Here is a 144,179-nt window from a genome sequence, read left to right as displayed (position 1 = left end):
TCTTTGTCATGTGTGACCACTTAGAGTGCTGTCAATCTTCTATTTTTTTTTAAACTGGGTAGTGTTTCCCTATGGTATTCATTTTTTTAAACTTTCATTAAAGTTACACAATAACATTTCATGCATCAAATTTGTATGTAATCAGTATTAAAAAGAAATGAGCTATTCAGCCATGAAAATACATGGAGTAACCTTAAATGCATATACTTAGAGTAGCCAATCTGAAAATGTTATATACTATATGCTTTTAACTATATAAAATTCTGAAAAAGGAAAAAATATGAAAACAGTGAAAATATCAGTGGTTTCTGGGGGGTGGGGGGGAGAAGGATGAACATATGTACCACAGAATGTTTTAGGGCAGTAAAACTATTCTATCGATATATGATACTATAATGGTAAATACATGTCATTATACACTTGTCAAAATGCACAGAAATTACACACCATGAGGGAACCCTAATGTAAACTATGGACTTTGGGTGATAGTGATTTGTCAATGTAGGCTTAACTATTAAAACAAATGTACCACTCTGGTGTAGGATTTTGATAATAGGGGAGTTGTGTGTGAGGGTAAGGGAAGAGGGTACATGGAAACTATACCTTCTTTTTTCTTAAGATATATATTTTTATTGATTTTTTACACAGAGGAAGGGAGAGGGATAGAGAGTTAGAAACATTGACAAGAGAGAAACATCGATCAGCTGCCTCCTGCACACCCCCTACTGGGGATGTGCCCGAAACCAAGATAAGTGCCCTTGATCTGAATCGAACCTGGGACCCTTGAGTCTGCAGGCTGATGCTCTATCCACTGAGCCAAACTGGCTAGGGCTGGAAACTATACTTTCTGTTCAATTTTGCTATGAACCTAAAACTGTCCCCCAAAAAAGGTCTATTTAAAAATCTGTATGTATATTTCATAATTTTTAGAAGAGGAAATGTCTAGAGAAACATGATTATAGTTATAGTGCTCTACATTTCTCATTTTTTAGGCGATACATCAATATATTAACTTTACACTTAATAAGTATACTTGGTTGTCAACGTCCAAATTCTTACTTTTCCCGTTATACCATCCTTCTTCTGTAGGATCAAGTTTAGAATTATTAATTACCCTAGTTCTCCTAGGTTCAGTCTTGATAAGTGAACAGCCATATTCAGCACCTGGGCTAATTTTTGCAGTTGTCCTAGCTTCTTTTCTCTGCTTGTAAGGGCCTCTTTGCTGTCATGTTTGAAAGTTCCTTCCAATATCATTCTCTCCAAAGAGTTGGTTCCTCTTCTTGATCTTCAAGTTACAATAGCTGAGAGATAATGACCTCCTCCCTCATGCCTTTCCCTGAAGTTAATCACCCTTTACCCATTGCTTCGGGGAGGAACTGTGACAGAAGCCTTGGCATACTACTTGGAAAGGTCCCTGACTTGTGATCAAGAGGATTAGACTAAGAAAGAGGCCGAGCTAATGATTAAAGAGAGAGTTAGGGATTATGTTTCCTTGCTTCTATTCCTAGCAGTACTGTACTAGTACGGGAATGGTTCAAATTAACACCTGACGTTCTATCTGTGAAACTAGAGATTCCAATCTATTTAGGCTCACAAAATACTTGGGGAAAATGCTTTTGTTGATACCTTAGGAATGACTTACCAGATAAGTCTGGGAATTTTTATAAATAAAATAACTATGAATTGGCTTGTAAACACCATGCCATTCCACAGCATCATTCCTTTTTTTAGATAGGTGGGTTTTTTTTTGTTTTTTTTGGTTTTTTTTTTTTGGTTTTTGTTTTTTGGTTTTTGTTTTTGTTTGTATGTGTGTGTGGGTGTGTGTGTGTGTGTGTTTTGTTTGATTTTTTTTGTTTGGTTTTTAGAACAGATTGTGCCACCCAACAGATGCAGGCTTTGCTAGGAAGGAAAGGAGTGAAAGTGTGTTACATGTGTAAGGTACGGATATTGCCTTCGAGGTTCTTACAATTCTACTGGAGAGAAAGAAAATTCATGTAGGAGGAGGAAGGATGATAGCAAACCGCTGAAAATATCTCACTGGTTTGGAGTGCAAGATCATTGCTTTATAATGATCTTTCTTCCAAGGTGAGGCTGACCTTGGAAGAAAGAGAGTAAGTTTTGTGTAACTAATTAAAAATTTAGGGCACTTCATGGGTTGCTTAAGAGTAAAGGCCAAAAGATCTGCTTTCAGACTCCTTCAGAAGCTGTGTTTTCTCTTAAAGAAAGACTGTTAATGTCAACTGGGATCTGTTTTTTCAAGTCCTCAGCATATTTTACTGGTAGAAGCCTTATTTTCCTGACTCTCCTTTTTATCACAATGCTGCTGCCTGTCTTGGAAAGTAATAAGACTCCACTCCTTGGACAGTGTTCTACATCCTAGCTAGTCTACAAGTTTAGATTGAACTTTTACCTAGTTAATGTTCAGAAGTAAAGTTTGACTCCATCAAGGAAAAGTGGTAAGAGATATGATCCTTTGTGGGCCAGTGTATCTCAAGTAGATCCAATAAGGGAAATGGGGATAATATTCTCTTCCATATGTTATGCTTTCCTGATGACCAATAATTTTGATTTATTTGTTTAATGTCTATTTTCCTAACTAAATGGCAGATTCTTGGAGGGTGGTGACTATATCTTTTTCATTCTCTGCTGTATCCCCAATACTTAGCACAGTATCTGACACATAATAATTGTCCTACAAATATTTGTTAACTGAATGAAGAATTAATTAAATGGGACTTAGTTTTTTATAGAGTAAAAAAACAGAATTCAAAGAGGTTAGATAATTTGCTCATGGTCACTATTGTGAGATAATTCCGTGTGTCTCTCCTGTTTCTGCCCATCTTCTGACCAGAGACACTGACTAACATTGTTCTGGACTATTTTTTCAAGAATATTTATATAGTGAACAGCTTTGGAAGATACAGTGTCTCCTTGTGAAACCAGGAAAGACATACTTACTGCTCAGCTTAAAGATTCATTCAGCTCAATTCAGATTCATTAAGCTCAATGTTACTTCCCTGTAACACAACCCATAGCATGTTCACATATCACCTGGTTCTTTTCAAGTAGCTCCTATGAGATTTGGGGGAAATGGGAACTGGCATAAGAAAATGATATACTCTGGCTATTGCTATTGCTGCGTGAAATAAGTTGCTTTATCTCTGATCCAGAAGTCTCATGTATTATGCCAGCATCCATAAAAATGTGGCAGGCTAACTTGTTAGCTTGCAAGTACACATATATAGTGGAATATCACTCATACATAAAAGGAATGAAATCTTGCCATTAAAAGACAGAAAAAGACAAGTACTGTATGATTTTACTTATATGTAAAATCTAAAAAACAAACAAAACAAAATAGAGCCTGGCCAGTGTTGCTCAGTGGTTGAGCATGGGCCTATGAACCAGGAAGTCCCAGTTCGATTTCCAGTCAGGGCACATGCCCAGGTTGTGGACCCCCTCCCCAGTGGGGGGCATGCAGGAGGTGGCGGATTAATGATTATCTCTTAGCATTGATGTTTCAGTCTCTCCATCTCCATTCCTCCCTGAAATCTATTTAAAAATATGTATTTTTAAAAATGGCAACAAGCCGAAACCAGTTTGGCTCAGTGGATAGGACTGAAAGGTCCCAGCTTTGATTCTGGTCAAGGGCATGTACATTGGTTGTGAGCACATCCCCGGTAGGGGGTGTGCAGGAGGCAGCTAGTTGATGTTTCTTTCTCATTGATGCTTCTAGCTCTCTATCCCTCTTCCTTCCTCTCTGTAAAAAATCAATAAAATATATCTTTTTTAAAAAATGGAAACAAACTCAGATACAGAGAACAAACTGATGGTTGCCAAATGGGACAGAGTCAGGGCATGGGCAAAAAAGGTGAAGGGGATTAAGAAGTACAAACTGACAATTATAAAAACAGTAATGGGAGCCAAAACTGGTTTGGCTCAGTGGATAGAGTGTCAGCCTGCGGACTGAAGGGTCCAGGGTTCTATTCCGGTCAAGGGCATGTGCCTTGGCTGCGGGCGCATCCCTAGTGGGGGGCGTGTAAGAGGCAGCTGATCGATGACTCTCTCATCGATGCTTCTAACTCTATCTCTTCATCGATGCTTCTAACTCTATCTCTTTCCCTTCCTCTCTGTAAAATATCAATAAAACATATTAAAAAAACAAAAAACAGTAATGGGAATTTAAAGTGTAGCCTACGGAATATAGTCAATAATATTGTAATAATTATGTATGGTATCGGATGGGTACAACATTTATCAGGGCAATTACTTCCTAAGTTATGTTATATAAATGTCTAATCTCTATGTTGTACACTTGAAACTAATATAATAATGTATGTCAACTGTAACTGAAACTTTTAAAATTTTTAAAATAATACTGTAACAGCTAAGTATAGTGCCAAATGGGTAGATAGACTTATTGTGGTGATGACTTCATAAGGTATATAAATATCTAATCATTATGTTATATGCCTGAAGTTAATATAATATTGTATATAAACTATAATTTAAAAATAAATTTTAAGATGAGTGGATAAAACAGGCATGGAACATTTACACAATGGAATACTACTCGGTTGTAAAAAGAAAGAAAATTTTACCCTTTGCGACAGCATGGATAGATCTAGGGAGTATTATGCTAAATGAAACAAACCAGTAAGAGAAAGATAAGTGCCATATGATTTCACTCATATGTGGGATCTAATGAAGAAAATGAACTAACAAGCAAAATAGAGACAGACATAGATAAAGAGGAGTTAGACAGCTCTGTTGTGGGGGGAGGAATTTGGCAAATAAGAAAAAGAAAGAGCTATGAACATGGACAACAGTGTGGTAATTGCAGGGGTGAGGGGTGCCATGAGAGAAGAAAGATTGTGGTGAAGATAGCCTTGAAAACTATGAAACTCCAAAGCAGCTTTAATTATCACCATCTTTTTACCTTCCTCTTGCATAGTGCTCCTGATTCTTCTCTTGATATTGACTTGAAATTCCCTGCACAGTCTACAGGAAGAGTTTCACAGGGTGCTGGTTGGATTGCCTTAGCTTGTTACTATCACTTCTATCAGGCAGAACTCTTTGTGCCTTGCTACCTTATCTGTCACCAAATTGTTGGGCCCATTCCTGATATAATCAAAGTCACCTCTAGGCCACAACTAGCTGCATTTGCTTTCCTGAGCAGTATGCGGTAAGTATAGTATTGGAGATGGCAGTCACCATGACTAATACGGTCTAGTACAGAGGACTTCCCTCTGAAGGTTTATGTCAGCCTTGGTGACAATTCACCTGTGAGAGATTTAGCTGAACAGGATAAAAAACAGGCTAGTTCTCTGTGTACAGGGAATAGACAGCTCTCTATGCCAGGGTTTCCCAAGTCATGAGCCTTGAACCCCTGCATCAGATTTATCTTAGTATTTTTTAAAATATATTTTTATTGATTTCAGTAAGGAAGGGAGAGGGAGAGAGAGTTGGAAACATCCATGATGAGAGATAATCATTGATTGGGGGCCTTCTGCATGCCCCCAACTGGGAAACGATCCCACAGCCCGGGCATGTGCCCTTAACCAGAATCGAAACCGGGACCCTTCAGTCCACAGGCTGACACTCTATCCACTGAGCCAAACCAGCTAAGGCTTAGTGCTTTTTAAACATTCAAATTTCTGGGCTTTAATTCAGACCTATAGAATAAGAATTTTGAAGTTGGGATCAGGGAATCTGCATAGTTAACAAGTTCCTAACATACTCTGTCCACACTAGAGTTGAGAACCTGTGTTCTATAGTCTTCAAGTTTCATTTGATTTGTTGCTTCTTTCTGGAAAGTTCTTTCCCTATTATCTCTGCTTGGAAAAATCCTGCCCCATCCCTGGAGGCTATGCTCAGATGTAGCTGCTTTCATGAAGCTTTCCATGATTACATGTCTCCTTAACTTCAACTATATCCAGTTGCTATGATATAGGGGACATTAAGTGAATAAGAGCTGGGATGCATGGGAGTTTTGAGAATATGAGGAAGCACACCTGGAATAGAGCTATAGGAAAAGATTTGTGTTTAACACCAAAATTTTTATTTAGAAAAATTTTAAAGTAAGCTGTGATGAATACCAACGTACCCTTTATCTTTACCTAGAAATTATTAACATTTTAGATTTGCACACATGTTCTTTCTCCATATAAATATACACCCATATGTAATACAAATATATATGTATTTGGTGACAACATTTGAAATTAAATTGCAGTATCACACCACTTTGCACCTAAATATTTCAGAATGTATCTCCTAAGAACAAGAGCACTCACTCATTATCTTGCATAATCTAATATTATCATATCCAAGAAATATAACATTGATAGAATAATATCATTCATATTAATTCTATGTAAAACTTTTTCAAATGGTCTCTAAAACACCCTAGCTATTTGTATTGATACAGGATTAAATCAAGAATCATGGATTTCATTTTATTATCTTTTCTCTTTAGTCTCTTTTAACCTAGATTCGATAACAGTACTTTTGGCTTTTTTCTTAATGATACCAATACTTTTTGAAGAGTCCAGTTCAGTTGTTTTGTTTACACCCTGGATTTGTCTGATTGTTTCCTCATAATTAGATTCATATTAAACATGTTTAGCAAGAATACTACAAAAGAATGTTGTTTACTTTTCATTGCATCACACCAAGGTCCAAATGCCATTGCCCTGTTATTGGTGATGTTAAATTTGATCACTTATTTAAGGTGGTGTCTTCTAGAACTTTTCATTGTAAGTACATTTTCTTCTTTGAATTTAATAAGTATTGATAATTTGTGAAATAATAATGAATACACATATTTAACAAGCTGTCAAGGATATTCTTGAGTGCACTGAATTCCGAATCACATCACAGGGCTCCTCAAAGGCCTTATCTACTTTTGTCTGCTTTCACCATTCACCTCTCACTCCACCTCCAAATACCTCCTCCCTCTTTCCTGGCTCCAAATCCTTAGCATGAGAGACAGTAGGCCAAATAGAGTTGTTGCCTTCAATCTGAGGAGGCTTACTTGCTCCCTTTACCACTCATGTCATTGGCCTTGTGATGAAGAGCCCTTGAAAAAGAACAAGGTATTTTTGATTGTTTGACTTGTTTGTATTGTTATCAATAATCATTGTTATTATTTTTTAATGAACTAAGCCAAGCACTTTAAATAAATTACATTATTTGATACTTATTCTAATCCAGTGATTTTCCAGATGGGAAAATTGAGGCTCAGAGAGGAAATATAACATCCCTAAGGTTACACAGCTATTAAGAATTGGAACTGGATTCAAATCCATGTGCAATTATAGAGCCCATTCTTTTGTTGTTGTTGTTGTTTTTAAATATATTTTACCAGAGGCCTGGTGCACAAAATTCGTGCATGGGGGGTGGGGGATGGAGGAAGTGTCCCTCAGCCCAGACTGCACCCTCTTCAATCTAGGACCCCTCGAGGGATGTGCGACTGCCTGTTTAGTCCTGATTTCAGTAGGATATGGACTAAACAGGCAGTTGAACATGAGAATGCCAAACAATGCAGTGAAACAAAATAAAACAAAACAAATCACAAAAAACAAGACTCTTTCCTGCTAGCAAGAGTCACTTGTAATTTGGGGGGATGGGGTTATGGCACAATTTATCTTTAGTATCAGGTTGTCCACTTCTTAGTGACAGAAATATCAGGAAAATATCTGCACCTGTTGCAAAGTTTCATCTATGGCTTGAGATAGACACAGACAAATACATATAGAGTATCATCCCAATTTTAGCATATGTGCTGTCGGAACAAGCATATGTACAAATAAAGTATCATCCAAATTTAGCATATGTCCTGATACACGAAACAGCATTGCAAATACTGTAGACACAAAGGATTTCAAAGTGGGAAGAGTTCTAAGAGGTCATCTAGCAAAGCCTTCCATCCTAGTCATCACCCTCGCCCCACCCGCACCCCCACCCCTGTGCAGCCATGCATGCTTAGAACATCTCTATACTGAGATACACCAAACTTCGGGCAGCTCCAGTGACAAGTTGTTGTTTTTAAAAATATATATTTTATTGATTTTTTACAGAGAGGAAGGGAGAGGGATAGAGAGTTTGAAACATCAATGAGAGAGAAACATCGATCAGCTGCCTCCTTCACACCCCCTACTGGAGATGTGCTTGCAACCAAGGTACATGCCCTTGACTGGAATTGAACCTTGGACCCTTCAGTCTGCAGGCCAACACTCTATCCACTGAGCCAAACCGATTAGGGCTCCAGTGACAAGTTTTAACCAAGTTTCAGAAGCAGCTGGTTTCTGTGACCAGCTTTTCTTTCCTTTCCTTTCCTTTTCTTTTTTTAACAAAAGCCTTTTATAAAATAAGGTGAAATCCATTCTCCAAGTACCTTCTAGCCTCTGGGGGATACTTCCTTTGTAGTCACTCAGAACAAGGGGTCTCCTTTTCCACCCACGCCCTGGAGAGGCTGAAACTTATAGCATCACAGTTCCCAATCAGGACTCTCTCTGCAATAACTCATCTCTCCTTTCAACTTCTCCCTTTCAATGGTAGGCGTCTCCAAGATTCATTCTCTCAGTGGGTGCTGCTGCACGTATATTGCTCTGCTCCTCCCTGCCTACCAAGTAAGCACAAGGCTTCTTGGTGGCTGGGCCTCTGCGGGCCCACTGCAGTGCTATCACTCTGCTTGCCAAATGTAATTTGATGCAGCAGGTAAGAAAGTGGTTAGAGAGGTACATTGGGTTTCTGAGAGGCACCAGTATAGCTAAGACAGAAATAGGCTCTAACTTAATAATAATCTGCTCATCGCACACAGTAAGAGACACCCTAACTTATTCAAAGACACCGTGGGTGGTGCAGAGGATGAATAAGCATGATTCATTGCCACTCTGACACCCAGGGCACGAAGAATAATAAAACCCAAAGAATTGTAGGCGCGTGAGTAGTAAATTAAGAGATCCAGGGCTCAGCTAGATGCTAGACATCAATGTTACCATGGCAATAAAGGGCTACAGCGTTTAGCAGCTATTACAGAGCAGGCATCTAATAGCCTAGTCTATGTCACAGACAAAGCTCAAGGGGCTAGCAAAGAAGACCAATTAGCATATGCTTTCATTAGGGGCTGCTGCACACTTCTCTTAATTCCAGTTAGTTGTTTGTTTGAACCAACATATCTTGCCTGCGTTATACTCATTAGTGCCTTTTAGCCACTGGAAATAGGTTTGAATCTCCACAAGGGCCTCATAATTTCCCAAGTCTTAATTTTTTCCTCTAGGGGTCTAGGTGTTTACAGTCACAAACCCATGGCCCCCAGTTCCTCGAAATGAAAACATCTCTCACTGTACAACTGTACTTGAAAGATGGAAACTCTGTTCAGGAATGTGATGTGCTAAGGGTTCTTCCTGGAACCCAGTGAAATGGGGATCTGGGGCCATTATCTGAACCATTTAGGTCAAGAAAATCCTCTGGCCTTAGCCAGAGAGCCTACTGGCCTCGCTTGCTGATCACTACTCAGAGACTAGCTACGCGGGAGGGGGAACTTTGGGCACTGGGGACCATATTGACATCATCAAAGTCGGGCAGTAGCTGTTCTAGCTTGAAGGACTGCCCTTCAAGGTCCAGCCCAAACCCTGCCTATTCCTGGTAGCCTTCCCTGACCTTTGCAGCCTCAAATGAGTTCCCCTTCCTCCATATACTTCTTTTTATTTTATTTTAAATAATCTTTATTGTTCATATGACACCCTATGCCGGGCAGCATTCACAGGCAGCCTCAGGCCCTAGGCCAGCCTGGAATTTCCTCATCCATGACTTCAAAGTCCACTAGGCCATGAATGCTGGAAGGGATTGGTGTTCTAGACAGCACTCAACAATGACTGGGCAACTCCAATGGCAAACAACTTTTAAGCTCCACTACACATGATCTCCCAGAGACTCCATGAAGATTTAGCCAATCCCCAGGTAAAGAAAGTACAAAACTGCTCTTCGATGACTCTGGGACACATTCCCCCCTCCCACCTCACACAATTGTGGAAATAATCCACCAGAACAGATGCCATCTCAGGGTAGAGACAAAGATTCTCTGAAGAGTTCTACCATCTCTTCCTTCCTTTGGGAACAGGAGGACCCAATCCATAAGATTGTTTCTGTTCCATGTCAGCAACCATGTAGTTTTCGGAGAGGGGACGATTGTTAATCATCATCTGAGGATATTTTTCTATTGATTTTTACAGAGTGGAAGAGAGAGGGAAAGACAGAGAGAAACATTGATGTGAGAGAAATACATCGATTGGTTGCCTCATGCACAAACCCTGAATTAGACCAGTGAACCTGCAACCAAGGTACGTGCCTGTGACCAGAATTGAATTCAGTACCCTTAAGTCCACAGGCTGATGCTCTATCCACTGAACAAAACTGGCTTGGGCAGCAACCATGTACTATCCTAGTGCAAACAGGAAAGGGGGCTTATAGAAGCAGCTGCTAATACTTGTGCCCAAGGACTGGGCATATAGTTTTAGAGACTTAAATCATTTGCCTTTGAACCTACTGTCACATTCAAAGCTTCTCCTTTCTCCCTACTCTCTTGCTTCTATAGCCACTCCTGCATTATGTTCCCATTCGTCACTCTGTCTCCAATCTGCTGCACTGTCAATCAGATTGCATTCCCCCCAAATTAGTGGGATTGATTTCTCCCTTAGCTAGATTTTTTTCCCCCCTGTGGATTCATAAAGTTTTCTGTCTTTGAGATCCTTTGGGATTTCTTTATTTTACCCCACTCAACTGTCATTCCAGAAGGCAGCCTGGGCTGTAGTCAAAATACATTACAAATATATTAAGTATATAGCAAGCCTCAAATTATTCAGAATGCTAGGGAACAAGAGATTTTGGAGAATGAAATATTTTGTTACTTGAGGTCATTGTTCCAAGTTCCCTTTTATCTTCTCACCCTTGGTTTCCCCCCCCAGATTTATTGAGATATAATCCTATATAATAAAGAGGTAATATGCAAATTGACCATGATGCCCTCACAAGATGACTGCCCACAACCAGGCCAGCGGGGGGGTTAGTGAGGGACAACCAAATGACTCACAGCAGACTGCATGGGACGACCAGGCCTAGGGGTGCCATGAGGGGTGACCAGGCTGGCAGAAGGAGCAGTTGGGGGCTACCAGGCCAGCAGAGAGGGGTAGTTGGGGGCAGTTAGGGGTGACCAGGAAGGCAGGCAGGTGAGCGATTAGGAGCCAGCAGTCCAGGATTGTGAGTGGGATGTCCAAATGCCAGTTTAGGTCTGATCCCCAGGATCATCCTGGTAGTTGGTCATTCACCAAGGGGTCCTGGTTTGGAGAGAGTGCAGGCTGGGCTGAGGGGACCCCCCTGCATGAATTTCATACACTGGGCCTCTAGTGGACATATCATATTGTGTAAGTTTAATATGTACAATGTGATCTGATATACTTATTTTTATTATTTTCAACCCTCACCCAAGGATATGTTTTTATTGATTTTAGGGAGAGAGGAAGAGAGAGGGGAAGAGAGAAAGAAAGAGAGAGAAATATGGATGTGTGAGAGAAACATAATCGATTTCCTTCCATACCCACCTGACCAGGGATTGAACCCTCAACCTGGGTATGTGTCCTGATGGGGAATTGAACCCAAGAACCTTCAGTGTATGGAATCATGCTCCAACCAACTGAGACACACAGCCAGGGGTAAAAGTTTGTACCTTTTGACCAACATATCCCCAGTTCTCCTACTCCCAACCTCTGGTAATCACTATTCTACTCTCTGTTTCTATGAGTTTGGTTTTTTAGAATTCCATATGTGAGATCATACAGTATTTATCTCTTTCAGTATGACTTATTTCACTTAGCATAATGCCCTCAAGGTCTGTCCATGTTGTCACCAATGGCTGAATAATATGTCACATTCTTTTTATCCATTCATCTGTAGTCAGACACTTAGGCTGTTTCCATAACTCCAATATTGTAAATAGTGCTGCCTCCCACGCTTGATTTCTGAAATCTTACTAACATTGCTATATTTTCTTTTTTGCTTTAGTAAGATAAGACCAGTTAACTAGGCTTTTGTTTGTGTTTTATTTTTTTATTTATTTCAAAGAAGAAGAGAGGGAGGGAGGGAAAGAGAGAAAGAATTATTGATTGGCTGCCTTCTGCATGCCCCATAATAGGAATCAAGCTGGAAAGCTGGGCATGTGTACTGACTGGGAATTGAACTGTGACCTACTGGTTCATAGGTCGTCACTCAACCACTGAGCCATGCCAGCTGGGCTTTTTTGTTTTGTTTTTGTTTTTGTTTCCAAGTGTTCTCACATTTAATATCAGAAATTGCACAAAAGTCTCAAGTGGAGAAAGTAGAAAAGGTAGAACTTGGTATCTACTGAGATCAGGTTATCCCTTGGAATACATTTGCTTTTATTAAAATCTAAAAAGAGGAATGAGTTTCTTTTAGTTTTTTAGTGGCCTCTCTTCAAATAAAGGTATGGGAGGCTAAGGAAAAGTACCAATTAGTAACAATCTAGTAACTGAAGTCTTTATTTTAAATTAACCACTACCAAACTTATCTGCATCCAGATAGCCTAGAATTGGAATTATGAATAGAGAAATCTATTCAAGGTATTATGTTATTTTTCTTGGTTATGAATCTGCCCAGAATATCAGTATCTGCAATATTCTTAGTCATATGGATGTAATGGGGAGAAAGAGGGAGTAATTTGTGAAGAAAGGATTACAAACTCTACCCAGGCCTTTTAGCCACCCAAATTCCAGTGGGGTAGATCAAACAGCCAAAAATGCTATACACTGTTCTTGGCTGTTTCTATAATTTTTCTTTTGTTGGATTCCACTTTGGCTTCAAGAGTTATGTATGTCTGGGAAACTGACACTGCAAAGTTCTGGCTTGTTCCCTGTCCCGATGCTAAGGGATAAATATAGATCTCAACCACTACAGAAATTTGGCCAGGATTCCAATGGATGTGTGTGTGAGGGGCAGCAACTGATGGGGCCTTTCTGACATGTGGTCTAGAAAAAGGCTTCTGTATGTCCAAGACCCTCTGGTGTGGGGAGGGGTAAAAGTAAAGCCTGGCTTCTAAAATCAGGACCCATAATCTACATTTTCAGGAGCTCCTGGGTTGACATGGATAAATATTGTAAGTGGCTTGGTGTGTGTGGGATGGGGAGAGCAAAGGGAATCTTTCCTGACACCCTAGATCCTTCTGCATGAGATCAGCCTTATGAAAAAAGAAAGTTATTCTTGGTCATCTCCCTTCACCCCCAACTCCCACTCATGCCCCACCTCCTGCACACACTGATATCCAACTCTCAATTGAGAAGAACACAATTTAAGATTTTCATTGGGCCCATAAGTATCTCAGGCACTAGAGAAGGGCAGGGGGTGGGAAGAGACATGAATTGGGGGGAGGTGAGTTGCTCATCCTTGTGACCCAGAATATCTCCCCCTCCCTGTAATGATGAGCTTGCTTTTCCATAGGGCTTTCCTTTGATTCAGGGAAGGGGCCAACCAATGAGAGAGGGGCATGTTAGATTATTTTGGGGAAGGACTTATGCCAGGAGGGTTCACTTTTACTAAGCAGCAAGTGGCCCCAGCAACCAGTGTCTCCTGCAGAAGCTCCAGGACTCTCACCCACTTGCCTGACTCTGCTTCGCCTTTGCCCACTGAACAGCTATGAGGAGGCAGCTCCGGTCCAGAAGGGCTCCGGTCTTTCCTCACAGTTATCGCTACAGACTTGTGAGTCCCAGGGAACAAAATACTTTGCTGCTTCTTTTTAGTGGGGTGGGTGGGGGTTGTGTATGTCTTGGCTTCTGGCTTCTTCTCTTTGGGATGGCAGGAACAGTGAAGTTTAAGGAAGCACATAATTTCAAGAGCCAGCAGTGACTCCCAGCATTCCATTTTACCTTAAATTTCTGGGTTGAAAGAGGAAGCCTCTCTTCCTAAGGAAGAGAGATAAGGGAAGGGGAAGATGCTAGATAATGAGAGGAAATTTTTCTTGAGAGCTTAGAATTAGAATAAACATTTTGGAGTCTGGGAGTAAAGGTTTCATTCTGATAGCAGGAAATTTAACCAAGAGAGAGGGGAAGGGGAAGGGGAAGAGGAAATGAAAAGCACTGCCTACTCAGCTGTCTTGGTCCCTTTTGGTGGTAGCTTCTTAGAAACCCAGCTGCTCTTTTACTAAATTTCTTTTACAGAAATTCCAAACTATAGCTAAAATCATAGAATCCTAGATAGAAGCTGGTAGTAATCCTAAACATCATTTCTCTAGAACCCCTCATTATGTTGAAAAGGCTGCTGGGGCTCAGAGCATAGGAGTGATTGAAAATTAGTGGAAGTGCCAAGGTGAAAATGCAAGTTTTCTCACTTCTAATCTTGTGCTCTTTCCATTATACTTGCAGTATGCAATTACCCAACCCTCAGACCCCCCACCACTCATTGCCATCCTGCCTGTTATCCCAACCTCTCTCTCTCTCTCTCTCTCTCTCTCTCTCTCTCTCTCTCTCTCTCACACACACACACACACACACACACACACACAATTTGATGCCAACATTTATCACCAGAGTGCATTGCATATTTTTTGAACCCAGAGTTTTTTTACATTTGCTTTGTTATAATTCATTAATACATGCCACACACAGTACTTGTTTGAAGAGGGGTTTATTCTGAAATCTCTTCTCCCCCCCCCCCAGAGGATTTCTATCTGAGCCCCAGAAGGAAATAAAGCTTAATCCATTTTTCTTTAGGAATCACCATTTATATAATCAGGGAGATAAGTAAAAACAACCAGCAGAGGAAAACATAAAGTATTGTAATCTTATATGCACCTAAAAGGGGCTTCCCTTAACTTTCCATCTACAATTTGTAAAATCTTTCTTTTGACATCTCAAAATTCCTTCCAGCTCTTACAGCAGTCACAATCTGTAGGACATATATAACTGTTTTTTATTTGACTTCTTTTCTGTGTAATTTTGATGATTTGTCAATTGGTTTGTATTTTCTTCTTGTTTATTATTTTATTTTTTCAATTACAATTTACATTAACTATTTTCTGTATTAGTTTCATATGTACAACATAGTGGTTAGATAGTCATGTACTTTACAGAGTGGTTACTTGATATTTCCATTATCTATCTGGCCCCATACATAATTATTATGATATTATTGACTATATTCTCTTTGCTATAATTTACATCTCTGTGACTATTCTGTAACTACCAATTCATACTTCTTAATCCCAATTCCTTCACCTTTTATTCCCAGTCCCTCAACACCCTGCCCCACTGTCAAGCATCAGTCTGTTCTCTGTATCTATGAGTCTGTTTCTGTTTTGTTCCAATTTGGATTTTCAATGCATCAGGGGATCTTGCTCTTTATAAAGAACACAATCAAATTTAAATTTTAAAAAATTTTAAAATAATTTGATGCAGTGAATAATTGTGTGCTAATTTCTCTTTGAAAATTAATAAATAATTTTTAAAATTTATTTCTATAATTAACAGTATTACAGATGCCCTCCATTTTCCCCCTTTGCCCCCCTACACCCAGCCCCTGCCCTACCCCAGGCCTTCCCTAAGTTATTGTCCGTGTCCATGGGCTATTGTTCAAATGTTTACAGGGTATTACTCAATGCAGGACACAAATTTATCCTTTGGGTCATACTGCTTGTTTATATATTTGTTTATATGTTTATATATTTAGAATTCTCAAAATGGAGCCACCCTCTGTCCTTCAGACTCTTTCCTTTTAGGGCAACATGATGGCCCCAGCACACACCCACTATTATATCCCAGCACATTCACACTATCACATGAGGGCAGTGCCACTTTAGGAAACTGACAAAAGCAGACCCTCTCATTACCAAAGGATTCCTTACTGGATACCGTTAAATAGTTAGTTGCACAAAAGCACCTCTCTTCCACATAATGAGGTTCCCCTGTACCTAGAAGCAGGGGAGTGGGAAAAGATATTTGAGGTTCTTGATACTGAGGCATCTTGAGAGCCATGGGGAAATCAGCTCTGAGAAGGTTAATTCTTCCCTCGAGGGTAAAGCTCTAATGACAAGCCATCTTTAATAGGATTATAATGAGAGCTCATATCTACAAATAAGATCAGGCTGAGGTCAAGGCCAGCTGCCTCCTCTGTGGAGCAGAGGTGGAGGGCTGGCATAAAGGCACAAGGAGAGAAAAGGAAGTTGTTCAGAAAATAAAAAGGGAATATAAATCCCCCCGTAATGAAATGTTACATTTTAAATTCTCTGAGATTTTCAGTTGCAGTAGATTCTGTGGGGGCTATGATGACTACCCACTGCAGTCTACATGACTGTTGAAGTTAGAGTGAAAGCTCTGTGAAAACATTTCCCCAGAGTCAGGCAGTTGTTATTGATATTTATTAAGTACCCACTGGTTACCTAGCTGTGGACTTTGGACCATCGAGGTGTTAGAATATAGACACTGGCCCCTGGTGCTCAGAATACATTTTGGGAGGTCAAATGTGTACATATGTTCACCCCAAGTGAGATATAAGAACTTTCTTAATCCATTCAACATTGAATAATGGAGTTTATTTTCCTAAGCCTTACAGTGTAAGTCCATGTCAGAGTCAGAAATCCTCAGTTATAAGTACCTACTATATTTTGGGAACATAGAATCTAACATATTATTGTTCTCCATAAATCTGCTAAATCACCTTTAGGCACTTGTGCTCAATGTGACGGAGGAGAAACATTATTGTCTAGGGTATCAGGAGATAAAAGTTCTGGGACTGACAATTCTATCATGAACTTGCTATGTGGCTCTGTTTAGAGCCTGTTCCCTCTTTGAGCCTCAGATGGACAAGGTTACTATCATTTTTTATATAGTGTGTGATATAAAGCTGCATATTTGAACAAATTAGGGAGTAATTCCAGAGTGCTTATAATCAAGAGTTAGATAGGGCTGGGCAGACTGAATGCTGAGTAGAGCCTTATCATTCTATATCACTTTTATTGATTCTGAACAATCTAATTTTCTGAGGTCCCTCCCCATGAATGGCAGAATTGAGTGTCCTCTAAATGGCCTTTGAGGAATTGAGCAGGGAGGGGGCAGCATGGAGCCCCTGGCCTCTATCATTCAACACATCCAACCCCAACAGGTGCACAGGCCCCGCCACTCTGCAGATTTGGACAGTTAGAGAGAAGGGAGGGCGACCTCATTTTCTGCTGCTGCAATGAGCCTTGGCAGATCCACAAAGAACAAAGATCCAACTCTCTGGCCTGTGGCTGGGAGGCATTTTAAATACCATTTGGTGAAGTCTGGTTTTTTCCCCCTTAGAACCACTCAGAGAATATTACAGTTTCACATCTCAAGTAATGGCTGCAATCAGTCAATCAACGAATATGTGCCGAGCACTTACTACATGCCCAGATTTTTGCCTAGTGTATGGGGTTTGAGAGGAGGGAGACTAAGGAAGTGTCAGTTGGGGTACTAGCCCTCAGGTTTTAAACCAGCTTAAGATAGAAAGAAATTCCAGACCTGGCAACAGACAGAGAAGCAGCAAATAGCAACCCCCACCCCCATCACTTGTTTCTGCTGGGAGTTGGTAAGGCAGTCTACATTTTGAGAAGGGGTATAGCAGTTGGCCTCTCCACTTGATGTCTATCCAAGGCTATTTTTAGCCACAACTTGGGATGGTGAGGTGGAGCAGCTGAAAGTGTACAGGGTGTTCAAATAAAGCTAGTTTGGACTTATAATTTACCATCATAGACACAAATGTCTAAAACTGCTCCATCCTCCAGCATTGAGCTCAGCTCTGTCCTGACAATCCAAAGTGAAGCAGGAGGCCAAGGCCCCAGGACAGAGTAATGACACAAGCAGTCCTGGAGGAAGAGTCCAAATACCTAAAGCAAGAATAAAACTTATACCTCTATGGAAAGAATATTGAATCAAAATGGTCATAGAAAGGATATTTCTTTCAAAAGAACAGAGAGAAAGAAAATATCTCTTGTAACAATGGGTATGTTTATGGGGAAGTGGAAAATTGAAGCATCTCCAAATATTAAGTCGTTTTCCATTTATATTTGGCTGATGGACTGTGCCACTGGAAATTTTTTTTTCAAAGAGGGGGATTGTGTTTTGTGGCTATTCCAGGATGATCAGGATGAAGTGAATCAGAATTACTTAGCAGATGAAGAGGAAGAAGCAGAAGAAGAGGCTCGAGTGATGGTGGTACACAATTTGGAAGAAGAGGAGGAGGAAGATGAGGTGAAAGAAGAGGAGGAAAAGAATGAGGAAGAGGGTCAGGGTCAGCCAACAAGCAACACCTGGTGGCGGAAATTGCAGATCATGAATGAGTACCTGTGGGATCCAGAGAAAAGGATGTCTCTGGCCCGAACAGGTCAGAGTTGGAGTAAGTCCCAGTTGTCCCAGTGCCCCACTAAAATGTCCTTTCCTTTTGGCTTGGTGTACAGGACTTGTTTACCATATGTTGGATGGGCTTGTCTGCAAACTTTTCTTAGGTATCATGTAAAAGGATCAATGTTGAGGGATATGTCTGGACTATGGGTAGATGCATCAGAACAAACTCCAACTGGGTGAACAAAATTGACTATAAGGCTGAAATCCACTGGGTTCAAAAACATTTGCAATGCAGAGAGACAGTAAGAATGAATTGGAAAGCACAGACATTTTTTAAAGTCCCAACTCTGTCACCTTCCATCTGTGTGACCTTGGGTTTACATTTACCTTCACTGAACCTCAGTTTCCCCGCCCAGCAAATGAACAATCCTTTTCTTGTCTTTCTCACAGGATCAGCCTGAGGCTCCAACAAGATGTTATCATTGTAAAGTTGAAAGTACTCTGAAAACTATTTCGAGGATATGATACTCAAATCCCTGCTAACCTTAGCAAGGATTTATAAAGCCTCATAATTTCACCTAGAAATGTCAGAGAAAGAGTAAAGAGGCCTGCCCCTAAACCCAGCTTTTTGGTGGTTTACACTCCCGTGATGTACACAGAGAAATTATGTTTGAAAGGATAATTTCTAGAGATTAAGGCTGAGCCCCCAAATCACTTGATTAATAGAGGAGTCACATTTTTACTATTTCCTCTTTGTACAACATGCTGCCACCACTTCCACTTCACAACTTCCCCAGAACTCCTCTCCCAGGGTCTTACTCACCTCTTAAACTATTAGTGCTGAGCCTTCTCCTCAGGAGATTTTGCCTGTGGTCAAATTCACACTTGCCACACTGTTCTGTGCAGCCCAGAAAAAGAGCAGCTGCTGGTTTGGAGAAGAAAAAAAAATAGAGGACACCGTGGATGAAATGAGTTCCCTAGTGCCAAGGTTGCTGAAGTTGATGGTCATGCCTTCTAGAGGCCCTTTGGCTGAGAATTCTTTCCCTCATCATTTATGTTTCTAATTCAGTTCAATGAGGGTGCAGTCAAGGTGAAGCTAGTCCTGCTTCCTGGAATTAGGAATAGCAAGTGTGGGACTCTAAACAACATCTACCTCCCTTCACTCTTCCTCAGTTCTCAACCCCACCCCTGTACATCCCTCAAACGCTCTACTGGAACAAATGTACCATTCAGGGAACATTCCAACATTCTGAAGCTGCAAACAAATGCTGGACACTCATTGGGGCTCAAAAGGGGGCACAGCTGTTTCTCCCTTGCCTAAAGAGGACTGGAAAATCAGGCCTTGTGAAAAGCAAGTGTGATTCTGGGAGAGGGTGCCCTACATTAACCCCCAAGTAGCCAGCAATTGGAACTTAATCAGATGAGCTTATTAAAATTGCTCCTGTGGAGAACAAGTGATAGGCCAGTAAGTAGGGATGCTGGAGGAAGGTATAAGAGCCCAGGGAAGATATGGCAATGGGGACACTGCACAGTAGGCCCTATCCAGGCCTCTGGGTGCAGGTATAAGAACAGTCCAGGAGTTCTGGCTTCTTTTGTTCAGCTACCCCTGAGCTAAGGGAAAATAGTGATCCTAATGTTTTTGCCACCAAGCATATGCCTTGCTGCCCTCTTGCTTGAGAACTAGGTGTCCACTTGAGCTTGTACAGAAACATGACCAACATAATCACCCACTAGTACTAGGGGCCCAGTGCATGAATTTGTGCACCTTAAAAGGAACTGTGGATCTCGAGGTTGTGGTGGGCACAGGGACGGGTCGTGGCCCATCCTCCTTGCCCCCATCTGGACCCTCCCACTGCAGCCACTGGTGTTCTGTCTGCCTGCAGTCCCACTCTTGCCGCCACCACTCCCACATGCTAACAGTGCCAGCACCACTCACTCCTGCTGACCCTGCAGTGATTGGGGCTGGTTGGGAGTGGGGCCAGCAGGTACAAGCATCAGGAGGGACTGTGGCACAGGGGAACAAAGAATTTTCAGTAACTCCCAGACGCCCACCCCATAACAGTGACCTGCACCCCACCTTGGTCTGGCGCTCCTGCTCACCTGTTCCACCACCCCACTGCGGCCGACATCTGCCATGTTTCGTGCTCTGCTGCCTGCTGCAAATGCCCATCATGTTCCACGTGCGCCCCTGATTGGTTATTCAGTTGTTCGGTTGTTCCACCATTTGGTCTTTTTGCATGTTAGGGTTTTAGATGAACTTTTCTTTTGGTAGCTGGGCAAGCTCTATTCTCAGGAACTACATATTATTTCATTGGATACTGATAAGAACCATTTGAGGTAGTAATATTATCCCCATTTTACAGATGCAGAAACAGGCTTAGAGAGGGTAAGTAATTTGTTTAAAGTGACAGAGTTAATAAGTGGCAGTGTAAATATTTCTCTCTTTTCTGTGTCCAGCGTGGCTAGAGAGCAGTCTAGTTCCTGAGTAGGGGTGGCTGGGGATTGAGAAAATGAAAGGAAGAGGCAGACACAGAGATAGAAAGAAAAAGCCAGGACCGAGCGGGACCACTGTCCTCTGACAAGGACAGGGACAGAGACAGTGACCCTGAGCCAATACAGTATGTTTATTTTATACAGCAAAAAATGAGAAGTTTTACTAAAAGTCAAGACAAAGGAGATTATGTGCATTCTTGCGTGGGCCCCACGTTGTATTCATTCCTGGTGCTTGGCTGGGTTTAAATAACAAAATCCATCCCCTGGCACCTGGGAAAATCGTGTTCCCAGGATATGGCTTTGCCAACACCACTGGATTCAGCTGACAATAAAGAAATGCCATGTGCCTTCACAGGCGCTCTCTACGTAGCAGTACTGGGAGTCAAACCCAGATTGGATGAACACTAAGGTTCATTCTCTTGCCAGAATACTGAACCATCTTCATGAACTGTAGCAATGAGCAAGGCCCTAATGGGTAGAGCCTCAGGAACTGATGAGGGTGTTTTGGTGGGAGGAATGAAGAGTTGTGATTATGGGTACCTAGTCTATCCAAGATATCCAGGTCTACCCAAGTTTGGGTGGAACATTCAGAAGAGAGCCTTGGATTACCTACAGGAGTGGCCAATTAAAACTTGGATGTCCAGAGTATAAAGGGTTGATGGGGTCAATGAGTTCAGATGGGTATAGTGCTTGGTTTTGCCTATGGCTGAGATTCCAGGGCACAGACTCCTGGTTAAGGCTGAGAGGACTCATTGCTAGTGCCATTCTCCCATCTACAGCTTCCTGGCCACACATCATAGGCAGGAAGGAAGATGTTTCCAAGGGAGTTTACCTGTATTCTATTGCATTCCTTTCATCCATGAAACTAAGTATCCCAGTCCTTGAGCATGGCTTCAGCTGTTGATCTATCCTAGGATGGGGATGAGGGTAAAGGAATGGAAGAGATGGCATAGGGCACATCCTATTAGGACAGCCACTGGTCAGTAGCCAAGTATCACAGGCACACAGGTGTTGCTATTTCTTCTCCAGGGACTCCAGCTGAATCAATGCATTCATGTTCCAGTTCTGCTATAGTTTATCTTATAAAGCATAAACGTTCCATTTCTAGTTGAATTACTAAGGATTTTTTTCTTCTTTTCCAATCATTTTTGGTTAATTTTTTGGTTCATGGTTCAATTAAAAAATTAATATTTGGAATTGGGTTTCAGTATAGCAAAGTTATGTGGTTTGTTCCAGTTTCTGGTTCATGATTCAATTCAAATGTGTAGTTCCAACATCATGTCTCCGTTATTAGCAGAGCCAGATATTGTTGGCTGAAAGAGCCCAAGGAGGACTTGGAAAGAGCTTCTCAGCAACAATTTCACTCTTATTTACCTTACTCTGTGCTGCCTAATCCTGCAAATTTAATTCTAATATAGGCCACAGAGGAGGAATTCACAGTTATGCTATAGTAATAATAATATTAATAATAGTAATGATGAAAACTGCTCTTTATAGAATACTTGGTATCTGCCAGGCAGTGTTATGCTATTTATATGCATTATTCAAGTGCTATTATTGTCCTCATTCTATATATGAGAAAATTGAGGTTCAGATGTCTAAGATTAAATAGTTAGGAAGTAGTAAGGTCAGGATAAGATATAAGGAAAGAGTGAATTTCAGATACAGTAGTCCCCCTTATCTTCAGGGGATACATTCTAAGACCCCCAGTGGATGTGAACCCTACATATACTAAAATTTTTTCTGTACATACATACCTATGATAAAGTTTAATTTTTAAATTAAGCACAGTAACAATTACTAATAATAAAATGGAACAATTATAATAGTATACTATAATAAAAGTTCTGTGAATGTGGCATTATTAAATAAAACTAGAAACCTGATACATTAAGATTGGTGCTAGAAATGGCTTTCCTTTCCCTGGCTGCTGGCACCGCCTTTCCACTCTGGCCCCACCTTCCCACGCTGCCCAGAGGCCCTGAGAGACTGGGGTGGGTCAGAACACCTGCATCGTTGCCATGGCGATGATGCAAGTGCCCCACCCCCATCACTCAGGGCCTTTGTATGCAAATTAACTACCATCTTTGTTGGGTTAATTTGCATATCACTCCTGATTGGCTGGTGGTGTAGAAGAAGTATGGTCAATTTACATGTGTGTCTATTATTAGTAAGATAAGGGTGACTTGAACACAAGCACTGTGATACTGTGACAGATGATCTGATAACCAACACAGCTAATAAGTGACTAATGAATGGGTACCATATACAGCGTGGATAGCTTGGACAAAGGGATGATTCATGTCCTGGGCAGGATGGAGCCGAATGGTGTGAGATTTCATCATGTTACTCAGAATGGTGCACAATTTAAAACTTATGAATTTTTTATTTTGGGAATTTTCCATTTAATATCTTTGGACCATGGTGTTGGCCATGGGTAACTAAAACCACAGAAAGCAAAACCGTGGATAAGTGGGGACTACTGTACTGATACAAATATGAAGAAGGATATGAGGTAAGTGCTAACCTTATTCCCATTTTACTATGAGGAATCTTGGGTTCAGAGAGGTTCTGTAATTTGCCCAAGCTCACAGGTAGAACTCACAGGTAGCAGGTGTCAATAATTAAGGATAGTTTCCTACTCTTCCCTTTCCTGTCTTGTGTTAGTATTCTTTTTGAAAAGCAGAGCCACTTAAACTTTTGCTAAAGATGAATAAGATATAAAATAAGTAGGGTGAAACCTCAATTTACCTTGATTAGGGGAAATCCCATGGAAATTAATAAAAAGTTTGACTTATAGGTTATGTGAAAATAAATGCTGTTTCCATCCATTGTAAATACATATAATCACTGGAACCAAGCTTCTAGGACTCTTCAGGGCACCTGCTTTGATGAATAGTGAAGAATGATTTGTGCCTAGGACATCAACTGTTGCCCAGAGAACTCCTAAGCATTTTACTCACTGCAGTATTTTAAACTCTATTCTGTAATCCTGTTCATTGTTATCATTTGCTCAGTAAGCCCTTCCATCAAAGACACAATTCTCACCAATTCCAAATTTTTGAAATCTAAATGAGCAAGGAAGGATATACTGAATCTGGGGCAAAACAAACAAACAAACAACAAGCAAAAAACCACATCTCATATGTTTGGATTGGTTCTGGTTCATAAATTCAATTGAGGATGCAGAATCTGTTGGCAAGCACTGACCACTTTCATCTCTGATTGTTCTGCAGGCTTGATCTTAGTCATTTACTTCTTCTTCTACGCCTCCCTGGCTGCTGTGATCACCCTCTGCATGTACACGCTATTTCTGACCATCGGTCCTTACATGCCAACATTCACTGAGAGGGTGAAGCCTCCTGGTGAGTGCCCAAATGCCCTGTGTTATCAGAACTTGCTGGACAGAAATCTGCTTGCACAGCATGTTCAGCCTCAATTAACTTTGGCTCTTCCCAGTAATGACTTAGGGATTCAATTATTAAGAGTAAAAGTAAATTGGTACTTGGCAAATTATGATCCTTTTCATTTTGATTGCCTGGGGGGAAATGGTTTCATGGGAATCAATACCAAAAAAAATTATCCCAAGAATGGGTTAATATATCCAAGACCTGTTTTCATTGCCAGGAGTTATGATCAGACCCTTCGCCCATAGCCTTAACTTCAACTTCAACGTTTCTGAACCTGACACTTGGCAGCATTATGTGATTAGCCTAAATGGCTTTCTCCAGGGTAAGTAAATTCCTCTGAATGGTGCAAATCTCTTTGGAAAGGTTCTGGGTGGGAATTAAAAATTCACCTGGCCTACTCTTACTAACCTCAGCCCATCCTGATCTTTTCTTACCTTGCATCTCCCTCAGAACCTGTAGATACATTCAAAACTGCTCTAATTTATGGTTGTATGTTTCCTTGAAAACATATAAGCCAACTTTCCAGCAATCTAATAAGTCAATTGGGGCAGAGAACCTGTCTTCTCTTCTTTAACACTATAGCACCTAGTTATGACTTGGGCACATCCAAATGGCTCAATAATGATAGATTATTAAAATATAATTTGGGGGGGGGTAGTGGTGAGAAAAGAAGAATGTTCTGCAGAACTGGAAGGTCTCTATCTCCTACACTTTCTCAAGGTAAGATAATTCATTTCTTGGAGATGGGCCATCTTGAAGTAATAAAGCAAGGGTCTTTATTTAACAGCATTCCAGAGGGAGTTAGAGAGAAAAAAACAAAAACAAAACAAAAAAAACAACAACTCTGGGTGACAGTCACTCCTACATTTTAATCAGAAGTGTTTTCAAGATGCTTATGTCTGTAGTGTCATCATATACATTTTCAGTAACTAATGAATGGCTTTTTGAAAAGCCCTTCCACAGGGTGAAAACTGAGGTAGCAGCTTGGTTAGAGTTGAACAGAGCACACACCTCTGTATTTATCCATCTATGAAAGAGGAGCTCTAGTGAGTTGACCTGTGATTTCTGAGAGAAAATCCAGTTAGACTAATTTCGTTGGCGTGGCCTGGCTGAAATGGGAGGGGGTGAAGTGGGAGTGGCCAGTAGAATGTGGACTGAATTAAGAGGAAAACTATTTCTTATGTGATAGGAAGTGTTCTTTAAATAAATAAATTTTGTCATTTAATTTTAACCCTGCAGAGCAGAGTGTATTGTCTCATTTTAAAAATGGGAAAATTGCCGCTCAGAAAGGAGGAGCAACATGATCAAAGTCTCCTAGGAGAACCAGTGTTTAAACCCACATCCGTTTTCTTGACACCCTTGGTACTCAAAGTGTAATCCAGGGACCAGTTACATAAGCATCACCTTGGAGTTTGTTAGAAAGGCAGAATCTCAGGCCCACCCTAGACCTGTTGAATCAGGACCTGCATTTTAACAAGATCTACAGGTCACTTTGTATGACTATTAAAGCTTGAGAAGTGTTGCTTTTCATAATTCTTTGATGTTGGCATATGATTGAGAATTAGAAACTCAGTATTGTATCAGTAATACTGGTGTTATTTTGGGTAACTAAGTTTCAAATGGCTGGGTTCTTTCTGAGTCCATGCAGTTCAATTTTTGGACCCTCAAATGTCTTGGACATCATAGCCAGCACAATATCTTCTTTACTTTCAAAATGCTTGTGAGCTATTGCAAATGTACTGCTGGGTTCTCTGCTGAGGAAATTCCTGAGAAGCTAGTAGGTGGAGAAATACCACTTCTGACCTGATGAGAGAGGTGGGGAACATTAAGAAAAGCATTTTTTTGTTGTTGTTATTGTTATTTCTAAGCATAGATAATGTGCCCTGTTTAAAAGGAACACATCTCTGAAATAGAAATCCCAGAGTATCAATTTCATTCCCACGAGGACTGGGATTTTGCAATATGGGTCATGCCCATGTCACATTATTTTTTATGGAACTACTTCAAGAGAAACAATGAGTACATGATTAGAGCTTTTATTTAGAAAGTTATTATTTGAACATAGTTCTTTTTTAAAAATCTTTTAAAAAATATATTTTATTGATTTTTTTCAGAGAGGGAGAGAGAGGGATAGAGAGTTAGAAACATCGATGAGAGAGAATCATCTATTAGCTGCTTCTTGCACACCCCCTACTGGGGATGTGCCCACAACCGAGGTACATGCCCTTGACCGGAATCAAACCCGGGACCTTTCAGTCCACAGGCCGATGCTCTATCCACTGAGCCAAACCGGTTTCGTCTGAACATAGTTCTTGCTCTAAAAAATGATTAAAGCAAAACCTTGAATTGAATGTAGCTTTGTCTGAGGAATAATAAAGACTTAGCCATAACTGGAATATATTTAAAATTCCCAGTTGCTTCCTAAAAATACCAAACCCAGGTTACAACATGTCTAGATGAAGATCCAGCAGTACATTTGGAGTTTTACCTCTGGTAGATTATAGATACACAATCTTCTCTGAAAAACTGAGCTACTTGGAAGATGAATGCACAGGGGCTAGATCTAACAGGACTAACATTATCATTTAGAACCAAATTTGAACTAATGCAGTAACTTCCAAAACCTAGATCTATGATATCTAGTAACCCAAAAAGTCAGCTCATAGATACCCCCTTTCAGATCTCTCCCTGACAAGGGTACCTTGGACACATGTTACATTCCATTCAATGTAAAGAGACACTTACATTGCTTCAGGTCTCAGTAGACAAGATCTCACCCCCTCACCCTCTCAATGGAGATACTATGGTTGTTATTGACTTCTGACTTTCAACCTAAGCTTCTATTTTGCAGTGCTAACTTCTCTTTGTAAAGAATGAGGAACTTTTTTATTTTCTCCTCTTCCTCCTGTTCCTCCTCCTCTTTCTCCTCTTCTTCTGCCTCCTCCTCCTTCTCCTCTTCTTCCTCCCCCTTTACCTGTCTCACAACACACACTTCTCTCTCTCTTGCATCAGGTGCCTCTCATTAACTTCAAAGGGATATGTTTCTTAGGCTGAGCTTAAAGAGATTTAATGCAGGAGCTTTGCTGCCTCATATGCCATGCCTTGACCTGATCCATTCCCTCCTCCAAAATCTGCCTACTATATACCTATTCTTCTCCCAGAAGTAGAAGAGGTAGAGTTCCACATTTAAAATTTACCACGTCTGAAAAGAAATTATGAAAAGTAGAAGTTATAAAGTGACCCAGAGATGGATATCCAAAAGTTCTGAGGAAGCAAGAGGGCAGTCAATCAAAGTGGGCTGAGGGAATATCCTAGAAAGTGTCCTGGAGACATGTTGTTGATGAAGGGCCTTGACCTGATGACATGTCACAAGGCCTAGGACAGATTGAACAGGCTTTCAGAGGAGCACAAGCAAGCTGGAGAAAGGAAACTAGGAAGGAGGACTACTGAAAACATGGTCTTCCCATATAGCACCCATCTAACATGTCTCCTTGCTACCCACACACACTTTAGGTTATAATGACAGTCTTCAAGAGGAAATGAATATAGATTGTCCTCCAGGGCAGTACTTCATCCAAGATGGAAATGAAGATGAGGACAAGAAGGCCTGCCAATTTAAGCGCTCCTTCCTGAAGAATTGCTCTGGCCTGGAAGACCCTACTTTTGGCTACTCTACTGGACAGCCCTGCATTCTTCTAAAAATGAACCGGGTATATTGGCCCTTGACACTCTGGCTATAAGTGGATAAGCTGACTATAAGTAGGAGGGCTTTGGACACTCCATTTCTCTTGGGCTCTGTCTTCACACATTGCCATTTTTGCCACTTTTACTGACAGCATCAGTAATATAAACAACCAGACAAACTATCAAGCAATAATTCTTTTTTTCTCCTTGGACATTCCCTGTTTCCATTCTTCTCCCACCCCCCCAAACCTCCCCACTTTGATGCTCTCTGTCAGGAATGATATCCTGAGTTGTTTGGAACAAAAAGTTGACATGGGGTGGGGTGAGGGACAATTCCCATATCACAATAAATGCATTTTTCTTCTCTCCTGCCGTGTCTTAGAGGTGTGGCAAAGTCTCACCAGGCACTCCCTTATTGAAAGCCAGAAAGTTATTTACACCTTCAGGGTTATCTGAATGCAGTTACCACTCTATGAATGTCAGGCACAAATACAAGGTGGAAGCTGAGTTGCACAGCTCTAAAGATATTTTACATTTTTTGCTTTTTGTATCATTTGTGAGAGGGCAGAATACATTAAGCTTATGTCTAGGAAGGGATGACTCAGAGGGGATTTATAAAAGCCCCATTTTTACTGTCAAATGTGTTTTTCTTTTTCTTTTTCTTTTTTTTTTTTAAACACTCTGATTTTCTTTTGACAGATTGTAGGTTTTCGTCCTGAGCTTGGAGATCCTGTGAAAGTTTCCTGCAAAGTTCAGGTAAAGTGACTTTTTGAGTAAGCTTTGCTAGCACATCTATTTCATGCAAAATGGTGGCTCATACCTTCCAAGGCTTTACCATGGATGGTTGACTACGAGTTAGGGAAAGGGTTAAACTTTTCAAAACTACACCACCCTTTAGTAACTTCAGGCCTCCCTATTTCCAGAAACTATTAATTTCCTATGTGTTTGCGGTGTATGTGTGTGTGTGTGTGTGAGTGTGTGTGTGTGTGTGTGTGTGTGTGTGTGAGTGTGTGTGTGTGTGAGTGTGTGTGTGTGTGTGTGTGTGAGAGTGTGTGTGTGTGTGTGTGTGTGTGAGTGTGTGTGTGTGTGTGTGTGAGTGTGTGTGTGTGTGTGTGTGTGAGAGTGTGTGTGTGTGTGTGTGTGAGTGTGTGTGTGTGTGTGTGTGTGTGAGTGTGTGTGTGTGTGTGTGTGAGTGTGTGTGTGTGTGAGTGTGTGTGTGTGTGTGAGTGTGTGTGTGTGTGTGTGAGTGTGTGTGTGTGTGTGAGTGTGTGTGTGTGTGTGTGAGTGTGTGTGTGTGTGAGTGTGTGTGTGTGTGAGTGTGTGTGTGTGTGTGTGTGAGTGTGTGAGTGTGTGTGAGTGTGTGTGTGTGTGTGAGTGTGTGTGTGTGTGTGTGTGTGAGTGTGTGTGTGTGTGTGTGTGTGTGAGTGTGTGTGTGTGTGTGTGTGTGTGTGTGTGTGTGTGTGTGTGTGTGTGTGTGTGTGTGTGAGTGTGTGTGTGTGTGTGTGTGAGTGTGTGTGTGTGTGTGTGTGTGTGTGTGAGTGTGTGTGTGTGTGTGTGTGTGTGTGTGTGTGTGTGCTGATTTTACCTGTGAAAGCCAAAGACTGAACCTCAGCTAAGGGCCACAGCAGGGAACAATAATGCGCCGTCATTAATTGGGATTCTGTTTACACTTTTGGGTTTTGCTCTAATTACTTGTTTCTTTGAACTAAACAAACAGCTTTCGTTAGAGTCATTAGTCCCTGCTTTTAAAACTGAATTTCACTTTTTGTAGCAATGGTCAGGGCACTGGTGTTGCAATAACAAATGACTACAAGGGAGTGTAAACAGAACTCCATTAATATGCTAATTAACTGTCCTTGGAGGGACCATTAACTCCTATCTCATCTGTCCCAATTAGCTCCTTTGTAAGAAAAAGCCCTAGATCTGGGATTTGCTTCTTAAATTGGCAGTAGCTCCCTCCTGTTTGACAGCACCAACTGTACCCTAAGCCCTGGACAATTGCCTTGCAATTGTGTGAAGCCAGCTAATGCCATTTTCAGTACTAGAAATACAGCTCAAAACCCTAGTCTTGATGGTGGCAGATCAGAAAGCATTAAAGGCAGCATTTATTGATCACTTACTATAGATCAGGTACTTTGCTAGGTGTTGGGAGTGCAAAGATAAATATAACTCCCTGAAATCAGGACAGTCAAATATTATAGGTGCTATGAAAGGTGCAGTGAGGGCCTTGACTAGGGAAAGGTTGACTCCATGTGGAGGGTGATGATGCTGAAGATGAGCTTTGAAAGATCAGGCTGTGTTTGCCAGGTGAACAGGTAGAAAAATATTAATTTTGTTCACATGCACGTGAGTATGTGTAAATAAATATATACTCATGCAAGGCATGACCATAAACTAGTAGAATTGATTCCACCTACCATTCACAAAAATGAATTTCATATCCCTTTAGAAGAATATGTAAATAAATCATAAAGACCAACTATGTCTGAGAGTAGTGTATTAATTGAATGGAAGCCATTCATTTTTCAGCTTACATCAAACCTTGCTGAAAATGTTTTTTTATTTAAAAAAACAAATATTAAGGGTCTTTATGCATTCTATAATAATCAATACTGGTCAATCTACACCCACTTGTGGAAATCAAGCAGGATGAGGTAATCACTAGAATACATTAAGGAAGGCTGTTTATGTTAAGAACGATTATACTATATTGACAGAAGTCATCACATGGCCTAGTGAGTGATTTCCTAGTAGTGACACACAATTTGTCCCTTATTAGCCCCCAGACTTCTATTATTCAGGGCAAGACTAATGCATAGGCAGAATGGGCAATCCTGGCATGAAATAATGAGGGAAGACTTGTTTATTTAATCTAGTACTGGGCCCCACTTGCTTATCCTCTTGACTTCACCTACTGTAATTAAGCACTACAGAGAATGTGAGTTTAGGTGAGCCAACTATAGGCTGTATCCCTGTGTACCTGGTCTGACTTCCAACAGAACCAAATCCACAATGAGTAAGTTGTTGTGGGTGGGATTTAATAAACATGTTTCAGTTTACAGCCGCCTCAGCTCCCAAGTCCGGAGCCAGGCCCATATGATTCTTTTGGCAGGGCTCGCCTGGTAAGTCCTCTTGCCAGAGCAGCACCAGGTATTATACTTCAAGCCCCTTGGAGCCCTTCTGTCTGGGTCTCCTAGGAGCCAGCACAGAGCCATACTGAGCACCTTCAGCCTCCTAAGTTCTGGCCTTCTAGTCAGTATTTTTTGAACCGAAAAGCCAAGGCACAATCTCTCCCTGGAAATGCTTCTCTGGGAATAGTTCTGGGTTGAGCTCTGTTTCATTCTGCTTCCATGGTCTTCTTGGGAGAGGTGGTTGTGGGTCTCACAGTGATTTCACCTGGGGCATAGGCCCCTTAAGCTCAGGCTCCAACCAAGTGACCCAGCACCTCATGTATGCCTGCTTTTACTTACAGAGAGGTGATGAAAACGACATCCGATCCATCAATTACTATCCAGAGTCGGCTTCTTTTGACCTCCGCTACTACCCTTACTACGGCAAAATGACTCACGTAAGCCTGTATCCCCTTCTGTCTTTGCTGTCAAAAAGGGCTCAGAGGCAAAGGAAAAGCTGGCTGGGATCTATGAGAGTTAGGGAGTAGGTAGTAGCAACAGAAAGGTGAATAGCTGCTGGCCAAGACCAGGAGCCCACTCTACCAATTCCTATCATAAGTACTCCTTTCCATATCTAAAGGAGTCTCAGCTATAGTGTGGTCTAAGTCCCTCAGTTTACAGATAGACAAACTAGGGTTCTGAGAGGAAGTGATTTGCTCAATGTCATGTAGCATTGTGACAGAGCCAGGAGCAAACAAATCACTGCCATTGCACTAAATTATGCCCAACAATCTCACTTCCCTCTTCCTTCCATTTGAGGCCTTTGGGTAGTGAAAGCTTCTTCTCTAGCATTGAGACTTGACAGATAGTTCCCATTTGATTCATGGATTGATATCCAGGAAATCATACCATACTGAGTTAGAATTGGTTTTCCCCAGAGGACAATCAGACATCTGACAGTGACTTATGAGAGAAATATGTAATTTCCCCGCTGCCTGAGGGCAGAGAGAGCATGTCATTTGCTTTAGCCATTTGTGTCTTAGAATCATGGATTTACTCAGTTCTCTTTTGGAGGTTATCCCATCCTGCACTGATCACTTCCATCCTATCACTCTCCCACACAGCCACCTCTTTTCACACTTAGAATTAATTGTTCTTCCATTTACAGGTTAACTACACCTCCCCACTGGTGGCAATGCACTTTACAGACGTGGTGAAGAACCAAGCGGTGCCTGTGCAGTGCCAACTGAAGGGCAAAGGCATCATAAATGATGTCATCAATGACCGTTTTGTGGGCAGGATAATCTTTACTCTGAACATAGAAACTTAAGAATATCAGAGGGGCCACACTCACCAGTTCTATTTCTGTTTTATTTCATGTTATCCTTGGTAGCACCTGAATTCTTTTTCTTCAAATCAGGACACAGCCAGTTGGACACCTAAGAGCAGATCCTCTTTCCTTGCCTTTGACATATGTATAAAATGACATTGTGGGAACTATTTGATTTTTTAAAGGTGGTTTCTCCTGATGACAGATTATATTAATTTCCTTTCCCCCACTTAAAACTAAAATCCATTCTTGCTGCTAGAAATCTCAGTGTAGTACAAACATAGTATATGATAAAATTCACAGTAGCCATGAAGGAGAATTTCTATGATGATTATAAATTCATTGTTTTCTAAAACGTTGTTGTTTTTAGAGGTGAGATTCCTCCCAACTAGGACGATAACCTGCTTGACAAGGTTCTTCTGTGGGAATCACCAGTTAGATCAACCCAGAATATATCTAGGGCCATGATACTTAAGAAATTCTATAGCCTGTCTCATGTGGGCAACTAAATACTGATTCAAAGACTAGGGTATCTTCAACTGAAAGCATGCTAACTGGATATTGCTCTGGATAGAGATGAAGACTTTGCTTATGACTTTTTTTTTGGGGGGGGGGAGGCAAGGCCCACTGCAATTGAGAAGAATACCTATTATGTGGATGTGATTTGTATTTGATTCCTCGATCTACGGTATAATCATCCAAACATTCCTGCAAACAGGGTTGTCTCAGCTTCAGGAAGAGGAGAGAACAAAGAAGAAAATCTCTACCCACTATTTCTTTTGGGCTATTTGACAGTAGTGTGATGATCTTTGAGACCATGAGAGATGTGTGTGTTGACCCCCCAGCTACAGCTCTAGGGATTGAAATCATGGTCTGCAACTGATACATTATAAGACAGAAAGCTTCTTACAGGAAACCCTAATTCAAGACCCATTAGTCAGATTTTCATTTGCCTAAAAATTATATGAAGCAGATGTTTATCCAGGCTATTGATCAGCCCAGCTGCTTTGTCATATCTTTGGCCACTGCTTCTTAACACCTCCACGAGGGGGAGAGATGGGACAAGAAGAAGCGAACATTAGAGAATAGTGTAGTGTCTCAGGATCCAAAGCTAGCTTAAATGCCACCTAGAAGCATCCAGAGTCTGAAACTACTCTATAATGTTTACCTTTTTTTCAAAAAGGAACTGGTTGTTTGGTAGTGAAGACAAACAAGTGAAGAAGTAATTACAGTATAGTGTGACCACAGTTCTAAAACTAATATGTGGATATGCTATTGGAACATGAGGAAAAGTTACTAACTTGAGCTGAGAAAGTAGCAGGGGAAATTTCACATGCAAAGTCACAATCAGGAAAGATTATGGTGTGTTTGGTTATTTGTGAGCAGTTCATGTCATTGGAGTATAAAGGGCTCAGAGAAATGGCAGGGGGTGACCGGGAGTTGGGCTAGAGAGGTATGCAGGTACCAAAAGAGGACTTTTCATTTTATCCAGTAGGTGAAAATGAGTCATTAAAGCAAGGAATATCTGTGACCATATTTGCATTTTAGAAAGAGCACTTTGGCAGCCATAATGTGAAGAGTGGATTGGAGATGAACAAGACTGGGGAATGGGCAATGAGGGATAAAGAAGAGTCGAGAATGACTCTGAGGTTTTGAGCTTGGCTAGAGCCAGTGAGATGGTGATACTGTTGACCATGACTGGGAATACAAGAGAGAAACAGTATTGGAGAGGGAGATGTTGAGATCAATTTTGGACATTTTAGGCTTGTGATTTCTATTGGTCAGATATTGGTGTGGAGATGTAAACACTAGTTGGGTTGGAGAGAAGGAAATCTGAGAACAAAAGCAAGATTTTCTTAAGCGAACTCTCTTAAGAAATTCTAAGCTATTTAATCTTGGGAATTAGAGCCAGTTATGTAAACACATCACACCAATGTAGTCTCTCAGATAGTGTTTTTCTCTTGGCTTTGTGGCAGAAAGGCTGCTGCTCTTTGGAATCTTCTTCCCAGACACCTTCCAATTTCTGCCAACTCTTAACAACAGAGTAGAGGGGGGTTGACCACTATTAACAAGTAATAGAAGATATATGACAGCAGATCCGTGGAAAATACGAAAAACAATAAAACTGTATCCTCCTAACACTTTCTTACCAAACTCGATTTTAAAAACTAACCTTAACAAAAATCAGACAAGACACATAAAGACAATAACTTTTAAACCATTTAAAAATCACCTCAAATAAACTCTCAAGATTCAGTAGTAAAAGATCACATTAAATCTGGAAAGGATATTAGAGAGCATTTAGGGAAAACAACCTGCATTGCATCTGACTCCAGGTCCAGTGCTCTTTCTACTCTGAGCTGCTGCTTACCAGGAAGTACCATCTTTTTAAAAACCAATGAATGATATCCCCAACATTTTAAAACGTATGTCAAATTTGAGTTATAATAGTTAACATTTTACAGGAATTCAATTACTGGTGCTATAGTTTATACATAATACATTATCCTGTTAAATATGCTAACTATTAAACAAACAAGGAATTATGAATCTTTTGTCATACAGTATTTCTCATTCAATGAAACCCATTGTTTCCACAGTTTCAAATAAATGTTGAAAAGTACTAGGATAGTTTGGGTTGTCAGCTGGGACATAAACAAATACCTTTTTTAATACAGAATTGGATATTATAATGTAATCATTATTAAATTGAATTTTAACAGTTCAATAACTTCTAGTTGATTAATTCAAATAGTCCCCCACATTGTGCTATACCAGTGTTTTATCTGTATACAATTTATTGCAATGCACTTGGTTTTACTTGATTGTCAATGAGAAATACTACTTCAAAATGTCTTCATGGTTTTGTCCATGCTTAGACATGTGATTTTCAACCCTCCCCTCTCTGAAATCATTTTCCTAAAGTAATCTCTTAGGCATTATTTTCTGGGAATCTTCATGTAGAAAATATTAGTATTGTCTTGGTAACTTGTTGACAACAATAAATAGATTTTTAAAAAGTGTATGATTTCCTCTTTCTAGACTGTACCACTGATTTTCCCACTGGAATATTGGGCATCTATGTAGGTGGAAAACTTGACAACTGACAGCCCATTAATTTAATACTTTCTCTCCCCCCACCTTTTTCCAACTCTTGGGATTTAGCCATGGGAGGATGAAACTAAGTTGTTTCATTCTGAGCATTTTTTATTTTGCAGTCTCCATGCTCTGGTTTCTCAGAAGACTACTTTCTCAGAGTAAACTTCCTTTCTTCACCAAAGTTGAGTCCAGGTACAAATTGTTCTATGTGTTTGTGTAGAAGAACACTAAGCAAAAGTTGAGGTGGGGAGAAGGAACCAAAGTACAAAAGAAACTTTAATTGCTTGAGGAAAGATTGGCTAAGTGACTTCAGTGCACATCTGGCCAGAAACTGACTCCCAGAGCAAATCTGTAGTGGTAATTGCAATTCATGACAGAAATATTTATCTCCCTTGTTTGATTCAGAGACTAGGATACAGTAGGAATCTCTTCTTTCCTTGGAAGCTGCCTTGGCCTAAGGTCTACATGAATAATAGAATTGCATTGGAGAGAGGTCCGTGATCCCAATATATTTCTTCCATCTAGGTTCTTTGTTAGAATAATCTTCCTTACTGACTTCCTTTTAAAATATCCAAACATGATAAAGTAATTTTGCTAAATAATACAGAAATGTGATTTACATTATGATTTTATGCAGGCAGAAAATAGAGGTGTGCGTGTGTGTGTGTGTGTGTGTGTGTGTTGAGAGGTGGGGTAGGAATGGGATGGATGGAGGTACAGGGAAAGGGAAAAGGAGCTGGAAGACTAAATAGCCTGGCCTACTTCACAAAGTTATTTAGTTTCAGGGTAGGAGGGAAGAAAAGCTGACAGAGGTATCCAAAAAGTTTAAGAAGGATATAATAGGCTCTCAATCTAGCAGCTGAATCTTCCTTGCAGGCTCCTGTATGGGCATAGTATCAGTCAGTGTTCCTATAGGAAATAGTACATTTGACAAAATCGAATATTTGGAAAGGGGGTTATTGATAAAGAGGTTACTTATAAGTGTGTAGAAGTAGAGAACCACAGAGAATAGCACAGTAACCAAGGCTAGTGGTTCCCAGAGCTTTGAAGAACTGAGTCGAGTACAATTGACTATCTTGAGAGAAGTAGGGACTTGTTGAAGAGCTCAAGTAGCTCAAGGTGGGATTGTAGTGAGGGTAACAAAAATAAATACCCTACTTAATTTTCTGCCTTTCTCTGATCGCCTCTGATGGTAAATTCACCAAACCCAAAAGCCAAAGGACAAGGAAGCTCATTGATGTCCATACATATCAGCCTCCCAAGGAGGAGAGTGGAGAAGGTTGGACAGTGCAACTGGAGAGCAAACAGGAGATATATAACACAGCCACTAAGTGGAGGTTCTGTTGGGTAGACCCGTTGGAACCTGTACAGTGCTAGAAACATCTACTGAACCAACTGCAGTGATTGGGAAATTTTATCTTCATGCATACTCTGCTCTGTGGCTATGAGGTCAATATAATCCTTTCAAAGTCCCAACTTCCTATTTTCTTTAGAAATTGACAAGGTGACCCTAAAATGTATATAGAAATACAAGAGACCCAGAAAAGCCAAAAATAATATTGAAAAAGAAGAACAAATATAATTTAGAAGGCTCATACATCCCAATTTCAAAACTTACTACAGCCGAAACTGGTTTGGCTCAGTGGATAGAGCGTCGGCCTGTGGACTGAAAGGTCCCAGGTTCAATTCCGGTCAAGAGCACATACCTTGGTTGCGGGCACATCCCCAGTGGAGGGTGTGCAAGAGGCAGCTGGTCGATGTTTCTCTTTCATCGACGTTTCTAACTCTCTATCCCTCTCAATTCCTCTCTGTGTAAAATCAATAAAATATATTAAAAAAAAAAAAGACATGCGATGTATTTTAAAAAACAAACAAACAACTTAACTACAATGCTAGAGTAATTAAAACAGTATGGTACTGTCACAAGGGTAGATATATAGATCAATGGAATGGAATTGAGAGTCCAGAAATAAACCCACACAACTATGACCAATTGCTTTTTGAAAATTGTGCTTTCTCCATTCAATAGCCAAAGAATACTGTCCTTAAGAAATGGTGCTGGGGCAATCCACATGCAAAATAAATAAATAAATAAATAAATAAATAAATAAATAAATAAATAAATCTACATTAATAAAAGAGTAAGATGTAAATTGACCATAGCTTCATGACAACCAGCTAATCAGGAGTGAGTATGCAAATTAAGCCAACAAAGATGGCCCACCCCAGCAGCTCTGGGCCTCTGAGCAGCTTGGGAAGGCAGAAAGGTGACTCCTGGCTAGTACGAAAAGGCAGCTCTGACTGGAGCAAAGGCGGTGCCAGCAGCCAGGGGAAGGAAGACCCATTCTTGCACTAATCTTTGTGCATCAGGCCTCTAGTAAATAAATAAATAGAAAGAAAAGAAAGAATTTGGACTCCTGCTTTATACCATATACAAGAATTAACCCAAATGGATAAAAAATGTAAGTGTAAGAGCTAAAACTATAAAACTCTTAGGAAAAAAAAATCATAGACATAAATCTTTGTGACCTTGGATTAACTAATAGTTTCTTTAGCCAAAACCGGTTTGGCTCAGTGGATAGAGCGTTGGCTTGGGGACTGAGGGGACCTGGGTTTGATTCTGGTCAGGGGCATGTACCTTGGTTGCGGGCATATCCCCAGTAGGGGGTGTGCAAGAGGCAGCTGATCGATGACTCTCTCTCATCGATGTTTCTAGCTCTCTATCTCTCTCCTTTCCTCTCTGTACAAAATCAATAAAATATATTTTTTTTAAAAATAGTTTCTTTAAGTTTCTTAAATATAATATCAAAAGCACAAGTGACAAAAAGAAAAATAGATAAATTTGACTTCATCAAAATTGACTGTTGGACCTCAAAGGGAGGGTGGGGATAAAAGGGAGAGATCAACCAAAGGACTTAAGTGCATACGTATGAGCCTACCAGTTGTCAAGGACAATAGGGGCATGAGGGCATGAGTGGGGGTCGGGGTGGGGATTGGAATGGGGGATTGAGGACAAATATGTGATACCTTAATAAAGATTTTTTTTTTTTAAAAATGGAAAATTTTTGTGTTTTCAAAGGACACTATCAAGAAAGTGAAAATATGCCTTAGTTGGTTTTGCTCAGTGGATAGAGCATCAGCCTGCAGACTGAAGGGTCCTGGGTTTGATTCCAGCCAAGAGCACATGCCCGGGTTGTGGGCTTGATCTCTAGTAGGGGATGTGCAGGAGGCAGTCAATCAATGATTCTCTCTCATCATTGATGTTTTAATCTCTATTTCTCTCTTCCTTCTCTGAAATCAATAAAAATACTTTTTTAAAAAAGAAAGTGAGAATATAGCCTAAGCCAATTTGGCTCAGTGGATAGAGTGTTGGCCAGTGGACTGAGGGGTCCTGGGTTCGATTCTGGTCAAGGGCACATACCTTGGTTGCAGGTTCCCCAGTTCCGGTCGGGGTGCACATAGGAGGCAACCAATCAATGTGTCTCTCTCACATCGATGTTTCTCTCTGTCTCTCCCCCTCCCTTCCACTCTCTCTAAAACTCAATGGAAAAATACCCTTGGGTAAGAATTAACAACAAACAAAAACAGAAAAAGAAAGAAAGCAAAAATATAAAGTACAGCATAGGAAATGTAGTCAATCTATCTGTATAAAACACTAGTATGCAAATAGACCGAATGGCAGAACAACCAAACAACAGAATAACCAGTTGCTATGGCATGCGCTGACAACCAGAGGGCACACTTGGAACATGGCGGGCATCAGCAGCAGGCTGCAGAGCATGGGACATGGCAGGCGTCAGCCATGGCAGAATGGTGGAACAGGTGAGCAGGAGTGTCAGACCAAGGCGGGGTACTGGTCACTGTCATTGGGTCAAGCCTCTGGTGGTTACTTAAAATTCTTTGTTCCCACAAGCTGCGGTCCTGCCTGGTGCTCACACCTGCTGCCGGCCATGGCCCCACTCGCACCCACTGCCAGTGCCTGGTGCCATCCCTGATCGCTTGATGCCATCAGTGGGTCTTTGTGGTGGCTGCTGGCCCTGACCACCTCTCAGGGCTTCTTCACCTCCCCCTAATCCTGAGAGCCAATCAGAGCCGGCAGCCACTTCTCACACCTGCTGCCAGTCACACCTGCTGTCGGTGCTGGTCACAATCACTCTGTGTTGTCAGCAGGTGTGAGCAGAGCTGGCAGCATCAGCAGTGGGAGTGGCAGTGGCAGGAGAAGGGCTGCCAGCAGACAGGGAACTGGGGGCTGTGACAGGAGAGGCCAGGACAGGGCATGGAGGATGGGCTGAGACCCACCCCTGTGCCCACCACAGCCTCGTGGCCCACAGTTCCTCTCAAGGTGCACAAATTCGTGCACTGGGCCCCAAGTAATATTATAATAACTTTGTATGGTGCCAAGTGGGAACTGAAAATAATGGGGGAACACTTTGTAAAGTATATGATTGTCGAATCATTATGCTATACACCTGAAACTATTACAAAATAATACTGAATGTAAATTATAATAAAAAAATAAAATTTAAAAAAGACAGAAACTCTAATGTGTAAGTGCACAGTTGTGATAGAGGTAGTATTTAAAATGATGGGAGTGAATATATTTATCCAAGAAGAGCATATAGAATGAAAGAGGTCTGAGAACAAAACGGGTGAAACACCAACTTTGGAGCCCTGGGCAGAAGAACAAGTAGTTCAAAGAAATTGAGAAAGATAAGTCAGAGGAATAAGAACATCAGTAGAATGTGGTCTCACAGAAACCAATACAGGATGGAATATCAAGGATGAAATGGTCAACGGAATCAAAACCTATTGAAACATCATGTGAGCCAAAACCAGTTTGGCTCAGCGGTAGAGTGTCGGTCTGCGGACTGAAAGGTCCCAGGTTCGATTCCGGTCAAGGGCATGTACATTGGTTGCGGGCACATTCCCAGTAGGGGTGTGCAAGAGGCAGCTGGTCGATGTTTCTCTCTCATCAACGTTTCTAGCTCTCTATCTCTCTCCCTTCCTCTCTGTAAAAAATCAATAATATATATATATATATATATATATATATATATATATATATATATATATATATTTTTTTTTTAAAGAAAGAAACATTATGTGAAAAATAACTTTCAAAGTATCCAGTTGATTTGTACTGGAGTAGGGACTGCTGGTGACCTTATCAGTGAATTTTTACTAAATTTGGTAGGGGTCAATAAACAAACAAAATGCAGCAGATTAAATGATGAAGGGAGCACAATGAAGTGGACATAGTGTAGACTACTTCCTTTTTTAATTGATTAAGGTATTACAAATGTGTCCTTATCCTCCCATTGCCCCCACCTCACTCCTGTTCATGAACTCTATTTTTTTTTTTTAAATATGTTTTTGAGAGCCTTCCGTGCAGAGGCCAATGCTCTAACCACCGAGAGATCTTTGGATTTTCTCTTTTTTAAAAATATTTTTTTTATTGATTTCAGAAAGGAAGGGAGAGCTAGAGATAGAAACTTCTATGATGAGAGAGAATCATTGATTGGCTGCATCCCGCACGCCCCCTACTGGGGATTGAGCCCTCAGTCTGGACATGTGCCCTGAAGGCGAATCAAACTATGACCTCCTGTTCCATAGGTTCACGTTCAACCACTGAGCAACACCACTGCGCTGGATTTTCTTTTTCTTCCTTCCTTCCTTCCTTCCTTCCTTCCTTCCTTCCTTCCTTCCTTCCTTCCTTCCTTCCTTCCTTCCTTCCTTCCTTCCTTCCTTCCTTCCTTCCTTTTTAAAAAAATATATTTTATTGATTTTTTACAGAGAGGAGGAGAGAGAGATAGAGAGCTAGAAACATCGATGAGAGAGAAACATCGACCAGCTGCCTCTTGCACACTCCCTACCGGGGATGTGCCCGCAACCAATGTACATGCCCTTCACCAGAATCGAACCCGGGACCTTTCAGTCTGCAGACCGACGCTCTACCACTGAGCCAAACAGTTTCGGCTGGATTTTCTTAATGAGAGGAACTCCAAGGTGATCTGCTTCAGATGAGGAGGGAAGAGTGCAGACAGTTTGCGATCGTATAGAAAGAAAATTTGATATAGCAAATGAGAGTTATGGGAGGGGGAGCTGAACCAGAGTGACCCCTTGCAGCTACTCATCCTACTCCTGGGTTAGAAATTCATTCAGCATGTCTGGGTGTTGTCTGTCAAAAACTCAAATTTCTGAAACAAGAATCCAGTCCTCTCTGGGCTCATTGAAGTGTGTCTCCTCCCCACTGCCTCCCCCCCTCCCGCCCGTCGTCGTGTCCCCCCCCCCCCCCCCCCCCCCCCCCCCCCGCACAGTGTCCCAGCAGGCTTGCCCTGAAGGAGGCGTTGTACCAAGAAAAGTAGCGCCCCCACCGGCCTCCCGGCCTCCCCTCAGAGCTCAGAGCACCTGCGCACTGCCAAGGCCCGTGGCTCGCGACCCGACCGGCTTTTCCACATGACTCGGAGCTCAAATCTGTGCGGCGCTACCCCGTTACGAAGAAGATTGGCCTCGCTCTTCGCTGGAACAAGTGAGTGAACAAGGAAAGAGGCCAAGGAGGAGGCCAGGACTGGGCAAGGACTGAAGTGGGGCCAATAGGTAGGTGGCCACTGCTTTCTACAGCAGCGGCGGGGGGGCGGTTTGCTGACTGGGCCGCCATGGCAATATCCACAGGGGACTCCCAGAGCGGTTTCCGCTACAGCGAGATAGTTCGGTTCATCAACGAAGAGGTGCTCCAAAACGGCGGCGGCCCGGACTTTTACTCGACATTCAGCACGCGGCCCTGGTACGAGATAGAGGACAAGCTGCGAAGCATTGTGATGAACCCTCAGGTCCCGGACACCAGCAAGAGGGCTTTCGCCTGGAGCGCCTTGGCCCTGGGCGTGCGTGCAGCTGAGAGGCAGCGCGATGACTACGCTCGCAGGGTCTGGCGGCTGCAGGAGCAAATAGAGGAGCAGGAGACCTCCGCCAGGATTATGGCTTCCGAGCTGCAGCGGCTGCTCAGGGAGCGCGACTGGCTGGTCTGGCAGTGCGGTCGGGCTCAGAAAGACCTGCAATGGACGGTAGGCCAACGGGAAGCCATGCGAAGGCAGCTGCAATTGGCTGAGAAACGAAGTCAGCCGGTCATACCCAAGCCTCTAGCTCAACGGCTCTGGTATGATACTCAGCCTCTGAATGTAGGGCAGCAGAGCCAGGTAGTAGTCAAAGTGAGGCAGCATAGTTTGGGTGCTGATTCCCAGAGGAAGAAGACACCAGGTGTGCTTTACGTGCCAGGCCTCGTAGGCCCCCAGATGCCTACTGGGGTGACCCACTCACCTGGCAGGTACCTTGCAGTTGGGTCCAAGAAGAAGAAAGCCCTGCAGTGTGACAAGGAGAGCCAAGGCCAAAAGAATGGTCCTGTGAAGTCCCACTTCATAAACCCGTCAGAGCAGAGCTGGAGCAGAGATAGAACCTCAGAGAAGCAGCAACCTCAGGGACAGGTGCCCAGTCTACTAAAAGGTAAGAAAGTCTTTGAATCCCAGCAAGAGGAGAAACCCAGACTTCAGGAGTGGGTATTGGGACTGTCTGTGGTATAGAGTGTGAATAATTTTTCCAGACACTTTGCTTGAGATAAATGCGATAGAATTTAGATATTAAGTGAGGTGGTAAGCCTTGGCACAAAACAAGCGGGGATGTGGGAAAGAATGAACACATACTCCAAAGAGAAAGCGATTTCTAGAAGCTCCCTTCTGATAAAATAAAAACAAAACTTTTATTTACATCATAGAAAATTTTAAAATGTAGCAAATAAAAATTGTCATTTTCCTACCATTAAGCAATAACCATTTTAACATTAATATATCTATTTCCACATGTTGATCTCTTTCCCCCAATTTCATATTATACATGTATGTATATATGTGTATATAGTATGTATTGTTTTAAAGAAAGATGAGATTCTATTGAATATGTTCATTAATCATTTTTTTACTTTTATTATAGATACTATTATAGATGTCCCCATTTCCCCTTTTTTGCTCACCTCTACCCAGTCCCTGTCCCCCCCTTCCCTCTGTCCACACGGTTGTCTGTGTCTATGGGTTCTGCCTATATGTTCTTTGATTAATCATTTACCTTCTTTCGTCCAGTCCCCACACCCCCTCTTTTCTGACAGCTGTCAGTCTGTTCCATGTATCCATGCCTCTGTTTCTATTTTTTTAATTACAATATTTTAAAATATATATCATTTTTATTTTTAGAGAGAGAGGAAAGGAGAGGGAAAGAGAAATATCGATTGGGGAGTGGAACATCAATTGGATGCCTCCTATACATCTCCCACTGGGGATTGAGGGAGAAACTGGGGCATATGCCCTGACCAGGAATTGAACCAGCAACCCTGTTGTGCACAGGGTTATGCCCAACCAACTGAGTCACACTGGCCAGGCCTCTGTTTCTATTTTGTTTGTCAGCTTATTTTGTTTATTAGATTCCACATATAAGTGTGATCATATGGTATCTGTCTTTCTCTGACTGGCTTAGTATTTCATTTAGCACAATAATCTCCAGGCCCATCCATGTTGTTGCAAAAGGTAAGATTTCCTTTCTTACAGCTGCATGGTATTCCATTGGATAAATGTACCACAGCTTTTTTGTTCACTCATCTACTGATGGGCATTGTGGCTGTTTCCAGATCTTGGCTATTGTAAGTAATGCTGCTATGAACATAGAGGTGCATTTATTCATTCAAATTGGTGTTTGGGGGATTCTTAGGTTTATATTCCCAGAAGTGGGATTGCTGGATCAAAAGGCAGTCCCATTTGTAATTTCTTTGAGGAATATTTATTAATCTTTTAAAGGAAAATTTTTCCAATAGCATTTAAGTTCATAGGCGTTGCTACCAATTGGTTGACACCCTGTGGAGGCTGACATGATGAAACATTCTCTTTTTCTCCTTTCTGTATTCTCTGTAACCTCCTCTTTCCCATAATACCAGGTATTTGGCTGAGAATAGTGATGCTTTTAGAAAATAAGATACAGTATATTCCAGGAACAATGCTTTTCCTTGAAAATGTGATTATTACACTGTTAACTACAATAGCATTCATATTTGTTTCTTGATTTGGTTTTTATAACATCCATAGATGAGGGCCTGTTTTTTGTGTCTCTAAGCTCCAGCAACTTGTGTGAAGCTGAAGAAGCTCTGGCTCCCAGTGTGTGAACCCTCACGAAGTAACCCTCCTGCCTCTCAGCAAGCAGCCTCAGTGATACCTCAGCCGGCTGGAGATAAAAACAATGTGAAGGGGTCAGGGAATAGGAGATATTCTGGCACACATCTTAGAACAAAGGAGAGCAAGTAGATTTTGTTAGAACTTAATCCTTCTGTTGGTGAAAATAGATTAATAGCACAGTTCAAAGAGGATTGGGAGAGTAGTATTAAATTTTAGAGGTTATAGCAATTTTATTGAGTTTTATTCTTAAATTCATTGAACAAATAGTTGTCTAATATTTGTAAGGAACTACAATTATATGTTATGTGATGTACCCATTATTTCCCAGTTGGATGAGTTTGATTAGATGATAGGAGAGAGCCTAATTTGAGATACAGTATAACCAGGGGTGTGTTCTTTGCCTAGCATGTACTGTGGCTTTTGGGTGAATCCAACAGAGATAATGTCAAGATCCATCTCTCCGATTTTGAGGACAAAATCAGAGACTTTCATAGAAGGACTTGAGTGACTGAACCATTCATCATATTAATCCCAATGGAGACGAATGGGCAGTGGCAAAGATCAGAAAAATGGCCTCACAAGAATGTAAGCAGGACTTTTCTAGTATTCTGCTGATTTCCTCCCGAGGCGCAGCTGTCTTGGTTGCCTGAAAGGCCGCTGGGTGACTGTCTTAAAGAAGGGCAGGAGTGTTGGCTATACACTCAAGCCCTGAGCCTCGGCCACTTTCATCGTAAGTCCCCTTCCAGTCAAGAGTGGATGAAGAGCAAAAGGAATTCTAAGAACAGACATTGCACTTCTCTTGGGAAGCCTAACTGGATTAAAAATAGCCTGCACTGGGTGGGACAGGCACTCTTGAGAATGCTCCTTCCACTTGGTGCATTCTGGACAGGCTCTCCACTCCTGAGGCAGCTGCTGCAAGGCAGCCAAGGTGGAGCGGGGTGGGGGCAGGGAGGAGGAGTTAGATCAGCCTCCTGTTTGAACAAAAGATGTCCTAGAGTTTCCCCCTTGAGATCTGCCCAGTTCTCTAAGCTCACCCTCTGTAGAGGTTTCTCTGATTCTAACTAGAAATAAAGCGTGTGCACTTTCCTGCTGTGTCTTCTGGGTAGTGTGCATCTCAGGGCAGGTTTGCTCAAAGGCTGCAGCTTAAATCTGCATCTTCCCTCCATCCCACTGAGGTGAAAGGTCAATCTCATTCATTAATGAAGGGCCTCTCCTCTTCCTGAGAGTTACTCAAGAATGGGAGAGGTAGACTGTGGATCCTTCAATCATTTACTTACAGTCTCTGCTCTCCTTGCTGTCCAAGTCTACATAAGTCCCTCGAAGGTGGGCATCTCTGCTGTTTCTGGGCCTGTGGGGCATGAGAGGTGAGGTGGGGAGGGGGCTTCTGCCTAGGCTAGGAGACCTAATGTTGTCCAGCCTTGATGTCCTGCATATCTGATGTCCAGCCTCCCTATGTGCACCATTTCCCTGAGGGCTCTGTCCCTCTTGGTAGAAATTTTCTCCTGCATTTCTGTTTTCCAAGGCACTGTCCCCTCCTTCCTGTGCACAAATCCATCAAGGTGCTCAGGACTCTGGAAAATAGCCAGGCTTAGGCAGTCTGCTAACAAGAAATTTTCCCTGAGGCAACTGGGGATGTATTGCTATCTGCTGGGTACAAGGGCAGCAATGGGGCAGAGCACAGAAGCGATCTGCACCAATAAAACTGATTATAATGTAAGGATTCTGAGTCATAGAGGCAATGCGGGAGAGGAAAGTGGGCAGAGATGACAAAGGAGTCAGGCAGGCTTGGTCACTGTGGAGTGTTGATGCTCAAAAAGATCTTGGAAGAAGATGATTGTGGACAACGGCTCCTAGAGATGTCAGCCTGGTGAAGCCAGCAGAGATAGAGATGCAGGAAACAGAGCAGCATGTGGTGGCTGGTAGGTTCCTCACCCCACCTCCATAGAGCCCCTTGCCATCAACACTTCCACTCCTGTTTATCTTAGATGTTAATGGTGGTTCCAATCCTGACCCTTGTTATGGGGACCTCTGCAGGAGTATGTGCAAAAGTGTAGGGTTGGGGAGAAGCATCTCTCAGGTGTTACAGTAAGCAACAACAGATGAGTGATGTGTGCCTCTGCAACCCTTTGAGAGTCAGAGAGCTATGCATGATGCATGGTAAAGGCAAGGTGAGTGGACTAATGAGCAATGTAAACTATTTTTTCTTTATAAAAACATGTCTCAAATGAGGGGAAAGCCCTCACATCTGGTAGGAATGGAGGGTTTGTCCTCTCTCAGAGCCAGCTATCCTTTATGATAGAATGCAGGAGAGAACTAGGAGATTCAAAACCCACTCTCTTGGGAAATAATTTTCCTATGGCCCTTTCTGATTATCAAAGTAAACTGGATTTACCAAAACAGAAATATAAAAAACAAAATCATCTATGATCTTCAAATCTGGAGATGACTGCTGTTTGTATTTTACTGTACTTACTTTACATATATATACACACATGTACATATATACGTATACACCAAGACAGGATGTGGTACATACTTTTTTGTAGCCTCCTGGACTGTAGTAGTGGCTCCAATGTGGACCCTTGCTGCATGGGGGAAGGGTAGGAATAAGGAGAAGCACCTCTTGGGTGGCAGTTTATATATGCCAAAACAGAATAATGGTACATTTTCTTTCCAACATTCTTAACAGTAAGACACAAACATAATCTCATATTTGTATTATTTGAGAAAGTGATTTTAAATGGCCATGTAACATTCTGTCATGTCAATGTTTCAATTTGCTTAATTAGTTCTATTTTACTGGGCATTTAGATTGTTTTCCAATTTTTATTTTCACTCTCAACATTATGTTAGCATACAGTTTTCTTTACTGTGGCCAAGAGTAAATATCCTCATTAAAAAGACATTATCTAGTTTGAAGGATATCTCATTTTAATTTATATTTCTTTGCTTACTAGGAAGATAGAACATTTTTTTTAACTTACTTTTGTTGTTGTTAATCCTCACCCAAGGGTATTTTTTCGTTGATTTTTTCCCCCCCAGAGGATGGAAGGGATCATCCCTGGGCATGAGGGAGAAAGAGGGGGGGGGAGAGGGCATGTATGGGAGTGGGGTGGAGGGGCAATGATAAGTCCTGGTTGGGGCACATTCAGGAGGCAACCAGGACTGGGGATCAAACCCAAAACTCAGATACATGCCCTTGATGGGGAATCAAACCTGCAACCCTTCGGTACTCCCGCTGATACTCTAACCATGTAGCAACACTGGCCAGGGCTCAACCTGTTCATTTGTATTTCTTCTATCATGATTTAGCTATTCATGTCCTTATTCAAGTTTACTCATGGAATATTCATCATATCTTGTTTTGTATTTGATTGTAAGGATGTTAACTTAATCCTTTGTCATACTTAAGATTGCAAGTATTTTTGCTTATTTATAGTTTAAATTGGTATCTGGTGGCATTTTGATGGTTAGAAGTACTAAACTTTTATATATTTAGATTTTTTTCTACTGTTATTTATTATATTCTTAGAAAGAACTTTATTTTAAGACCAGTGGCCCAGTGCATGAAATTCATGCACATTAAAAGGGAATTAACTGGAGGAAATATTTTAATATTGCTATTTTCCCATTCTCTATAATAGAAGTGTTAATCTGTTTTTTGGAATTGAAACTGACACAAGAACCAGTATGTCATACTAAAGGGAGGCTGGAATCTTAGAGTGCTTAGAGACTTCACTTCTGACAGCTTGGCTCTGAATTCCAACTGCATTAAATGGAATAAATGGTAGATGATATAATCCATACACAGCAATCTCCACAGTGCCTGGCACACATCAACTCTAAGATGTACATTTTTTCACATTTTAACAGGGTTGAAACCAGTAGGCCTCTCATAACCACAGTTTGCCAATATTTGTTACAATTGATGGCATCTTAGATTTGATGAAATAAGGCATTAAGTGCTTAATAAACGTTTAGTTATTACACAAGATAACTGGTCATCCATTCAGCAAATATTTATTCAGTGTGAATTATGTGTCAGGCATTGTTCTAGGGACTTGGACAGAGTAGTAAACAGAAAAATTTCTGCTCCCATGAAGTTTACCTTCTAGTGGGAAACATACATGGAACACAAATTAAGTAAAATATAAGTGTATCAGATGGTGATAGGTGATGGGAAATGAAATAATAAGAGGAATGGACATTTAAAATAGCGAGGAGTGCTATTTTAAATAGGGTGGTCAGGGGATGCCTCACTGATTGGGTGACATTTGAAAAATGTATTGAATGGGATGAGAGGGTAAGCATGATAGCTGCAGGATCTTTCCAAGTAGAAGGCAGGCCAAGTACAAGGGCCTTGAAGTGAGAGCAGCCTTAGGATTTGTGAAGAGTAGTAATAGGGCCGGATGGCTGGAATGGAGTGAGTACAGGAGAGCAGTAGATGAGGTGGGAAGGGTAGCACTGCATAGTAGGTTTGGAAACTTTAAGTATGTGGGTAACAATTCCTTGAAATATTATATTTTCCAAAAGGCTCTAGATCTAAGTGAAGAAACTGCATATTGGGACTGAGGACCACCCAGCAAGGATAGATGTCATGGCTATACTGCACTTAAAGCCACAGGATGACTTGGGGTAGGGGTATATTAATTTAGGGAAAGTGAGGGGAGAAATAGTTCCATTTAGTCTCTTAAGCACACTAATGCACCATCAAAATGACTCATGGTGCAGGAGAGTTTGAGGGCAGAATCATAATGGTACGTGATCACAATAACTAGACGAGGCTACTCTGAGAAAAGTGACATTCAGGGCTTAAGCATTACTGATGAGGCACAGCACAAACTGGCCTTGGTTTGTTCTTTCAAAAGGCATGCTGCCACAACATCCATCTGCCCCTCCAGTGGGCTGAACAAAACTCAAGTTATTTTAAGAATACTGAAGAACATTTAGGGGTGACTACATCATACAGGACAGAAGAGTACAAAAATCCAATTTCTATAACCATTTAATATAAAGCATAAATTTTAAAAAATGATTGTTTTTTAGAAACCAGGATACAGAGTGGTTAAGAGCATGGTTTTTGAAGGCAGGCAGAGCTGGTCTCAAATGGCAGTGTTGTCAATTGTAGTCCCTGTGCGACTTTGGTTAAGTAACCAACTCAAGCCTCAGTTACTTTATCTGTAAACTTGGAATGATACTGCCCAACCTCAAAGTTGTTGTGAGGATTAAGTGAAATAATATGTGTAAAGTGAACACCACTGTAACTTCTCAGTAAAATTATAGCTGCTTTTTCCTTCTAAAAATGCATTGCTTACCAAGATTTCTTCTGTTCATTATGCATAGGTCTTAAATGGACTGAAATTGACACTATCATAAAAATACAAATAGTAAAAGCAAAGAACCCTGGCCTGGTGGCTCAGTTGGTTGAAATGTTGTCAGATACACCAAAAGGTTGCAGGTTCGATGCCCGGTTGAACAAATATGGGAGACATCCAATTAATGTTTCTTTTTTCTCTCCATTTTTTATTAAGGTACTTTATGTGTACATATCTTATCATTGCCCCTCCACCCCACTCCCATACATGCCCTCAACACCAGTATTTTGCATCCATTGGTTATGCTTATATACATGCATACAAGTCCTTTGGTTGATCTCTTATCTCCTCCACCTCTCCCTAACCTTCCCGATGTATTGTAATTTGACAGTCTGTTTGATGCTTTACTGCCTCTGTATCTATCTTGTTGTTCATCCATTTATAATGTTTTTTATTATCCACAAATGAGTGAGATCATGTGGTATTTTCTTTCATTGACTGGCTTATTTCACTTAGCATAATGCTGTCCAGTTCCATCCAGATTGCTGCAAATGGTAAGAATTCCTTCTTTTTTATGGCAGCATCGTATTCCATTGTGTAGATGTACCATAGGTTTCTGATCCAGTCATCTGCTGACGGGCACCTAAGCTGTTTCCAGATCTTAGCTATTGTAAATTGTGCTGCTATGAACATAGGGGTGCATATATCCTTTATAATTGGTGTTCATAGTTTCTTAGGATATATTCCTATTGATAGAAGTGGAATCACTGAGTCAAATGGGAGTTCCATTTTTAGTTTTTTGAGGAAACTCCATATTGTTCTCCACAGTGGCTGCACCAGTGTGCATTCCCACCAGCAGTGCACAAGGTTTCCTGCATCCTTGCCAGCACTTGTCATTTGTTGATGATAGCCAGTCTGACAGGTGTGAAATGGTACCTCATTGTCATTTTTATTTGCATCTCTCAGATAATTAGTGACTTTGAGCATGTTTTCATGTGTCTCTTGGCCTTCCCTCTGTCTTCTTTCGAAAAGATTCTATTTAGGTCCATTGCCCATTTTTTATTGGATCATTTATCTTCCTTTTATTAAATTGTATAAGTTGCCTGCAGATGTTGGAAATTAAACCTTTGTGATAACATTTGCAAATATGTTCTCCCATACAGTGGGCTTTCTTATTGTTTTGTTGATGGTTTCTGTTGCTGTGAAAAAAACTTTTTATTTTTATTTTTATTTTTTTTAAATATATATTTTAGCCGAAGCCAGTTTGGCTCAATGGTAGAGCATCGGTCTGTGGACTGAAAGGTCCCAGGTTCAATTCCTGGCAAGGGCATGTACATTGGTTGTGGGCACATCCCCGGTAGGGAGTGTGCAAGAGGCAGCTGGTCAATGTTTCTCTCTCATCGATGTTTCTAGCTCTCTATCTCTCTCCCTTCCTCTCTGTAAAAAAAAAAAAAAAAAAAAAAAAAAAAAAAAAAAAAAAATCAATAAAATATAAAAAATAAGTGAAAATATAATTTTATTGATTTTTCACAGAGAGGAAGAGGGACAGAAACATTGATCAGCCACCTCTTGCACCCCCCCTCAACCGGGGATGTGTCCGCAACCCAGATATATGCCCTTGACCAGAATCGAACCTGGGACCCATTCGATGTAGTCCCATTTGTTTATTTTCTCTTTAGCTTCCATTGCCCTAGGAGCAGTATCAGTGAAGAAATTGCTTTGGCATATGTCTGAGATTTTTCTGTCTGTGGATGCCTCTAATATTTTTATGGCTTCCTGTCTTATGTTTAAGTCCTGTATCAATTTTGAGTTTATTTTTGTGTATGCTGTAAGTTGGTGGTCTAGTTTCATTTTTGTGTGTGTGTATCTGTCCAATTTTCCCAACACCATTTGTTGAAGAGACTGTCCTGCCTCCATTGTATGTTCATGCCTCCTTTGTGGAATATTAATTGAGCATAGTGGCTTGGGTTGATTTCTGGATTCTCTATTCTATTCCATTGATCTGTATGTCTGTTCTTGTGCCAGTACCAGGCTGTTTTGAAAACAGTGGCTTTGTAATACAGCTTGAAACCTGGTATTGAAATCCCTCCTACTTTATTCTTCTTTCTCAGAATTGCTGCAGCTATTTGGGGTCTTTTTTTTATTCCAGATGAACTTTTGGAGAGTTCTTTCTAAGTCTGTGAAATATGCTGTTGGTATTTTAATGGGGAGTGCATTGAACCTATAGATTGCTTTGGGTAGTTTGGACATTTTAATGATGCTGATCCTACCAATCAAGAAAGAATAAGGAAAATCTAAAGCAGGAAAGGGGTAAGATAAACAGGACACCAAAAGGAGAATAGTTAGGAAGAGAGTGATGGCATAAATGTAGAGTTGAGGTAGAATAGAACAATGCTAAAGGAAAGATGAAAATAGAATGTAGAACACTAACCCCAAAGTAAAATAAAGAGAAAATAAAATACCTTTTTTAAAAAAATGTAAAATAATAGTAGTAATAATACTTATTGAAAATAAAAATGTAATAATTAAAAAGGTAAAATCAACTGAGGAAAAGAGAAAAAAAATAGTTTCTTAAGGAAAAGATGACCAGAGACCTCACCTTATCCCCCACAAAATCTAACCTTTCCTTGGTGGAGTGTAGAGCTCCTCTGAATCTGCATGTTTGCGCCAACTGGAGACCGGTGTTCTGGGGTTCACAGCTGTTCGATGGTTGCCACAGTACAGATTTTCAGGCTTCCGATAACATCCACTTTCTCCTTCAAGATGGCGCAGTCTCCATGTCTGAGCCAGTGGCTCTAGGAAGGAACCCAGCAGCAGTGGGGGCTCCCCAGTCAGGGGAACCCTATCCTGCAGTCCCCCATGTTCTTCTGGATAATAACTGTCCCTTAACTTGCCACCAAATACTCCCCATGCAATCCTCAGCCAGCTGTTTTCTTTCTGCTCTGGGACAAGGCTCGGACACACCTGTCTATTCTGCCGCCATTTTTTCGATCCCAATCAATGTTTCTCACATCTATGTTTCTCCTCTCTCTCCTTCCTCTCTGACTAAGATCAATAAAACACATATCCTCAGGTAAGGATTTTTAAAAATACAGATAGAAATAAAGAGAAATTAGAACATTTCTCTAAAGTTTTAAAGGTAGTTCTAGCATTCAGAGTGTACGATTTGAACTTAAGAGAAACCACCAAATTGACTTTTCAGATACATGGTAACCCTCACAGCAATATACAGGGTGGGGGCAAAAGTAGTTTATAGATGTAAGTACAGAAAACACAAGAGTTTATTCTTGTATTATTATTAATTATTGTATTATTTTCCATACAAACAACTGTAATCCCACTTTTGACCCACCGAACCACTCTTCTTGCTATCAGTAATCACAAAGTAAGGTAAGGCCATTTTTTATCTTAAAACCAGTAAGTGTCTAACAATCAGAATACAAAACCCTATTACTCAGAAACTATAGAGAGCCAATGTTTAATTCTTTCTGCCACTAGAAGTGTCCCTTATTTATGTTAACTAAAATTTTTATTGGTAGTTCATCTCATGATAAAATTGCATGACATGTAATGAACTTAAAGCAGTCATATTATAGTGCAAAAAATTAAAATTTAAACGCTATCAAGATTACATAAAATTTTCAAAAGCCTCCTAATATTTTTATTTATTTATTTATTTATTTATTTATTTAAAATATGTTTTTACTGATTTTACAGAGGGCAAGGGAGAGGGAGAGAGAGATAGAAACATCAATGATGAGAGAGATCGGCTGCCTCCTGTTTACCCTCTATAGGGGATGAAGCCCGCAATCAGGGCATGTGTGCTGACCAGGAATTGAACTGTGACCTCCTGGTTCATAAGTTGATGCTCAACCACTGACCCACACAGGCCGGACAAGAGTTTCTTCTGAGACCAACTGCACATGCTCAGTGTGTTTCCCCAGGTGTCTCCCCTAAGAGCCCTGGGCTCTGAGCAGCAGAGACAAAGCCCTCTTCACCCAGTATCCCCCATGACTTCTGGGAGAAACCAGATTGGGTAAAACCTGGCAAACCTTGGAGAAAGCCCCTCTGTCAAAACCCCTAGTTTCACAGGGAGGAAGGTGCAGCTCGTGGGCTGCCGTTGCTGTATCTCCATCACGTCCACATTTCACCCCTCCTCCTGGGCTCCCTGGCCATGGGCGCTGTGGCACTAAGAGTCTTAGGTACTAAGCCTTCGGTACTGCGGAGGTGGCAGCACAGAGGGAACCCCAGAATCTCAGGCCCAGGGTCGGGCAGGTCACAGGCACATGACTGAACAGGTGAGACCCCCATTGCCCTGTGGGAGGAGCAGGGGCTTTGGAGTCAGACCTGAGAGCAGTTCTGACAAGCCTCCTAATGTTTAAATAAAAAAGTAGGGATAGTAGAATATCCTGTAAGGAAAAATTTGTACTTTAGAAAATTAATTGTAATGCTAACAGCAAGACACCCATGAAAAACACAAATTGCGTCAAAACAAGCCAGAGGAAAATCATTTGGGCAAAAAATAAAAAAGGATCCCAAGTCGAATTTATAGAAAATATTCCTTTATTAACTTTTGGTCGAGAATATGTTTGTATATTTTCAGAAAACAACTCTGAGACCATGTGGATTCCTACAACAGAGAGGAATTGACAGGACTACTCCAGCCATGAAGACAGAAGAGAAGCAGTCCAGAGATGGAAGACTCTGACCTCGCCTTGCCATACTAGCAGTCAGCAGCTCTATGTCACTGCAGATTGCTCAGCACCTGCATTACCACCATTTGTTCACCATCCAGAACTGAAATATCATTGCTGACATATACACATGAGGAACTGTTTGATTTTGAAATTGGGTCTCAAAGGAACTGTTGGCCCAGAAAGAAACTCACTATAGACTGATTCATTTGCCTTTCAGCATAACTATTATTGCTTGTCTCATTTTCAGTTCTTTTAAATGTATTTTCTACTGGATCTCACTCATCTAGGGGAAATGATGAACAACATAGACTGATGAACAAGAACAGACCCAGAGCCGAAACTGGTTTGGCTCAGTGGATAGAGCGTCAGTCTGCAGACTGCAAGGCCCCAGGTTCGATTCCGGTCAATGGCATGTACATTGGTTGCGGGCACACCCTCAGTGTGTGTGGGGGGGTTGTGCAGGAGGCAGCTGGTCGATGTTTCTCTCTCATCGATGTTTCTAGCTTTCTATCCCTCTCCCTTCCTCTCTGTAAAAAAAAAAAAACAAAAACCACAAAACAATAAAATATGTTAAAGAAAGAAAGAAAAAAAAAGAACAGACCCAGAGACAGGAGGCATGGATCAGACTGTTGGACCTCAGAAGGAGTGTAGGGGAGGGTGGGGATAAAGGAGAGAGGTCAAGCAAAGGACTTGTGTGCATACATATGAGCCTAACCAGTGGTCATAGACAAAAGGGGGGTGGGGGCATGAGTGGGGAGGGGTGGGGGATGGGAATGGTGGATGAGGACAAATATGTGATAACTTAATCAATAAAGAAATTTTAAAAAAGAGTGTCCCTTATTTAAAATGGAGTGTGTTGCCATTTAATCCAATTATATTGTATAACACTTGAGCATTAGACTATGTTATAAGGAATTTGAAGACATTTTCAGAAAATGAACAGCTCTTCCTCAGCCTGTCCAAATCACTGAGGTATACCAGTATCTTGCTCAGGATGGCATGAACTTCAACAATGTGTACAGTTCATCAATTCAGATAGATATATGCTAAAAGTACATTTATATAGAAGCTGTTATATTTGTCAGACCCAGATTTGATTCAGAATGTTTTCAGGAATATTCATGACCAGACAGGCCCTCATACTTGAGGTATCTGAACTAAAGGTTCTAATACCTTCTTAATGATGGAACTTAGTTAATATGCAGACCTTTGAGATCATATGATTCCTATTGACAATTCAAGAGACTAGAATTTGAGGAACTTAGATCACACAAATCAATCCAAGCTCTTACAGCTGAGTATATGAATAAAAATGAAGTTATCCACAGTGATATGGATTGTATGATCTTTATTATTTTATAATCCATTGAATATAAAAATCACACATATCAGATCAAACAGGAGTACCACAGTATCCTTTATTTTGTAGGTATTAATTAGTTCCTTAAATTGATATATCCAAAACTTTAGTTAGCTGCATCAGTTCTTCCAAAGAAGCTTAGGTGAAAAACAATTCTTTTTATTCATGAGCTCAAAGTCCTACTGTCTGATGTACTGTTGTACTGATATAAAAATGAACTCAATAAGCAAAGCTAATTGGACACTCATATCATAGATCTGGGGCTTCCTGTATTTTATTGGAGTTGGAGCAGTGGTTGTTTTAACCCTCTATTAATATTTTGTATTTTAAACTTAATTCTCGAACAAGATTAAACACACATTTGTTAATTATCTAAAATAAAGCCATGAAATTTAATGAAGAAATAGTGATATTAGTTCCCTACCCAAAAAGTAGAATACTTTTAAACAAACCTATAATTTTGAATGTATTTGAATTTCCAATTCCTATACTTACAAAGGTCACAATCTGATTTAAATAACCTAGCTTCTAGATAATTATCTCAAAAATGTTTATTGAAATGAAGCTACTGTTCTTTATGGTGACATCATTTTAGCCAAATAACCAACAACCAATTGCTTCTACAGAACATTTGAAAAGAGAACATTCTTTCTTTTTTTAAAGTTTTTTAAAAAATATATTTTTATTGATTTTGTACAGAGAGGAAGGGAGAGAGATAGTTAGAAACATCGATGAGAGAGTCATCCATCAGCTGCCTCTTGCACACCCCCCACCGGGGATATGCCCGCAACCAAGGTACATGCCCTTGACTGGAATCGAACCTGGGACCTTTCAGTCCCCAAGCCGAGGCTCTATCCATTGAGCCAAACCGGTTTTGGCACATTCTTTCTTTTTGTTAATCCTCACCCAAGGATATTTTTCTAGTGATTTTTAGGGAGAGTGGAAGAGAGAGGGAAAGACAGAGAGAAACCTCGTTATGAGAGAAACACATTGATTGGTTGCCTCCTGTACCAGGGCCTGCGCAGCAGAGGAGCCTGCAACCAAGGTGCATGCCCTTGACTGGAATTGAACCCGGGACCCTCTGGTCTGTAGGCTGACGCTCTATCCACTGAGCCAAACTGGCTAGGTCAAGAAAACATTCTTGATATACTTAGCAAATAGGGGAGAGCTTGACTCTGCAAGTCAGAACTAGAGTGTTCAAATGGAGAAGTGATTGAGCAATCTGACTTTCTACTCCAGTTTGGAAATATACTTTTGAGATGCACATATAGGTAAGATAGTAAAGAAAGATATTGATAAATTTTATTTTTTTTAAAAGATGTTATAGTTTCAGTATTTGGCAGAGTTCTGGCATCAGTTAATGGCAACAATACAGTGGTGAGCATCTGCATTGTGCTGAGAGTAAATGGTGACTTGATCCTTGGTTTTAATAACAAACTTGAGGTTTAAGCTTAATTATTCCATGGAACATTTTTGAAGTGAAGGCAGATCTTTGAAAACCTTTGTTTTTAGTTATATAGAGAAAAAATAGCTTGATAAAATAAACATCTGCCTTATACTAGTAACAGGTGTGCAAAGCAGCTACTTGGGCTCTAGAGAAATACAACACAGTGCTTGTAAATCAAAGGGCAATTCAACAAGCCTTGCCAATCAAACAGATACTGGGATGAGTAGTCTCTTACCCCAAAAGCTAGAGGTCTCTTCTACGATATAAATCCATATCAAGATAAAAAATTTACAGAATAACCCCAGTCCAGCTTTAGCTAGGCAGCCATCTAACTGATGATATGACAGGGCCCACTAGCCTCTAGAGTTAGCACTTGCTACTTTGAGAGGAAAGAAAGAAATACATTAAAAATACCCATTAGAACTTATTCACATAGGGAATGGGAGAGTACAGGAGGCACACAAAGTACAGACATTTGTTTTTATTGAAGGACAGATTAACTTTCTGAACAAGTTAAGGCTCTAAAGGAAAAAAAAAAACATTCTAAATCATAACCCTAAAAAAACCATAACCCACTCTATATCAACACCTTAAAAAAAAAGACAAAGATCTTACTTCATCCTTTGGCATAAATGTCAAGTCTGTATAATCAGTATAGTCTAAACTCCAAAGGAAAAGAAAAAGGCATCCTCATTAAAATATAGTAGCCACTAACAGTGAAGAGCCAGACTTTTGCTATTGAACACAGTTTTGTGAAGCCATTTCTTTCCTTCCTTTATTAACAGGCAGAAAAACACAGATTTAAATAATCCTGATCAGGAGGTTGGGAAAGGAAGTCTTATTATGAACCAAATTTTGTTTGCCTCCCACAAAAATGAATTCACTATTTTCTTAAATTTATTTCCTAAAGCAAGTTAAATTCTCTAACAGCTTTGATTCTGCAAATAATGTCAAAGTAGCAAAATACAAGTAACTGCAACATATAAAATTATACTTCAGTAGATATGCTTTCATAATTAGATCAAGAGGCTTAAAATTATTTCTTACTAAAAAAACATATTCTAAGCCACAATTTTTCTTTCAATTATACTTTAACAAAGAAAGGAAAAATATAAAAACAAAGGAAATTGGTCTTAAAACTTTTTTTCCTTAAATAAGTGCTACTCAAGCCCAAGTTAGCTAGCAATTCACTGAGGTTAGTCTGCATATCTCAAACAACCAATTGCACTAAATTTAATTGGCTACACAGACTGATATCCAGTACGACTTTTCCTTCTTCCAATCATATAAGAGATAAAGACAACAATTATAAGGAAGCCCAAGGCCACACCCACTGCAACAGGAATAAGAAAGTTGAGGTCAGAGTCCACAGAACATTCTTCAGCTGTTAGAAAAGGACAGAAAGCAAGAAACAGAAATTAGTAAAGAATGCAATTAAGCAGAAACAAGCAAATAAGAAATAAGCATTTTGAAAGTGTATGTAGGTTAGTTTTTTAGAGCATTACCCCAATTCTCTTATTTTCTCTATATCCACTCAAAGATTTCTGAACAGCTGATCCCCTTATATCTCTCATCAGTTCATCTCAGATCACACCAAATGTCTCAGTACACAAAGGAGAAGTTAAGAAGGGGAGGAAAGTCCAAAACACAGAATTGTGTTTTCCTAACATGGGGATACTTGATGTTTAATTGTGCAATGCACTGGGGAAAAGAACTAAGACCACTGCCTGAGTATTTCCCCACTCCTTTTCTCCCTTGCCACAACTATAATAAAAGCCTAATATGCAAATTGTCCCCTTGACTGGGAGTTCGACCGCTGGCTATGATGTGCACTGACCACCAGGGGGCGGCACGGAACATGGCAGGTATCAGTGACACAGTGCTGGCAGCAGGCAGCAGTGGAGGTGCTGCTGGCCTGATGGGCTCCCGATTAGAGCAGGACCCTGGTGGGATGGTAAAGCAGGTGAGCGGGCAGCGCCAGGCCAAGACAGGTGTGAGCCAGGCCCAACAGCCCCCCAATCACTTCACAGATGGTCAGCTGCAGCGGCAGGTGGGGGGGACCCAGCCCAGATCAACGGCCCTGCAGATGGCGAGATGCAGGGTATCTGCTGAGCTTGCTCCCACTCCGCCTGCTACCCTCTCCTGGGATGCCAGGGCTTGTGCACTGGGGAAGCCCCATGCTCAGGTGCTGGGGCGCCTGTGAGGAGCCTGCCCCACACCCACATAGCCTCTTCCAGGTGATCCAGGATGCAGCCACCGGGACCACACGGGCTGATTGGGCTCCCCATGTGTTGGCAAGGAAATGGTCTGCAAGGCTGGCCAGGAGAGAGTATGCTTGCCCGCCTGGCTTCTGTGAGGCACTACTGGGAAGCCCAGAGGCCTATGCTGTGCCCCAGCCTTCAGCATCCAGCCATGCTCACCACATCTCCGGGTGGGGACTCAGGCACCATGACTCAGGTGGAGGGGGGCACACGGGGGCCCAGGAACCCAGGTGCTGCCCAGGGCCCAGAGGTCAGCTGGGCCCTGCCCTTCCATGCCAGATGCTCGCACTTTAGTCACTGGCCAGGCCTAAGGACCGAATTTCATGCACTGGGCCTCTAGTCCTATATAATAAAAGCCTAATATGCTAAGTGTCCAACCATTTGACCGTTCGACCAGTTGCTATGACATGCACTGACCACCAAAATGCAGACACTCTGACTAGTAGGTTAGCTTGCTGCTGGGGTCCAACCAATCGGGACTGGGCAAGACGGGCTAGACATGGTCCCTCCCCAGCCCTGATTGTGCACCTGTGGGATTCCTTGGCCTGGTCTGCACTCTCTTTCAATCTGGGACCCCTCAGGGGATGTCAGAGAGCCAGTTTCAGCCCAATCCCCACAGGCCAGGCCAAATGACCCCACTGGTGCATGAATTCGTGCATCAGGCCTCTAATTGAAATATAAATAAGAACTTTGTGTGAATAATAGAATTTAAATGGAAAAGGATTTAGGATTAAAAATATGCAGTATAAACTTTTCCACACATGCAATAGGTAATTAAAGGATTATATACAGTTATTTTTAGCTGAGCGGTGGCCTGGAAGAATAACAGAAGAATCCTATACATTTCAGTTCATTCCACTGGACCAACCAGAAGGCAATGTGTGCCACATAGATTTTGAGCTCTGGATTTAGACAGAACAAAGTTTGAATCTTGACTCCATCACTTACTAAATAAATTATTTAAACCTGGCCTCACTTTTCTCATCTGTAAAAGAGGGATAATGCCTATTATAAGGTATTTGAGGATTAAATCTAATTGCATTTCTAAAGCATCTGATACACATCAGGTGATCAACAAATGTTCTTTCCCTTCTGTTTTCCTCCCATGTTTGAAATGCCGTCCAAGGAGGTTTAGGTTTTGAATTAGCAAATAGAGATCAAAATAGGAGTGTTCCATTATATTATTATTATTATTATTATTGAAAAAGCAAATATTCACTGCTTTAAAAATACTTAAAATAAGTTGAGATCCTGTGTTATTTATTGGAAGTAGTACAGAAATTCAAAGTGCCCCATTCTGATCATATAATTTTAAGTTTAAATTAGTTTTACTATTCAGTGACTACATTTTACTGGGACAATTTTTTTTAAAATCAAAATCCTAATAAAGGTTTTGTTGATCACTAGATATGTAATTTCATTGAAGTTATTTCCCTTTCTGTAAAATTATAGAGTTAAGAGTAAATAATCTTTAAGGCCCTTTCCAGTATAAGTCTAATGCAATTAATAAAACATGATATTTGGTATGATTTATGATTAAATAACTTGCATTTTCCTCTAAGTTTATCTTTTCTCCTCTTGTACTTTTGTTATTCATAAAAATAAGAAAACAGTCGCTAAGATTCTGAATATATGAGTTTTAAGTAATTACGGTAGCCTTTGCTGAAAGAATTTCCTGTGTGTTATGTAAGGAAAGCTTTCAGAGACTGATAGCTGGGTACCAAAACACTATGACTGGTGAGTTACAGAAATTCTGAACAAGCAATATACACATAGAATGAATAAATAATCATTACAACGTGACAATCTTCTCAAGTCTATTGATTTAGAGTCCTTCTTGTTTTTATATTCAATATCTATGCTACACATATAACAAGGAATATGCTTCAATAGGGGTGGGTTATCTAGCCCCTATTGAAGCATTTTAATAATGCTAACAGTTTCTATTTACCCTCCATTTATGCTCTGTGCCCCAGGGACAATCATGAAGAAGCAAAAGCCTAGTTGCTATGCTTCACTGCATCCCTTCTAAGATTGCTGTTAGCTTACATTTCATAGGTACCAGTCGGATGACAACACTAAATAGATTTTAATGCTCTAGAGATCAACAAAATGAGGTACAGAAACACAACACAATCTGTCCTAATTAGTTCATAAAATATTTCTATCTTTCAATGCTAATCAGGCATCCAAAGACAAGAATAACAAGAAAAAAAAAAGGCAAGTGGTTAAATATGCTTGAATCTTTTCAATATCTATTGAGGAAAATGAAACATAAAAAAACAAACAAACAAAAACTAATTCTCAGGCCAGGTTAAGTTCTATTGTACCTTTTGGCTCTATTATTTACCTAGAAGATAAAAGTCACAAGCCTAAGAAACTGACTTCATCTGTAACTTGGACTCAAAGAAATCAACAGTCACATAATCTAAAAAATGCTGATGGCCCCGAGGACATTCAACTGAAAAGCAAGTTTGAGTATATCTAATGGACATTCATGCCACATCAATATTTAATGAACAGTATGCAAAGACGCTGAGATGAGTTTAAATCAGTATAGTTCTTATACATTGAAAGAGAATACTAGTAGTGAAATAATACTTATTAATTCTATTAAGAGACAGGTACATATTTTATTCTTATAATGACCATTTTAACAAGTTTAAGGCATTTTAGGATCAAAATTTGGCCAAAGCTTAAGACAGATCTTAAAACATTGCACACCAATGTTCTCTTTAGCAAGTTTATATTCAGGACCAGCAAAAACATTTTTTATTTTAAGCTGATCAAACATAACAGGTTTTTATTTATAAAGATTTATCTCAAAATGCTGGCACTGATTTAATAATTAATTTTAAGGAGAAAAGTGTTTCAAAATGAAGAGGCAAGAAAATTTTATGTGCATGTATTTTTATATAATCAATCAGATTGCAGGTTCTAAAACTGCTCATATCCAGTGTGATGGTGCTTGAGACCAATTAAGTAAATCAGGAACACTAGAATAAGTAATACTGCCAACGCTGCTCCCACTGCTATGGGCACAAGGAAATTGTCTTCATCTGCACTGCAGTCTCGAGCTAGATGTGGAGAAAGGAAATTGAGACAGAAAGTGACAGAACTTCAAATCTGTAAATTTTAAGTTAAAATGAGAGCACTTCTCAACACATATTTGTTTTTTACACCAAAGCAACAAGTAATTGGCATTCATTACCAACAAATGAGATGTCCCACAAAAGTGATTTTCCAAATAACAAAATCACACATTTTTAAGCACCCCCAAAATGCAGTCATTTTGGGTGGAAGTTATATAAAATGATCACATACTTCCCAGATTTCTGAAACAGAAGATAATGGATAAATATAATTAGCTTTTCCTTGATGATCATGCTGTGAGCCTTTAGAGGCAAACTGTTATGATGTTGAAGCACAGTGGAACACTGCACGTTGTGAAGTATTAATGAAATGAACCAAGTGAACAACTATACTATGCAGATCCAAGAACCCACTGCATAGCAATCTGGAGTCATTTATTAGTGGGAAAAGATGCAAACTAGCCCTGGTGGTATAACTGTCAGTCTCAAGATGATCAGTCCAGTGTGAGAATCAGACAAAAAAAATCAGTGATTATAATTTAAAAATGGACTGTGATAGAGGCAGGCCTGGAAGTGTTCAAAAGCACGTTCAACTCAGCCTTGTTACACAAGACATACTTTAAAAAGAAGTAACACTGGCCGAAACCGGTTTGGCTCAGTGGATAGACCGTCAGCCTGCGGACTGAAAGGTCCCAGGTTCGATTCTGGTCAAGGGCATGTACATTCGTTGCTGGCACATCCCCGGTAGGGGGTGTGCAAAAGGCAGCTGGTCGATGTTTCTCTCTCATCGACTTTCTACCTCTCTATCTCTCTCTCCTTTCCTCTCTGTAAAAAATCAATTATATATATATATATATATATATATATATATATATATATATATATATATATATATATATGTAACACTGGAGCTGTTTTTAAATAACCTGATGGGTAAAATAGATCCAGAGATATAGAAGCATGGAACAGGCTGATGAGTCTCAGATGGAAGACAGGGGTGGGGAGAGATGACTCAAAGAATTTGTATGCATAACCCATGGACACAGACAATAGGGGAATGAAGGTTTGGGGCAGGGGATGGGTAGAGGGGATCAATGGGGGTGGGGGAGAGGGACGTCTGTAATACTTACAACAATAAAGATAAATAAATAAATAAAAGAGTAGGAATTAACTATGCAGTTAACGGGGAAAAGGCACTCCAGATACAGGGAACAACACAGACAAAAATAAGGAAGGTTTGGAAACATGGCACTTCAGGAGAAACACAAAAAGGTTGGCATAGCTAGAACATCAAATCAAGAGGTACTCTTGGCTGGAAAAGCATCAGGAAAGGGGTACTAGTATCAGCTCACAAAGGCATTGTATGCTCTAGTAGTTTTGGCCTTATCTGACAGCCAAAAAAAAAAAAAAGTGCAGCAGGATTTTAGTCAGGAAGTTATGGCAGAGGGAAGAGTGGTACTATTATTATAAGTTAGAAAGCACCTCTATTGCTAGAGTTCAGATGTCCAATAATATGGTCCTCAACTGGGTTAATGAAGTGGAAATGCATAAGGGATAGGCTAGGGATCTGATTAGAAGGCAGAATTGACCAAATTGATGTTAGAGGTGTGATAGGAGGAGATAATTTGAATGGATTCCAATTCCACACAGCTTGAGTGACTGACTGTGTAGATGCCGGTGCTAGTTCATGATGATAGGGAATACAGGAGGAAGATATATGCATTTCAACTTTGTTTGTAGTTATTTTGTGTGGGGTTTATTTAATTTTTTAAATTTTGTGTATGGGGGAGGGTAGAGAGGGATATGTGCAAGATGGGTATGTTCAGTGTTAGATCTGCTGAGTTTAAAATACCTGTGTCTGAGTCAAGTGGTTGATGAACCTAAGTGGTAGTTAAACCACAAAGACATTTTTCAATGACAGAAAGTAGTAAGAAGAGGACCAGAGGCAAAGCCCTTGGGAATACCACTATTTGAGGGATCAAGGAGCAGGAAAAAAAGTAGAAAAGGCAGGTAAGAAAATAGTACCACAGAAGTCAATGAAGGAAACAGTTTCTGGTAGTGTGGGAGAATAGTGTAAAATATTAGAGAAGTCTGAGAAATTGCAATTGGATCTAGCAATATGGAAGGTGAGGGCTATGAGTCAAATTGCTGCAGGTTTAAGAGTGAACAAGGAGTGACTGTAGAAGATCAAGAACTTGGGATGGGGAACACACAATATTCCTTTCAAGAAGTTTAGAATAACAGAAAGGACAGTGGGCAGGTAATTATTAGGGGGATACAAGGATATCTTCAAGGTGTTTATAGAATGAGGAAAAGGGCTATTAGTACCGTGTTTCTCCAAAAATAAGACATCCTCCGAAAATAAGACCTAGCACATGGAAAGATAAGACATCTCCTGAAAATAAGACCTACTTCAACTTTGGGAGAAAAATTTAATATAAGACACTGTCTTAATTTTGGGGAAACAGGGTATCTGACAGGTTTGAGATGCTGAATAATACAAGGTTTCCTAAGAGGTAGGAGAAATGGGATTCCAGAAGCATTGACCAGGAAAAGAAAACTTATTGAGACTGGAGAAGATTAAGGAACAAGTGGTTCAGATAGAGATAGATTTGCGAAAAGGGAAGAAGGCTAGGATGTTGATTCATCACCTCTAACTATTTTTCCATTTCCTTGACTCTTAATGCCCTAGATCTCCTCCTGGCTGGCAATCTACCTGGAATGTACAAATAAGATAATTAAACTTATTAGAATTTGTGTCAAAAATAAGAATGAATAGGCTGCAAGGCAATTCTGATTGTGTTTGTATTTAAGAAATGTGCCACCTAGCCTCTGGGGCATTAACTGGGAACAAGATGCAGTCCTGGAGTTTATGGACTTTATGACATCAACTGTGACTACCAGCTCAATGATCTTTTTTACCTGCTTCTTGGTCCTCTTAAAAATCCAGATAGCTGAGGTTGCTAGATGTGACTTGTAAATACAAGGTGTTTGTTAAGAGCACCCAGTTAGCTCCTCCCCTTCAATTTCCCAAATTAACACCCAGCACATAAACTATTAGGTAACATACACCTTATAGTGTTATGTCTTGAATTTAATATAACTTGGGTTTTTAAAAAATTCATTAGTAGGTTAATTTCTAATTCTGGCAATTGATTCATAGTCATCTTTCCCAAATTGGGTATTTGACCTAGTACTTAAACAGTTTTCATAAATAGTGCTAATAAAGCTTTCATGTAAGACAAATATTCCCAAAGTAGATCAAAAAGGCAATTCCACTCTTACAAAGATCTTTCTAAATGCTGTTACTTATTTAAAATGCTCTCAATTAGCATGTGACATATTAATTTATAATAAATAATGATTTTGTGCATCCAACCTTTAAGGATTCTTTAAGTAATGGGAAGATATTTTGGTAAAACAGGAATTTTAATAGGATCACATCCTGAAGAAAAGAAAATCTCATCCTATAAGTCATTTTGTTCCAATTTTAGTATATGTGCTGCTGAAGCGATCACTCTATAAGTCATTTTGAACCGATCTATTTGCCTAATGTATACTTGAGATGGTACTGAAAATATTTTTGGGGAAAGGAAGAGTTTAATAGTCAGAGAAGCAGTGAAGATTTAAAAAAAAAACTATTCATGGGCATTGAAATTTCAACAAAGTTTCTTGTAGATTAAAAAAAAACTGTTATCTTCAAATTTCTGTTCAGAAATCTTTCAAAAATAATATTCAGTGTGAGTTGGAAAGCTGAGATACAAATTTTTTGAGATATACACTTATTACAAATGTAAAACTGCCGAAACTGGTTTAGCTCAGTGGTAGAGCGTCGGTCTGCGGACTGAAGGGTCCCAAGTTCGATTCCGGTCAAGGGCATGTACATTGATTGGGGGGGGGGGGGCGTGCAGGAAGCAGCTGGTCAATGTTTCTAGCTCTCTATCCCTCTCCCTTCCTCTCTGTAAAAAAATCAATAAAATATATTTTTAAAAAATGTAAAACAAAAACTCCTCTTAAAATCAATTGTATCAAATTTCTCTTTGTAAAAATCAGTGTTAGGAATTACATTCTTATGTAACAGCTTTTTTTTTTTATTACATATCTTTTAGACCTATAACCAAACTGAATTATATCACATGAATCTGAAAAGATACCTCAAGCTATTATCACCCAAATATGTCTATACTACTTTCAAAAACAAAATATGGCAATTTTGATGCAGAAAGTTAGCTACCAAAGGTAATAGATAAGGAAACGGGTGAGAGAGAGATGAGCCCAAGCCAATTTAATATTTTCTACCTAAACAGAGATGAAATGCTATAATCTTAAAAAATATGTGTGTGCTGCCAAAACCAGTTTAGCTCAGTGGATAGAGCGTCGGCTTGCAGACTGAAGGGTCCCAGGTTCAATTCCGGTCAAGGGCATGTACCTTGGTTGCGGGCACATCCTCAGTAGGGGGTGTGCAAGAGGCAGCTGATCAATGATTCTCTATCATCGATGTTTCTAACTCTCTATCCCTCTCTTTTCCTCTTTGCAAAAACTCAATAAAAAATAAAATAAATGATTTTTTAAAAATGTGTGTGTTATAAGAATTCATCCTAAAAAAAGAAAAGAAACAAGATGGTGCATTTTACACTGTATGTAAAGTTTTGTTCTTGATACATAATAAGGAGCTTCTTATCAGATTCCTTCTACTGGTGGTAAATATACTCAAATCTTCACTGAAATGGAAAACTACCACTCAAAAGAAATAGAGAAATAAAGCCCCCAGCTTTAAGAGACCCCAGAAGCTAAGCAGCTTGGCCAAAGTGACATGGAAGCTAATAGCAAAAGTGGGAGCTGTGATGATTAACTGGCAGTCACATGGCTTAACTGGGTAATCCAGAGGAAAGTTATGAGCCAGACTGCTAAATTTGTGTGCGTGTGTATGTGGGGTGTGTGTGTGTGTGTGTGGGTGTGGGTGTGATAATACTAAGGTTCAAATATTTTAGAGTGAGAGATTGCACACAATCCTATTTTGGTTCAGATCAATAGTTTGGATTATATGGTTGCAATGCATAGCAGCTATAGTATAGGTACGAAATATCAGCCTCATTTTAAGAGTTGAGAAATATGCACAAGATACTCTGATGCTTTTCACTATTAAGTAAATATTCTTCGGTTGTTGTTGTTGTTAATCCTCACTCGAGGATATTTTTCCATTGATATTTTTTTTATTTTTTAGAGAGAGCGGAAGGGAGAAAAACAGAGAGAATAATCGATATGAAAGAGACACATCAATTGGTTGCCTCCCTCACACACCCTGACCAAGGGTGGGGAATGAAGCCTGTAACCAAGGTAGTGCCCTTGACCAGAATCGAGCCTGAAACCCTTCAGCCTGCAGGCCAACGCTCTATCTACTGTGCCAAAACAGCTATGGCTTAAATGAATATTCTTGATTGCTGGTTCCACAATTGGCTACACACCAGGTCTGGTTGAGGAGCTTACACACGCATGCACACCTTATCCCAGACCTGCTAAATTCAATATTAAATACTCTAGGAATGGTGCCTGGAACTTGAATTTTTGTAACAAGTTTCCCAGGTGATTCTTATACTGGAGCCAGCCCAGCATCAGTACAGACCCATGTATTGGACTACTCTTCCAGATAGTAATAACACAACAGGACATTTTGGAAATAATTTAGTTCTATTTCTAAGCATTTGTAAAGTTTTTCCTTTCAGAGGAAATTGCCATTATATAATATACAAAATCTTGACTTCAACCAATGGGAAATAATGTGAGCAAATTTCCTTAAGAAAAAAAAAATAACCTTTATTGTTTGTTTTAGAAGCAATATGTTGAGCAAATGGACAAGCAAATATCTAAAGAAATACCATACATCAACTAGTGACTTAAACATTTGAAAGCAAAACATGAGAAGTATTTACATGGACCAGTTTTTTTTTATATATATATAAATGCTAACACATGAAAAACACTCAGAACCACCTAGATTGTTAGACCATCAAGGTATAAACCCAATAAAGCAAATGAAACTACAAAAGGTACAAAGAGCATGTGGCTGTAGGAAATAACCGTATATAAACTGGCCCACGTAAGATACAAAAATATTCAATGAAGTCAGATTTTCTAGAAAACAGTGTTAATGAGAGATATTTTCATATGAATCAGATATATAATTAAATGTAAAAACCTTTAGGAACATTAACAGCATTAAGCCAGTGCCACCCACTTATGCTTTAATCTCTTTTTTTAAAAAGCTGCTTTGTTTTGACTTATTAGCAACATCTAAGACCTACATTCTTATAAGCATTATCCATTCTTTTAAGGTTAACAATCTTCCACTAACATACTATTTAAATAAAAAATATTTTTAAAAATCAGGTCTATATTTTGTCTTTTATAAGTGCCTTAAGCTGACAATGCAGCTCATTGTAGCTCTAAGAGAGGGGTTGATCAGGAATCTGATTCTGAGCCAGTAAGAATTTCAGGCTACTCTAAACAGAGAGCAAACTTAAGTGGGAAAAAATATTCAGTACTCCAATACAACTCGAAAGATAGTTTTAGATATACACATGCTAACAGGCAATTGCTTGTGTGTATTTGTGCGTGTATTTTTAGTTATACTACCAAATTAATTCAACATTAATAGTACTTCGGAACCCAGGTAACTCATTTTTCAGTGAACGGGAATATATAATTTCCTATCCCCCCACCAAAAACAAAAAACAAAAACAAAAACAAAACAAACAAACAAAAACAACCTCAGGCACCTTTGGTATATGGCTGTATATTAACAATTTCTAAATATTTGCTCAGCCATTCCAATAAAAAACACCTAGAAACAGCAAGAAATACTTGATATGTTAACTGTGAAGCTGAAATGTTTTGCTTTCTCATATAAGCATTAGGTGGTTTGTGGTAGATGGACAACTGGTGCATGTCCCCAGAGGATAAAACTGAACACAAAATACATGAATTAATAATGATTCTACCATAATGAACAATAATAATATAAGTTTTGATTAGCATATAATCATTTAAATAGGAAAGCCAAATTAGTAAATGTTGTAGCAATCACTGGAAACTGGAAACAAAGAACAACTCTTTAAAAAAAAAAAGAATAACATTTTAATGGAGAAGACAGTGACTTTTGGGTTAGGTGGAAGTTACTTTATAGAACCTTCTTTATCTAGGTTCTAGGACATACTGGCATTTCTTCTTTCAGGAAAATAAAATAAAAAAATGGAATAAAAGCTACTACTGCCTTCAAGGATACTGGAAGTCTAAAAAGAAGTCTACATTAACTTTAGCTCTGCAGGTAGAGACCAATTTACGGGTAAAATGACAAAGGTCCAAAATTGGCACTGCCTAGCAATTATCTCTAAAGCACCTAGAAAATTAAAATGCCCAGGGGGAACAGTCTTGTATCTTGCAATTTAAAAGATTGAAATATTCAGGGGTTTTTTTTCAGGAGGGATTAAACAATAAATTTAACATCTATTCTAAAATTTCAAAAGCTTTGCATCTTTTGTCATTATAGCCACATTAAATACAAATGTATTCAAAAAGCATTAGGAAAGCAGTCATTGCTAAGAACATAATATTAGACTGTTCAAATCTACTGGCATATCTCTATTAGGTCAAATATGTAGCAATGTCAAAGCAGCTAAGTTAACCTGCAAACAAAATCACAGAAAAAAATACAAAAGGAGCAAGTACAAATCCACTGTAGAATGTACTGTCTCAATTCAAACACATGCAAGAAAACAAATCTCTTTTTAAAACCTGTTTTTCCTAAACTGTATATTTCTAGTCAGAATAACTAAAGTAAAAAAAAAAAAAAAAAATCAAACACTAATTGAAGCCAATAAAATAGAACCTATAATCCAAGTGATTTTGCACATGCCTTTGGCTGAAGAAACAACAGATTTAATTGCCTTTGGTTAGGAAAACCAAATTCACATGACCAATTTGTAGTTTATAGTTTTGGGGTATTTGTATTTATTTAAGTACAAAATCCCCCATACCACTGGTTCTAAGATCAGAACTAAAAGTAAATATACCTTAAATTGAATAGTATTGCATGTTGGAACTTGTACTTGCTTTATTACTTTGGAACAGAGATCACATATGCATTAGCGTTACAGAGTCTGATATCCAGCATAACTTTTTCTTCTGCCAATTAGGTAAGCAATCACTATAACGATAATCAAGCCTGAAAGACCAGCACCAACTATAATTGGTATTAGAATGGTGTCATCATCCAGCGAACACTCCTGGGCTGTAGGTGAGAAAAAGTGTGTAACAAATAATGAGTATAACAAAAAAAATAATGTCCAAAAGTAAAAGATGTTGATTCAAAAGTCAGAAGTGCTCTTACAAGTTCAACTTTAAGTAATTAAGACAGGTATATTTTAAAGATAAAGCTATAGAATATTATAGATTGATCTAGAATTAAAATCCTAAGACTCGTTTGTTCTTTCATTCATATATGTTTGTACATATATTAGTAATATGAATACATATATATATTTAAATTTATGAGTAAACGCATACATGAATACATGTTTATTTATATGCAAAATCCTTTCCAAAACAGGAATATTACTTTATTTAAAATGAAGCAAGCTAATCTAGCCCATTTCACATGGCCAGATGAGCCTCTTGGTGGTAGAGTGAATGTCTTTTGGGAGACTGGGACCAGATCAGGATGGTTTAATCATGGGATTAGGATGGCCAGGCTAGCTCTGGAATCCGTTTGACAGAGAACGGCAAACTAGTCCATGGACCAAATTTGGCCCAAGAGCTAAAAATGGCTTTTAAACATTTTTATATGGTTTAAAAGAAACAAAAAAGAATATTTTGAGACATGAGAACTACATGAAACTCAAATTTCAGTATCCACAAATAAAGTTTTATTGGAATACAGGCACACTCATTTGGTTATTGCCTGTGACTGTTCTCATGCTACAATAGCAGAGCTGACTAGTTGTGAGAGAGACCATATGGCCTTCAAAACTGTCTGGGCCTTTAAAGAAAAGTATACAGGTCCCTGACTTAGAGTACATGATTTTAGTGGCTGCAAAAGTCAAGAAACTGGGGCCTCTTACTACTTAGAGTGTTTTTATTACATTTATCATACATTTATCAATCTGGTCAGGATTGGCAGTCCATAGAATATTTTTTCTATTCCTAGGGAGTAGTCTGATCCAGTAAAATCCAATCAACACTCTTTTACTTTACTACAAGTCTATTCCTTTCTCCTATATAGTCAAGTATTACCAGTGCATTGTACAATATTTATAGGCACCTACAATCAAGAGCATAGCCCAACAAATTGGTGATGCATTCATTATCAACACTGGGATTAAAGTTGTTCATATGGAAAAATACAAAATAATAATACAAGGATAAACTGTTTTGTGTACTCATAACTATAAACCTATTTTGCCTACCCTTATATTAAATGTTCTATACTCCTTTAGGTGACATTTTAAATTCTATGTACATAAAAAGCAAAGTTTCAAATTAGAGAATTTACAGAGCTCATCTCTATTACAGCTGACTAGATATACAGGCTTGAGCTAATATTACACTACAAATAATTTTAAATTCTAAACACAAATCTGGACCTTAAATTAAGGTAATCATGTAGAAGAGCTAGATCAAGACTCAAGAAGAGCCGAAGCCGGTTTAGCTCAGTGGTAGAGCGTTGGTCTGCGGACTGAAAGGTCCCAGGTTCGATTCCGGGCAAGGGCATGCACATTGGTTGCGGGCACATCCCCGGTAGGGGGTGTGCAAGAGGCAGCTGGTCGATGTTTCTCTCTCATCGACGTTTCTAGCTCTCTATCTCTCTCCCTTCCTCTCTGTAAAAAATCAATAAAATATAAAAAAAAGACTCAAGAAGAAAATTATTAAAGGATCAAAATAATGGAAGTAAAAAAGAAAAACAGACAAAAGGGAAAATAAATGTTTTTAAAATTTTTAAAGTGTGATTAATTGCTCTTGTCACAAGAATGGTAGTAGGGTGAAGAACCCAATTTACTGTGACCTAATCAAGTCAGGCTAGGTATTTAGCACTACTGCAAAAGTAGCTGAATGGTTCAAAGCATATTGATTTTTAAGCACAGCTTCTACATTTCTTTCTAAACCAGGGGTGGGGAACCTTTTTTCTGCCAACGGTAAGATGGATATTTATAACATTCATGGGGCCATACAAAATTATCAACTTAAAAATGAGCCTGCTATATTTGGTAAAACATTTATTTAATTTGCCCTAATGCCTCGGCAGGGCCAGACCAAATGATTTAATAGGCCTTATATTGCCCACGGGCTGAATGTTCCCCACCCCTGTTCTAAACCATGGAATTAATTGTTAAAAATGCTGTGAATGACTGGATAGCTGTGCTCAGCACAGCTGCAACCCACAAACAATGATTTTAAGTAGAAAGGTTTAAAAGGTCAAGTCAATTAAGGAATTTCATGTACCTTTTCCTTCAAAAAATTGTAATCTTGGAATGCCAAATGCATCTTTCATACTCATATAAACACTGTAATGAGCTGCTGGCAAAGGTTTCATTAAAAATCTGATAAACACTATCATAAGGATTGAGAAGATCAAAAAGGCTCATTCACACTGGCACATGCTTTTTAAAATCTCCAGATCATTGTGGCTGGCCAAAGCATAGTTCCTGATATTTGAGGCTATGCTACCATAATCTTTTGTCTCAACAAAATATGACCAAACTGCTTTTATTCAAGTATGAAAATGTTTCCAGCTAAAAAATGGCCCCAAGGCAGATGCCAGATGCTCAAAGCTGCTGCTCCCAAATGCCATCCTTCTCACAAACTAAAACTTGGGGGAAGCGTCCCTACCTTAAGTAAAGCTCATGCGAAGCTTTGATCAGTTTTTAGCTTTAAGAAGTTTGTTGCAATTGGTTTTCAGATCACACGAAAATCTACGGTTGAGCAAAATAATGAGCCAAGTATAGAGTGATACAACTTGCTCAAGGCTTTGAGAACTCTACAGGGGAGTTTATATTTCTCTAGTTCAATGCTTAAGTTTCCATGACTCAAAGTAAAAATCAACATACGACTACCAATTATTAATAAAGCTGGTTTGACTCTTACCTGTGGAATACTTTCCTTCTTTCACATTGAAAGGCTGAACCCTTAGATAAAAGGTATTTATCTGAAATGCTCCAGACACTGAAATCGTCTGCTCTTTGTTGCACATATAAGAACTTCCCAGGGGGGCATCCCAGTAGCTAAGGTTGTTATTTGCAGTGCTGAAAACTTTAAAGAAAAAAAAATATGTTAGTAACTTCTTATCCTATTAATATAAAAAATGAGACTGTCCTCAGGATTTTTCAGTGAAGTATAAGAGGTCTACCTACAAAAAGCAATTCTTCCCATCACTAGGTTCCCTATTTCCTTTTTTTCTAAATTTAAGTATAGTTACTATACAATATTATATTAGTTTCATGTGTACAATACAATGATTCAACTTTTGGTACCTTACAATATAATCAACTCACTAATTCTAGTTATTATCTGTCACTGTTCCATGTTTTTTCTATGGATGTTTCTATAGTCTAAAAATCAGTCACATCCTTAACTATTACCCACCATGATTTGAAAATATGGTATACTGCAAAAGATAGGCTACTGTAGTGCTAAGTTACTGATTTTAAGTTGTAGTCAAAGTATGATTTTTTATACAAAATCTGTCCCATTAGATAAGGCACTATTTGGTAAAAAGACAATTATGGTTTTATTCCTTCAGTGTAACACACACTCTTTACCCCGAGGCCAATATTTTGCTTACCAGAGCCATTAACCAAATACATGCTGACATTCACTTCCTTCAGATAGAATCGGTTTTCATTTTTCTATTTAAAAAAAATGAATTTGCAGTTAATCAACACATTATAAGGACTGTTTCATATCAGAGAATTTACAGAGCTCATCTCTATTATAGCTGACCAGATATACAGGCTGGAACTGATATTACACTGCAAATAATTTTATAGGTAGTTACTTTCTACAGAATAAAAGCAATCTAATACCATAACCCAAAAGATAAAGCTATGAATTAGACCTTTATTCAACAGAAAGTATTCTACAGGCCTAATTGCTGTGCTCAGCAGAGCTGTAATCCCCTGGGGGTTTTGGAATGTTTCAGTGGGTACTGGAATTTAATATTAGAATAAATTGTAACTAAGTAGAGAATACAAAACAGGAAAGAAACCCTTTCCCTCTGCATTTTGTTTCCAATTTTTGGACCAGAGATATAGTATATGGTTCTCAGACACTCCACAATTAATTTCTTCCATTTTATTCCTCCTGTCACTTGCTAAGCCCTCCCGACCTCTAGCTGGGATCATAATAGCCTCTAACTGAGCTCTCTGCCTTTCAGCCTCTCAAGCTCAAGCTTTCCTTCTCTGCTATTATTTTTCTGAAGCACTCATCTGACTAGGCAGTCATTCCAATTATGTCAGTGCTTAGTATGTACAAGGGAACATATTGAAGTGCTCCAGGGAGCTAGCAAAATGAACCAGCTTTGAATCCTGCGCCCCCACCCCCTTTTTGCAATTTGCCAGGGAAGATAAAATAAATACAGTAGTCCCCCATTATCCAGTTTTGCTTTCTGCAGTTTCACTTTCCATGATTTTAATTGTTCATGATCAACCACAGTACACAAATCTTAAATTGAAAATTCCAGATAATCAATATTTGTAGAGAGAGAAACAAAATTTATGTAACTTGTATTACAGTATATTGTTCTAATTGTTCTATTTCATTATTTATTGTTAATCTCTTATTGTGGCCAATATATAAATTAAATTTATCATCAATATGCATGTATAGAGAAAACACAGTATATACAGGGTGTGGTACTATCTGTCGTTTTAAACATCCCCTGGGGGTCTTGGAATGTTCCAGTGAGTCTTGGAACTTAAGATTCTATCCACTGGTCATATATGTACTATAACAGAGCGATGATTTGAATGCTAGAAAAGGAAATATTTTGGTAAACCTTTCTAAAATATAATTAGATACAATCCTCAATTATTCGGCATATATTCCATAGAGAAAAAAAGGTTTTAGGTTCAAGAAACCAAGTTCAGATATTAAACAATTAACAGATCTAAATATATATATATATATATAGTACATAAATGACCATATTACAAAAAACAGAGTGATTAAGTTGTGAAAATAAAAAGGAGAAAAATTACTTCCAACTAAGGGAGGAGCAAAAGTAATGCAAGCTTAGGGATGGGCCATTTGAATTAGGTAGGATTCAATTAGAAAACAAACAGAAAAGGGTATTCAAGAAGGCAACAACATGAGTAAAGGTAGAAAATAAGTGCAATCATGCCCTCGCTGGTTTGGCTCAGTGGATAGAGTGTCAGTCTGGGGACTGAAGGGTCCCAGGTTTGACTCTGGTCAAGGGCACACACTTGGGTTGTAGGCTCAGTCCCCAGTGAGGGGCATATAGGAGGCAGCCTATCAGTGATTCTCTCTCATCATTGATGTTTCTATCTCTTCCTCTCCCTTCCTTTTTGAAATCAATAAAAATATATTTTAAAAAATAAGTGTAAACACAAGTATACTAGCATCTGAGAACTTACTAAGTGCCAAGCACTGTTCTTAAAACTTTACATATGAAGCTTCATTGAATAATTACACCACCCCATTTTGAGATGGGGTAATCTAAATGAAGAGATGTTAAGTAACTTTCCCAGAGGCTATATAGTTAGTAGTCAGGGAGCTGAGATTTGAATCCAGGAAGTCTGGCTGCAGAGCCTGTGGGCCAGTTACTACCTATCTCCTACCTCATTGGATTGTGTACAGAAAACAAGGTGAGGAAAGCATGAGATTCATGAAGAGGGAACGAAGGAAACAAAGCTGGATTGCAGGTTACATTGCACAGTGTTGGGGAGGGAGGCTTGAACTATCCTGCCAGGAATTTAGATGTTATCATACTGACAAAACAGAACCACTGAAGGTTTCTGAGCAAGGGCTGTGCTTCAAGAAGATGCAGAACATTGAGGGAGGGGAGGAAGAAGAGGGATTAATTAAGAAGACTGAATAGTCTAGGTATGAGGTAAAGGAACTGGAATCAGGGCAAAGTCAGTAAGGAATGAAAACAAGGGAACAGACTCAGAAATTTCAGAAGGAAGCATAAAGGAATATTTGACCACCTCCTCAAATCTTTCCTTTGCTTAGGCTATGTCCTGGCTCAGCATTCAAGGCTCTCCACAATTTGTCCCAACGACTCTTCCATATTGATCTTTTACTAAACATGCTACAAGCCCTTGACTGGGTTACTTTATCCAGAGATAACCTGTACTTTTGTACTCACTCCCCTTGTGTACAAATATGACCCATCCTTGAAGGTCCAACTCAAATGTCATCTATTCCATTAATTCTGACTCACCAACAGCCAGAATTAACCACTCCAGCCTCTGTACTCCCATAGCACCTGCATTTTCCTCTGGTCTAACACTCATCTCACTTTGTATGTACCTTCTACAGTACTCTATTGCCTACAGAATCAAGTTCAAAAGTCTTAGCATGGCATGCAAGGCCTTCCACAAAACAGTAATTATTTGTATATTTCTATCTTTACCACTAAATTGTGGGCACCTTAAGAATATATGCCTTCTTTGTATCCCACCATAGCATCCTGCAAATAATACACTGGAATTCAATAAATCCTCCTTTGGAAGCATCTATCATGAAGGTGAGATGGGCCCCACTGAACTCTAGTGATATTACAGGTGTTTCCTGAATTTTCAAAATGCCTGTAGCATGGTTAAAATACAACCATTCTGGATTGCACTTTAAAATAGTCTGCTAGGCAAATTCAATATTATAATCTAACCTAATAATAGAGTAATATGCAAATTTACCATCACTCTGCTACGCAAACCACACCCACCAGCCAATCAGGGTGAGTATGCAAATTAACCCAACCAATATGGTGGTTAATTTTCATATCAAGACAGCATAGAAAGAAACCAAGCCTGCAGAAGGGAGCAAAGCTATAGAGAAGCAAGCACGGTGGCTGAGAAGTGAGGAAAGCAGGCAGGGTAGTGACGGCCACAGCAGGAAGCCCTATTGCAGGAATCTTCCTGCAATGGGCCACTAGTTATTAAATATTTTCCCATGAGAGTTAGAAGAAACCATGATCCTTTTACCATATATAGGACGTTACCATATATAGAAAGATCAAACTCAATCACTCAAAAGGGAATAAACCTAAAATATTAATTTCCTTATTCTTAGTGACTATAGTATAATCACCATGCAACTTTAAAAGATAATGTGTCACCTGGCTGGTGTGGCTCAGTGGTTGAGTGTAGACCCATGAACCAGGAGGTCATGGTTTGATTCCAGATCAGGGCACATGCTTGATTTTCAGGCTCTATCCCCAGTGTGGGGCATGCAGGAGGCTGCCAATCAACAATTCTCATCATTGATGTTTCTCTCTCTCTCCCTCTCCCTTCTTCACTCTGAAATCAATGTAAATATATTTATAAAAATAAAAGAGGATGTGTCTGGGGAGGCCTACTCTTACTATACTGAAAAGGACAAGTGTAACTAAATGGTTTTAATAGTAATTCACTTATCATATATGTAGTATAACAGAGGAATGATTTGAATGTTAGATAAGGGAAGATTTTTGTAAACCTTTCTAAATTGTAATTGTCTAATATAATCCTAAATAACTTGGCATTATATTCCATAGAGAGAAAAAATATTTTAGATCCAATAAACCAAGTTCAGATATAAAACAAATAGTAACAGACTAATTTTTTCTATATCAGATGTCAAGACTATTTCCCCATCCCTTAGATAAATACACACACCCCTCCAAAAACTGTGGGGATAATTGCTTTGGAGAAGGTAGAAAATAAAGATTCCCGATGATTCATTTATGCTAGCAAGAAGTAGAGAATATGTGTAACTTGGAACTTTCTGTTTAAGGTTCAGCCCTTGATACAAATATGAACAAAAACTTGAATGCTGCCATTATAAACTGTCTTGATTTAATGAATTAATGCATGTAAAGTACTTATACAGAGCCTTATAGATATCAATTACTAAATAAATGTAGCTGTTATTACTGGTACTATTACAAATAGTATAGCTTTCAAAATGCCTAAAATATTATAGTACACAAACATGAGAGTTTTCTAACCAATAATAGAGAAAAAAATGTATAGATATTATTTTATCTTTTGTATATATACTAGTAGCACTGTGCATGAGTGGGATCCCTCAGCCTGCCTGGTGATTGGGGTCATCTCCTCCAGTCAGGCAGATCAGACTAGGGGGAGGGACCACAGGAGGTTGGCCAGGCATGGGAGATTGGCTGTGGGGCCACACTGACCAAGGGGCAGCTCCTGCATTGAGTGTCTGCTCCCTGGTGGTCAGTGCACATCATTGCTACCAGCCGGTCGTTTGGTCATCTGGTCCTAATGGTAATTAGGCTTTTATATAATAGATAATTATAAGTATACATGTGCACATATATATACAGATACATACGTATATATACTTTTTATATATGGACAAATTAGACAGTTGTTGTTTTTAATATATTTTTATTGTTTCAGAGAGGAAGAGAGATATAGAAACATCAATGATGAGAAAGAATCATTGATCAGCTGCCTCTTGCATGCTCCCTATTGTGATAAAGCCCACAACCTGACCAGGAATTGAACCAGTGACCTCCTGGTTCATAGGTCAATACTCAAACATTGAGCCACGCTGACTGGGCTAGACAGTTTTTTTGATGTGGGTTAATTCATGCTCCTACCCTAAAATCTATATAAATGCAGAATAGCCACAGTTGGTGAACATTAATGTAAGTGTCCAGCCACAGACCATTGAGGTGACCCTGAGGGATTAACAGGAATCAATGGACTACACTCTATAATTAAGTAGTGTTGGAATGGAAAATAGAGCTAAATATCTCCCCAACACACACACACACACACACACACACACACACACACACACCTATTTATACTTTCAGATGTCTTTCTGAGAGAATAAGCCTAATTTTAGAAAAATCTATTACTCACCACAGCAAAGACAAAGTCAAGATAGTTAATGTTGCTGCTGTTTAGCCTAAGCAGAGCAGTTTGAGAATGGCAGCTGCCAGTGAAGTCAGTTGTATTTGGATTGATGTTAATAACTGTAACAACCTTTAAGGGAAGAAGAGGGGAGGAAGGTACAGATTAGCCACAAATGTCTACAACAAAACCTTATAATCTAATAAGACCAATTTTAGTGGAGAACAAAAAAAAATCCTTTTGTCTGGATACTTAAATTTATGATGTCTTACTTTAAAACAAAGTTGGCACAGGCCCTCAAGCTGTAACTCAGATGACTTTTTTAAAAAAAGAAATAAAAACAAGAGGGAAGCTTCCTTAGTAAGGAGCCAAATGACAATACACATAATTTATGGAACAAGAGCTGTCTGGCTTAAGTCATGGGTCTCTGGAAATGGGATTTGTTTGTTGGCACACCCTCTGTAGGCTCAATGGAACACTGCAATTAGAAGTGCCATGCAGCCGAGACCGGTTTGGCTCAATGGATAGAGCATCGGCTTGGGGACTGAAGGGCCCCGGGTTCGATTCTGGTCAAGGGCATGTACCTTGGTTGCGGGCATATCCCCAGTGGGGGGTGTGCAAGAGGCAGCTGATCGATGATTCTCTCTCATCGATGTTTCTAACTCTCTATCTCTCTCCCTTCCTCTCTGTACAAAATCAATAAAATATATTTTTAAAAAAAGTGCCATGCTGTATGTAGACATATCTATATGATTCTAGTCATCAAATAGCAGGAAAAATAGATAACTACCTAAAGCGCATGTTTTCAATAAAAGTGTTAAGGAGTTATATTTAAACTGACTGAAATAATAATCAACTCTGATATTGCCTGATCTACTGATGGCAAATGGAATTTAAACCCAGAGTCCTTTAAACTGCTAGGTTTCCCACTGCCCGATATAGCACCTAGAGAGCGACATTAACTCTTCATGGTTTTAGTAACTCCAAACTCTTCAAAACTCAATGAGTCAACATCAAATCTCCATTTAAAATGCCTTCATTCCAGTAATACTACTTGAGCTGAATGTAGGATACACTATTTGAAAGGAGATGCAAATAGAATGAAGCCATAAAAATAAACAACCATACATTATCTTGAGTGATGTCTATAGACAAATATACCTTATCTTGAGTCACGTTCAGCTGCAGCCCCATAGAAGCCATAAGACAAGTACCATTGGTATTATTAACTGAATAGGATCCAATCTCTGGCTTTTCCTTTTGAGCAGGTGTTGTAGTAGGAGTAGGAGATGGTAAAGTTGTGGGAGTAATGGGCACAACAGTGGTTGAAGTTTTATCTTCATTACACAGGAACTCTAAAACAAACAAAGGACAAAATAAACTAAAGTAGACTTTTCCTTAACTCATAAGGCCTAGGAAGAGCAAACTATTTATCATAATAGAAATCCAAAAGAAGGGGAGGGAATACCTTGATATATTTTAAAATAATTGAGCAAGATTTCTCAAACTGCTGCTTCATATGCAGACAGTCTTTGAGAGTTATGACACAGCAGATAGCCTCGACACGCAAATGCTTTATCTACCCAAACATGGCCGGCTGCACATCCATCATTTCAGACACTTAATTTTCTCTCCCATATACAACCACTATAAAGAAGGATAGTGTTTATCAGATGAAAGTTTACAGATTATTGAAGGATTTAAATACAAATGAACTTTTTTATTTTTGTTACCCCTATAGCAGCAAATCATGCCTCTTTTTAGGAAGTGTTGGTTGTTTTCCAGAAGTGATGAATGAGAAACTGTTACATTTCCATAAAGTTATATGAAAAATATAAAGCCAATTTATAAAATTCAAGATTAGAACTCAGACATATAATTTCTATGCTTTGGACTTGCATCGTCAAAATCAAAAGAGCTGAGGATCAAATACTATTTGAGGATTTGATCAAACAAGGACTAGATTGTATTGGCTGAAAACACTATGAATAAAGCATTTTAATATATCATTCCAGCCCAGCTGGCATAGCTCAATGGTTGAACTTCAACCTATGAAATAGAAAGTCATAGTTCAATTCCTAGTCAGGCTCGATCCCCAGTGGGGGGTATGCAGGAGGTAGCCAATCAGTGATTCTCTCTCATCACTGATGTTTCTCTCTCTCTCCCTCTCTGAAATCAAGAAAAAAATATTTTAAAAATACCATTCCAAAAGAGGTACATTATAAACTTAAAATTACAAATTCCATAAGAATTGTTATTATTTATATAACAATTCTTATGGAATTTGTAATTTTACAGTCCAGTGTAAACAATAAACCTTAGTATATGCTTGCTTGCAGGTAACAACTTCAACAAAGCTACCTGGTATACTCATCTTAATTTAGGACCTAAGTACAGAAACATATACTTTCAGTAGTCACCTTTTGTGCTCACTGTGCCATTTTGGACAAAAGCTTGTACATGAACAGCCCAATAGTGCTGGACAACATCTTTCATTCCTAAAGTCAATATACTATTGCATCTAAAGATCTCATCCAATGGAATTTTGAGTGCCACAGGTTCATGAACTGTAAAAATTTCTGTAAAGAAAAAAAAAGGTTAACAATAGCTGTTTTCAGGAAAGTAGGGGGAAAAGTGATAATATAAATATACATTACACTTTCTTCTCTTCTGCCTGCCCCACCCCATCTCCAAAGTGACAAAGAACATGGCATCTTCAGGGAACAACACATTTGCTATGGCTTAAACACAGGGTATAAGAGAAATGGGGGTTAGGAAGGAAAGACAAGCTACAAGTGGTCACACTCTGACGTATCTTATCTGATTTAAGGACATGTTAGTGGGCCTTAATTTTTTAGCAGTGGGAGGTCAGCTCCAGTTTTTAAGCTGGAAATAAATAACACATGTATAATTTATTTTGAAGGAAATAGCAAAAGTATAGAGGGTAGGCAGGGGAGGAAGATGTTAAGGGAAATAATTTAAAAGGGAAACCACTTAGAAGGCTGATGACATGGTCAAGGTAAAAAACAAGGAGGGGTACGCGGAAAACTACAGGACACTGAAAAAAGAGATAGAGGAAGAATTAAAGAGTTGGAGGAACATTCCTTGTTCATGGATTGGTAGAATCAACATCATCAAAATGTCCATACCACCCAAAGCAATTTATAGATTCAATGCACTCCCTATTAAAATACCAACGGCATATTTCACAGACTTAGAAGGAACTCTCCAAAAAATCATCTGGGATTAAAAAAAAAAAAGACCCCGAATACCTGCAGCAGTCTTGAGAAAGAATAAAGTAGGAGGGATATCAATACCAGACAGATATCAAGCTGTATTACAAAACCACTGTTCTCAAAACAGCCTGGTACTAGCACAAGAACATACATACAGATCAATGGAATAGAATAAAGAACCCAGAAATCAACCCAAACCACTGTGCCCAATTAATATTCCACAAAGGAGGCATGAACATACAATGGAGTCAAGACAGTCTCTTCAATAAAAGGTGTTGGGAAAATTGGACAGATACACACACAAAAAAAGTGAAACTAGACCATCAACTTACACCATACACAGAAATAAACTCAAAATGAATACAGGACTTAAACATAAGATGGAAAACCATAAAAATACTAGAGGAATCCACAGGCAGCAAAATCTCTGACATATGCCAAAAGAACTTCTTCACTGACACTGCCCCTAGGGCAATGGAAACTAAAGCAAAATTAAACAAATGGGACTACACCAACAAAACAACAAGAAAGCCCACTACATGGGAGAACATATTTGCCAATGTTATCATTGATAAAGGTTTAATCTTCAACATCTATAGGGAACTCATACAACTTAACAAAAGGAAGATAACCCAATCAAAAGGGCAAATGACCTAAATAGATACTTTGGCCAAGAGACATATCAAAACATGCTCAAAGTCACTAATTATCCAAGAAATGCACATCAAAACGACAATGCAGTACCATCTCACACCTGTCAGAAAGGCTATCATCAACAAATCAACAAATGACAAGTGTTGGTGAGGATGGGGAGAAAAAGGAACCCTAGTGCACTGCTGGTGGGAATGCAGACTGATGGAGAACAGTATGGAGTATCCTTAAAAAACTAAAAATGGAACTCCCATTTGAACCAGTGATCCCACTTCTAGGAATATATCCCAAGAAACTAGAAACACCAATCAGAAAGGATATATGCACCTGTACGTTCAGAGGGGCACAATTCACCATAGCTAAGATTTGTAAACAGCCTAAGTGCCCATCAGTAGATGATTAGATTAAAAAACTGTGGTACATCTACATAATGGAATACTACACTGCAGTAAAAAGGGATTCTTACCATTTGCAATAGCATGGATGGAACTGAAGAGCATTATGCTAAGTGAAATAAGCCAGTCAGAGAAAGATAAATATCACATGATCTCACTCATTTATGGAATATAATAAACAACATAAACTGATGAACAAAAACAGATCCAGAGTCAGAGAAGCATCGATCAGATCATCAAACCTCAGAGGGAAGGTAGGGAAGGGAGGAGGTAAGGGGGAGAGATCAAACAAAAGACTTGTATACATGCATTTAAGCCTAACCAATGGACACAGACAACCGGGGGATGAGGGCATGAGTGGGGGGTGGTTGCGGGATAATGGGGGGAGATAAGGACACCTATGTAATACCTTAATCAATAAAGAAAATTTTTTTTAAAAAGCAAGGAGAGGGATGCCTAAACTAAGATGGTGAGAGGAAGAAAGCAAAGAGGGAAGGTTAAAAACATATATCTAAGTTAGAATCAACAGGACAGTGACTAAAATGGAAGAGAGATACACTAATCAGGGATTTTATGGTAAATCCTTATTTTTGTGCTACTATCCCAAGCAAGTTAGAGTAACTATATGAATTTTTGGAACCTCTTCTTGGATAGAATTCAAAGACTATTCCATTTCATAAAATCTCCAGAATGTGAAAGTATTAAGTTATAATTATTCTGTACATAGTGTTTATTATACTTCCTATAGTAAAACTTAAAAAGACTGCGATCACACTTATCCACCCAAAAGTAGTTTCATTTGGAGAAGCAGTAAGGGAGGAAGGTACTATTCAAGGTCCATAATACAGGCTGCTTTCTGTGTCTCTCCATCATATAGCTAGGCAGCCAGTTAATGCTGCCTTGGCGCCCCCTAATGGCCAAAGAAAAAATGTTTACCAATAAGCTAGAACATTTTGCCTAAACCGGTTTGGCTCAATGGATAGAGCATTGGCTTGGGGACTGAAAGGTCCAGAGTTCGATTCTGGTCAAGGGCATGTACCTTGGTTGCGGGCATATCTCCAGTAGGGGGTGTGCAAGAGACAGCTGATCAATGACTCTCTCTCATTGATGTTTCTAACTCTCTCTATCTCTCTCCCTTCCTCTCTGTACAAAATCAATAAAATATATTTAAAAATAAAAATAAATAAATAAATAAATAAATAAATAAATAAATAATAAACTAGAACATTTTTCTCCAAAATTTTTATCCTTAAAGTGAACAGCTACATGAATTGGCTGTATCTAGACCTCAAAAAACAAATGAATATAAGCCTAACCAATTGACACAGACAACATAAGGGTATGAGTGGAGGGTATGGGGGGAGTGGGGGGATAAGGACACATATGTATTATAATACCTTAATCAATAAAGAAATTTAAAAAAAACACAATGAATGAAAAAACAAGTTGTAGAAATATTGAATTATACTATAAAATTATCATTTTAAAACTATGTATTGTTTGTGAACAAATATATTGACATGTGTATTAGTCAAGAATGAACAAATAGACAGGAAGGCTATACTCCAAATTCATGAGTGGTTACCTCTCAGGAGGCAGAGAGGAAAATGGCTCTAGAGCAGTGGTTCTCAACCTTTCTAATGCCGCGACCCTCATGTTGTGGTGACCCCAACCATAAAACTATTTTCGTTGCTACTTCATAGCTGTAATTTTGTTATGGTCTTAGGTTCTACAGCAGCGGTTCTCAACCTGTGGGTCGCGAACTGCTAGCAGGGTCGCCTAAGACCATTGGAAGACACAGATATTTACATTATGATTCATTAACAGTAGAAAAATTACAGTTATGAAGTAGCAACGAAAATAATTTTATGGTTGGGGGTCACCACAACATGAAGAACTGTATTAAAGGGTCGCGGCATTAAAAAGGTTGAGAACCACTGCTCTAGAGAGTGGGTACAACGGAAGCCACAAGTATATTTGTAAGATTTTATTTCTTTGGCCCAGCCAGCATGGCTCAGTAGATGAGTGTCAACCTATGAATCAGGAAGTCACAGTTCAATTCCTGGTCAGGGCACATGCCTGTGTTGTGGGCTCAATTCCCAGTGTAGAGTGTACAGGAGGCAGCTGATCAATGATTCTCTCTCATCATTGATCAATGTTTCTATCTCTCTTTCCCTCTCCCTTCCTCTCTGAAATCAATGGAAAGGTCAATGGGGGAGGAGAGGGAAAGGAGATATATGTGCTATTATATGTAATACTTTAAACAATAGAAAAAAGGAAATATATATATATATATATATATTTAAAAATAAAATTAAAAGATAAGATAAATGTGAAAAACAATGGCATTTACTAATTCTGGGTAATGGGTACATGTGGGCTTATTATTCTTGGTACTTTATTTTAATCAAGAAAAAAATGTTTTAAAGAAAACAGCAATTTCCAAGTCACTTCAATTATCAGAGCCTAAAAAGAAAACACAAAATTATTTCAAAAACCATCAACAGTGCATTTAAGGAAGCCCTTTTAAATTCCAAATAGTTTCAAATATTATACAGCTACTAGTAATAAAAATATCCGTATTCTCCTTATTTAAAATAAAAGCTGGATTAAATAGGTGTTAACTTTTAGAGTCCAAAGTTTTCCCATCAAATCTGTCAGATTAAATCCCACCTCCTTTTCTTGCCACCCATTTGGTCCAGGCACTCATCACATCGTACCTTAATTACTATAATAGCCTTTGAAGCTGGCTTCTCTGCATACAGTCTCCTTACTTCCAAATTAACCCTGTAGAACATTCTTTATAAAATAGTAGTCTCTGCTTTTGTTTTATCACTCTCCTGGTAAAAACCTAAAATGGTTCCCCAGTGCCTACCCCATCAAGCTAAATGCCTTTCCTTGGCTTCCAAGGCTCCCTATAATTTAGACCCACTGCCACCTAGCCAACTTGATTTTCTTGCTGCTACACACACAGCCTCTATTTTAATCAGGCAACTGTCCAATTACTACTGCACACACTATGCTTCCCCCTGCTGGAAATACTCTTCTCAAAATTCGCTGCTTACTCTAATTCTACATTAGCAGAGTTTCGGCTCAGGTCCTATTTTTCACTTCAACACACACTGACCTCCCCTTTCTCTGTGCTCTTTCTTAATCAGGACCCCTTATGAGAACACTTTTATTCTGGCCTCTTAACTTCAGGCATGCACAGATGGGCTCAGGGAGTATGTATAATATGCAAAAGTCACTCTATATTTTCAGAGAGGGGGTCTAGAGCTTCTCTCACATTGTCAGAAAAGGTTTATGAGCCCTCCAACCTCCCAAACACAAACAACAACTTCACACAGATCTCAATGCCTTCTAATTTTCCCATATAACTTGAAAAAATATTATCACTTTTTCTCTCCAACTAGTGTTTAAGCTCCTTGAAAGTGAGGGGCAAATATTATACTAGGTCTGAAATACAATGTAGGGCACAAAACTAAATATATACAATATCTCATAACAAATTTGCTTTAATTATCCCCTCAAACTAAGAGATTAGTAAAAAAAGAAAACTAGGATTTGATTTCCAAAACTCAGTCTGCGATAACTCCCATTTTATATGACCACATTCACTTCTGGGTCTTTAAAATATAATCTTTTGATATCCATATATACAAATGAGTCATTTATCTCCAGGTCTAGGCAACTGAAGTCTCTGTATCTATTTCTGGTGAGAAATGCTAAGCTACTACAAACATCATGTTAACTCAGCTTCAACAGAGGGGGAAGAAAGGAGAGAATTATATCCCTAACACAATGGAAATCTCCATTATCCATGCCTTCAAAACATTTTAATATGCATTTCAGTTCTAGTAGTTACAATGGTGACCTAATTGCCAGTGCTTTCTCCAAGTTCATTTTGACCTGACATTGTCTCAAAATAGCAGCAAATGTTGATTCCAGTCATTTTACCTTTACCTAGTTATCATTTATTTTTGGCAAAATCCTATTGAAATGTTAAAAAGATTTGCAGATGAAGCATTTCTGCTGCTCTTAGATTACTGAACTTGTACACATTTAAAATAGTTACTAATAAAGGATTTGTTCATTGATTCAACATTTATAGTGTGCCCATTGAATGAAATAAATAGCAATAGTTAAGTGTGTACCTCAATAGACTTTGGTTCAAAAAATAGCTCACCCACTTGCTAGCCTGTGTGATGTTTGGGAAAGTAATTTAATATCATCAAGCCTCATTCCTTTTACCTATAAAGTTGGGGACATATCTACTTCTCAGGCTTATTGGGAAGGATTAAGGTATTATCTGGCACAAAGCATAGCAAATATCAATGCTGTGTTGAACATGGGTGTACATGGGTGTGGAAGGATACAAAGGCATAGTTTCCAGTCTAGTTAGGAAGGCATACATGCATAAGCATAATTTTTTAATTATTCACATTTTTATTATTAATTAACAGCAAGAGAACATAACAAAAATCCAATTATTAAGGTTACCTTTCTTTTTAGCATCAGGAAATGTTGTGCTATCATTAGTGTTATAGGAAAATGAGATACTTTCAATTAAATAAGTAGACACGTCCTTTGTAAATTTCGCAGTCCAGGAAAAACCAGATCCAAATTGCACCTCAATTTTGGAACCATTCTGATGATCACCACAGATGCTTCCATTATATGTTGCACTGCTAGGGTCTGAAATGGTTACAGTTTTCTAAAAGAAAAAGAAGTTTGATTTGTGGATGATTAGATAAAAATGTGGTACATACATATAATGGACTACTACTCAACCATAAAAAGATGAAATATTGCCATTTGCAACAATATGGATAGGTTTTGAGAGTACTATGCTAAGATGAAAAAGGACAAAAACCATAAACTTTCACTCATATATGAAATATAAAATAAAAAGCAATAAACTAACAAAACAAACAAAAACAAGCTCATAGGTACAGACAACAGGGGAAAGAGAGGTGGAGAGAGCAAAATAGGCAAAAAGGATCAAATATAAGGTAATGGAAAGTAGATTGAGTGTTGAGCATACAATGCAATATACAGATGATGTATTATAATTTTGTACACCTGAAAATTACATGTTATTTACCAATAAACCACAATAAATTTAATCTATACTAATAAAAGCCTACGTGGTCCTCGCGCCCCCACATGACACCCTCACATTATCACAAGATGGCCACACAAGATGGCCTGCAGGGGAGGGCAGTTGGGGGCAAACAGGCCAGCAGGGGAGGGCAGTTGGGGGCAACTGGGCCTGCAGGGGTGGACAGTTTGGGGCGACCAGGCCGACAGTAAGGCAGTTGGGGGCAACCAGGCCTGAAGGGGAGGGCAGTTGGCAGTGATCAGGCCTGCAGGGGAGGGCAGTTGGGGCAATCAGGCTGGCAGGCAGGTGAGCAATTAGGAGCCAGCAGTCCCGGATTATGAGAGGGATGTCCAGCTGCCGAGGGGTCCCAGACTGGAGAGGGTGCAGCTCGGGCTGAGGGATACACCCCCCTGCCCCATGCATGAATTTTTTACACTGGGCCTCTAGTAGTAATATAAACAAACAAACAAGATGAAGTTGAAATAAAAAAGTTTGTAAGGAACAAACAGACAGTAGTGAGCATCAAGCATTTTCACAGGATGTGCCACTTCAGTCTACATCACACACCCCCCATGGCTAGGTTGCTCTTTGCCTGATTTGCTGTGTAAACCAGTCTCAGATTCCTCAGCTACACACCAGTCTTCTGGACAAATGACTATGTCTGAAAGGAAAAGGAAAACTAGCCTGAACTTCTGTTCTTATGTTGATTTTTTTAAAAAAATCAGGTTGTAAGCAGGCAAGACCTTAACTAAAAGAAAATAAAAAGGCAAAGGGATTGAGAAGTACTGCCCAAAATGGAGATTTTTAATAGCAAGCTATTTTAAAAGGGACAAGCTTTGATGTTAATACATGTTAAAAAAAAAAAAAAAAAAAACATTACAGAAGTAATTAGAATACCATAGAGCACATGTGTCAAACACAAGGCCCACGGGCCAAATCCGTCCCGCCAGGCCTTGCAATGTGGCCCGCAACGCGCTGTCATCACTGCACTCAGCTGCGTTTCCATCACAATGACAGTTTATGACTGTTCAGTAAACCATTCGGCCCGCGATTTAGGCTGGATTTTAGATTTTGGCACCTTCTCTGATTGAGTTCGACACCCCTACATAGAGTCTTCAGATCATTTGCCCTTAAGCAACTTCCAAGAATCAGTTAAAATATTCCTTCCAACACCTATCAGAATATATTCAAGGATACAAGTTTGTTTAAAAACCCACAGAATTTAAGTCAGTCAACATATGAAATCTTATTTGTATAAATGCATGTAAAGGATAAAAAGAATAGAATTAAATTCCTGGTATAAAACTCAAAGAAAAAAAAATACTTACATTACTTTTGCTTGTAGTTTCATAACTTATTGTGAAATTCATCTGCCATTTTGCATAAAGGCAAGTGGCATTTTTTGAATCCTGCAAATTAAGTTCTAATGCATAAGATGAGACAGCTCCTAAAAAGATTAAAAAAGAATAATATTTTTAAATTGTAGTACAAAAACACATAAGAACAAGCTCTATCCATCACTGAAGTTCAACCAGCTCTAAAATGAAACAAATATTTTTAATAGAAATGGTATCTTGGTCATTGTTTTCTTTTTATCTTTAGTGGAATGCTATTGATAAAGTTAGCATTTCTTCTTCCCAAAAGAATGATTGCTTGACCTAGGATGTATAGGTAATGACACAGGTTGGTGACATTAATCTGTGCCTTGCTGGCTTTGTTTTAGCCAATTAGAGTTTGCCTGTTCAGATTTTTGCCCTCTAGGATAAACGAGGTAAGGGGGGGGGGGGGGGGGCTTTGAAAGGGTATTAAACTCCTGCTCCTCTCAAACCAACTCAGGGAACTCTCTCTGTAAAAATAATGATAGATATGATATTCAATGGTCTTGTTGCCTTAAAGTCTGTCAGAAACTACATGAACTATGACACACAGATGTCTAGGCAAACTACTTTCTTCTGATGTAAAGAGGTGGGATAACTCTTTCGATGCATGTCTACCATGTGAGCAAAGGAGCAGAGTTGCAAAGGTCATTTCATCCATAAGCAAAATGTTATTTTTTATAAATGCAATATTGGTTCATCACTTTTTGTTTCACTTACAAATCTTATTAATTAGAAAGGCTGATGGATCCTTTGACACAGACTCAAAACCACTTCCTGCATTGTCAACCTGCTACCTCTTTAGGTAGAGAAACCATGCGGGAGAGAGACAAGCCCTTGAGTATTTTCTGCTAATTTGAGTAAGATCTACACTAAGCTAACTATAGGGAAGATATTACCTATTACCCTGGAGAGACCGAGGACTTAAGGTACTATAAGCCAGCAAACACACCAGCAGCTTCAATGATGGGTCATTATCTAAAGATTTTCTTCATTATTTCACACATCACCCAAGGGGTGAGCTGTTTCCTGGTAAGATAGATGCAGATCCTTTACTGATATCTGAGCAATCTAGCATAATCTACAAGTAGGAACATGTTACAGACTATAGAGAATAAAGTCCTAAGAGGAATACCAAGAAGGCGTGCCTCAGCAACAGCTTACAAGCTGTACACAAAAGCCTGGACTCTGTCGGGCTCCAGAGTCCAGGCTGCCTTGCCAAGCCTGAATGTTGTGCTAAAGCTTGTGGTTACTGACAGTGCCTAAATGTATTGGCTAAGGCTCAAAAAGACCTTGTGAGGCCTAAGTAGGTTTTACAGCCATTCTTTTCTAAGCACAATATGGAATGGAGTTGTCATCACTGATCCAAGTGGTGCTGAGAATTCCAGCTCGTAATTTTTCTAATCTACTGGAGGCCTGCTTTTTATATGCAGCCACTCTCAGTCTTGTTTAAAGTCCCTAGCTTGAACATATTCTCCTTGTATTCAAAGCATTCAAAACTATTAGAAATAACCAAGAGAAGCCTCATATAGATTAATTACATACACTTCAAAGATATTAGAGTAATAGAAAGGAAACAGCATCAAATAATAATATTAGTATCAATATGGGCCGAGGTGAAGCTTTATGAAGCAGAAGGTACAATTTGTAGTCCAAATTTTCTACTACATTATATTTACCACTACATTAAATGTGGGATCTGAGAAGCACTCTGAGCTCTGTCACATTTGTTCTAGTCCCTTCACACCCTCTATTCCTGTAAGAACTACTAGTATTCCTTCTGCAGAGCTTACTTCACTGTCTGGCCTCTTATGTCCAGCTGCACAGGGACTACTTTTAAACTCAACAATTCAAAAATGAAAATTCATTCTTTTATTTCCTCCAAACTGGCCCCCTTCTCACCCTTTCTAGCTCTGAATGAAAGGCGATACCACATCAGGCTCAAAAGTAGAATTACCTTCTCCATTTTCTTTATTAAATCCTATTGATTTTTTCCTCCCTTCAAATGCTCTCTTAAATCCAGTCTTTGTCTTTTATTTCTACTCGCAATCCACCACCCATTCCCTAAATTACTAGCCACCTCCTAGCTGCTGCTCCTAGAAGTGTTGCCAGATTAATGGTCCTTTAATACCTCTTCCTCTCAGGACACATTCTTGTTCACAAACTTTTATTGGCTCTGAAATTCCCATATTAAATTTGAATTCCTCTGCCTGGCTTTCACATTAATCCTTAATCTTTCCTACCCTACTCCTTCAACTTTTCTCTAGCCATTTTTCCAGAACACACCCTTTGACCTGGTTAAACTTGTTCCACTGGACCCAAGTGCTATGTTGTATTCAATCTCTACCCCTAGACACTGTACCTAACATTTGAAATTTACTTTATTTTACTAACCTAAATGTTCACCTCAAGAAAGATTTCACTTTGAAACACCCCCTCCACTGCCTCCTCCTCCCTCTCCCCTCCCCTTTCCTTCTTCCCTTCTTCCCTTCTCCCTTCTCCTCCTCCGCCTCCACCTTTTACAATTTCTGGCAGACATCACTGCCTACTTTAAAAGCTAAAAATGTCAGATATTTGCTTTCCCAAGCTTCCCTTGCAGCAAGGTGGGATCTTGTGCTAGGCTCCACTTAACAAAGGCATCCACACCAGAATTTGTATAGGAGCCAGGAATGGAACTGTCTCCCTCAGGTGGAAGTAGCTACAGCAAAATTAAGCTCCCAAGGAACAAGGCAGGCAGAGCTGATAGTGGCAGTGGCCAGTGGTGCAAGCTTCAGCTCAATGCTTGGCAGTGGAAGCAGTTCAAGAACATGATTTGGGATACTGAATCAGACTTTGGGATATGTAGCCAGGTCCTCCAGTAATTCTGCATTACCTAATATGCATATTTTATAAAGGAAAATTGTATTGATGTGCAACACACGTATGGAAAAGTATGCAGCATAACATATGGAAGGGAAAAGTACGCATAGCCCAGCTGGTATGGCTCAGTGGTTGAGCATTGACTCTTGAACCAGGAGGTCACTGTTCAATTCCTGGTCAGGTCATATGCCTGGGTTATGAGCTAAATCCCCAGTGTGGGGCATGCAGGAGGCAGCCTATCAATGATACTCTCTTATCATTGACCCCCCCCCCCCCAAATTTCTAACTCTCTCCCCCTCTCCCTTTCTCTATGAAATATATAGTATATATCCTATATAATAAAAGCCTAATGTGCTAAATGTCCAGTCGTCTGGTCAGCTGTTCAATCAATCAAAGCATGATATGCTAATAATATGCTAAGGCTGCTCAACCACTTGCTATGATGTGCACTGACCACCAGAGGGCAGACGCTTCCACGGGTAGGTTAGCTGGCCACTGGGGTCCAGTAGATTGGGAATGAGCAAGGTGGGCCAGACATACCCTGAAACCCTCCCGGGCCCCTCCCCAGGTTTGATTGTGCACTGGTGGAGTTTCTCGGCCTGGCCTGCACCCTCTCACATTTGGCCCAATGGCAGAATGACCAGTTGCTATGAGGTGCACTGACCACCAGGGGGCATACACTCAACACAGGAGCTGTCCCCTGGTGATCAGTGGATTCCCACCAGGGGAGCGCTGCTCAGCCAGAAGCCAGACTCACTGCTGACGAGCTTAGTGCTAAGGATGCTTTTGGAGGAGCAGGCCCAAGCCATCAGTCAGACATCCCCCAAGGGCTCCCAGACTGCAAGAGGATGCAGGCTGGGCTGAGGGATGCCCCCTGAGTGCACAAATTTCATGCACTGGGCCTATAGTATATAAATAAAACTATGCATAACATTAAGTATACAGCTCAAATATTTTTCACAAACTGAACCCACCTATGTCAAGAAACAGAATATTCCAGTACTCTCACAGTTCTCTCTGTTCCTCCTTCCAGCTACCATTTCCCTCCCAAAGGTAACCATTATCCATTATCTTAACTTCTAACAGGATAAATTAGTTTTGCCTGTTTTTCAACTTGATATAAATGGAATCACTCTCTGATCTTTCATTTCTGGCTTCTTTCACTCAATATGTTTGTGAGGTTCATTCTAGTTGTGTGTAACTACAGTTTGTCCATTCTCACTCTGTATGTATAGTTTTCTATCATTGGGTGATTGCTCTACTACTCATCTATGCTACTGTTGATGGGCATTTGAATAATTTCCAGTTTGGCTCTATTACAAAAAAACACATCAGTGAACCCATGTGTATGTGCATCTCTTGGGTATGGGGGTCAAAGGGTATGCATATACCCAGATATCTTTTTAATAAATTCCTTTTCTGCTTAAAATTGGGTTTTATTTCTGTTGCTTACAATTAAAGAACCTGGACTGATATGCTATCCATTTTTCCAGCAGCCATTTCTCCACAAAGATTTCCTTGACTATAAATGCCCTGGAGGAGCAGTCACGGTGCACATCCCCAAATTTCAATATATCTCATACTATCCTGAATTATTCAGTTACCTTATGTCTGAAAATCCTGTCTTCCTTATTGTCATAAGCTCCAAAAACAGTTTTCAACTATCACTTCCCAATAAACTGATGTACTATGGTAAATTATAGCATGCAACAAATAATCTGTTAACTAATAAAAAAAAAATACCAAAGTCTATGACAGAATGATATATATGAATTCAAGATTTCTTTTGATAATGTCTCTGCAATTCCTTTGAATTCCAATATACTCCTTTAAACAAATGATCATATCTATGCCACAGCCCCTAGGAGTGTGTCTTTTATATGAATGTCATCCATCATGGGTGTCATGGTGGTGGGAACTATGTCTATTACCTTTATTCTATCTCCTATCATTCCTAGTAGTGCTGAATATACATTAGATTCTCAATAAAAACTGATTGAGTATATCAAGGTACAAATACACTGCAATAAGGACCTGAAATATAGCTTACTCTAATTATAGGAAGGCCAATCTTTTAGCTCTTCCAAAATCATGAACCCTGCCTGTCAGCTTTCTAGATGCTCCTCCAACCCCTATGTCAGTTTCCTCAACAAATTTTGATATAAATTCCGGGCTAGGAATAATGCTTTTCTCACAAATTATGTTTATATTTGAAATATTTACACTTTGGTAAAAAAAAAATCTCCAGCACCTTCCATCCTGATTTTGGTGTTTGATTTTAGACCAACCAAACCATTTTTGTTTAAAGGCTTTGTGCCATTAAAAAACCACAGCTGACTATATGTAATTATAGAGCTGAGAGTTCATTCTCCAGAGAAAAGAAAAAGGCAGTCCTCAAAATCTACTTTCTCAAATTCAAATATCCTCTCTAATTTGTTTTTAAAGAGATCATATATAGGTTCTTTTAGAAATCAGAAGTTATTTCTCAAAGCATAAGATACTGCAAAAAAATGGCTAGGTTTTTACAAGTCTATTTTTTTCCCAATGCGGCTGAAAAATATTCATTTGTAAAGAAGATGGGGTGGGTGGGAACATAATACTGGTAGTAAAACAATGATCTAAGAGGCAATATTATGAGGTGCTTAAGAGCCCCATCCCTGGAACTGAAGAACTAGAATTCAAATCAGACCATCCAATTTACTAGCTGTGAGTTAACCTTGTGAAGGTAAGTTAACCTTGTGAAGAATTGTAGTGTGCATATTTCTCTAATAGGTTTTTCAAAAGCATATTAAACTCTCAGAGCTAAGAGAACTTTGCCAAGCAAGTTAGAGGTTCTAGCTGACAAGCTTCCCTTCTAGTAAACACAGCACCTAAAAGAACCCTTCCCAACTTTTAGGTTTATGTTTACTTTCATCATATTAAAGTTATGGATTCTTGTCCTCACACTCACCAATTCAAAATGATGTTGAACAGAGTCTTAACAAAAGTACAGGACAGGTATATACTACCTATTTACTCTTTTTTTTCTATTCATTGGGTTAAGGCAGATTAACTGTTCCTCATTTACAATTCTTCACTTATAATTTTTAATATAGGTACAATCATCACATTCAGTTGCTGATACTCTTGATTTCTGGTAAATCTCTTAAAAATAAAAGTAATAATATGATTGCAAGCTTCAAAATAATTTAATGTTTTTAAGTCACAGAGTGGGTAAGGAAATAAGATTCAACATTATCCGACTAGTGGAAAGTGCTTATTGCTATATGGTATTTGGCAGACCTCCAGAAAACTCTCTTGCATCATATAGCAGGATACCAACAAGTACTCATAAAGTATACTTTTGGATAGGAGATCTCTGATCACTGCAATACAAAATTATCACCAGAATGCTTTTGTTACTACATGAGGAAAAATAGCCTTCCTGCACCAATGGATCACTTAAGTCAGACATAGTACTGTAAAACAAACCTTGATTATAAATTCCACCCAAGGATACAGAGGAAGAAAGCTGCACTCATATGAAATATCTGAATATTTACAATCCTATCAGATGTGATAACCAATGATATCCTGTCCTTTAAAGTCACACTAATATAGATAGAATAATTTTTAGCAGAACTCTGAAATCAAAGTTACCAGTTTAACCAAATGTGGTTAGGCTACAGAAAAATCTCAATGCTCACATTCTCTTTTAGATCACCCACAAAAGGAGAGAGAAATTGATTCTTTGTTAAAACCATATTCTCCTTCTCACCAGACTTCCTTGTTCTTGTTAACCCTCACTACTATGTAGGTATATCTGAAGGGATACAGGTAGGATACTAGCATTATTATATGGGATTATACTTTAGTAAATAGGTTTATAATTATCTGTACTGCTTAGCACTAATCTCGATGTTCTCAATTCAAAGACACACAAAAATAACTTCTTTGAAAACATAATTTAAGATTCAAGAGGAAGCCGAAACCGGTTTGGCTCAGTGAGCATCGGTCTGCGGACTAAAAGGTCCCAGGTTCGATTCCGGGCAAGGGCATGTACACTGGTTGCGGGCACACCCCCTGTGGGGGTGTGCAAGAGGCAGCTGGTCGATGTTTCTCTCTCATCGACGTATCTAGCTCTCTATCTCCCTTCCTCTCTGTAAAAAATAAAATATTTTTTTAAAAAAGATTCAAGAGGAATAAGAAGACCAAGTTGGTCTAGTTCATCATCATATCCCCAGTGCCCATCAATAAGTACCCTCAACAAACATTTATGGAGAGTCAAATATGTAGCAAGCCCTGTGCTAGGTAGACACAGGGAAATAACTGTACATAAGATAGTCTCCACTCTCAGAAATGAACACCACTGGTACTGTTAGGGGGGGAAAAGAGTGAAAAATAGGCTAGCGTAATGAATTAAGAATTTGGGAGTCAAGATTTACTCCTGCCGAAGCTGGTTCGGCTCAGTGGTACAGCGTCGGTCTGCGGACTGAAAGGTACCAGGTTCCATTCCGGTCAAGGGCATGTATGTTGGTTGCGGGCACAATAAAATATATTAAAAAAAAAAAAAAAAAAAAAGGATTTACTCCCGTTCCTCCAGATGCCTCCTTCCAACAGTCAGGTCTCTGCTCAAATGTCAAACAACAATGAAAGGCCTTATGACTCCATTACCCACCCCCCATCATCTGCTCAATCCTTTTCCACATTACCTGCTGCATTTTCTTCACACTGCCTAGGACTATCTGAAATTCTATTGTTTACATGTTGGATTGTCTTCCGCCACTAAAATGTAAGCTCCCCAAGAGCTGGGAGCTCATCTGTCTTTCCTTTTGCACTGTCTCTACCTTTCACCTAGTATAGTGGCTGGTACAAAATAGGCATTCAAGAAACATTTGTGGAAAGGAGGGGCTCCAACCAGTGAAACACACACTCAGGATATTTCTATGAGGTTTTTCCCTCCCAGAAAAGCTTCAACCCTATAAAAACCAGAAGTCACTAGTTATAAGAATCAAAACTCACAAAATTCTGAAATCTCTGATGTCACATGATGGGAACACAGTTAGGCAATGATGCTAGGAAAAGATTTTCATTTAGTACTCTCTTTATAATGTTGCTATATAGCTCTTCTCCAGAAAGTGCTCTAGTCAGTTACAATTCAAATAAATATCAGCACATTTAACTCTGTGGAAAAGGCCAATAGTTAGACTCGAGGAATTCTTTTCTGCACTTCCTCTAAAACAGTTGTTTCTAAAAAGTAAAGTTACTGGTGAAGTTGGGATAGAGTTATAAAGTCACAAAGTGGCACAGCTAAAACACTAATGCTAATGAGGCTATAAATTCACTTCAGATCATCCTTCACCACCATCCTAGTACCCAGGAATAGCATAGGATCCATAACATATACTTTACAAATATTTATTGAGTTTTCAAAAACTTAATCTTGGTAGCCATTTTGATATATAAAAGCAACATGCAAACTGCACCAAGCAACTGAAGACCTGCTAAAATTTCAATAGACAAAACCACATGAGAAAAGTTAGTGCCACACTGAACCAACAGTTGTCAGGGAAAAGCAGCTGTATAGAAGACATGGTTTCTATTTCATCCTGGTACTTTCTTTCTTTTTTTTTTTTTTTTTTTACATTTTTTAAAATTTTATTTTATTGTTTAAAGTACCTTTAAAAAATCTGATCTGGGTACATTATTAACTTTTACTCCTCCAAATCCTGTTTTGAACTTACAAGGGGACGTAATCAATCTAGGAAATCTTCCCAGAGGGTGAATCTAGTTAGTCCCAATCAATAAATGGCAAACTAGCAGATGAACTGATAGTTCTTTTATGTTTCTTTTGCATGTTTGTTTTCTGCAATGAGCAAGCATTGCTTTTGTAAAATCAAAAGAGCATTCATTAAAAAAAATTAATGACATGAAAACCAATAAGACAACTGTTTATTAGTTTTACTTTCTCTATAAACAATAACAGTGTTGTATTTGTGCAGATTCAATTGGCAGTGAATTACTGGTTAACAGATGCTGTGGTTAGATGCGTTCTAGTCACTGGTAAGGTGCTTTTTTGGTAAATAATCCTTTCTTAGGATTGCTCAGTTCTCAGCAGCATGAAAGCTTCAAACTGTGCTTGAGCAAAGCCTCAACAACCCCTTTTCAGAGGCCACAGAAGAGTTTCCTGCACTTGTGGACAGCTGGACTAGATCAGAGAGTCACAAATGTTTCAGTGTCAAGACCCCCTTTACTCTCTTATCCACTGAGGATCTCAAAGAGCTTTTATGGGAGTTCTATCTATAGGTATTTGCCATAAAATTTAAAATTGAGAAGTAAAACATATCAGAGCCATCAGGGTGATGTCATCACTCATTATGCGGCTTCTGGAAAACTCCACTGAACACTGGTGAGAGGATGAGAGTGAAAATTACAAATAATATCTTAGTATTTTTCTGTAAATAGTTTTGATCTGACAGACTCCCAGCAAAGATCCTTGAGAATCACTACATCAGATAATCAAGAATCCTTTCAATGCTATGGATGTGGAGCAATATTTCTCAGTTTTGGTACTACTGACATTTTGAGGTAGATAATTCTTTGTTTGGGCGTGGGGGGGGGGGGGGCGCCCAGGAGCTGTCTTGTGCATTGTAGGTTATTTAGAAGCATACCTGACATCTAACCACTAGATGCTAAAAGCAATTCCCAGCTGTGACAACCAAAAATGTCTCCAGATATTGCCAATATCCCCTGATTGAGAATCCACTGTTCTAGGGGGCTGATTTTATTCTCTTGAAGTGTGAATTATAAGATGTGTACTCTTTACTGTCTTCTCAGACCACTAATATATCGATTTCCTCTCCGCTCCCATCTGATCTGTCTCTTCAGTTTTTTGTTTCTTTTTTAATTAGGTCACAAACAGCAAGAGTCAGTGGGTAGCAACAAACAGGATGAATCAGGTCAGGAAGAGACATTTTAGTCAAAGTTCACCTTTCAAGCATTAAACTGACTGCTTATGGAGGAGGGAGGGGGAGACACAATCAGCCCAGCCATTCTGAGATAAGATAATATTTGTCTTTTTCACTCTCATCCCCTCACCAGTATTCAGTGGAGTTTTCCAGAAGCCACATAATCAGTGATAACAACCCAGTCCTTAGCAAGTTACCTACCCTCCTCCACCTTTTCCTCTTCCGAAAACCAATAGGCCAGTTGTATGATATGGAAAAAGAAAACGAGCTTCTGAAAGCAAAGAAGCATAGGAGACTCGTATACATTCTCAAAACCTTGGATCTGGAAGGTCCTTCCAATTGAAAAATTTGAGGATTTAGGGGCTTGGAAAAGTATAGCAAAACTAGTAGAAAACGGACACTTTCAACACCTCCAAGTCAGATATTCACTCCCTATAGAAGTTCCCACTCATTCCTTTACACTTCAAAGGTTCAGCCCGAGTTTTCTTGCCTGGAAACTGCCCAGCCACCTTAGGTCCCTTCCCCCCTCAGAAATCCAACTACCAAAGTGAAATCCAGAATCATTCCTCATCTCTTTAATCACCCTTCCACCAAAGCCCCCAACCCTCTCACTGTCCTTCAGAGTCAACTGTCATATCTGCCCCACTTCCCTCAAGTTCTTCACGCAGGCAGTCTTTTCCTTCCCCAATTTTCTCTCTCGCCCCTTACTTTTCCACCATCTTCAAAACTCTTCCCTGATCCTAGGAAGCCAGGTCTTTCCTAATTGTCTCTGCCACCCCAGAATCAGCACGTACGGACTATCTAAGCTCATTCCTTCGTCTTTTCCCCGAAATGACTCTTCCTACCGCAGCCACTTCACTCCTCGCACTTTCCTACCTACTCTCTTGGCATCCAGCCCACTCTGATTACTTGCTCTTTCTTACTCTCACTGGCCCTTCTTCCTCCGCCATCCCTCCCGGATTTTGTCTAAGTCATTGCTTGTCACCTGAGGCAAGCGCCACCGCCCAGGGTCAGCTGTTCAGCCTCTCAACCTCCACCCCTGAGACCAGTTGGGCAAGTTGTGGCCTTTGAACTGGGCGCCCCGGGCCCAGGCGGGGCGGGTACTAAGCTGGAGGGCCCCACAACTCACCCAGAAGGAGGCAGAGCAGAAGGAGCCCCGAGCCGGGCACCGGAGAAAGGCGGAAGCACACCATGATCCGGAAGAGCAGGCAGCGGAGAGAGCGGCAACACCGCGAAGAGGCTCGGGGAAGCGGAGGAAGACAGTTCCTGACCACCGACCACAGCACCGTGAAAGCCGGGACTGGGAGCTTCAGCGCGGGTCATAAGACTAGGGGCGGGGCTCTTTCTTGCCTTCAGCCAATCCCTGAGCTCCAAAGCCGCGAAAAGGGTAGTGATGTCGGGCGGGTGGGCGGGACGACCACGCCCTGGCTTTTTGGTTCACAGTCCTTACTTTCTTCAGAGATGTGCGCGGACGGCCTTATCTGAGGCAAAAGAGAGAGGATGAACTTTTGGTTGGTGTACATGGTGGAGATTATTTCAGTTCCTATTCCTTGAACAAGAGAATAATTTTTCTGGAGTAAAAACGGTTGCTAGGCATCACAACGTAACACATACAAGAATCATATACGATGATTCTCCGAACACTGTTGTTATCTATGCAGTTCATGCTATTAAATGAGCAAGTGAGCGAGTGGGTAATATGAAGTCACTGACCGCCAGAACAGGACCTGGTCTTGAAGGTCCTCACTAAGTTACAACACCCTGTTTTTCAGAAGGGGAAATTCAACTCAGAAAGAGGAAGACACTTCTTTAAATAGAGAAAATGAGATAGAAATAAAATAGAAAGGGGGGAAAAACAAAGATCATCCATATACCTACTACCCAGAGACTGTGTTTATCTATCTATATCCATCCATTATCCTTCCAGTTGCTTTTATCCTTTAATGAATTCATACTAAACTAAATTCATATTTGGTTTATTTAACAGTGGAACAGATGAAACTTACAATACTCAACAAATGAAATTCAAAAGCTATAAAAATTTCCAATTGAAATAAAGCACTGCTTCTCAAATGTAAGTTTCCAAAAGAATCATCTGGTATTTTTAATAACATACAGATTCGTGCACTTTATTCCCTCAGAGATTCTGAAATAGGAGGCCCTGTCTTTGTGTGTGTGTGTGTGTTTTGTTTATTTATTTTATTATTGTTGTTGTTGTTGTTATATGTTTCTTTTTTTTATCAAGAGCTGTTTCTCAATCCTGTTAGAATCTCTTGTGGTGCTTTAAAACCAGAGGTGCCCCCTTGGTCCTGTCCCTTGAGATTCAAATTAAGTTGGTATAGAGTGGGGCCTGGGCATTGTATTTTTCTCAAAACTCCCCAAGGCAATTTTAATGAGTCAGACATTATTTCTAAGTGGTTCCAGCTTTATAATTCCAGGAATCTAGAAGAGTAAATGCTCTTTTATTTAAAATACTAGAGGCCCAGTGCATGAATTTGTGCATGAGTGGGGTCCGGCCAGCTGGACTGGATTGGGGTGATAGGGCAGGGACAGTCAGGGGGAGGTTGGTGGGTCACCCTGCTCCTGATGGGGGGAGGGCATTGGGAGCGGGGCTGGCTGGGAGAGGGGCCTCTGGCAATTGACCAGCCAGCCCTGCCCCCTGGTCGAACTCCCAGTCAAGGGGACAATTTGCATATTAGCCTTTTATTATATAAAATAAGGAAGCAAAGTGCCTCAATGAGTCAAAGATCTGGTTTAATAAATTGTTGCCCTTAACCTCTTGCAGATGTCATCAAATTAAAAAATGGAACACAGTAAGATAGATCAGCCTTTTATACTAAATCCACCATTGCAACCTTTTCCCCTGACAAAACAAATGCTGGTTCCTTGACTGGGACAGTCATGTTCATGAGACAGAACAATGTTTTGGAAGTCATAGGTAAGTGGTGGGTATTTTGTAAAAAAGGAAAATAGGCTAAAAATATTTATAGCTTTGTTTGGTCTGAGCTTCTATACTTAGAGTTGTTTAATGTTCCCCCATCTCAAACCTTGTGAAAACTACTTACATATATATATATATATATATATATATATATATATATATATATATATATATATATATATAATTTCAGTGAGGACGGAAGAGAAGAGGGAAACATCACTGATGAGTGAGAATCATTGATTAGCTGCCTCCTGCATGCCCCCTACTGGGTATTGAGCCCACAACATAGTTATGAGCCCTGACAGGGAATTGAACCATGACCTCCTGGTCATGGGTTGATGCTCAACCAACTGAGTCACACAGGCCAGCACTGAAAACTAGTTACTTTTGTATACAGTCTTTCATTACCCCAGCCCAGCTGAAGGAACTTTCCCCAGGCTCTTCTGCAAAAGCCTGTGGGACTAGGGCCGATGTTTGAGGAACTCTAGAAGATCCCTTCCAATCTGAGCTTCATATGTATTGACTAGATTGTTGATAGTGCTGCATCCAGAGTGTTTTCATGTGCACTTCCTCTCCTACCATACCTCACACCTCTCCAGTGGGCAGAATTCCTCAGCAAACACGTACACATACACACACACATGCCCAGTTAAATTATGAGTCTTTGGAACCCTTTGAGAGCTCATGATTCTTTGGCCAGGGAGCAGGGATCATTAGCAAACACTTCCTAAATGTCAAGACACTGAATGGTGTGAGAAATAATGAACTTATCACATTTGGTAAATGATAGACAATGAAATGTGTAGATCAGAGGAACAGAAAGTCTGTCCACCCAGCAGAAATTAACAAAATATAGAGATTTATAATTTATAATTTTAAAATGATAAATATGAATTAACTCAATGAATGAGTGGCCCTAAGGTGTTGTTGTCATATACTTGCCATCTTATGACTTTTTTTTTATCTTCATTCTCTCTTTACCATTTTTTCTTTCTTGACTCATCCTTGTTTAGTTTCTTCTATACTCCTTTTACCTTTCTCCTTTTTTGTTGATTTCAGAGATGAGAAGAGACAGAGAAAGAAAGAAAAACATCAGTGATGAGACAATCATTGATCAGCTGCCTCCTGCACATCCCACACTGGGGATCTAGCCCACAACCTGGCCATGTGCTCTGACTGGGAATTGAAATGTGACTTCCTGTTTCATAGGTCAACATTCATCCACTGAGCCATGCCAGCCTGGTTCTCCTTCTAAAATGTTCCCCTTTTCTACATAATGCCTTCAAACTGGCAGTACGGTTATCACTCAACCCCAATGTAGAGGTCACAGTGAGCTCAAGGGGCTGCCAATCCTTGACCAAGAGCTTGCTGGTTGAATGGGGAACATGTCATTTTGAATTATTAGTTTTCCCCAGGAGGATTCTTCTCAAATCCTCCTTTCCCCCAACACCACCACCACCACCACCACCAAAGATCTAGTTTAACCTGCTAAAATAAAATGATTCTCAACTTTGAGCATACACCAAAATTACCAAGCGGCTTTTTAAAATACAAATTTCTAGGCTCGGCTATGGAGTTTGAGCAAATCTGGGGTGGGACATAAGAATCTGCATTTCTAGCAATTTCTCAGATGATCCTGGTGCTGCTGTTCTGGAAACCACACTGAGAAACCAGGCCCCAAACTCATATTCGTGGTTAACTGTCCTCTAGGAATGGGATTAAGAGGTGGGAGAGAAGGGACTTTTATTAACTTCTGCTGTATTTAAATTTTTACAGCAATTGGATTGTGTTTGTAATAATTATTTTTAAATTAATGGATACAAATCATTAAAAATTAAAATATTTATCCCTAGCTGGCATGGTTCAGTGGTTGAACATCGACTTATAAACTAGGAGACCACGGTTCGATTCCTGGAAAGGGCACATGCCTGGGTTGTGGGTTCATGGGGTACCCACACACACATTTCCCCAACCCACACCTCATGCAGGAGGCGGCTGATGTGTCAATCTTTCTTTCCCTCTCCCTTCCTCTCTGAAATCAGTAAAAATTTAAAAATTAAAAAGATTGAAATAATTTTAAAAGATATAAAATCTAAAGAAAATACCCTTTCCCCTCCCTTGGACCACAGTCCTACTCTTCAAAGTAATAACTGTTGCCTGACCTGCATGACTCAGTGGTTGAGTGTCAACCTATGAACCAGGAGGTCATGGTTTGATTCCCAGTCAGGGCACATGTCTAGACTATAGGTGTGGGGCATGCAGGAGGCAGCTGATTATTTATTCTCTCTCATTATTGATGTTTCTATCTCTCTCTCTCCCTCTCCTTTCCTCTCTGAAATCAATATATTGTATATATTAGCAATAACTAGGTGAGGTCATCACGTGGGCGGGTGGGGTCAAACGGTTTGAACAAGAGGAAGATGGAACCAAAGCCGGGCTCTGCAGTGGATGTGGTTCCTCCGTGAGCCTAAGATGGCAGTGAATGCATATTCAACATCAGTCACCAATGATAACCTAAGTCGACATGACATGTTGGCCTGGATCAATGAGTCCCTGCAGTTGAATCTGACAAAGGTGGAACAGTTGTGCTCAGTGGCTGCCTATTGTCAGTTTATGGACATGCTGTTCCCTGGTTCCATTGCCTTGAAGAAAGTGTAATTTCAAGCTAAGCTATAACACGAATACACAGAACATGTATACCCAGAACTTCAAAATATTACAAGCAGGTTTTAAGAGGATGGGTGTTGACAAAATAATTCCTGTGGACAGATTAGTAAAAGGAAAATTTCAGGACAATTTTGAATTCGTTCAGTGGTTCAAGAAGTTTTTTGATACAAACTATGATGGAAAAGACTATGACCCTGTAGCTGCCAGACAAGGTCAAGAAACTGCAGTGGCTCCCTCCCTTGTTGCTCCAGCTATGAACAAACTGAAGAAACCTCTCAGCTCTAGCAGTGCAGCTCCTCAGAGGCCCATTGTTACACACAGAACTACTGCAACCCCTACGGCTGGCCCAGGTGTGCTGCAAAAGAATCCTGGTGTGAGCAATGGGGACAACGTAATAACTGAACTGGTGCAGCAGGTCAGCATATAGAAACTTACCCTCAAAGAATTGGAAAAAAGAGATTTCTACTTTGGAAAGCTAAGGACCTTTAAATTGATTTGCCAAGAGAACTAGGGAGAAAGCAACCATGTATTGCAGAGGATTGTGGACATTCTCTATGCCAAAGATGAAGCGTTTGTGATACCTGATGAAGTGGGGCCAAAGGAGGAACAAGAAGAGTAGTAACAGCTTGGGCCAGCAAAGCAACATCAAAATTCTTCACTCTAAATAATGTGGTTAACTGTAAATACTCCCTTTTGTTATTTTTAGAAGACTCACTGTTTTGGTTTCATAAGCAAAAGTACCTCTTATTAAAGTGCACTTTGTAGAAGTTTCACTCTTTTTTCAATAAATTTGAGTTAGGAGGTTTTACCTTGTAGCACAGCAGTATTAACATGTAGTTGGTTCACTTAGGGAACAAAGAGGCTGACCATGGGCTTACCATATGGATGCTGGTAACACTGATTTCTGGAGAAGGTGTTTTTATGTGATACACTGAGGTGGATACCTCAGTAGCGAAATGTAAAGACTGATTTTAATTTTAAACTAATGTGAAATCTTGGCAGTGAACGTTTTAATAAATGAATGCCTTAAGAGTATTTAAATTACGTTTGCATATTTTAAAATATAAATTTTAACCTGACAGAGTTTGTGTGTTGCCCTTGTGTCTGGGAAGGAAGGGCCAGACCTTGGCACCTTTAGAACTTGCTGTTCACAGGCCTTGCAGGGCTGCTTGAATCTTCATAGGCCTAACCTTGGCCCAGAAGGAAAACTTAAAAAGTTGCTCTCTAAAGCCATTTGGTGTCCTTGACCAATTGCATCTCTGCTAAGAAACAAGAGGCATTGTTGGCTGAATGAATAAAGGGTGTGTTTCAGCCCTAAGATATCTGAGTTGAATAGATTCATTGAGCATTTCTCTGATGATTTTTCCAGTTACCCTGGAAATTTCTGTGTATTGTGTTTTGGGGAAATGAGGTGTGTTCAGTTTTAAAATCTAACAACTGGGAGCATTATTTCAATTCATTGAGGTTCTGCATCCCAGCATATGTCGACAGTTTGGCTCAAGTAAACTCACAAAAATTCTTTTAAAAATAAATAAATAAAATCTAACAACTACTTTTGGGGACTTGCACACATCTCTGAGATTTGAAAGGGGGTTTGTATCCCATTTTGCTGTCTTTTAAGTTTACATTTAACATGTTTTTCTGCATCCCTTTCCCACTGGGGACTCCTCTTTGGCTCCTTAAAGTTTGCTGCTTAGAGTGAAAGTTCAGCAGGCAGGTGATCATGCTGCAAGTTCTTTTTGGGTTTTTGACAAAGGGAGTGATCAGTGAAGGCCATTGCTACCTTGAGATCTGCAAGGCTGGGTGTTTTTGGTACTTGCTGTCCACAGCCCTCCACTGTTATCAGAATACTTTGCCAGTGCACTAATCTCTTTGGAGATAAAATTCGTTAGAGTGCTACTGAAGGTTAAGTTTCTTTTGCAGAAATACAGTATCATGTCTGAATTAATTATTAATATTTAAATGATTTCATTCCTTAACACCCCTCATTTGCTTTGCCTACAGCCTATTCAGTTCCTTTGTTTGGCAGAATTCTGCAAAATGTGTGTTACCCACTTTTCAGTTTGTTCAGCCCCTGATGTGATTGTATTGATTTATTAATGGTGGTAGTTTGTCCTAAAATGTGTGTGAAAGCAGGTATTTTATAATAAACTAGAGGCCTGATGCACGAAAATTCATGCAAGAGTAGACCTTCCTTCCCCCAGCTACCAACACCGGCTTCCCTCCAGCACCTGGGACCTGGGCTTCCCTCCTCTGGCCACTGGCAGGCACCCAGGACCCGGGCTGCTTCTCTCCAGCCCTGGCTTCATCAGGAAGAATATCCAGAAGATGTCTGGTCTAATTAGCATGTTATCCCTTTATTATTATAGATTATTGTATAGTGCTTGCTCTGTGTGAAATTCAGAGAGAAACCCTGATTCAGAGATTAACAATGCCAAAAATGCAAGTAGTTAGCCATTATTTAAATAACAGTGGTGCTGTTTCTCTTTTGTGGCCTTTAGAATTTTGTTGCCCTAGAATTCCATTTCATTGGGAACCTATTTCCACCTGGTCTTTCTTGACAGGGTTGTTTTCTTTTCTACTTTAAGCAGATTCTAAATAAAATTCTGTATTTCAAGAAAAAAAAAGCAATAACTGTTAACAGTTTCTTTTTTTACATGCTCAGGTAAAAAATATGCATATATCTGCATACACACACACACACACACAGACAGAGTGGCCAGTTGTTATGATCTCTGAATGCATAATAATCTGGCCACTCTCTCTCTCTCTCTATATATATATATTTGAGGCCCGGTGCATGAATTCGTGCATGGGTGGGGTCTAGTCAGCCTGGCCAGGGGAAGGGGACATGGCAGTTAGCCAGCCTGTCTGCTGGTCGAACTCCTGGTTAAGGGGACAATTTGCATATTAGCCTTTTATTATATAGGATCATAATAATCTGGCCACTCAATATATGTGTATGTGTATACTCTTTTTTTTTTTAATTAGACAAATGTGAGCCTGCTTTTCATATTGTTTAGTGGCCTGCTTTTCTCACTTATTTACATATCTTGAAAATGTTCCTTAAAAGTCATATGGTTTTACCTCGTTCTTTTGGATGGCTTTAATTATGTAGCTCTATCACAATTTATAAAAATACCACAAATATTCTTAAACCCCTGCTTCCTCAAATAACTATATTTGTCTGCAGCATAACCATGTGGTTAACATAGGGATTGCATGACAGCATACCACCATTAATATATAGGGACTTTTAATAAACCATTTGGATTTTTGGCACTGATTTGAAAACCGGATACTTCCCATAAAATAAGCTTTGGCGTGACCAGATCAAAGCAGGGGTCCTACAGTTGGGATGCTAAAGTGGATTTTTGGAACCCATTCAGCCATCAGCTTGTCACAAAACCTTAGGAAATTCACTTGCTTCTCTTTGTGCATCTGATCTCCCTCCTGACACACACATGAAGACTATCCCACCCTAGCTGATTTGGCTCAGTGGATAGAGTCCCAGGTTCGATTCCAGTCAACGGCACATGCCCAGATTGTGGGCTCAATCCCCAGTAGGGGCCATGCAGGAAGCAGCCAATCAATGATTCTCTCTCATCACTGATGTTTCTAACTCTCTCTCCCTCTCCCCTACTTGCTGAAAGAAATAAAAATATTTTTTAAAAAGACTATCCATTGACCACCCACCCCACTTGGAAGAGACAGAGACATAGTCAGCTGATGGCAAGCAGTTGCTTCTTATAAGAGGAAGGAGTCAAAACTCTAGTTGATCTCTGTGTGTATCACTTTTTAATCTTGTAGAGAGGGGCAGTACAATGTAGTAATAACAAGCCAGGGCTCTGCCATTGGGCTATTTGATTTGATTCCTGCCTCTACCACTTAATAATTGTGTGATCTCTGGGCCTTAGCTATTTCATCCATGAATAAAGATGATAATAATTGTGCCTATCATGGAGATTATTGTAAGGATTAAATGAGGTGCCTGGCAAACACTCACATGTAGTAAGAGCTCAACGAATATTATCATTACAGTTATTATTAGTAATAATTGCAGTGTTCTCTTCTCTGTCAGTGTGTTTCAAAGCTAAGGAAGTTCTCATTGGTGCTCACTGATTAAGAGAGGGCCATTGTTAATATTATTCAGCCATAAAAAAATAATTAAATCTTATTTGTGACAACATGGGTGAACCTAGAAGATATTATGCTAAGTGAAATAAGTCAGTGTGAAAAAGAAATGACATATGATCTCACTTATATGTAGAATCTAAAGAACAATATAAATGAACAAACAAAACAGAAACAGATTCAGAAGTACAAAGAACAGACTGATGGCTGCCAGAAGAGAGGGGTTGGAGGACTGGGTGAAAATGTGAAGGGATTGAGAAATACAGATTGTTTGTTACAAAATAGTCATGGAGATGTAAAAATACAATATAGAAAATATAGTCAATAATATTGTGGGTGTGGGGTTGGAGTGAAGGGGGTCAATAGGGTAAAAGGGGGACATCTATAAATACTGTCAACAATAAATATAAACTTAGAGGAGAAACCAAGATGGTGGCATAGGTAAATACCTATACTGCTGCCTCGCACAACAATTTCAAAACTGCAACTGGAAGACAGAGCGGACATCGTCCAGAACCACCAGAAAGCTGGCTGAGTGGAAACTCTACAACAAGAAGGAAAGAGAAAAGGACACTGAGACTCAGAGGAGCTGTGGAGGACAGAGGTGTGGAGACCCGCACACATGGAAAGGCAGGCAACTGAATATGCAGCTGGCTTACTCTCGGAGAAGTCAGGCAGCAAGCACTCGGCTAGCTTTCTCGTTCAGGAGGGAAACAAAACCTTCCAACTGCACTGAAATCCAGTTCTAGGTGAGACTTTGGATACCCACACTCATTTGGGGAGAAACTGGACTTTCTGGCAGCAGACGAAACTCGAGAGCAGCCTTCTCTCAGAGATGCATGCAGCCATTGCCACGGGACACTGAGACACAGGGACCTCTTAGGTCTGGGCTGATGGGAAACCAAGGCTGTCTGCTCCACCCTGAGACTCCACCCCATCCAAGCTGAGCACAGGGCTCTCCCAACGGAGACACAGCTGATCCACACAGCCAATTGGCCTGGAAGTCAATTCCCCCCAGTGATACTAACAACAATCTAGGTTTAACTACAACAAGACTGCACACACATTCCACAAACGGACACACAAAGAGTGTCCACCTTAGGTAAGTGGGGAGGTTGAGACACTGGGCCCTGCTAGGACACCTAGCACACAAAGCCACTCCATCAACTCAGGGAAGCAGCTAAAATGTGGAGACAAAGAGGCAGGTCACAAATGAAGGAAATGGAGAAAAGCAAATGAATGAATATAGAGTTCAAAACCACGGTTTAAGGTTTTTCAAGAATTTCCTAGAAAAGGCCAATAAATTTAATGAGACCCTCGAGGATATGAAAAGGGATCAACTAAAAATTAAGCATACACTGACTGAAATAAAATATTATAGAGACATAAAAGCAGACTAGAGGATCGCAAGAATCAAGTCAAAGATTTGGAATACAAAGAAGCAAAAAACACTCCTCCAGAAAAGAAAAAAGAAAAAAAATTTTGAAGATAGTGTAAGGAGCCTCTGGGACAACTTCAAGCGTACCAACATCAGAATTGTGGAGGTCTCAGAAGAAGAGAGAGAGCAAGATACTGAAAACCTATTTGAAGAAATAATGACAGAAAACCATCAAACCAGAATTATATGAAATGCTGAAAGGTATTCTTTAAGAAGAGGAAGAAGAAGATAACAATAAAAATTATGAACAACAAATACATATCTATCAACAAGTGAATCTAAAAACCAAGGGAATAAAAAATCTGATGAGCAGAATTAACTGGTAAATATAATAGATCACGCTGAAACCGGTTTGGCTCAATGGATAGACCGTCAGCTTGGGGACTGAAAGGTCCCGGGTTCGATTCCAGTCAAGGGCATGTACCTTGGCTGCGGGCATATCCCCAGTAGGGGGTGTGCAAGAGGCAGCTGATCGATGACTCTCTCTCTCTCATCTATGTTTCTAACTCTCTATCTCTCTCCCTTCCTCTCTGTACAAAAATCAATAAAATATATTTTTAAGAAAATAGATCAGGGGCATAGAAAGGGAGTGGACTGACAATTCTCGAGGGAAAAGGGGAGTGGGGGTGAGGAAAGAGACTGAACAAAAATTGTACACCTATGGATGAGGACAGTGCAGGGGGAGGTAAGGGCAGACGGTAGGGTAGGAACCTGGTTGAGGGTAGCTATGGGGGTGGGAAAGAGGAACAATTGTAATAATCTGAACAATAAAAATTTATTAATGTTTAAAAAATAAATAAATATAAATTTAAAAATAATATTATAATTACTATATATGGTACTAGGTGGGTATTGAAAATGTCAGGAGGATCACTTTGTGAAATGTATGATTGTCTAACCACTATGCTGAACATCTTAAAGTAATACAAAATAATATTGAATGTAAACTGTAATTGAAAAAAATTAAAAATTTTGAAAGTAGATAGCTATTGCTATTTTTTATATGTTAGTATTCTTTCTATATAAATGTAATATATGTCCAATGAAGAACACTTTAAAAACACTGCTAAGCACAAAGAAAATAATTAAAATAACCTGTAGTTCTACTTCTGCCTAAAGAATTCTTTCTCCTTCCACCTCCTCCAACACCAGGCTGCCTTTTGCTTCTCCTTCAGGTGACATGATTTTTTCCAAAGAATCCTTTTTTAACAAGGCAAGGATGAAACGGGAATTTTCACTTAATCCCTGGATTTCCCTCATCATGGCATTCATCATACTATAATTGTCTGTTTGCTGGACCAGAACCCATTGCAGCCTGTGAGCTTCTTTAAGATAGAGAACATGGCCACTAATCTATTCTCATAGTAAGTGCTCAGTAAATGTTTATTGAGTTAATAAATAAATGGCAGGTATAAGAATGAGTTCTAGCTTTCGGAGACTATATTGCCTAAGTGCTGAGTGGTGGAATGGCCTTCCCAGCAATTTTTCCCATCTGTCTCATAACAGAGAAAGTGGCAGGATATATGCCTTCTTTCCACTAGACTTGCCAGCTGACCGTTGACACACTTCTGACTTCTGCTTCTACCACTTTCTCCTTGTCTATAATATATATTTCTCTTTGACTCTCTATTTTCTGTGTCCTCTCTCTCTCTCTCTCTCTCTCTCTCTCTCTCTCTCTCTCTCTCTCTCTCTCTCTCTCTCTCTCTCTCTCTCTCTCTCTCTCTCTCTCTCTCTCTCTCTCTCCCTCCTACACACACACACACACACACACACACACACACACACACACTTGTATGCCAGTCTTACTTATCTCTCCATTGTAATCTGCACCTCCTCCTTCAACTCAGTAGATTATGAAAGGAGAGTGATCCCAAGACATTGTGATCCATGAAACTGAAGTGATGTGTTGCTTAGGAAATAATCATATTGTTCTCTTCCTTTACATTAGTGGTTTAGAGGACAGAGTTCAGATTCAGAATTCATTACCTACTCTTTATGACACTATTATGACTTGACTCTGAAGGTGTAACTGAGAAGGCTGCAGCCAGCTCTTTGGATTAAGATGGCAGCCATTTGCTGGAGACTCTTGATATGGAATAAAAGACATTTTAAAACCAGAAGAGTCTTTGTCTGCTTCAACCCCTTCATTTTGCTCAGGGAGGTCAAGTTACTTGCCCAAGTAGGCAAGAGAGCTGACCATACAACTCTTACCTCTATATTTCTTGTCTGCAGCTCTATTCTCAGTTGGCTGAAACCCTGTGCTCTAAAAGGCCCCCTTCATTGTCCAGCTGGCGTGGCTCAGTGGTTGAGCATTGACTTATGAACCACAAGGTCATGGTTTGATTCCCAGTCAGGGCACGTGCCTGGTTTGTGGGCTCAATCCCCAGTGTGGCAGGAGGCAGCCGACCAATGATTCTCTCTCATAATTGATGTATCTATCTCCCTCTCCTAAATCAATAAAAATATTTTAAATAAAAATAAATAAAAGGCCCCCTTCATTAAAGTTTCATGTCAGCGAGAAAGGCCAGGAAACACTGAAGGCCCTGGTCAGTTCCAATATAGAACTTTTTAGATGGAGGCCTTAATGGAAATGTGTAAGTTTCCTAGCAACTTCATTCTTACAAATGTTATTTATTCTGTTTTCTACCTAACTGTTCAGGAAAGTCCTTGCTGGCTTTACAATGGGCTTTCAGGAAGATAGTCCATCCCACCAACCCTTTCATTAGGGATTTACTAGAAGTTAAGAAAAGTAAGTACACTTTACTTGATTCCATCTCTTTCTTTCTATCCATATTTCCCCATATTTTCTACTCAGACACAGTGATTTCTGAAAGCCAAGGTGGCTTACAGGGGTAGAAACATCCACCTGAAGACCTAGCAACCAGGATAGAGACACCAACCACTTAGATGGGTGCCCTAAGTAACGGGTGCCCTGGGCCCCGCTGAGGCTTCCCCATATACTGCCACATCTAGCATATACTTGCACCTAACAGCCGCTCACTCTTCTCAGCATAAATATCAGAAGAACGGCTGAAACCAGTTTGGCTCAGTGGATAGAGCATCGGTCTGCAGACTGAGGGGTCCCAGGTTCGATTCCAGTCAAGGGCATGTGCATTGGTTGTGAGCACATCCCCGGTAGGGGGTGTGCAGGAGGCAGCTGGTGGATGTATCTCTCATCAATGTTTCTAGCTCTCTATCCCTCTTTCTCTCTGTGAAGAATCAATAAAATATAGGGTTTTTTTGTTTGTTTGTTTTTAAATCAGATGAGCAGCCTGCCTGGTGTGGCTCAGTAGTTGACCATGGACCTTTGGACCAGGAGGTGATGGACCCTGGCACTGACTGATCAGTGGAGACCACAACCCTGAAACAGCACAGCTAGAAAGCTGATGAATTATGAGTCCCTCCACTAAGACCTCCCCTAAGATTCCACCTACAAGAGAGATAAATACTCTCAGGATGAAAAACCCTGCATGCACTCTCCTCCAGGGAAGCATGCCTGAGCCATTCCCCTTCCCCTTCCCCTTCTTTCCTCTAAACCTTAGAATCTAAGGGACTCCATGAGACTTACCACCAGGGGAGCAATGGACAGTGGCAGTTCATCCCAGGCTAACTCCCTGAACCTGTCTATAAGGCCCCCTTCTCTGACTTCCCAGTGAGCCAAAGCAGCCCAGCCTAGGCTCTCCTGTTTCTTCTTCTATGCATCTTGCTTGTTTCACTGTCCAAGTATATTTTTGCTGTGGCCAATAAATTCTTGCTTATTTTGCTAAACTTTTGTCTCTTGATTAAAATCTTTCCTTCCAGAAGACAAGAACTGATCTCCTTGTTGTCTTGCCAGTAACAGGTCTGGAGTACCTATTCACATTTCAAATGTTGTCTCACTACACAGAAAGAATTTACAACAGGATTATTTTAAACCAGAGGCCCAGTACATGAAATTTGTGCATGGGGGAGAGGGGGTCCCTCTGCCCAGTCTGCACCCTCTTGCAATCCAGACTGCCGGTTCTTAACCACTGGCCTGCCTGCCTGCCTAATCACCCTCAATCACTCTGCCTGCCTGCCTGTTCACCCCTAACCATTCTGCATGCCTGCCTGATTGCCTCTAAGCCCTCTGCCTGCCTGCCTGATTGCCCCTAACCCCTCTGCCTGCCTGCCTGATTGCCCCTAACTGTCTCTATTTCACCCCCTGGTGCCATGGCTTCATCCGGAATGACATCTGGAAAGTCGTTTGGCTGTCCAGTCTAATTAACATAGTATGCTTTTATTATTATAGGTACTTGGCTCAATTGAAAATATTGAAGTTGAATGTTCCAAAATGGAAGATTAAATGATTCATGTTATATTCAGACAACGGACTATTAAACAGTCATTAAAAGTTATGTTCCAACTTATACAACTTAACAAAAGGAAGATAAACAATCCAATAAAAAAAATGAGCAAAGGACCTAAATAGACACATTTTGAAAGAGGACATAAGGAAGGCAGAGAGACATATGAAAATATGCTCAAAGTCACTAATAATTCCAGAGATGCGAATCAAAACAACAATGAGGTACCATCTCACACCTGTCGGAAAGGCTATCATAAACAAATCAACAAAGGACAAGTGCTGAGGAGGATGTGGAGAAAAAGGAACCCTCATGCATTGCTGGTGGGAATGCAGACTGGTGCAGCCACTGTGGAGAACAGTATGGAGTTTCCTCAAAAAATTAAAAATGGAACTCCCATTTAACCCAATAATCCCACTTCTAGGAATATATACCAAGTAATCAGAAACACCATTCAGAAAAGATATATGCACCCTTATGTTCAAAGCAGTACATTTTACAATAGCTATGATTTGGTAACACCCTAAGTGCCCATCAGCAGATGAGTGGATTAAAAAACCGTGGCACATCTTCTATACCCTGGGTTGGCAAATTGTGGCTCATGAGCCACATGCAGCTGTTTGGCCCCTTGAGTTTTTAGCAAAAGCCAGCTTAGGAGTACCCTAATTAAGTTAATAACAATGTACCTACCTATATAGTTTAAGTTTAAAAAATTTGGCTCTTGAAATTTCAATTGTTGTACTACTGATATTTGGCTCTATTGACTAATGAGTTTGTCGACCACTGATCTACACAATGGAATACTATGCTGCTGTAAAAAAGAAGGAATTCTTACCATTTGCAACAGCATGCATGGACCTGGAGAGCATTATGCTAAGCGAAATAATCCAGTCAGAGAAAGATTATATAATCTCACTTATTTGTGGAATATAATAAACAACATAAACTGATGAAAAAAATAGAACCAGAGAGAAAAAAATTATTTTAGAATAGAAGTAATAGTTATTTGCAATTTTAATATTTCCTACAACTTTTGTGATATCATACTATGCTAGTAAAGTTTTGGTAATATTATTTTACTTAATATCTTCTTTCTTGAAATATTAATGTTTATTTCATTTAACATTATTATATTTAAAATTGTTTTTCTTGAGATATTGATGTTGATTGCATGTCTTAATATATTTAAGATCGTGTTTCTTAAAATATTTATGTCTATTTCATGTAACATTATTATATTTAAAATAATTTTTCTTGAAATAAAAAAAAATTCAAAAAGAAGTTATGCTCTTAATACAATGGGAAAATGCTAACATTTAATTAAGGAAAATAAGTTGGAAACACTGGTGAGGATGTGGAGAAAAGGGAACCTGTGTATGCTGTTAGTGGGATCATAAATTGGTGCAGCCACTCTGGAAAATGGTATGGAGATTCTTCAAAAAATTTAAAATAGAGCTGCCATACAATGCAGCAATATCACTTCTGGGTATTTATCCAAAGAAAACAAAAATATGAATTTCAAAAAAAATATATGCACTCCTCTGTTCATTGCAGCATTACTTACAATAGCCAAGATATGGAAGCAACCTAGGTGTCCATTGATGTAGGAATGGATAAAGATGTGATACATAGCCCTAGCTGGTTTGGGTTAGTGGATAGAGTGTCAGCCTGGGGACTGAAGAGTCCCGGGTTTCATTCCCTTCAAGGGCATGTACCTCTGTATCGCTGTTGCAGGCTCCCAGCCCTGGTCAGGGTGCATGTAGGAGGCAACCAATCGATGTGTCTCTCTCACATTGATGTTTCTCTTTCTCTCTCTCTCCTCCCTTCCACTCTCTCTAAAAATCAATGAAAAAATAGCGTCGGGTGAGGATTAAATAAATAAATAAATAAATAAATAAATAAATAAATAAAATTTCAAAAAGATGTGATACATATACACAATGAAATATTACTATTCAGCAAGAAAAAAGAATGAAATCTTTCCATTTGCAACAACATGGATGCACCTAGATGGTATTATGCTAAGTGAAATAAGTCAGATAAATACCATGTGATTTCACTTATACTAGAAAGCTGAAAAAAAGGGAACAAAACAGAAACAGACCCAAAGATACAGAGAACAAGCTGATGGTTGCCAAAGGGGAGGAGGTGGGGGGATGGGTAAAAAGGGGAAAAATTACAATGGTCTTTTAAAATCCATAATAAAAAGACTGGAAGGCAAGACATCAAATTATTAATAGGGATAATTTCCAAGTGTTGAAATTATAAATAATTACCTTTTTGTCTTTTGAATTGTCTGCTTAGTCACATTTTCTAAAATAAGTATGTATTATTTTAAGATTAAAATAATTTTTTAAAACAAAAATCATGGTTTAAGTTCTAAAAATTCAGTTTGCACAAAACTTTTCAAAATTATCATTATTGGGGTATACCTGTGGGAGAGACAGAAAACAATTCCAAGAAAACTGTCTATCACTTCTTTATCTAACTTATTTGTTTATGAATGGGTCTAAAATAATCCAGAACTAAAGTAGAAAATGGGGGGGAGGGGGGCGGGGAGAACACACCTGATGATACTTTTAAGGAAATGTGTGGCAGTTCCTCTTCTGGGGAATGAGGGAGGAGACTGTGTCAAGTGATTATTTATACCCCTATATCATTTTGTGGGCTTGAAATGAATTAAACGTGATTTATTTGTTATTTGTATCAAGTGGGAAATTCTGCTTAAATGTTCAAAACTGGTAGAATTATAATAGTACAAGAAAAGGTGAAGGCGGTGATGACAAACCAATAAAATAAAGGAGGCTGAATGGAGAAATCGCTGAGTCGAGAGTCGGGAAGTCACGTGAAGTTTTAGTAAAAAAAACGAAACTTAACCAGAAATGGTTGGCTTCCCCCGCACCCCCCTTCCCACCTTTTCTTGACTTTGTTACTGTCAATCTTTTCTTTGGATCCTGGACTGGGCGGACCTGGGTCGGCCAGAGCGAATGGGTAGTGGAAGGAGGGGCATCTGGGCTGGCAAGCCACACCAGTGGGCTGTCAGTCAGCTTTTCGGGAAAGAGAACACATCGATCTGGGCGAAACATTAGCTTTTTGTGTCTCCTGCCTTTGTTACTTTTGGAGGGCTGGCTGCAGCTGTGAGAGACCGCATTGTCTGCCAGGGTCAAGGACACCTTGCTCTGCAAAGCAACTAATTGCACTCTGACAAAGTGACTCTGAGACTCTGCCTCCTCTAGGAATTCTTCCAGGAGCTTTCTCCCCCTAGAGGCCTGACCTGTAAATGCAATTTGTTTTTGCAATGTGATGCTGCTTTAGTCTTAGCATTGGCGCCAAGGGTAGCATGTAATCCTTACCAGTTAATGATGGCCTCTCGGAGAAAAGAACAATAAAATGCTGTCTTTTATGTCTAAAGTTGGTACTTCTGAGTTCAATGGCAGTAGTTGCTTTGAAGATTTTCTCCACAGCACTGGCTCACCTGTTAGCATTTATGACCACAGGAACCTGCACCAAAACCTGGTGCTTTCCTGGGTTGACTATAGATTGACGACTTGGACACAATAGACACCACCATCATTTTATCATAGGCAGTCAGATTGACATGAGCAGAGCAAGGATGATGGCCCAGGTACAGGTCACCAGGGCAGAAAGCCCTGGGTGCCTATCAACTTGCAAAACTGGCAAAACAAGGACCTTGCCCCCAGGGTAACCTTTCCTCTGCCAGCATATCACTGGTAATGTGATTTAGGTATCTCCCCCCCCCCCCACCATTCCTCCTTAGAGATCTAGGCCTCAGTTGTGTTTCAGCTCCAGGCCTAGAAAAGCAGCAAAACCCCGTGGTGGGTGAAGCTGCATTGACTAATGACCCCCCTGCCCTGGCACTGACCAATCATTGGAGACCGAAACCCTGAAAGAGCACACTCTGAAAATTGATGAGCACTCTACTGTGGGGATCAGGCTGAAACCAGCTCTCTTGACATCCCCTGAGGGGTTCCGGATTGTGAGAGGGCACAGGCCAGGCCAGTGGACCCCACCTGTGCACGATTGGGGCTGGAGAGGGCCTGCAGGAGGACCCCAGGGTGTGTCTGGCCCATCTCACCCAGTTTTGATCAGCAGGACCCCAGCAGCAAGATAACCTACTGGTTGGAGCATCTTCCCCCTGGTGGTCAGTGCATGTCATAGCAACTAGTGGAATGGTCTAACAAAATGTCAGTTTGCATATTAAGCTTTTATTATATAGGATGGCTGAGACACCTTAGTAAACACAAAGCCATGATGCCTCAAAAAAAGATAAGCAAAAGGTCACAGCACCAGAGTCAGAGGAGCCTGGTCAGAGAGTTAGGCTGGCCTAAGTTTGAACTCAAACTGCCATTCATTAGCTATGAGAGCAGAAGCAAGTTTCTTTTCTCTGAGGCTCAGCTTCCTCCCAGAGTCCTGAGGGAATAGGGGTCAGCAGAGAAGGAGCAGAAAGAGACATCATTTGGCTGAAGCCTTGACTCTAGGTGGGCCTCAAATCTGGGCTGCTGCCTGGTAGTAAATTTGTGTGGAATTGCTGGAAGAATTGTCATCAAAAAGTTGATCCTAAGTGAAATTCATGGAACCCTGACAATAAATGTTGGGAGGTTAGTAAATGTCTTCAAAATTTAAAATCATCCCCAGCCATGAGGACCTTTAAGGAATCCTATCTAATAAAAGAGTAATATGCAAATTGACCATCACTCGAACAAATAAGATGGCTGCCCCATGTAGTCACAAATGGCCACCACAAGATGGCCAGCAGGGGAGGGCAGTTGGGAAGGACCAGGCCTGCAAGGGAGGGAAGTTGGGGATGATCAAGCCTGCTGGGGAGGGCAATTAGGGTGACCAGGCTAGCAGAGAAGGGAAGTTGGGGGCAACTGGGCCTGCAGGGAAGGGAAGTTGGGAGGGGGGGGGGGGAACCAGGCCTGCAGGGGAGGGCAGTTAGGGGTGATCAGGCTGGCAGGGGAGCAGTTAGGCATCAATCAAGCTGGCAAGGGAGTAGTTAGGGGGTGATCAGGCTAGCAGGCAGAAGCGGTTAGGGGCAATCAGGAAGGCAGACAGGTAAGCAGTTGGGAGCCAGCAGTGAGAAGAAGAGAGAGGGAGAAAGAGAGACAGAAACATCAATGATGAGAGAGAAGTATTGATTGGCTGCCTCCCGCATGCCCCACACTGGGGACCTTGAGCCCGCAACTTGGGCATGTGCCCCGACTAGGAACCTAACTGTGACCTGGTTCATAGATGGATGCTCAACCACTGAGTCATGTTCACTGGGCTCCTTTAGATTTTTCTGAGAAGCACTTCATTTCTCCTTCAATTTGAAATGATAGTCTAGATGACTAGAGTAATCTTGGTTGTAGATCCTTGATTTTCATCACTTTGAATATTTTGTGTCAATCTTTTCTGGCCTGAAATGTTTCTATTGAGAAATCAGCTGGAAGCTCTTTTGTAGGTAACTGTCTTTCTCTTATGGCTTTTAAGATTCTTTGTTTTTATTTTTTTCCATTTTAATTATGATGTGTCTTGGTGTAGGCCTCTTTGGGTTTACTTTGTTTGGGACTCTGCACTTCCTGATTGTGTGTCTTTTTCCTTCACCTGATTAGGGAAGTTTTCAGTGATTATATCTTCAAATAGATTTTCAATCCCTTGGTCTCTTTTCTCCTTCTGGTACCTCTATGATGCAGATGTTATTATATGTCATATTGTCCATGAGGTTCCTTAGACTATCCTCATTGTCTTTAATTATTTTTTTCTGCTCTGATTGGGTGTTTTCTGCTATCTTTACTTCCAAGTCACTGATTTGATCCTTTGCTTCATCTTACCTACCATTAATTCCTTCTAGTGTATTCTTCACTTCAGATATTGTGTTCTTCATTTCTGGTACTTTTTATGTTTCCTGTGTCTCTTTTATGTTTACTATCTCCTTGCTTAATTTCTCACTGAGTTCATTCATTCTTCCTCTAAGTTCCTTGAGGATCCTTATAACCATTGTTTTGAACTCTATAGTTTATTGATTGCTTCCATTTTATTTAATTCTTGGAGATATTTTTCTGTTCTTTCATTCAGGGCATATTTCTTTGTCTCAAATTTTTGGTTGTCTCTCTATATTTGCTCCTGTGTATTAGATAGATCTTCTATGTCTTCCACAGGCTGGCTGACTGTGAGAGTTGACCCTGAATACAGTGTATGGGCTACTGTTTGGGTGCTGACCACATGAAGGGGAATTCACCTCAGCAGGATCTGCTGGCTGCCAAGATCTCCACTTGTGGTGCTAATTGGATCCTGCTCTGATCTTGTCCTAAGCTTTGCACTGGATTTGTTGTTCTGGGGCTTCTTTGGAGAAATTCTGATTTAGGTCCACGTCAGACTCTGCCCTTAACTAGCCCTGGGCAACCTACTTGCAGCTACAATACATTCCACAGTGTGTAGCTGCCAGTTCTGTGCCTTGGTGGATGAGGGAAAAGCCAAGTTGCACACCAAGCCTGGCTTCCACCAGCATTGCACCCACAGGAAGGTCAGCAAAAGGCCCAGGGCTCCCCAATATCCACCTCTGCCTATCTCTGCCTTTTGGGCTTAGTCACTAAAAGAGCCTCTGGTGGTACACAAGTTGCATAAGATAGGTTCTCAGTAAGTCACAGGGCAGGGCTGAGTGTTGTTCACCAGATTGTTCAACTTTAGTGCCAGTGCTGGATCTGAGGCTACTCAGAAAATATCCCAAGGCTATCTACCACCCTCCAGGTGCCTGTATACCTCTGTGGTGGGATGGGGGTGGATGTCTCAGGGAGTCATTGGGGTGAGAACAGCAGAGTTATCAGGCCCAAAGAGACCAAGATTTGGCTGTGTGAAGAGAGGCTTCTGCATTGGTTGGGCATACAAGGGGAAAAAGGCCCCCTCCTAAAGCCACACAACTTAGTCTGTCCCAGATTCTGCCTAGACCTCCTAAAAAGCCCTAGCTCAGTGGGTAGGGCCACTGGGAGTTGGGAGGGTGGGGCTAATGGATCTTTTATGAGAGGCAATTGGAGGTCAGGGTCATGGGAATATTCAGGGAATGGCACCAGCCCCGAACTATACAACTCAGTCACTGACACCCTCTGAGTCTGCCCACAGCTCTACACCTGAGGCTCAGGTAACTGACTTCTCCACATGGAGTGAGCTATACAGAGAATCTGGAGGATGGGGCTATTACTTCTTCCAGTCTAATGCCCTATGGAGGGGAGTTTTCCACCCAAGAAAGATGGTATCTGTGATGTGGGAGAGGGATTCATCACAGGGACTCTGGTGGTTGTCCCATCAGCTCTTTCCTGAGCCACAAAGCTCAGTCTCTCTTCACATGAATCTAGTCCACTCCAATAATTTATTAGGAATGTGAGTTGAAATGTTTGTGTATCCCTCTGCCAGAGCCCAGGATAAGTGGCTGTGAATGAGATTTTGTGCATTGGCCCTTTAAGAGTGTGCTTGGATCCTGGCCAGTGTGGCTCAGTAGTGGAGCATTGACCTATGAATCAGGAGTTCACAGTTTGGTTCCCAATCAGGGCACATGCCTAGATTGTAGACTTGATCCCCAGTAGGGGGCATGCAGGAGGCAGCAATACTATCAGAATAGTGGACTTTCATACTTCATTGACATCACTTGATAAATCTTCTAGACAAAAAATCAGCAAAGAAACAGCAATCCTAAATGACTCATTAGATCAGATGGACTTACTTGACATATTCAGAACATTTTACCCCAAAGCTACAGAATATACATTCTTCTCAAGTGCATATGGGACATTTTCAAAGATAGACCACATATTAGGATTCAGGCTAAGATTCTCCAAGTTCAAGAAGATTGAAATCATATGAAGCATCTTCTCATATCACAATGCATAAAATTAGAAATCAACTACAATAAAATAAAAAAAAAACTATCAAACACATGGAAGCTAAATAAAATGCTATTAAACAATGAATGGGTTACCAAAGAGATCAAAGAAGAAACAAAAATCACCCTGGAAACAAATGGTAATGAAAACACAACTATCCAAAATCTATGGGACACAGTAAAAGCAGTTCTGAGAGGGAAATTCATAGCACTACAGGCCCACCTCAAAAAACAAGAAAAAATGGTAATAAATTATCTAACCCTACAACTTAAAGAAGTAGAAAGAGAGCAACAAGAAAAGCCCAGAGTAAGTACAAGGAAGAAAATAATTAAGATCAGAGCAGAGAGGCCAATGAAATTGCACCAAAAAAAAAAAAAAAAAATCAATAGAACCAAGAGCTGGTTCTTTCAGAGGACACACAGATTAATGAACTTCTAGCCAGATTCACCCAGAAACAGAGAGGACTCAAATAAACAAAATCAGAAATGAAAGGGGGAAAGTAACAATTAACCCCACAGATATACAAATAATCATAAAAAAATTTTACAAACATCTCTACAAAAAAACTGGACAACTAGACAAAATGGACATATTACTAGAAAAATATTATCTTCCGAAACTCAATCAGGAAGAATTAGAAAACCTAAATAGGCCAATAACTACCAATGAAATTGATGCAGTAATAAAAAACAAAACAAAAACAAAACAAAAAACTTCCAGCATACAAAAGCCCAGGTCTGGACAGCTTCACAGTGGAGTTTTACCAAACATTCAAAGAAGAACTAACACTGATCCTCCACAAACTATTCCAAAAAATTCAAGAAGAAACAAGTCCAAGATCTTTCTACGAAGCCAGCATTACCTTAATCCCAAAACCAGATAAAGAAAGATAAATACAGACTAATATCCCTGATGTACATAGATGCAAAAATCTTCAACAAAATATTAGCAAATCACATCCAGCAAGCATTAAATAGATCATACACCATGACCAAGTAAATTTATTCTGGGGATGCAAGGCTGGTCCAGTATCTGCAAATCAATAAATGTGATACATCACATAAACAAATTGAGAGACAAAAAACCACATGCTCATATCAATTGATGCAGAAAAAGCATTTGAAAAAATCCAACACCCTTTTTTGATAAAAGCTCTCAGCAAAGTGGGAATAGAGGGATCATATCTCAACATAATAAAAGCCTTATATGGCAAATGTGCAACCAACATCATACTCCAAGGGCAAATACTAAAATCATTTCTCATAAAAACAGGAACAAGACAGGGATGCCCACTTTCACCACTCCTGTTTGATATAGTATTGGAAGTACTAGCCATAGTGATCAGACAAGAAAAATAAATAAAAGGCATCCAAATTAGAAAAGAAGTAAAACTGTCATTATTTGCAGATGACATGATATTATACATAGGAAATTCTAAAGAATTCATAAAAAAAAACTACTAGATTTAATAAATGAATTCAGCAATGTAGCAGGATACAAAGTTAACACCCAGAAATATATGGCATTTTTATACACCAATAATGAACTCACAGAAAAAGAAACTAAAAAAAAAATTAAAAAAATCCCATTTACCATAACAATAAAAATATTAAGATACCTAGTAATAAACTTAACTAAGGCGGTAAAAGACCTGTACCTGGAAATCTACAGGATGCTGTAAAAAGAAGGAAACATAAACAAGTTGAATATGCCATTTTCATGGATTGGTAGAATCAACATCATTAAAGTGTCTATACCAGTGTTCACCAACCGGTGGTCCGCAGAGCACTGGTGGTCTGTGAGGTTCGAAAGGTTGACGACTGCTGGTCTATACTACCCAAAGCAATCTATAGATTCAATGCAATCCCCATTAAAATACCAATGATGTATTTTACAGATCTAGAACAAAATGTATATGGAATAAAAAAAGGACTCCAAATTAGCCGCAGCAATCCTGAGAAAGAAGAACAAAGTAGGTGGGATCTCAATACCATATATTAAGTTATATCACAAAGCTACTATTCTCAAAACTGCCTGGTGCTGGCACAAGAATGGACATATATAACAATGGAACAGAACAGAGAACCCAGAAATCAACCCAAGCAATTATGCTCACTTAATATTTGACAAAAGAGGCAAGAGCATAAAATGGAGTCAAGACAGTCTCTTCAATAAATGGTGCTTGGGCCGAAACTGGTTTGGCTCAGAGGACAGAGTGTCAGCCTGCGGACTGAAAGGTCCCGGGTTCGATTCTGGTCAAGGGCATGTACCTTGGTTGCGGGCACATCCCCAGTAGGGGGTGTGCAAGAGGCAGCTGATCGATGATCCTCTCTCATTGATGTTTCTAACTTTCCATCCCTCTCTCTTCTTCTCTGTAAAAAATCAATAAAATATATTTTTAAATAAATAAATAAATAAATAAATGGTGCTTGGAAAATTGGACAGATACATGCCAAAAAGGGAAATTAGACCACCAACTTACATTACACATAAAAATAAACTCAAAATGGAAAAAAGACTTAAACAGAGGAAGGCTAATTTGGGGTCCTTTTTTATTCCATATCAAAATTTTAGAAAAATCCATAGGCAGCAAAATATCAAACATATTGTGTAGTAGTATGTTTACATATACATCTCCTAAGACAATGGAAACCAAGGAGAAAATAAACAAATGGAACTACATCAAAATAAAAAGCTTCTTCACTGCAAAAGAAAACCATTGACAAAACAACAAGAGAGCCCACTGCATGAGAGAACATATTGCCAATGTTACATCTGATAAGGTGTTTGTTTGTTTGTTTGTTTAAATCTCAAGTTTATAGGGAACACATACAATTTAACAAGAAGAAGATAAACAATCCAATAACAACATGGGAAAAGGACATAAATAGATACTTTTCAAAAAAGGACATACAGAAGGCTGAGAGACATATGAAAACATGCTCAGAGTCACTAATCATCTGAGAGATGCAAATCAAAACAATAATGAGGTACCACCTCACACCTGTCAAAATGGCTATCATCAACAAATCAACAAACCACAAATGCTGGTGAGGATGTGGAGAAAAAGAAACCCTTATACACTGCTGGTGAGCCACTGGGGAACAATATGGAGGTTTGTGGTTTTTTTTTAAATTAAAAATGAAACTCCCATTTGGCCCACTAATCCCACTTCTACTAGGTATATATCCCAAGAAATCAGAAACACCAATCAGGAAGGATATATGCACCACTGTGTTCATAGCAGCACAATTTACAATGGGTAAGATTTGGAAACAGCCTAAGTGCCCATCAGCAGATGAATGGATTAAAAAACTGTGCTACAGCTACACAATGGAATACTATGCCACTATAAAAAAGCAGGAACTTTTACCATTTGCAACAACATGGATAGAACTGGAGAGCATTATGCTAAGCGAGGTAAGCCAGTCAGTGAAAGATAAATATCACATGATCTCACTCATATGTGGGATATAATGATCATCATAATTTTATGAACAAGAATAGATCTAGAGACAAATGGCAGAGGAGGGGGAATTAGAGAGCATCCAAAGGGCTTGTATGCATGCATATTAGCATAACCAATGGACACAGACAGTGGGATGGTGGGAGCTTGCCCAGGGTGGGAATGGATGGGGGGAAGGTGTCAATCAGAGGAAAAGGAGACATATGTAAAACTTTAGACAATAAATTAAAATAAAATGTTCCCAAAAAACAGTGGTACATCTACAGAATGTATAATACTATGCTGCTGTAAAAAAGAACCCTTACCATTTGCAACATCATGGATAGACCTGGAGAGCATTATGCTAAGCAAAATAAACCATTCATAGAAAGGTAAGTATCACATGATCTCACTCATTTGTGGAATATAATGAAAACATAAACTGATGACATAAAATTTGTCCAGAGACAAAGAAGCATTGAAATGACCATCAAACCTCAGAGTGAAGGCATGGGAGGGAGGAGGGGGGAGTAAGAGACCATCCAAAGGACTTGTATGACTGATTTCTCAACAGAAACATATCAAGCCAGAAGGGAATGAGATGAAATATACAAAGTCATGCAAAGGAAGGGTCTGAATCCAAGAATACTGTACCCAGCAAGGCTATCAATCAAAATTGAAGGGGAAATCAGGAGTTTCACAGACAAAAAAAGACTGAAGGAATTTATCTCCACCAAACCAGCAATGCAAGAAATGCTAAAGGGTCTACTGTAAAAATAAAGAAATAGGAAGTGAAGAAGTAACACCGGTATAGAACAAAAATGGCGTCAAATGAGTACCTATCAATAATAACCTTAAATGTAAATGGATTAAATGCTCCAATCAAAAGACATAGGGTGTCAGACTGGATAAAAAAAAACAAGACCCATACATCTGTTGTCTACAAGAAACCCACCTCAGAAAAAAAGATGCACACAGACTGAGGGTGAAGGGATGGAAAAAAGTTTTCCAGGCAAATGGAAATGAAAAAAAGCTGGGGTAGCAATACTTATATCTGACAAATTAGATCTCAGAGTGAAGGACATAACAAGAGATAATGAAGGCCACTTCATAATACTAAAGGGAACAATCCAACAAGTAGAAATAACCCTGGTAAATATATATGCACCCAATACAGGAGCACCCAAATACATAAAAAAAAAAAAACTGCTGGAGGACATTAAGGAGAGATTAATAGCAATATAATCATAGTAGGAGATTTTAATACCCCACTGTCACCCTTTGACAAATCATCTAAACAAAAAATCAGCAAAGAAATATCAATCCTAAACGACTCACTAGACCAGATGGAATTAATTGACATCTTCAGAACATTCTACCCCAAAGCCACAGAATATACATTCTTCTCAAGTGCACATGGGACATTCTCAAAGATAGACCACAGTTTGGGACATAGGCAAAGTCTTTTCAAATTCAAGAAGATAGAAATCACATCAAGCATCTTCTCAGATCATAATGGCATAAAACTGGAAATTAACTACAATAAAAATAATCCAAAGAAATCAAACACATGGAGACTAAACAACATGCTATTAAACAAGGACTGGGTTACCAGAGAAATCAAGGAAGAAATTAAAAACATCCTGGCAACAAATGACAATGAAAACACAACAATCCAAAATCTATGGGACACAGCAAAAGCAATTTTGAGAGGGAAGTTCATATCCTAACAAGCCTATTGCAAAAAACTAGAAAAAATGGTAACAAATGATCTAACTCTACAACTCAAAGAGTTAGAAAAAGAGCAACAAAAAAAGCCCAGTGTAAGCAGAAGGAAGGAAATAACAAAAATCAGAGCACAGATAAACGACATAGAGACCAAAGAAACAATACATAAGATCAACAAAACCAAGAGCTGGTTCTTTGAAAGGATAAACAAGATAGATGGACCTCTAGCCAGGCTAACCAAGAAACAAAGATAGAGGAGCCAAATAAACAAAATCAGAAATGAAAGAGGTGAAATAAGAACAGACCCCACCAAAATACAACGGATTGTTACAAAATACTACGAACAACTCTATTCCAACAAACTGAACAACCTGGAGGAAATGGACATATTCCTAGAAAAATACAAACTGCCAAAACTCAATCAGGAAGAATCTAAAAATCTCAATAGACCAGTGATGTGGGAAGAAATTGAAACAGTCATTCAAAAGCTTCCAGCAAACAAAAGCCTAGGGCCAGATGGCTTCACAGGAGAGTTTTACCAAACATTCAAGGAAGAACTAAAACCTGTCTTCCTCAGACTATTCCAAAAAATCCAAGAGGAAGGAACACTTCCAAACTCCTTCTATGAAGCCAGCATCACCCTAATACCAAAACCAGATAAAGACAACTCAATGAAAGAGAATTACAGGCCAATATCCCTCGTGAACATAGATGCCAAACTCCTCAACAAAATTCTAGCAAATCGACTCCAGAAGAACATCACAAAGATCATACACCACGACCAAGTAGGATTTATTCCAGGAATGCAAGGAAGGTACAATATCCGCAAATCAATAAACGTGATACATCACATAAACAAATTGAAAGATAAAAATCATATAGTCATATCAATTGATGCAGAAAAAGCATTTGATAAAGTCCAACACCCTTTTCTGATAAAAACTCTTAACAAGGTGGGAGTACAAGGATTGTACCTCAATATCATAAAAGCTATATATGATAAACCCACAGCCAACATTATACTCAATGGGCAAAAACTAAAACCATTCCCTCTAAGAACAGGAACAAGACAGGGATGCCCACTCTCACCACTCCTGTTTGACATAGTACTGGAAGTACGAGCCATTGCAATTAGACAAGAGGAGGAAATAAAAGGCATCCAAATTGGAAAAGAAGAAGTAAAGTTATCCTTATTTGCAGATGACATGATATTGTACATAAAAAACCCAAAAGACTCCGTTAAAAAACTAATTGACTTAATAAATGAATTTGGCAATGTAGCAGGATATAAAATTAATGCCAAGAAATCCATGGCATTTCTATACACGAACAGTGAAACTGCAGAAACAGAGACTAAAAAAGCAATTCCATTTACCATCACACCAAAAAAATTAAGATACCTAGGAATAAATTTAACTAAGGAAGTAAAGGACCTATTTGTGGAAAACTACACGACACTGAAAAAAGAGATAGAGGAAGATGTAAGGAGATGGAAGAACATACCATGTTCATGGATTGGTAGAATCAACATCATCAAAATGTCCATACTTCCTAAAGCAATCTATAGGTTCAATGCACTCCCCATTAAAATACCAACGACATATTTTACCGACCTAGAAAGAACTCTCCAAAAGTTCATTTGGAACAATAAAAGACCCACAGAAATCCTGAGAAAGAAGAGTAAGGTAGGAGGGATCTCAATACCAGACTTCAAACTATATTACAAAGCCACTGTTCTCAAAACAGCCTGGTACTGGCACAAGAACAGACATATAGATCAATGGAATCGAATCAAGAACCCAGATATCAACCCAAATCACTATGCTCAATTAATATTTGACAAAGGAGGCACGAATATACAATGGAGTCAAGACAGTCTCTTCAATAAATGGTGCTGGGAAAATTGGACAGACACTTGCAAAAGAATGAAACTAGATCACCAATTTACACCATTCACAAAAATAAACTCAAAATGGATACAGGACTTAAACATCAGACGGGAAACCATAAAAATACTAGAAGCATCCACAGGCAGCAAAATCTCAGACGTATGCCAAAAGAACTTCTTCACTGATACTACCCCTAGGGCAATGGAAGCTAAAGAGAAAATAAACAAATGGGACTACATCAAAATAAAAAGCATTTTTACAGCAAAAGAAACCAGCAACAAAACAACAAGAAAGCCCACTGTGTGGGAGAACATATTTGCAAATGATACCACTGATAAAGGTTTAATCTCCAACATCTACAAACAGCTTATACAACTAAATAAAAGGAAGATGAATAATCCAATTAAAAAATGGGCAATGGACCTAAATAGAACATTTTCAAAAGAAGACAGAAGGAAGGCCAAAAGGCACATGAAAACATGCTCAAAGTCACTAATTGTCCGAGACATGCAAATCAAAACAACAATGCGGTACCATCTCACACCTGTCAGAATGGCCAACATCAACAAGTCAACAAACGACAAGTGTTGGCGAGGTTGAGGAGAAAAAGGAACCCTCGTGCACTGCTGGTGGGAATGCAGACTGGTGCAACCACTGTGGAGAACAGTGTGGAGTTTCCTCAAAAAACTGAAAATGGAACTCCCATTTGACCCACTAATCCCACTTCTAGGAATATATCTCAAGAAACTAGAAACACCAATCAGAAAGGATATATGCACCCCTATGTTCATAGCAGCACAATCTACAATAGCCAGAATTTGGAAACAGCCTAGGTGCCCATCAGCAGATGATTGGATCCAAAAACCATGGTACATCTACACAATGGAATACTATGCTGCCATAAAAAAGAAGGAATTCTCATTATTTGCAGCAACCTGGATGGAATTGGAGAACATCATGCTGAGTGAAATAAGCCAATCAATGAAAGAGAAACACCACATGACCTCACTCATTTGTGGATGATAAAGAACATTATAAACTGATGAACCAAAAGATAGATATAGAGACAGTATATCAACAAGTAGACTGTCAAATTACAGCGGGGAGGGGAGGAAGATCTGGGAGGGATAATAGATCAACCAAAGGACTTTTATACATGCATATAAGTACAACCAATGGACACAAAACTCTGGGGAGGGAGGGCATGTGTGGGAGGAAAGGAGGGGGGCAAAAAAAAATCAATAAAATATATTAAAAAAATAAAATAAAATAAATAAATGATACCTTTCTTCTATTAATAAATAGTTCAAGCCTGTCAAAAAAACAACAAAAAAACAAAACAAAAAAACAACAACAAAGGACTTGTATGCATGCATACAAGCATAACCAATGTATTATACACAACAATAGGGAGGTGAGGGCATGTGCTGGCAGTATGGAGGTGGGCTGGGAGAGGTCAATAGCGGGAAAAGAAGACATATGCAATACTTTCAACAATAAAAAATTATATATAGAGGCCCCGAGCATGAAATTCGGGCACTGGAGTGGGGTGTCCCTCAGCCTAGCCTACGCTGTCTTGCAGTCCGGGAGCCCTGGGGGGATGCCCAACTGACAGCTTAGTGGGCCTAAGCCATCACCCAGACATCCTTAGCATTCCCACATAGGCGGGAGAGTCTCCCACCACTGCCACTGTGCTTGCCAGTTGTGAGCCTGGCTTCTGGCTGAGCGGCGCTCCCTCCCCCTGTGGGAGCACACTGACCACCAGGGGGCAGCTCCTGCACTGAGTGTCTGCCCCCTGGTGGTCAGTGTGCATCATAGTGACGGGTCATTCCACCATTTGATCATTTGCATATTAGCCTTTTATTATGTAGGATACACTGTAGATGACGCCCCTAGAACCATAAGAAATGCAAAAAATTCACTGTTAACTCATTCTCAAATTGCCCCCACTTAAAACCAAATTGCCTCGCCCCCTTTGTGGGGCGTGTGCTGCACCTTGGGAACCACTGGGCTTGACACTTTTCCTCTCTGAGCTTCATTTCTGAATACATACACATATACCATGGGAATTGTAATCTCTCCTCCGCCTACCTCACTGGGTTGTCACGAGGAGGTTCTGAGCTAATAAACCTAGAAATGTTTCATCAAGGAAGTGATGTCTAAACAGGAAGGGATTGTTACTTTTAAGCCCACGGGTACCCTTACAGGTAGCAGGTGCTGATTAGGGGAGGAGGGCATGACTGTTTCCAGGGGCTGCAGCTATGGAAGCTTTGCAGAGGGTTCCGCAGGCCTCAGAGGGGCAGGCTCTGGCCAGCAGCCCTGTAGCGGTGGTCGTCCCTGCAGGCGCTGGTGGGGGCGGGGTGTTAGGGGGCAGCAAGGCCAAAGGGGGAGTAACTGTCAAACCTTCCCACTTGGCGCCATTCTTTATGTCGCACATGGCTGTTTCCCAGCTGTACCTGCTCAGGGCGGGGCTCCAATCTCCTGCAGTGGGGTGGGGGCTGGGCCAGGGCAGAGCCAGGCGGGCTAGGAGGGCAGGGGGTTTAGCCTCGGCCCCAGCGAGGTTCAGCGCACTTCCTCTGTGGAGACGGCGCTGCTGCTGTCTGGGGGAAGGGTCTGACCCTGGGGGTCGCTCAGGCCTGCCTCCACCCGGGTCTGGAGTAGTAAGGAGAGGTGTGCCCTGCCCCAGTGGACGGGGCTCGGCTGTGGGTCCCGGGTGCCTCTGGGGCACTGATGGGTGGTCTCCCGTGTGCTATTGTTGTGGGTGCTCCTGGAGAGGGTAGGAAGAGAAAAGATCAGGAGTCAGAGGTGCGGGCTTCAGCTACTCAGAGGCTGGGTCTTCTCCCTATCCGGTCAGCCTCCCTGTCCCTCGGGGGGGTTCGGGGGCTGGGGTAGGGTGTCTGTGCAGAGGGATTGAAGAGCTCCCGGTGGCCACTTCCTCTTCCTTCTTTGCAGTCCGGGCTCCTGTCAGGCACTATCCTCAGACTGCCCAGCCCCCGATCTTGGCTCCAGCCGCCTGCCCACTACTGTGCACGCATCAATATGCAAATAGGTTATGGGGACACCATCATGGACCAATTAGAATATTACCTCTTTATGTGTATGCTAAAAAACAATTGTACACCAATTAGATAACAAAGATGAAATTGACAAATTCCTAGAAACAAAATATTAAAGTTATTCAATAATAGAAAACCTGAACAGACCTGTAAGATATTGAATCAATAAACATGAACTTCCCCATAATCCCAGGACCAGATGTCTTCACTGGTGAACTCTATTAATATTTAAAGAATTGGCCAAAACAGGTTTGGCTCTGCAGATAGAGCATCAGCCTGAGGACTGAAGGGGGGTCCAGGGTTCAATTCCAGTCAAGGGTATGTACCTTGGTTGCGGACACATCCCCAGTGGGGGGTGTGCAGGAGGCAGCTGATGTTTCTCTCATCGAAGTTTCTAATTCTCTATCTCTCTCCCTTCCTTTCTGTAAAAAATCAAAAAAATATATTTAAAAAATAAAGAATTAACACGAATCCTTTTTCAAAGTCTTCACCAAAATAGAAGAGGAACACTTTGCAATTCTTTCTTTGAGGCCAACATCACCCTGAAAGCAATGCCAGACACTGCAAGAATACTAAACACCAATATCACTTATGAAAATGCAAAAATCCTCAACAAAATTCCAGCAAACCAAAGCCAGCAACATATCAAAAGGATTATATGCCATGATCAATTGGGATTTATGTGAGGAATGCAAGGGTGGTTCAACGTATGAAAAGTAATCAATGTAATAATAGTTCTTCCTTATACATGGGGGATATGTTCAAAGACCCCTAGTGAATGCCTGAAACCGAGCCCATATATACTATTTTTTTCCCTATAGAAACATACCTTTTTACTTACAGGAAGCACTTCATGGCTTCTCTCTGGCATATCTAAACTGTCAGCATCACTACTCTTGCACTTTGGAGCCATTATTAAGTAAAATAAGGCTTCCTTGAACACAAATCCTGCAATACTGTGACAGTGGATCTCATAACCTTGACAGCTACTAAGTGACTAATAGGCAAGTAGTATACACAGCATGGATACACTGGACCAAGGGATGACTCATGACCTGAGTGGGAAGGAGTGGGATGGTACAAGATTTCATCATGTTACCGAGAAAGGTATACAACTTAAAACATTATTCCTGGAGTTTTCCATTTAACATTTTCAAGCTGCAATTGACTATGGGTAAATGAAACTGTGGAAAGTTAAAACTGTGTATAAGGGTGTACTACTGTACACCAATTTAATAGAAATAAGGGGGGAAAACTGCATGATCACTTCAATTGATGCAGAGAAAGCATTTGACAAAACATTCTTTGGTAATAGGATCACTAAAAAAAAACTAGTAGATTGGATAAAGGGCATTAATGAAACACCTACAGCTACTGTAATATCTATTGATATATGTATAAAAAAGATAAGCGACTGAACAACCAGTCGCTATGATGCGCACTGACCACCAGGGGGCAGACGCTCAGTGCAAGATCTGCCCCCTGGTGGTCAGTGTGCTCCCACTGCCAACCTCCTGTGATCCCTCCCCTGAGCTGTCCAAACCTCCCACAGTCCCTCCCCTCCCCCCAGGTGACCAGCCCCATTGGCCCCAATCAGAGTGGTCAGCCAACTTCTGCGGCCCCTCTCCCTGGCCAACCTCCAACGGCCCCAATCACAGGCCAAGCCAAGGGACCCCACCCGTGCACAAATTTGTGCACTGAGCCTCTAGTACTCAATAAGAAAAGACTGAAAGCTTTTCCCCTAAAATAAGGAAAAAGACAAGGATGTCTGTGTTAGCTACTTCTATTCAATACTGCATTGGAAGCTCCAGCCAGAGAAATTAAACAAAAAGAAATAAAACATAACCAAATTGGAAAGGAAGAAATAAAACTATCTCTATTTATAGGCCAGAGATTGTCAAACCTTTTTCTCATGGCACACATAAACTAATTACTAAGAGAAAAGAAGTCCCTAATTCCCTTAATTTCAATTTTTAAAAATTATTGATGTGCTATGGCACAACAGTTGAAAAATCACTCATGTGCAACAAAGATGCTATATATATAAAAAATCCTTCAAGATCCATAATACATTAGAGCTAGTAAACAAATTCAGCAAACTTGCAAGGTACAAGATTAACACACACAAATTGTACAATTAGCAGTATAAATTCCATTTACCATAGCATCAAAATGAATAAAATATGTAGGAATGTATTTAACCAGGGAGACGCAAGACTCCTACAGTGAAAGCACAAAATACTGAAACAAATTTTTAAAGAACTAAAACAAATGATTTAAAAATTGCAAAGCCTTGGCCAGTGTGGTTCAGTTGGTTGGGCACTGTCCCATGCACTGAAAGGTTGCCAGTTTGATTCCTGGTCAAGGGCACATACCTGGGTTGTGGGCTCAATCCCCAGTAGGGGGTATGCAAGAGGCAGCCAATGGATGTTTCTCTTTCATCAAAGTTTCTATCTCTCGCTCCCTCTCCCTTCCTTTCTCTACAAAAATCTTTAAAAATGGAAAGACATTTTGTGTTCATGGTCTGAATGACTTAATATTGTAAAGATAGTAAAACTCACAAAGCTGTCTGTCTATAGAGTTATTGCAATCCCTATCAAAATCCCAATGGCCTTTTTTGCAAAAATGGAAAAGTTGATTCGAAAATCCATACGAATAGCAAGGAACCAAAATATTTAAAAATCTTGAAAAAGAAGTTGAAGACTCACACTTTCCAATTTCAAAACTTACTAAAAATCAATAGTTATCAAAACAGTGTAGTATTGGCATAACAATTCATATGTAAATCAATGGGATAGATGAGATCCCAGACATAAACCCACAGAAATTATGGTCGATTGATTTTCAACAAGGGTGACAAGACCTTTCTATGCAGGAAAGAATAGTCTCTTCAACAAATGGTGTTGGGACAACTGGATAGCCACCTGCTAAAGAATACATTTGGACACTTACTTGATATCATTTGCAAAAATGAACTCATGAGATTAAAGACCTAAATTTAAGAAATAAACCCCAAAACACTTACAAAATATAGGTGTAAATCAACATGGGTTCCGATTTAGTGATGGGTTCTTAGCTATGACACCAAAAGCATGAGACAAAAAAATAGGTTAACTGGACTTCATTAAAATGAAAACTTTTGTGCATCAAGAGATCATCAAGTCAACTATAATTGAAAAATAAATTTTAAAAAGGACACTTTCAAAAGAGTGAAAAGAAAACCCACAGGAGAAAATATTAGCAAACCATTATATCTAAGGGTTTAGTATCCTAATATATATAAAGAACTAGAGGCCCAGTGCACAGATTCGTGCACCGGTGGGGTCCCTTGGCCTGGCCTGTGTGTATTGGGCCCAAACCAGCTAACAACCCCCAATGGGGGCCAGATTGCGAGAGGGTGGTTCTCGGGTGACACACCCCAGAATCGGACTCCCTCCTTTCTGGTTCCAGGTGTGTAACTGGAGAACCGCAGCTGCTAAGTAGTGGCAGCTCGGCAGCTCCTGAATTTTTTTTTTTGTCTGCTCTTTGATGGTCAGTGCGCATCAAAGCTACAGGTTGGAGTGTCTGCCCCCTGGTCATTGTGTGTCATAGGTACCAGCCAGTCAGCTGGTGTTGCTCAGGATTTTATAGATTCTTACAACTCAACAACATAAAGATAAACCATTTACAAAACAGTCAAAAGACCTGAATAGACACATATCCAACAAAAATGTACAAATGGCTGACAAGTACATAAAAAAATGTTCAGCATTAGTCATTAAGGAAATGAAATTAAAAAATTATACCCACTAGGATAACTATAATAGGAAAAACAAAATAAGTGTTGATGGGGGTGTGGAAAATTATAAATTCTTGTTTTTGCTCTTGGGAATGTACTAATAAAATGGTATAGTGGCTATAGAAAAGTTTGGTGGTTCCTCAATAAGTAAAGCATAGTATTTCCATATAACCTAGCAATTCCACTCCTAGGTATACTACTGCAAAGACATGAAAACAGGGAGCTGAACAGATATTTGTATACAAATCACCCTAACATCACAATTGCCAAAAGGAGGAAACAACCCAAATGTCCATCAACAGAATGAACAAAATGTGGAATATGCATACTATTATTATTTTTTTAATTTTTATTTTTTTAAAAATATATTTCATTGATTTTTTACAGAGAGGGAGAGAGAGGAATAGAGAGTTAGAAACATCGATGAGAGAGAATCATTGATCAGCTGCCTCTTGCACACCCCCTACTGGAGATGTGCCCACAACCAAGGTACATGCCCTTGACTGGAATCAACCCGGAACCTTTCAGTTCGCAGACTGACACTCTACCACTGAGCCAAACCGGTTTCAGCTATACTATTATTATTTAAGCATAAAATGAAGTACTGAAACATGCTACATCATGAAGGAAACGAGATGTTGTGCTAGGCCACAGAAACCAGACACAACAGATCACATGTTATATGATTGCATTGATATGAAATATCCAGACTAGGCAAACCATAGACACAGAAAGCAGATTAGTGTTTTCTAGAGGCTGGGTAGGTACTGTGGAGTTAATACTTAATGAGTAAAGGGCTTCCTTTTGGGATGATGAAAACATTCTGGAACTAGAGAATGGTGATGGGGAATGTACTACTCACTGAATTGTACACTTTAATATAGTTAAAATGGTGAATTTTACATTGTGTGTATTTTATAATAAGTAATTTTTAAAAGTTTTAAAATATTTCCTTACAAAAATTAGATATGAGGAGAATCTATTTCATTTATTGTTTGCAAAACTATAAATTCTAATGTGTCTCTATAGCATATTCTTTTTAAAAAAATATATTTTATTGATTTTTTACAGAGAGGAGGAGAGAGGGATAGAGAGCTAGAAACGTCGATGAGAGAGGAACATCAACCAGCTGCCTCCTGCACACCCCCTACCGGGGATGTGCCCGCAACCAATGTACATGCCCTTGACCGGAATCGAACCTGGGACCCTTCAGTCTGCAGACCGACGCTCTACCACTGAGCCAAACCGGTTTCGGCTCTATAGCATATTCTAATATTCTACATCAGAAAGATTCCACAAGCCTTAGCCAGTTTGGCTGAGTGGATAGTGTATCCGCCTGTGAACCAAAGGGTCCCGGATTTGAAGGTCAAGGGCACATACCTTGGTTGCAGGCTCCTCCCTAGCCCAGACCCTGGTAAGGGCTTATGCAGGAGGCAACCAATAGATGCGTCTCTCTCACATTGATGTTTCTTTCTGTCCTTCCCACTCTCTTCTACTCTCTCTAAAAATCAATTAAAAATATTCTTGGGTAAGGATTTTAAAAAAAATAGTTCTACAAAAGGTTAGATTTAATTTTTTACTATGCCAGACAAAAATTCTAAGGACTATTAAATATAAAAGTATGTTATATGTTCAAAAAAGATATGCCTTTCTTAAGAGGAAAATAATCAAAGTGTTAAATTTGAACCTAGTGTTTCAAGGTGAACAAATCTCTTCATTGCTCAAATGCAAAGCAAACATCTGTAGGAAACTGAAAAACATTAATGGCGAATTAGCGTGGATACCATGTAAAGTATGATTATCCAAATTCCCATTAGTAATGCTCTTTTCTTTTTAATGAACAATTTGTTTCTGTAGATGAGAGAACAGAACATGTTCATAACATACCTGTCATTCATAGCATTAAACAGAATGATCTTCAAAACAAAATAAAAACAGCTACTGTAAAAAAGAAAGAAAAAAAACCACCTTATGAATGCTAAGATTTTTTAAAAAACAACTTTGGAAAATCTTCAGAAGCAGATGCCTAAATAGAATAAACTGATTTCCTGAACTGTACACACATGTACAAGACTTTCCAGTTTGGCAAGACAACATATTGAGGCCTTTCAACAGACTCAGGAACTGGGTTTGAAAAGGCTTCTGAATTTCTGGCTTGGTAAAGTTCTTCAGTAGAATCTTACTGTGAGAGTATATGGCCTCGAGCTCAGAACAACAGAAAAGGTAGATCAAGAGCCATAACTAAAACAAAAGTATTTAATCTCTTATTCTCCCCTCAAGGTAAATCTAGACTATTCTCATATTGACTTTATGCAACCATTTGACTTTGAGGATTAGAATGAAAGAATGTTTATATTTGATTTTTCTAATGATATTTAAGAGTACCTGGCCACCCTGAGGATTCCTGGGAATTTAACTCAACCTTTACCATACCCTCCTCCCTCTGCAAATTCCTATGCTATTACCACTAAACCACCTCAAAAATAAACTTAAAAAATAACAGAATTGATGTGAATCAGTCAAAGAAATCACTAGAAAGATTAGGATCTTCAGTTTTATAACTTTCTTTACAACATTTGAATTTTAAAGGTCTTCTCTAGAAACTTTTTTTAAATAAAACTTTTATTGGAGAAAAATAGAACCACCACATACACAGGAAAAAGAACACAAAAATGTAACCGATACAGAATTGAAAAGTCACAATAACCCAATGTTTGCAATTACTTTTCAATTTCTTAAACAGTTCTACTCAATTTGTTTTTAATAGCCTTGCCAATTTTTCAGATGAACCAGCATCAAGTTTTCAAAAACTAAGAGCCTCAGAGAAGGGACCAGCTGTCAAGATGATAAAGGTAACACCAAGAATCTCCTCCTAACAGGACAAATCTATATAATTTCTTAAGAGTAACTACCAAGTCTGTGGAACCTGTCTGTATATCTCAGAGACCATCAGGGATGAGTTAGAACACTGATATAGATGGTCCAATATGGAGAAAAGGCAAACAAAATAGTTGTATTTCCTGGTCAGATGACCTCATTTAAGGAAACACCAGAAGAGCTGAGAATATAAAGGTAATGACTGTTCAAAAGAAAATTAGGAAGGCATTCAAAATACCACATATTTTTACACAACAGTGCGCACATTGATGCAATTAGAAACACAGGCAACTTTGTTAAAATAACTGTTCACAGGTCTTTGAGAACTCAAGAAAACAATACCAGACACAAAAAGCACGTCTCTGGCTAGAACCTAGGTATTCTTTCTAATGACTCCAAATAGTAAAGGACATAACTACTGTAAAAACAGTTCTAATTTTTAAAAACAAGAACAAAATTTTCTACTTTTTCTTTGTGATCGATTAATTTCAAAACTTCAAGAAAAAACAAATATGTAAGAAAAAAATAAAACAAACAAAAAAAACACCATGGGTGGTAAAGATAAGCCTTTTACTCTCAAGATCAATCTGAAGAACGATACTTTTGCTATATTCTATGTCTGAACAATCCTAGGACATTCCCCTGAAAAGTAGGTGCCTTGGTCATGAGAAATCTTCAAACAATTTTTAAAGAAACAAGATCAGCATGAAATAGAATTTGAAATTCCCAACTAGGGAATGTGTGGAGAAAATGAGAGGATCTTTACAACTAGGGCTTTAGGAAGTTAGAATAAAAGACAGTAAAGGCTTATTTACCAACAAAGAGTTAGGGTGCTTCCCCCCAAAAAAACTTTGGTAATAAAAAATAAGAATGCTAAATCCTAAAAAGCTTGTAACAATCTATAATTGGTCCAAGTTAAACACAAAACTGTTCAAGCAACATTAAAGTCTAAATGAAGTTGAAAACTACCTGATGAATTTTTAGTTGTGTAAAAATTTACAAAATATGCGGGTTTTGGTCTCTTTTGCAATGTTCATGTTGTATACATTTTTAATATGAAGAAAGATGGATTTTTCTCTATTTTGTTCTTCTAGTACAAATGATCAGCAATTTTCTATTTCAGCTATTTTTATAAGTACCTGTTAATTAGCACAGTAAACTCAAGGCTAAGCCATATACACACATCTCACAGCCATAAATGGAACATTTGAGGATGTGTATATATAAGATTATATAAGCAACTGTCCCTCTACTTGAAAACTTGTTTCCAAATAAATTTTTCAAAGCATCCCTTTGAGTGTAACAGAACATTACTTAGTAAAATGGAATTAGTTGCGACAACTTATTTTTCTTTTCAAGGGAAATCACAAAACAGGTGAACAACCAAGTCCAGGGTGGTTTTTCTATTTGATAAATACATCCAGAACTCTGTACAGTAAATAAAGTTTGCATGCAGTTTAAGTATCTTTAAATGACATTTTAAGCAAATAAACCTTTGCTTCATAATTAATGGTGTATAAGAACCCCCCTTTTTTAATAGCCATGGGGACCTCTTCCCTATTTCCAAAGAGGAATCATGAAGACCAAATACTTTCTTAAGAGTTTTCTGTACATCATACTAAATAACATGCAAAGAGTTCAACAACATTCTTCTTAAAGGTAAGTATTACTCTTTTAATTGGCATGTTAACCACTGAAAATGTCCACTCAACTATTTCCATTACACTGCTTCATTTGGTCATCGGTAGTATAAAAGAAGTCAAACAATATAGGATCAACAAGTTAAGTTTATCCACTGGCTACAGCATGAAACACAAAATGCTCCAAGGCCAACTTTTATGCAATGTAGTTGTACTGATTTGGGTTTTCTTTATCTCTTTCCATGTAGTCCCGGTCAATTAAGGATTCTATTCTCTTCTTAAGATCAGCAGGCTGTAAGAGAAAGCAAGTTTTCAGTGCAAAGCTCATAGTCACTGGCTCAAGCCCATTCACCAACACCCCATTAAAAAAAGGAACGGTCCTAGTTGGTTTGGGCAGTGAATAGAGCTTCGGCCTGCAGACCAAAGGGTCCTGAGTTCAATTCCAATTAAGGGCATGTACCTTGGTTGCAGGCTCCTCCTTGGCTCTGGCCCTGGTCAGGGCATGTGCAAGAGGCAACCAATTGATGTATTTTTCTCACATCGATATTTCTCTCTCGTCTTTCCCTGTCTTCCACTCTCCCTAAAAATCAATGGGAAAATATCCTGTGCAGAGGATTAAAATCATCATCATCACCATCTAAAAAAGGAACCGTTTGGTTGTTAATCTCCTTAATTTTTAAAACTTTTCACTTTTGTTTTTTGTTAATCCTCATCCGAGGCTTTTTAAAATATGTTTTTATTGATTTCAATAAAAGGAAGAGGGAGGAAGGGAAGGAGAGGGAGAGAGGGGGAGAGAGGGAGAGGAGGAAAGGTAGGAGGGAGGGAGAGAGAGGAAGAGAGGGTGGGAGGGAGGAAAAGAGAGGAAGAGAGGGAGGGGGGGGGGAGAGAGAAAGATCTATGAGGAGAGAATCATTGATTGGCACATCCCCTACTGGGGATCGAGTCCACAACCCACGCTTGTGTCCTGGCCAGGAATCGAACCATGACCTTCTGGTTCATGGGCCAATGCTCAACAACTGGCTGGGCACCTGAGGATATTTTTTCCATTGATTTTTATACAGTAGAAGGAAGGGAAGACAGGGAGGGAGGAAAAGAGAGAGAGGTAGAGAAGGAGGGGGGAGGAGAGAAATTCATTGCTGTGAGAGAGACACACCAATTTGTTGCAGCCCCAAATGCCCTGACAGGGGTGGGGATCAAACCTGACACCAGACTTGTGCCCTCAACCTTTTGGTGCTCTGGCCAATGCTCTAATCACTTGGCAATACCAGCCAGGGTTAATTTTTACTTTTTAAAATCTCAACTTTTTAAAAGATAAAGTATAATGGAAATAAGCCAGTTAAGGAATATTTTAAACTATACACATACTGTCACACCTTGCCATATTACTATACAACACTTTCTATTTTAAAGAGGTCTTCTAAGAACCAGCTATTCTGTAAGAAAACTAACTCATAACTTCATATGAGAAGCACATTATAAGTTTAGGGAGACAAAATGCTATTTAATTTTGCCAAGATAGTTTGAAAAGACAGGTAAACCTTACATTTGGGCAAAAGATAGTTCTCAAAGTCAGGTTCCATTTTTATTTTTAAAAAATGTACTGGCGCCTGGCATTGTGGCTCAGTGGTTGAGCATTGACCTATGAACCAGAGGGGTCACACTTCGGTTCCAGGTCAGAGCACAGGCCCAGGTTGCCAACTCGATCCCTTGTTTGGGTGTGTTCAGGAGACTGCTGATCAACGATTCTCTTATCATTGTTTCTTTCTCTCCCTCTCCCTTCCTCTCTGCAATCAACTAAAAAATATTTTAAAAAAAGAACTCTGGGGAGGGAGGGGATGTGTGGGAGGG

The 144,179-nt window shown here is 39.7% G+C and overlaps 3 protein-coding genes and 1 pseudogene across 14 annotated transcripts in view; 2 read left to right on the top strand and 2 right to left on the bottom strand.

The window, feature by feature from the left end:
- Nucleotides 1-13,598: 13,598 nt before the first annotated feature.
- ATP1B4 (ATPase Na+/K+ transporting family member beta 4) lies at nucleotides 13,599-34,506 on the top strand. 2 transcript variants are annotated; one of them, XM_036443536.2, is made up of 8 exons: nucleotides 13,599-13,770; nucleotides 18,162-18,408; nucleotides 24,098-24,226; nucleotides 24,489-24,593; nucleotides 27,785-27,981; nucleotides 28,655-28,711; nucleotides 31,428-31,523; nucleotides 32,234-34,506. In XM_036443536.2, exons 1-8 carry the CDS (start codon nucleotides 13,708-13,710, stop codon nucleotides 32,393-32,395), a joined length of 1,056 nt encoding a protein of 351 aa, XP_036299429.1. In that variant the 5' UTR covers nucleotides 13,599-13,707; the 3' UTR covers nucleotides 32,396-34,506. The 2 variants fall into 2 exon arrangements, with proteins under 2 accessions (XP_036299429.1, XP_036299428.1); XM_036443535.2 differs by having other exon boundaries at nucleotides 13,600-13,770; nucleotides 18,162-18,420.
- A 23,500-nt stretch (nucleotides 34,507-58,006) lies between these two features.
- On the bottom strand, nucleotides 58,007-101,861 carry LAMP2 (lysosomal associated membrane protein 2). Of its 3 annotated transcripts, none has more exons than XM_036443249.2 (9): nucleotides 101,666-101,861; nucleotides 90,683-90,801; nucleotides 88,754-88,967; nucleotides 82,392-82,550; nucleotides 81,133-81,326; nucleotides 79,981-80,103; nucleotides 74,706-74,769; nucleotides 74,009-74,173; nucleotides 58,007-58,903 (listed from the first exon to the last, which is right to left on the bottom strand). In XM_036443249.2, exons 1-9 carry the CDS (start codon nucleotides 101,727-101,729, stop codon nucleotides 58,761-58,763), a joined length of 1,245 nt encoding a protein of 414 aa, XP_036299142.1. In that variant the 5' UTR covers nucleotides 101,730-101,861; the 3' UTR covers nucleotides 58,007-58,760. The 3 variants fall into 3 exon arrangements, with proteins under 3 accessions (XP_036299142.1, XP_036299143.1, XP_036299144.1); XM_036443250.2 differs by lacking the exon at nucleotides 58,007-58,903 and adding an exon at nucleotides 62,365-62,857 and having other exon boundaries at nucleotides 101,666-101,860; XM_036443251.2 differs by lacking the exon at nucleotides 58,007-58,903 and adding an exon at nucleotides 70,958-71,159 and having other exon boundaries at nucleotides 101,666-101,860.
- Nucleotides 101,862-105,902: 4,041 nt separating this feature from the next.
- On the top strand, nucleotides 105,903-106,793 carry LOC118721988 (annotated as a pseudogene).
- A 35,244-nt stretch (nucleotides 106,794-142,037) lies between these two features.
- CUL4B (cullin 4B) overlaps nucleotides 142,038-144,179 on the bottom strand; it is a 77,692-nt gene continuing 75,550 nt past the window's right edge. For all 9 annotated transcript variants that reach the window (XM_045583557.1, XM_045583558.1, XM_036443299.2 and 6 more), the window contains one exon: nucleotides 142,038-142,623. In XM_045583557.1, the coding sequence (XP_045439513.1) occupies nucleotides 142,528-142,623 (96 nt within the window). In that variant the 3' untranslated portion in view covers nucleotides 142,038-142,527. The remainder of the gene's footprint in view (nucleotides 142,624-144,179) is intronic.

This window comes from Pipistrellus kuhlii, unplaced genomic scaffold, assembly GCF_014108245.1.
Source record: "Pipistrellus kuhlii isolate mPipKuh1 unplaced genomic scaffold, mPipKuh1.p scaffold_m20_p_19, whole genome shotgun sequence".
Taxonomy (NCBI): Eukaryota; Metazoa; Chordata; class Mammalia; order Chiroptera; family Vespertilionidae; genus Pipistrellus; species Pipistrellus kuhlii.
Note: the sequence above shows the minus strand (reverse complement) of the source record. Positions and strands in the feature narration are given on the sequence as shown.

Coding starts and splice junctions, on each gene's coding strand:
- ATP1B4 (XM_036443535.2), top strand. CDS start 13,708: ATGAGGAGGCAGCTCCGGTCCAGAAGGGCTCCGGTCTTTCCTCACAGT. Junction 18,421..24,097: donor CCGAACAGGTCAGAGTTGGA/GTAAGTCCCAGT, acceptor ATTGTTCTGCAG/GCTTGATCTTAGTCATTTAC. Junction 28,712..31,427: donor AAGTTTCCTGCAAAGTTCAG/GTAAAGTGACTT, acceptor TTTTACTTACAG/AGAGGTGATGAAAACGACAT.
- LAMP2 (XM_036443249.2), bottom strand. CDS start 101,729: ATGGTGTGCTTCCGCCTTTCTCCGGTGCCCGGCTCGGGGCTCCTTCTG. Junction 82,551..88,753: donor TCCTGATGCTAAAAAGAAAG/GTAACCTTAATA, acceptor TTTTCTTTACAG/AAATTTTTACAGTTCATGAA. Junction 58,904..74,008: donor AGAAGGAAAGTATTCCACAG/GTAAGAGTCAAA, acceptor CTTTTCTAACAG/CTGAAGAATGTTCTGTGGAC.